The sequence below is a fragment of the Hyperoodon ampullatus genome (assembly GCF_949752795.1).
Source record: "Hyperoodon ampullatus genome assembly, chromosome: 4".
Taxonomy (NCBI): domain Eukaryota; kingdom Metazoa; phylum Chordata; class Mammalia; order Artiodactyla; family Ziphiidae; genus Hyperoodon; species Hyperoodon ampullatus.
The window spans coordinates 22,588,990-22,733,168 of record NC_136917.1 but is presented as its reverse complement, the minus strand read 5'-3'; the positions used below and the strand labels follow the sequence as shown (position 1 = coordinate 22,733,168).

The 144,179-nt window shown below is 40.2% G+C and overlaps 5 protein-coding genes across 5 annotated transcripts in view; 1 reads left to right on the top strand and 4 right to left on the bottom strand.

Annotated features, from left to right (window-relative positions):
• COL23A1 (collagen type XXIII alpha 1 chain) overlaps positions 1-25,856 on the bottom strand; it is a gene marked incomplete at both ends in the record, with an annotated part of 351,203 nt that extends 325,347 nt beyond the window's left edge. Inside the window, 1 exon segment of the mRNA XM_079701429.1 lies at positions 25,569-25,856. Within this exon segment, the coding sequence (XP_079557555.1) occupies positions 25,569-25,856 (288 nt within the window).
• Positions 25,857-40,840: 14,984 nt separating this feature from the next.
• On the bottom strand, positions 40,841-59,066 carry LOC307051082 (dual specificity protein kinase CLK4-like). The gene is made up of 13 exons (XM_079701428.1): positions 58,955-59,066; positions 58,122-58,188; positions 53,557-53,869; positions 52,412-52,502; positions 51,947-52,013; positions 48,879-48,995; positions 48,620-48,786; positions 48,319-48,413; positions 47,939-48,068; positions 45,102-45,184; positions 42,208-42,287; positions 41,378-41,468; positions 40,841-41,296 (listed from the first exon to the last, which is right to left on the bottom strand). Exons 1-13 carry the CDS (start codon positions 59,055-59,057, stop codon positions 41,156-41,158), a joined length of 1,545 nt encoding a protein of 514 aa, XP_079557554.1. The 5' UTR covers positions 59,058-59,066; the 3' UTR covers positions 40,841-41,155.
• Positions 59,067-62,039: 2,973 nt separating this feature from the next.
• Positions 62,040-108,030, bottom strand: ZNF354A (zinc finger protein 354A; the record flags this gene model as incomplete). The annotated part of the gene is made up of 9 exons (XM_079701427.1): positions 62,040-62,103; positions 62,337-62,387; positions 88,431-89,106; positions 101,649-101,744; positions 102,679-102,805; positions 106,669-106,724; positions 107,494-107,648; positions 107,813-107,862; positions 107,944-108,030. 9 exons carry the CDS (start codon positions 108,028-108,030, stop codon positions 62,040-62,042), a joined length of 1,362 nt encoding a protein of 453 aa, XP_079557553.1.
• A 20,011-nt stretch (positions 108,031-128,041) lies between these two features.
• On the bottom strand, positions 128,042-128,967 carry LOC307051080 (olfactory receptor 1f45-like; the record flags this gene model as incomplete). The annotated part of the gene is given in 2 exon segments (XM_079701426.1): positions 128,042-128,713; positions 128,716-128,967. Coding segments are annotated over 2 exon segments (924 nt in total).
• A 12,903-nt stretch (positions 128,968-141,870) lies between these two features.
• Positions 141,871-144,179, top strand: part of LOC307052851 (homeobox protein prophet of Pit-1) — a gene marked incomplete at both ends in the record, with an annotated part of 2,611 nt that continues 302 nt past the window's right edge. The window contains 3 exons of the mRNA XM_079703992.1: positions 141,871-141,979; positions 143,169-143,401; positions 144,143-144,179. The exon at positions 144,143-144,179 is cut by the window's right edge and continues 302 nt beyond it. Of these exons, the coding sequence (XP_079560118.1) occupies positions 141,871-141,979; positions 143,169-143,401; positions 144,143-144,179 (379 nt within the window). The remainder of the gene's footprint in view (positions 141,980-143,168; positions 143,402-144,142) is intronic.

Below are 144,179 nucleotides of genomic sequence, written 5' to 3'. Positions count from 1 at the left end.
AAAAACATTCTTATCCTTTGACAGAAAATTCCTACTCTAGGGAGTATATCCCAAGGAAATAAATCATCAGGAGCAAAAAAATGATATTCATGAAGTTGTGCCGCAAAACAGTGGGAGTACTTTAGTGAAGGATGGTGAATCCCCTTCATGAAACTGTCATATCTTCATCAAAAATCATTATGAAGACTATGTAGCAACAAGGAAAAATGTTTATGATACAATAAATAATGTTTACATATGTGTAAAAATGCAGGCGTGGGATGGCAGCAACTACCAAAACATCAAACCACTTGGGTGTAGGGATTACAGTGTTTTACTTCTTTAAAGTTCTTTCCATGTTGTAATATCATCTCAGTGAAAAAAAAAAAATCCTGGGGAGGAGAAAAGCCAAAATGAAGCCCTAAAATCTCCCTGCCTAGGGCAATTTTTGAATGACAGACAGATGATTCTGTCTCCTCAGGAAGCCGTAACTAACTCCAGGATCAACCCTGATAATACACACAGGCACCACAAACACCAGAGGAAAACTTTCGGAGGATCAATCCTGCCCTGCTATAGTCACATCCTCTCTGCCTTCTTTCCATCCTCTGTAGGGAAGGGCCCATTTGTAGATTCTTATGGCCACCAGCAACACAAGACGGCAGCATTTCCTGGCCTCTTTAATATTCTTTTTTCATATCCCACCATGGTGATGATGAGGATAGCAAATATAAAGTATTATTATCATCAAGTTTATTGATTACTTACTATGTGCCAGGCACTGTGCCAACAACTGTTATCTTATTGAGTCCTCCCAAGAACCCCCATGAGGCTAGGAGTATTTTTTTTATACTCATTTACAGATGAGAAAATTGAGACTCAGGGCAATGTAAGTGTCAGGACTGGACTTGAATCCTGGTATCAACTAACTTCAAACACAAAGTAAGAGAACCTCTGCTTACCAGCAATTTTACTGTCTAATAAAAAGAGTTGCTAAAAAAAAATTCAGGCCATACAAAACTATAGGGACTGAAATTAGGTCAGTGGTTCCCAAAGGTTGAGGGAGTAGGAGGAATGAAACACAAGGAGACTCATGGAGGAGCTGTGAGGTGATGGAACTGTTCTGCATGGCACTGGGGTGATGGATATACTCCAAGCATTTGTCAAAACTATTGGAACATACATCACAATGAGGAAACTTTAATGGATACAAACTTTAAAAAATAACCAGGATGCTGGAAAATCCCAGGGTGGAATGCAGGCTGAAACAAATGAATATAACTATATTAAGATTACATGACATAACCTCACTGAAGGTAGTGGGGAAAAACATGTAACTGACCTAAGTCACTTTGCAAAATACTGTTTCAACTGAGAACTGTAAGGCTGAAGACCAAAGGAACTGTCCATAAATGCTGTACTCTGGTAGGTATAGTTGTTTCACACAGGGGTACAGGGTAGCAATTTTGAAATTACTATACATATATATTGGGGTTGAACAAGTGAGTAAATAAACTATGGGTAATGAGAGCCTGGTTTCTCACTGTCCAAGAAAGAAGTTATAAATAAGCAAAGGGGGAAGCTGGATTAGTCAGAGACATTACTATGAGGTCATGTTTATGTTATGTACACAGACAGATGCATACAGAAATAATTACAGTTATGTGAATAGAGAGTGAATAATAACCCTACCTGCCTGCAGAGAAGACCTACAGCCAGTGACACCCTCGTAGCAACAAGCACATTCAGCACCTAGATCTTGGTTTCTAAATATCATTCTCCAATAAAAAGAACCATGACTCCTTGGAGAAATGACTGATTCTAGAGCCAGGGCAGGAAAAATACAAGATAAGCCTAGAGTATCTTGTAGTGCCAGAAAATAAGGAAGTGCTTTAAAAAAGCAGGGCAGTACATCAAAGAAACAAAACCAAAGCAAAAGAATTCAGAATGGTCAAAGCTGGAGCAACTTAGGCAACAAAATAAATGATGTAGTATTGAATTATAATCCAAAGAATAAATTAAATATCCATGAGTACATGCTGATATAAATGATTAGATAAATAAATAAATAAATAAATAGGGAAAAGAGACAAATCTTCCTTACAGAAGAATTCCAAGTAATATATGTAGATACTTCCCTCTCCAGGAGGTGGAGCTAAATTCCCCTCTCCTTGAGTATGGCCTGGACTTAGTGACCTACTTCCAAAATGTAGAGGAGGGAAAGGAAAACAGTAACTTTATAATGGAGAAATCTAGCAGATACCACTTTAATCAAGTGATCAAGGTTAATGTCACCAGTGATAGGTCATGTTGACATCACAGACCACTGACATGATGTCATGATAGTGTCAATCCACCTGAGTGGTATTCTTCCCAAACACTAGTAACCCAGTCTAATCATGAGAAACATCAGACTAGCCCAAATTCAGCAACATTCTATACAATACCTGACCAATATGTCTTAACATTGTCAGTCATAAAACACAAGGAAAGACTGAGGAGGAGACATGACCACTAAATACAATGTGGTCTCCTGGGTGGGATCCTGGAATAGGAAAAGGACATTAGAAGAAAAACTGGTGAGAAGATCTAAATAAAGTCTGTAGTTCACATTAAAAAATGGATAGCAGAATTACAAAGTCATTTACCACTGATTAAGATATAACTTTATTCTGGGCTTCCCTGGTGGCGCAGTGGTTGAGAGTCCGCCTGCCGATGCAGGGGACACGGGTTCGTGCCCCGGTCTGGGAAGATCCCACATGCCGCGGAGCGGCTAGGCCCGTGAGCCATGGCTGCTGGGCCTGCGCGTCCAGAGCCTGTGCTCCGCAACGGGAGAGGCCACAGCAGTGAGAAGCCCACGTAATGCAAAAAAAAAAAAAAAAAAAAAGATATAACTTTATTCTTTTGTATAACAGATTATTCTTTTTTAAAAAATTAAGGTCAAACTCACATAGCATAAAATTAACCATTTTAAAGTGAACAATTCAGTGGCCTTTAGGGGATTCATAATGTTGGGCAACCACCCCTTTTATGTAGTTCCCTCTATCTAGTTCCAACACATTACCTTTACTCCAAAAGGAAATCCTGTACCCATCAAACAATAGCTTCCCTTTCCTCCCTCCACCCAGCCACCAATCTGCTTTCTGTCTCTATGGATTAACCTATTTTGGATATTTCATATAAATAGAATCACACAGTATGTGACCTTTTGTGTCTGGTTTCTTTCACTTAGCAAACTGTTTTTGAGATTCATTCACTTTGTATCATGTATCAGTATTTCATTCTTTTTTACGGCTTAATAGTACTACATTGTATGTACATACCACAATTTGTTTATCCATATATTCCTTGATGAACATGTGGGCTGTTTCCACCTTCTGGCTATTGTGAATAGTGCTGCTATGAACATAAGTGGACGTGCATGCATTGTTTTAAAACCTGTTTTCAATTCTTTTGGGTATATACCTAGGAGTGGAATTGTTGGGTCATATGATAATTCCATATTGAACATTTTGAAGACCCACCAAAATTTTCCACAGTGGCTGAACCATTTGACATCCCCACCAGCAGTGTATGAGGGTTCCAATTTCTCTCCATCCTCACCAACAGATCCTAATGGATGTGAAGCTGTATCTCATTATGGGTTTGACTTGCATTTCCCTAATGACGAATGATGCTGAGCACTTTTTCATGTACTTGTTGACCATCTGTATATCTTGCTTGAAGAAACGTCTGTTCAAGCCCCTTGTCTATTTTTAAATTGGATTGTTTGTCTATTTGTTGATGAGCTCTAAGAGTTCTTTACATATCTGGATACTACATCCTCATCAGATATATGATTTGCAAATATTTTCTCATATAATAGATCCATTCTTGATCAGAATTCTAACCACCTCCAACTGAGACACAATATGAGGGTGTGAAAATCATCTTGAAAACTGGAGGTGACGGGAGTGTCCATGGCTTCATGCTCGTCTTCACATTAGTCTTCTTTTTTTCACGTTAACCTTTATTGAAATCTTGCTAGATGAAGAGTGGGTTACTGTTACTCATGAATTTGACCTGGTTCTTTTTAGTTAATAGTAATTATATTCATTTTCCATTGTTGCATAACAGATTTCCACCAAATCAGCAGTTTAAAACAACACAAATTTACTATCTTACAGTATTTGTGATCAGAAGTCTAGACACAGATGAACTTGGTTCTCTGCTCAGGCTCTCATGAGGCTAAAGTCAATGTGTCATCTGAGGGTTTCTAGAGCTCTGGGTCCTCTTTCAAACCCATGTGGTTCCTGTGGTCTGAGGCTCCCATTCTCTTTCTAACTGCTGGCCAGAGGCCATTCACAGTTCCTTGCCATGTGGTCCCCTCCACACACCCTCTCATGCTTCAAGGAAGGGTCCAGTCTTTTTTAAGGACTCACCTAATTAAGTCAGGCCCACCAAGGATAAGCTTTTTAACGTAACTCAATCATAGGTTGAGTAACTCAATCATATCATCATAATCGCAGGTTCTGCCTATACTCATGGGGAGGGAGTTATACAAAGTGTGTACAGCAAGGGGTGATAATCTTGGGAGCGATCTTAGAATTCCACCTGCCAGAGTATCGTATCACAGTTAATTTTTTACTTTTGACAAACGTACTATGGTTATGTACATATGTACATAATATGTTTCTATACAACTAAAATTATTCCAAAAAATTTAAAAGGCTACATCATGGATTTCAACTTTCAGGCAAGATGGAGTAGCAATGACTAGATTTACATAGGTACATAGGTACAATGTGTTTCTATAAATCTAAACTTATTACCCCAAATTTAAAAGGTCACATTATGGTTTTCTACTTCCAGGCAAGAGGGAGTAGTAATGACTAGATTTACTCTCCTGCCCAAACAATATCAAAAACCCAAACAAAAATAGAAATCCCACAAATAAGATATATGAAGCAATGCTTTTGAAGATACAGGGATCAAGCAAGGAAAGAGACTGATCCTCAGAGACACAGAAAACGACTACTCTGGCTTCCTGCCTGGGGAGAGTTTCCAGGATGTGGCACAGGGAGAGGAAATACAGGTGGAACCTGGCAACTGTGAGTGCAGGGATGCCAAGGTAGTTAGAGTTTGCAGAGCAGAGGACCTGGTAGGTGAGAGCTGCACACAGAGAACCATGGAGACCTTCAAGGGTCCTCGCGGGGTATTCCACAGAGGGTTGATCAGCACGTGTGTGAAGAAACAACCTGAAGCCAGGGAAAGGATGAGAGGGAACAGTGCCCAGCTCTCACACAGGGATGGGAAGAGCATCTGTTCAGACACTGAGTAGGGTACCAAGAAGGGTCCTGCCTCAGTGGTAGGGAATAATCAACCCTACATTAAATATAGCTCTGATTCCACCTAATGGATCTAAAAACAAGATCCAAAAGGATCAAACTATTACAAGTAACATCTATGACATAACAAAGCTCATGAATATTGATAGAAATATAAAAATATCCAGCACCCAAAGAGGTAAAATTCATAAATGTCTGGCATATAATCAGAAATTACCAGCAGGAAAATAGACCCCATAATGAGCAGAAAAATCAATTAATTGAAAATGACCCACAACTGCCATAGGTGTTAGAATTAGCACACGAGGACCTTAAAACAAGAAATACAACTGCATAGTGTATGTTCAAAAGGTTAAGTAGAGAGATCAAAGATATTAAATGACCTGAACTGAAATTCTAGAGATGAAAGCTATCACGTCTGAGATGGAAAATAGGGTAGAAAGGATTAATGGAAGATTAAACATTGCAGAGGAAAAGATTAGTAAACAGCAATAGAAACTATCCAAAATGAACACAGAGGGAAATTATTATTTTGAAAAGAAAGCATGTCAGTGAACTTTGGGATTCAAGTGGCCTAATATGTGTGTAATTGCAGTCCCAAGGGAGAGGAGAAAAAGCAGAACAGAAAAAAATATTTGAAGAAGAAATGGCCAAGAAGTTTTTCAAATTTTGATGAAAACTATAAACTCACAGATTCAAGACTCTTAATGAAACTTAAGCAAAATAAACATGAAGAAAACTACACCAAGCCATATCATAATTGAATTGCTTCAAACCAGGGATAAAGAGAAAATCCTAAAAGCGGCCAAAGAAAAAAGACATTATATGAACAAATGAAACTCGCATATACTGCTGATGGGAATGTAAAATGGTATAATGTTTTTGAACAATGGTTTGGCAGTTTTTTAAAAAGTTAATCACACATCTATCAGATAGTCAACCATTCCATTCCAAAGTATTATACCCAAGAGAAATGAAAGTATATTCCATACAAAGACTTGTACATGAATGTTCATGGATGTTTATTTGTAACAGCCTCAAACTGGAAATAACAAAAATATCCATTAACAGGTGAATGGATAAACAAATTGTGGTATAGCCATATAATAATAGTAATGAAAAAGAATGAACTAACAATGTATGCAAAAGAATCAAAGAAACTCTCAATAATTATACTGAGTGAAGGAAACCAGGGTCCCCTCCCCCCACAAAGAATACATACTGTGTGATTCCATTCCTACAAAAATCTTAAAAAGAGGAAAGCTAATTAATTGTGTAGGAATCAGCAATACTTGCATGGCAGGTGGGAAAGAATGGAAGGGAGAAAATTCAAGGAGGAAAGAGGAAAGTTTTGAGGGTCATGGACATGTACATCTGTGGGGATTTCACAGGTGTACACATATGTCAAAATGTAGCAAATTACACATTTCAAATATGTGGAGTTCAGTGCACTTCAAGTATAACCTAACAAAAGCCAAAGGACAAGGGCACCCAGGTCCTGGCTCCCACAGGCTTGGCCGGCTGGTGGGGCAGGCATCCTGGGCTCGGGAAGCATCAGTTCACCACTCTGAGCCTCAGCTTCCACCTCAGTGTCAGGTAAACGTCACAGCTGAGCCAGGTGAAGACAACCAGTGAGACCAGCTAGCCCAAACCAGGCATTTGGCAGGAGCTCAGAAACTTTTCTCTTAGGAATGTGGGTTTAATCAGTGACTCCCATTGCCATGCTGCGTGACTCTCTTCTAAACCACATCAGCAAACATTTCCTTAAAGGTCCGTGTTCAGTCCCAAAATACAGAAGTGTGTTTTCAAAGGTTTGGTCTGCAAGCAAAATGCAAGTCTTCAGTAATCGTTAATTCATGTTCCCATTCATTATTTTTCAAGGACACACACATGACTTCCCATCAGAACCCACTTTCTAAGGTTCATCACACTGGCCTGACAGAAAGAAATCCCATCAACAGCCATGGGAGGGGAATGAACAGTTTCCATCATGGCTTCTTCTTTTGTTTTTTTTTTTTTAAGCCATACAGAGCGCCTTGTGGCATCTTAGTTCCCCAACCAGGGATTGAACCTGGGCCCTCAGCAGTGAGAGTGTAGAGGCCTAACCACTGGACTGCCAGGGAATTCCCTCCATCATGGCTTCTGACATGTTGAGGAGAGCCCTCAGGCTGCTCCCATGTGTGGTCTCCAAGCCTCCTCCATGCCACAGCCCAGCTGCCATGTCAGGACTGCTTGAATCCCCACACTGGGCTCCACCTGTTCCTGCTGACCCCTGCCCTCTTCATCCTGCCCACAGTGAATGTCTGGAGTTTCCCTGATGTGTCAAGTCTGATTAGATGGTGGTATGGGCTGAATCGTGTCCCCCGCCAAAATTCATGTGTTGGTAGTCCTAACCCCTGATCCTTCAGAATGTGGCTGTATTTGGGATACGGTTTTTAAAGAGGTAATTAAGTTAAAGTGAGGTCATTAGGGTGGGCCCTAATCCAATATGACTAGTATCCTCTTTTTTTTCTTTTCTTTTTTTTTTTGGCAGTACGCGGGCCTCTCACTGTTGTGGCTTCTCCCGTTGCGGAGCACAGGCTCCAGATGCGCAGGCCCAGTGGCCATGGCTCACGGGCCCAGCCACTCCGCGGCATGTGGGATCTTCCCTGACTTGGGCATGAAGCCACGTCCCCTGCATCGGCAGGGGGACTCTCAACCAGTGCGCCACCAGGGAAGCCCCTGGTGTCCTCTTAAAAAGAGGAGATTCAGACGCAGATACACACAGAAGGAAGACCATGTGAGGACACCGGGAGAACATGGCCATCTGCAAGCCGAGGAGAGAGGCCTCAGGAGGAACCAACCTGCTGACACCTAGATTTTGGACTTCTAGCCTTTAGAATTACGAGAAAAGAAACATCTGTTGTTTAAGCCACCCTGACTGTGGAACTTTGTTAGGGCAGCACCAGCACACTGACACAGATGGGGTCCCTCACACACCCCGGCCCCAACCCCATGCCTCCTTCAGATTCCCCACCATCCCCAAGTGAACTGAAGTGAGAGAAGGGTGAATGGACCTGGGGCCTTGATGCCAGGCAGACTGAGAAGTTTTCACCTTACCAGCCCACAGGTGATGAGAGGCACTGAGGGTTGATGGGGTGAGGAGAGGGAGACACCGCTGAGAATATTTAGGGAGATGAGTGAGAAGAATGCGCAGTGGCCATACCTGCCTACGGCTTGGACTCAGAGAGGCAGGGCTAACTGAACAAAAGCCCAGGAAGACATCATCAGCAGAACCAGGACCAGCTGGGCTGAGTTATCCTATGGTGCTTCTTCCAGCTCAACTCATTCAAGGCCACGCCTAAGGTGTGAGCTTCATCACAGGAGCCGGAAGGAGGAGTAGGAACTGTCCCCAGGAAGGACTTGGCACTGATGTTAGCAGTCCCGGCAGCCCCGAAGCTAGGATTAGCCAAGTGGGGAGTGGTTAAGGAGGTAACTCCCAGCCCCTCACTGTCCGGGGCAGTCCTGGGAAGGGGCCTTACTGTTCCATCCTCACAGAAAAGCAGTGAAGCAGACACCATCACCCTTTTTCCAGAGGAGGAAGTTGAGGCTTGGAAAGCCAACTGATTTGTCCCAGGACACAGTGGCCAGTTTGGAGGCAGCTCCAGGCTCAAACCCAGGTCTCCCAGCTCTGGAGCAACAGCATGAGCTGTGCCAGGACCTGTCAGGGGGTCTTCAAGGTGGGACAACTTCTGTGGGGAGGCAAGAGGTCAGGCTGGTCTCACCCTTCCCGCTTCCTTCCCAGCTCCTGTGTGCACATAAGTGTGCATATGTGCATGCAAATGCTCATACACACCCCCACACACGCACACACTTATACTCATATACACACTTAGACACGTACATGCACTCACATGTATATACACACTCACATACAGGCAGCATGCTCACGTGTGCCTACTTACTCTCACACACATGCACACCCACAAGCATGCACACCCTTGCGCTCTCCCAGCCCTCGCACTGGCTCACCCTCACACACACATACTCTAATCCCATTGCCATGTGAACTTGTCCTTTGTTCGTCTGAACCACAAGATGGGTCTGAAAACAAGATGCTGTAGGTGATAACAGCCCATACATCACACACAAAGGCACAGTTAAATAAATGGACAGACCCTGGTTTTTGTGTGATGATCCTCCTTGGAGGCCCAAGTTAAGTAGATTTTATTTAAATTGTCTTCTGAAAACACCAGAATTCTTTCTAACTACTTTATGATTTGTTTCACAACATAAAGTTGGAAGGAAATTCTGTTTTAAAAGTTCATATTACCCATTGGAAGGCACTTTCCCCACCCAAGGTTTTGTGGCTACATCAGAAAAATAAAGGTTTTCTCATTTACCAATATGAATTGAAGCAGATGTGTGTGAGGCCTCCAATTCATTAGTTTAATCATGAGCATTTGGGAGTATCTGTGCCATATTGCATAACCACAAAAACAGACTAACATTAATTAAAGCAAATTTATTGGCTGTTTGAAATATCCATATAATAATTTTTGGAATAATTAGATTTTTATTTTGGTCAAAACTTAAATTTTTTATTTAAGTGGAAAATCTCATTCTGCTCAAATGAGAGACTGAAAAAACGTGGCTATGAAGCTAATGCAGTCTTTGGCTTTCTTCAACAACCAAGTCACATTTCTCCATCATTGACTCAGAGACTGGACATGTGTTAATACCTTTTTCGCTTCTGTATGGCCTTAACAGGATGGCAGAACCCCAGTGGTAAAAAGATCTTAAGGTCAACCTTGTAACCACAGGACCTCCTGTCCAATTAGCAAACAGAGACATTCCTTCTGGATTCAGTCAAAGAAGAATTCCAACAAGAAGAACGATTTTCAGGATGTGTATGATCCACTGAGCTCTTCGGACATATCAACTTCTTTAATCCCCACAGAAACCTTATAAGGCAAGTACTATAATCCCCATTTAACGGATGAGCAAACTGAGGTTTGGAAAAACAACCATTTACCTGAAGCTACACAGCTGAGAAATGACAGAGCTGGGATGTGAACCCAGTTCTGCTTAAAGCTAAAGTCTTCCCCACCACCCTCCACATCGGACACCTGTGGAGGATGTCCACACTGGCAGAAAAAGCTGCCACTGCTCCAAGCTAAAGTATTGTTTCCATGGGGGGCTGCTGTGAGGCTGCAGAAAGGGCTCAGAGCTAGGAGTCAGGTCACCCAGGCTCGGGCGCACGCTGCCACCTGGGGCTGGTCACTGTCACTTCTGGGAGGGTGAAGCCTATCTCTCAGGGGTTGGGATGGGGCTGTTAAGAAACACCACAAGGAGGAATACGTGACCCTTCTGTCCAGGGCGGGCACTTGGGAGGCCCTCAACTGTTTCCCCTGTAGTCTCCAGGAGTACAGTGACATGCCTTTCTTTAAAACTATATCTGCAGGGAATTCCCTGGTGGTCCGGTGGTTAGGACTCCACACTTTCACTGCCGAGCACCCGGATTCAATTCCTGGTCAGGGAATTAAGATCCCACATGCCATGCAGTGCAAAAAATAATAATAATACATAAAATAAAATCTGGTAGGGGAGGCACAATATTTTAAAAAAAACTGTATCTGCAAACTTATTTTTTCTCCCAGTGGTTGGTGCTTAGTACTGAAATATGTTTCCAGACATGATGAAGGGATGTTTTCTAAGTGTCTGTGTCAATAATTAAAGATTAATCCTGATCCTACACATGGAGAAAATCGATTGGGGAGGAGCTGGAGATCGTGTGTAGCCTACAGAGAAGTTTACCGAACAGAGTTACATTTGCTCACAGAATTAGAAGTCGCAGAGCAGACCAAGTGCAGTGCCCGGTACTGCAAAACACTACTCAAGGAGGGTTCTGCACCAAACCAACAAATGAGCCTAATTCTGAGATGAAATTTTCAGAGTTCTTCCAAATCTTATTTTAAGACTTCTTTATCATTTGCTTTTTCCTTTTACTTTCAAAAACAGCAAGAGACCCAACTGAAATGAAAGTTCAACCAAAAGACAGATTGAATCCACTTTTCCCATCATAAAACTTGAAGCATGATTTCACAGTGGTGCAACAGTTTTGGAATTCCACAGGAGGATGAACATGTATGTCATGGACAAACTTGGATGGTCCAAAATCAAGATAAAAGACAAAGCCCTAAAAATGATCCTCTTTAGGCAGGTACTCTACATCATAAAAAATAACAGAAGTAAGAAACTTTCCCCATAAAACCATCAGCTGTACTGTGCCAACGAAGATGTGGAGAGGCCTAGATGCCGTGTTGATAGAGGGATGCAGATTCCACTGATGGAATCCTATGTGGTCATGAAACATGACCATAAAGACGGTGCAGCACCTGGAAAAATGTTTTTGATAAAAGGTTAGAATATAGAGAAGCAAGGTGTAAATGGTGTGTGCAGTTAGGTACACATAAATCTGTCCATCCATATAAGAATTGGAAGGGATCGTGCAAAAGGTTAAATGTCCTTGCTTTATGGTGGTGGGATTATCAATAATATTAATCATGTTAAATCGACATACATCTTGGTTATTTAAATGTTTCAAAGGGAGGAAGGGGAAGGGTTGCCAAGCAGGTGTGCTATTTCCCAGCATTGGGTCTAACATCCTAAAGGAGGTGGCCACAGCCCAGGAGCAGTGGGAGCTGGGGAGCTGCTGAGCAAAGAGAAATGGGTTTGAAAGAACTCTGTCTCCCACTAACACCTAACAATGCCTAGTGGGGGGCAAGGGTCAGAATAATTAAGGGAAAAGGGGGAAATGTGTAGAAATCTGTGGTGAAGGAGAGTGTTCCCTAAAGGTATAGGATTACACCAAAGGCCTTTGGGACCCTGACACTGAAGAACAGCAGGATCTAGTGCTCAGAGCTCACCCTGGGCTCTACAAGCTACTCTGTCCAGCCCTCTCTTCTCTTCCTGAATCACCATGGCCTCTCCCCACAGGCTGAGCAGTGCTCTCAGCCCTGCCTCATGCATAGAGAACTGAGGCTCTGGACCAGCCTGGGCCACACAGCCAGCAGGTGGTGGTGGCTGCTACAGACTGAATCATTCAGCCCCTGGCCCCCCTGTAATGGGATTAGGTGATGGGGGCTTTGAGAGGTGATTAGGACATGAGAGTAGAGCCCTCATAAATGGGATTAGTGTTCTTATAAAAGAGACCCCAGGGAGCTCCCTCAACCCTTCTGTCTGCCATGAGAGGACACAGGGAGAAGACCGCCTATGAACCAGGAAGCGGGCCTACACCAGACTCCAAATCTGCTGGCGCCTTGGTCTTGGACTTCCTAGCCTCCACAACTGTGAGAAATAAATATCTGTTGTTTAAGCCACCCAGTCTGTGGTATTTTGTAACAGCAGCTTGAACAGACTAAAGACAGTGGCCTTCTGATTCCTTGTCCAGAGTGCTTCCTCTTCAAACTCAGGCCCCTCAAGGCCACCATGACACACAGCACCAGGCAAAGCTGGGCAACCTCCTGGCCTCACTGCTCCTGGTCACTGGGACTCAGGGCACCCCAACAGATTCCGCCACCAGTCCGGAGAGGAGCCTCCTTTCTCATGAGTACACTCCTATGGGGAGAACACTCCCTGGGAAGGAGATGAAAATGGGCTGAAGGGGGACTTCCCTGGTGGTCCAGTGGTTAAGACTTCGCCTTCCAGTGAAGGGGGTATGGGTTCTATCCCTGGTGGGGGAACTAAGATACCACATGCCCCACAGCCAAAAAACCAAAACATAAAGTAGAAGCAATATTGTAACAAATTCAATAAAGACTTAAAAAAGAAAAGAAAAGAAAGTGGGCCGAGGAAGGTGGGCCCCAGGAGCAGGCGGCCCTGACTGCCCTCGGCTGGACATGAAACTCATATAAAGGGTGGAGAGAACACGCCCGTCCTTATCACTCCTCCTTCCAAGGCCTCCTGCTGACCTGAGGGAGCTCAGGCCTGGCCTGTGTGCCTGGAACAGGTCATGGCCTCCCTCTTAGTGACATTTCTCCCTTGTAAAACAATGACAATAACCTCTGTCTTCCACAATTCATCATGCTGTTGTGGGAAAGTTTTAAGATTTTAAGTTATCCTATAACTTGTTAAGCTCACATTTTGTGATTGCATTATATTCAGAGAGAAATACAGATTTTGATCCTACAGATAAACTCAAATTTATCAATATACATAAACACCTGCAGAACAAACACCTACCAACCTACTGCCTAGTCCATTTGATCAAAAATCCTTTAGCTGGATTTCAAGCCATTGAGGAAGAATTTCTCCAGAATGTGGCTCCAGCTTGTTGCCCAAGGCTCTCTCTTGTTATTCCTTGGATGGTCATCTACTTGGTTTTACCAGCCCCCTGTCTTCTTCCCCTTCTAATAACAACACTCCAAATTGTCCTTTGGGGACCATCCTCCACTCCTGGTCCTTTCAGCTCCAGTGGGGTACACACAGATGTGCACAGTTGCACACAACACCCCCCCACACACACACACAGATCAGAGATGCTGCTTGACTCATCTCAGTGACTAGTGCAGGTAATCCATATTGACCACTGGAGTGAATCAGTGGGACTATTGGGAAAGAGAAACTCTAATGCTGAGGATATGGACCTGGAGCTGCTGACAGTTGCCCTGCCACTTCATGGGAAAGAGTGAGGGCATCCTTCACAAATATGGAGCCAACACAAGGAAACACAAAATCAAGGCACCTCTAGCTGTGCCTGAGCAGACATTTCCCTGGACATTTCAGTTAAATTCCCTTTTTAATTAACCCAGTCTGAGCTGGGGTCCTGTCACATTGCTATTTGAAAGTATAAGGATCCAAAGTCAACGAGAAAGGTGGAATCTAATGAGATGATGCTCAATGAAGGTAAAAGAGACACCCTGCTCTGGGGACCATGATTCTTCCATGATCTCTGGAAGGGGATTTGGAGGCCACAGTGAGATATGGCTGTTGAAAAAGCCAAGGGGGCCTATGGCTGGGATTGGGGTGAGGAGGGGGAGCAGAGCTGCCTAGGCACACCTGATGGGTATAGGGCACCACACACGTTGTCAGGTACACTGATCTCCTCGGTCCTCGGAGTGACTGGCCAGTTCCCTCCAGCCCGAGCAGCCTCTTCCACTTACTGCAGGGTGATGTGCAGGTGTCCTCGTTTTTTGTGTGTGCCACGATGTGGAAAGAGCTGGAAAGCAGGACCCTACAGTGCCATCACCAGTGAGGAGGCCACTCCAGTCAGTCACTTTGGGATCAGAACAGCATGCACTTAAGGGTTAAAGAGCACAAACTACAAAGCATGGGACTGAGCCAGAGAGAACCCCAAATGCATCAACCTTGCCTTTGACTACTATGGCTAGATGCAGGGCTGGAGAGCAGGACCCTGAGAGAAACAGAAATTTTGCAGCTGGAGAGTGTTCCCAAAGTGTGGAGCAGTGAGGGGGGCATGGTCATGAAAACTGCAGCAGGACAATGGATGACTTCCCCCTCCCTCCACCCCCGCCCTGTCCTCCTCCAGGGTAACATTCTAGGGCACCCATCTGACACTGTTGGTTGCTCCCCAATAGCCATTCCTAAGCTCCCTTCCTCACAAAGCTATAATTTTGTTCCACTGGCAACATGCCCAGACTCAGAGGATTCACCAAGCTTGGCCAAAGTCTCCTGTGGCAACCCCATCACCCCTGACAGGATGATGGTGATCACTGGCCCTGGTTCTGGCTGGTGGCTATAAAGGAAAGTTCCCTAACTCAAATAAAAAAGAAAGCCTCTCAAGAAGATAGCTTTTTCCTGCCCTCTTCCCTTCTACCTTGGCTATTCTTGTGTGAAGACATGTGCCACCAAGAAGCCTGTGAGCGAGCACAGGGCACTATCCACACCTTCCCTCCCAGGAGCCTAGGCAGCCAGCCACTGCCAGGGTCCCGGGATCCAGGGACAACTTACCCGGGAGAACGCACGGCGGCCTCAGGCTGGTGCAACGTCATGGCGGCCTCTGCCACCGCAGGCTCGCTCCGCATCCGCACCCCTCCCTACCCCGGCCTGAGTGAGCAAGAGCCCCCCAAGCAGCTGCTCCTTTAACCCCATCCTGTCTGAGCGAAGAACAGATGCCCTCCGGCAACCTACACGCAGAGGCGGGGCCAAATCCAAAGCTGAACCCTGGGAGCTGTGAGAACAAAGAAGACAAAGGGAAATCTCTCCCAGCAGCCTCAGGAGAAGCGGATTAAAGCTCCACAATCAACTTGATGTACCCTGCATCTGTGGAATACATGAATAGACAACGAATCATCCCAAATTGAGGAGGTGGACTTTGAGAGCAAGATTTATTATTTTTTCCCCTTTTCCTCTTTTTGTGAGTGTGTATGTGTATGCTTCTGTGCGAGATTTTGTCTGTATAGCTTTGCTTTCACCATTTGTCCTAGGGTTCTATCCGTCCGTTTTTTTTAACTTAAAAAATTTTCTTTTTCTTAATGATTATTTTTATTTTAATAACTATTTTATTTTCTTATTTTGTTTTATTTTATCCCTTTCTTTTTCTTTCTTTCTTCTTACTTTCTTTCTTTCTTTCTTTTCTTCCTTCCTCTCTCTCTCTCTCTCTCTTTCTTTCTTTCTTTCTTTTTCTCCCTTTTATTCTGAGCCGTGTGGATGAAAGGCTCTTGGTGCTGCAGCCAGGAGTCAGTGCTGTGCCTCTGAGGTGGTAGAGCCAACTTTACAACACTGGTCCACAAGAGACTTCCCAGCTCCACATAATATCAAATGGCGAAAATATCCCAGAGATCTCCATCTCAACACCAGCACCCAGCTTCACTCAACGACAGCAAGCTACAGTGCTGGACACCCTATGCCAAACAACTAGAAAGACAGGAACACAACCCCACCCATTAGCAGACAGGCTGCCTAAAATCATAATAAGTCCACAGACACCCCAAAACACACCACCACACGTGGACCTGCCCACCAGAAAGACAAGATCCAGCTTCATCCACCAGAACACAAGCACTAGTCGCTCCGCCAGGAAGCCTACACAACCCACTGAAACAACTTTAGCCACTGGGGACAGACACCAAAAACAATGGGAAGTACGAACCTGCAGCCTAAAAAAAGGAGACCCCAAACACAGTAAGATAAGCAAAATGAGAAGACAGAAAAACACACAGCAGTTAAAGGAGCAAGATAAAACCCCACCAGACCTAACAAATGAAGAGGAAATAGGCAGTCTACCTGAAAAATAATTCAGAATAATGATAGTAAATATGATCCAAAATCTTGGAAATAGAATAGAGAAAATGCAAGAAACATTTAACAAGGACCTAGAAGAACTAAAGCTGAAACAAGCAATAATGAACAACACAATAAATGAAATTAAAAATACTCTAGATGGGATCAAGAGCAGAATAACTGAGGCAGAAGAACGGATAAGTGACCTCGAAGATAAAATAGTGGAAATAACTACTGCAGAGCAGAATAAAGAAAAAAGAATGAAAAGAACTGAGGACAGTGTCAGAGACCTCTGGGACAACATTAAAGGCACCAACATCCGAATTTTAGGGGTTCCAGAAGAAGAAGAGAAAAAGAAAGGGACTGAGAAAATATTTGAAGAGATTATAGTTGAAAACTTCCCTAATATGGGGAAGGAAATAGTTAATCAAGTCCAGGAAGCACAGAGAGTCCCATACAGGATAAATCCAAGGAGAAACATGTCAAGACATATATTAATCAAACTGTCAAAAATTACATACAAAGAAAACATAGTAAAAGCAGCAAGGGAAAAACAACAAATAACACACAAGGGAATCCCCATTAGGTTAACAGCTGATCTTTCAGCAGAAACTCTGCAAGCCAGAAGGGACTGGCAGGACATATTTAAAGTGATGAAGGAGAAAAACCTACAACCAAGATTACTCTACCCAGCAAGGATGTCATTCAGATTTGATGGAGAAATTAAAACCTTTACAGACAAGCAAAAGCTGAGAGAGTTCAGCACCACCAAACCAGCTTTACAACAAATGCTAAAGGATCTTCTCTAGGCAAGAAACACAAGAGAAGGAAAAGACCTATAATAACAAACACAAAACAATTAAGAAAATGGGAATAGGAACATACATATCGATAATTACCTTAAATGTAAATGGATTAAATGCTCCCACCAAAAGACACAGACTGGCTGAATGGATACAAAAACAAGACCCATATATATGCTGTCCACAAGAGACCCACTTCAGACCCAGAGACACATACAGACTGAAAGTGAGGGAATGGAAAAAGATATTCCATACAAATGGAAACCAAAAGAAAGCTGGAGTAGCAATTCTCATATCAGACAAAATAGACTTTAAAATAAAGACTATTAGAAGAGACAAAGAAGGACACTACATAATGATCAAGGGATCGATCCAAGAAGAAGATATAACAATTGTAAATATTTATGCACCCAACATAGGAGCACCTCAATACATGAGGCAAATACTAACAGCCATAAAAGGGGAAATCGACAGTAACACATATATAGTAGGGGACTTTTACACCCCACTTTCACCAATGGACAGATCATCCAAAATGAAAATAAATAAGGAAACACAAGCTTTAAATGATACATTAAACAAGACGGACTTAATTGATATTTATAGGACATTCCATCCAAAAACAACAGAATATACATTTTTCTCAAGTGCTCATGGAACATGATAGGATAGATCATATCTTGGGTCACAAATCAAGCCTTGGTAAATTTAAGAAAATTGAAATTGTATCAAGTATCTTTTCTGACCACAATGCTATAAGACTAGATATCAATTACAGGAAAAGATCTGTAAAAAATACAAACACATGGAGGCTAAACAATACACTACTTAATAACGAAGTGATCACTGAAGAAGTCAAAGAGGAAATCAAAAAATACCTAGAAACAAATGACAATGGAGACACAACGACCCAAAACCTATGGGATGCAGCAAAAGCAGTTCTAAGAGGGAAGTTTATAGCAACACAATCCTACCTTAAGAAACAGGAAACATCTCAAATAAACAACCGAAACGTGCACCTAAAGCAATTAGAAAAAGAAGAACAAAAAACCCCCAAAGTTAGCAGAAGGAAAGAAATCATAAATATCAGATCAGAAATAAATGAAAAAGAAATGAAGGAAACGATAGCAAAGATCAATAAAACTAAAAGCTGGTTCTTTGAGAAGATAAACAAAATTGATAAAGCATTAGCCAGACTCACCAAGAAAAAAAGGGAGAAGACTCAAATCAATAGAATTAGAAATGAAAAAGGAGAAGTAACAACTGACAGTGCAGAAATACAAAAGATCATGAGAGATTACTACAAGCAACTCTATGCCAATAAAATGGACAACCTGGAAGAAATGGACAAATCTTAGAAATGCACAACCTGACAAGACTGAATCAGGAAGAAATAGAAAATATGAACAGACCAATCACAAGCACAGAGATGGAAACTGTGATTAAAATCTTTCAACAAACAAAAGCTCAGGACCAGATGGCTTCACAGGTGAATTCTATCAAACATTTAGAGAAGAGCTAACACTGATCCTTCTCAAACTCTTTCAAAATATAGCAGAGGGAGGGACACTCCCAAACTCATTCTACGAGGCCACCATCACCCTGATACCAAAACCAGACAAGGATGTCACAAAGAAAGAAAATTACAGGCCAATATCAGTGATGAACATAGATGCAAAAATCCTCAACAAAATACTAGCAAACAGAATCCAACAGCACATTAAAAGGATCATACACCATGATCAAGTGGGGTTTATTCCAGGAATGCAAGGATTCTTCAATATATGCATATCAATCAACATGATAAACCATATTAACAAACTGAAGGAGAAAAACCATATGATCATCTGAATAGATGCAGAGAAAGCTTTCGACAAAATTCAACATCTATTTATGATAAAAACCCTGCAGAAAGTAGGCATAGAGGGAACTTTCCTCAATATAATAAAGGGCATATATGACAAATTCACAGCCAACATCGTCCTCAATGGTGAAAAACTGAAAGCATTTCCACTAAGATCAGGAACAAGACAAGGTTGCCCACACTCACCTCTCTTATTCAACATAGTTTTGGATGTTTTAGCCACAGCAATCAGAGAAGAAAAGGAAATAAAAGGAATCCAAATCAGAAAAGAAGAAGTAAAGCTGTCACTGTTTGCAGATGATATGGTACTATACATAGAGAAACCTAAAGATGCTACCAGAAAACTACTAGAGCTAATAAATGAATTTGGTAAAGTAGCAGGATACAAAATTAATGCACAGAAATCTCTGGCATTCCTGTACACTAATGATGAAAAATCTGAAAGTGAAATCAAGACAACACTCCCATTTACCACTGCAACAAAAAGAATAAAATATCTAGGAATAAACCTACCTAAGGAGACCTAAGACCTGTATGCAGAAAATTATAAGACACTGATGAACGAAATTAAAGATGATACAAATAGATGGAGAGATATACCATGTTCTTGGATTGGAAGAATCAACATTGTGAAAATGACTCTTCTACTGAAAGCAATCTACAGATTCAATGCAATCCCTATCAAACTATCACTGGCATTTCTCACAGAGCTAGAACAAAAAATTTCACAATTTGTATGGAAACACAAAAGACCCCGAATAGCCAAAGCAATCTTGAGAAAGAAAAATGGAGCTGGAGGAATCAGGCTCCCTGACTTCAGACTATACTACAAAGCTACAGTAATCAAGACAGTATGGTACTGGCACAAAAGCAGAAATATAGATCAATGGAACAGGATAGAAAGCCCAGAGATAAACCCACGCACATATGGTCACCTTATCTTTGATAAAGGAGGCAGGAATGTACAGTGGAGAAAGGACAGCCTCTTCAATAATTGGTGCTGGGAAAACTGGACAGGTACATGTAAAAGTATGAGATTAGATCACTCCCTAACAACATACACTAAAATAAGCTCAAAATAGATTAATGACCTAAATGTAGGGCCAGAAACTATCAAACTCTTAGAGGAAAACATAGGCAGAACACTCTATGACATAAATCACAGCAAGATCCTTTTTGACCCACCTCCTAGAGAAAGGGATATAAAAACAAAAATAAACAAATGGTACCTAATGAAACTTCAAAGCTTTTGCACAGCAAAGGAAACCATAAATAAGACCAAAAGACAACCCTCAGAATGGGAGAAAATATTTGCAAATGAAGCACCTGACAAAGGATTAATCTCCAAAATTTACAAGCATCTCATGCAGCTCAATAACAAAAAAACAAACAACACAATCCAAAAATGGGCAGAAGACCTAAATAGACATTTCTCCAAAGAAGATATACAGATGGCCAACAAACACATGAAAGAATGCTCAACATCATTAATCATTAGAGAAATGCAAGTCGAAATTACAATGAGATATCATCTCACACCAGTCAGAATGGCCATCATCAAAACATCTAGAAACAATAAATGCTGGAGAGGGTGTGCAGAAAAGGGGACACTCTTGCACTGCTGGTGGGAATGTAAATTGGTACAGCCACTATGGAGAACAGTATGGAGGTTCCTTAAAAAACTACAAACAGAACTACCATATGACCCAGCAATCCCACTACTGGGCATATACCCTGAGAAAACCATAATTCAAAAAGAGTCATGTACCAAAATGTTCACTGAAGCTCTATTTACAATAGCCAGGAGATGGAAGCAACCTAAGTGTCTATCATCAGATGAATGGATAAAGAAGATGTGGCACATATATACAATGGAATATTACTCAGCCATAAAAAGAAGCAAAATTGAGTTATTTGTTGTGAGGTGGATGGACATAGAGTCTGTCATACAGAGTGAAGTAAGTCAGAAAGAGAAAGACAAATACCGTATGCTAACACATATATAATGGAATATAAGAAAAAAAATGTCATGAAGTACCTAGGGGTAAGACGGGAATAAAGACACAGACCTACTAGAGAATGGACTTGAGGATAAGGGGAGGGGGAAGGGTAAGCTGTGACAAAGTGAGAGAGTGACATGGACATATATACACTACCAAATGTAAAATAGATAGCTAGTGGGAAGCAGCCGCATGGCACAGGGAGATCAGCTCGGTGCTCCGTGACCACCTGGATGGGTGGGATAGGGAGGGTGGGAGGGAGGGAGATGCAAGAGGGAGGAGATATGGGAACATATGTATATGTATAACTGATTCACTTTGTTATAAAGCAGAAACTAGCACACCATTGTAAAGCAATTATACTCCAATAAAGATGTTAAAAAAAAGAAATTAAATGTAAAGTTGTGAGAGGAAAATAAAACAATAAAAAAAATAAAAATAAAGTGACAGGGAAAACAAAACAAAACAAAACCAAAAAAAAAGAGAATGGCAGAGAATGAACTGGCACCCAGTCATGGCCAAGTCATTGAACTAACCCAGGATCTGCAGGCTGACTTCCAGGATTCTCAGGTTATGCAAGATAATTCAATGACTGTACTGTTTAAGGAATCACACTTGGGGATTTTGGTACTGACCATCAAAAGACTTACTGACCAACACTTTCCTCTACATTATCTTATTTGCTCATCAGTACACAGGTAGTTGCGACCATCGTATTAGGGAAGAGGAAGCTGGAGCTCAGGAAGTTGAAGAGGTTAGATGCCAGGTCTAGTAAATAGTGGGACTGAAACCCCATTTCTCATCTACCCCTCTCTGCCTGCTGGTATAAATTCATTCAGCTTTCAGATCCCCGAACTTCAGGAGCGATGTTGCAAATCTTCAAAGCTAATGTGTAAAAGTCCAATTCAACAATTCCAAAATATATCTGTGAAAGGAATGTCCCAACAGTTGGCTCATTCTAAACATGCTGCTATTATTATAAAGCTCTCCTAAACTTCTGCAAAAAAAACAAGAAAAAAAAAATGAGTGGAGAGATAAAGTGAGCATGCCAGGAAGTAACTATAAACTTCTTTGGTTTGGGAGCCAGGAAATGTCAAGGAAACAAATGTAGCTATGATTTACACTCCATCTCCAGTTGTGCCATGGGATTCAAAAATTGGCATTTTTATTAAAGCATACACCTTAGAGCAGTCCTAATAAGTGAAAAGCCGCCACAGAGGCCAAAAAAAGCTACATTTGATTCTGGGTTTTATGGTAACTTAACCAATATATATAGTTGATGGTAGGGAAGGAAAGGGCTTGAATTTTACCCTGAGTCTCTGCGTTTTTCTTGTTTTCAAACTGATTGGTCTGGAGAATGGAAGACCAACAGCCAACAATAAATCCATTGTAAGCTGAAAATAGTTTCCTCTGAATACAACTAAATATTTCTTTAATTCTTGCATTAAAATTTTTGCTGTAGTATAGCAGCTATTTTATTTACTCTAAAATTTAAGCTTTTATAATACTGTAACTATAGGTATAACTAATGGGGGGTTGATTACTGAGGCAAGCTCTTTAAAGCACTTTAAAAGCATAATATCATATCCTTGTTTTGCATTTATATTTTTGGGTCATACTGAAGATACTATTGTTAATGACTCTTGCTCAAAAATCTTGCTTTTATTTTCTGAAAACCATTTCTTTATTTTGTACCATGGGAAGGGTCTTTAATAATGATGAGTTATCATGAATATCCCTTTTTTGTAGCTTCTATATCTACATTATCAGGCACATCAGCCAGTCCCAAAGAAGTTATTTCACAGTTCTGTTCCCAAGGGAACAAAGACAGTGGGTCCCATATTAACAGTGGCTTCTGTTGGCTTATTTTTTCCTTATTTTTTCTGACATTAAAGTTGTGTATGATTGGTAAGGGTTTCTATTCTCTGAAAACAAGCTTGTTGGTAAAAGGACAAGCTGCAGGCATCCTCACATACACAACTACTTCAGCACAGGCTGAAAGGATGCTTCACTGAGAACAAATTAGAACTGAAAAATATGTTCAAGTACAAAGGTTCTTTTTTAAGAGATTTTCAGTTCATTATTTATTTGTCCTTCATATCAAATAGTTTTTCTAAATTATCTTCACATCTATTTAAACCCAATTACCAACTCCCACTATGCACCTCCCATGAGTCCCCTCATCTCAGCCAGGGACTCTCAGGGTCACTGGCCAGGCCACGTACATTTCCCATCCAGTGACATTTGTAAGAAGAATGGCTAGGAGCAGGAACAGACTGGTGCCCTGGGAAAGAGATGACTTTTCAGAGGGACACTCAAACAGCCAGAAGCTGAACCCCAACTGCATTCATAGTGTGGCATCTCAGATGCTCCAAGTAGAGACTCCTCAACACCAAATTTGGTTAGCTAGTAGCACGAAGTGTCAAGATGTGTCCTATGCTAATGGTATAGCCTGCAGAATGCTATAGCGAATTTCAAGTGGAAATCCCAGGATTTCAAATTTTCCCTTCCCCTTACTAATGAAGAGGAAAGAAGTGCGGGGGTGGGTGGGGGGAGGGTGGTATGGAGAGAGAGAGAGAGCGAGAGAAACAGAGAGGGAGAGAGATGGGGAATACTCTGCCCAGTAACTCCTTGGAAGCAGGATGAAGCCTCCTATGATCTGCATAGTTCAGGACTTGAAAATCTCAGCAGTGGCTGCTTTCCCAGGACTCCCCTCCCTATTAATGGACACAATTTGCAAGTTCCTTCTAAAAGGTTTTACTGCGATTTCTGATTTACTCAATCAAAGCTTGCAGTTTATTTTTATTAAGTAAAAGGGGCCCCCCATTCGAAAGAACAGCCACAGTTATAGCACTAACAGGGAGAAATTTTACTGGCCCTCCATAAATCAATTCAACATCCTTGTCTCTAAGGATTTGCCAAAAGGTAATGGGCTGCAATTATGAAAACATCACCAGGAGTGGCCAGCAGGGCTCCAGAGAGATTTCTAAAGTCTGCAGGCACTTTCAAGAGGAACATAGGAAATCATTTCATGAAGCAGCAATTTTGCCCAAAACCAAGTTAGAAGAGATGTAATACTGGCTTAAATTAAAGTGACTAAGAAATAGGTACGGTGAACACAAAGGCATGGTACAGTCTTCTCCCATTCACCTTAAAGAATCCAAATTAACTCAAAAATGGATACACAGCTACATTAATAAAGATCACAGCTGGGCACAGTTCAGGGGAAATGGTAGTAACAGCCCTGCCCATCCTCTCCTCTACCTTGAAACACTGTGGTGCTATTCATACTACAGTTGAGGATGCCCCTTTGGGGAGTATGCTTGCGACCTTGGGGTAGCTGCCTTTCCTAGGAAGAAGAGGATGGCTCAGGCAAGGGAGGCCAGCACAAACAGGGGCACTCTGGCCAGTCTACCACCACTGTTCTATGGGGAGGTGCCCTGCTGGAGGTTTTGATCAGCATGATGGGTGAGAGATTTGAAGTCCCAACTGTGGCTCCTGCTTTGAAGACACATAGCAGCAACCTTAACAGAAGTGTCAGAGAGTCTCATATGATGCTTCCAGCAAGGAAACTCAGCATCTGCTGTGTCCACAATGCCCAGGTGGCATCGCCTAGGTGGCGTCGACCGAATCCAGCATCTGTTTTTTTTGGCCCGGACTGTTTTTTATTCCCCTCACCCTGCCAAGCTGATGTTGGCAACCCCTCAGGTCTGGGTTGCCCTGGGTGAGCGCTGAGCCCAAGCAACCCCAGGCACAGCACAGCATCTCCAAGATGGAGCTGTTCTGAAACACTTTCCTGAGGGGCCGTAGGGTGGACAGGGCAGGTTGGATTGACCATGTTCCTCCAAGGGCCCCGGCCAGGTTCTGACTGAGGTTTCCTGCCACCAGGAAACCTCCGGTCTGCTGGGGGCCCCACACCTCTGCAGGTATATCAGCGTTGGGAACAGTAGCTGCTACCAGTGACAGAAGTCACCACACACTTCCCGCAAGACCTTCTTCATTATCCCGGCACAGGTAGGAAGGCAGGCCCTTAATGCAGGCGGGAAGCCACCGGTCCGAGCGCACACACCCGTGGAGACTCGCCCCCAGATCTGTTATCTCAAAGCCCGCAGTCTTTCCTCTTCCTCCCCCTGCTCGTCCCCGAAACAGCCCTTCTAGGTTGTTTTTCACCCAGGCCGACCCTGAGGCTGGAGCGGGAACAGCAGGACCCTTCGGCCGCCAGCACCCCAGCCTGCCTCCCCACCCCACCCCACCCCCGACCCCGCGCAGGCTGCTCGGACGGACTCGGGCGCTCACGGATGGCGGGCGACCGCTCCTCACCGCGACGGCTCCCGGCGCACGGACACTCCCAGCCCCGCGCTCGGCGACTTACCTCGCGCAGCAGGCGCTCCAGTTGAGGCTCGGCCCAGGCGACCAGGGTGTCCGGCGACCCCGCGCGCCACAGCAGCTCCCGCTCTTCCTCGAGCGCCGCCACCCGGCCCTGCAGCGCGGCAGCCTGGACGCCCAGCAGCAGGCAGGCGACCGCCGAGCCGGCGGAGAGCAGCAGGCACAGCGCGCTCACCGCCCAGGCCCCGGCTGCCGTCGCGGGGCGCCCCGCGCCGCCGCCGCCCGTCCGGCAGCCCTTCCGCGCGTCGCCGCCGGCGCCCTGGCCTGGACTCATGGTGTGCTCGTCGCGGGTGGACTCTCAGAGGGGACGGTGCACACAGCCGGGGTCGCTGGCTGAGCGTGCTGGAGAGCCCGAGGCACGAGGTCGGCCCGGCACGGGGCTTGGCCTCCGGGCAGCAGCGGACCGCGGCGCACGCCCCCTTCCCTGCCGCCAGCTCCTCCACAGCGGCCACTTTGGGCAGTTTCCTCTATGCAAATAGACCCTGCCAGAAAAGGAGCCGGGACCCACCCAGGGGAGGAGCGGCCAGGCCGGCACCGCGCGGCGAGGGGGCGGGGGCGGAAACGGAGCTGGCTCCTCGGAGCCCCACAGCGCTTACCTGGCTGACCCCGCGCGCAGCACGCACCTCCGCCCTCACCTGGACGCCGGGCTGCACCCACTCCCGCGCATGCACCTCTGCGACTCCGCAGCCCTAGTTCCAGCTCCCATCCCAAGAGGTCTGTGGTGCACCCAGAGACTCAGAGCGCCTTCTGCAGCCTACCCCTGGCTGCGGCATCATTCATTTGTTGGGAAAATTCCCCTCGACTTGTGAATTAACCTGACACTTTGAAGTGTCAGAAGTTTTGAAGTACGAAACTTCAAACCCTGTGGAAAACTTAGTGAATCCTTTCTAGATGGTGCCCTAGCGCCGCTTGGTGGTGGAAAGCGACCTCTTGTGCATTCATGCTTAATAGACGCAGTCAGGGTCGGGATTGAGCCTAGTGGAAGGATGCCTCTTAGAATATTTAATACTCTCACCATTTATTATGTGCCAGACATGCGGTGCTGGAAACAAATTGTAAGACCTTGTTCCTGACCTAGAGAAGTCTTTCATTTGAGAAAATTTAGGCTTTAACAAATGCAAAAGATAGGGGAAAAGAACTCCAACTTTTGATGAGCTGATGGCTTAATTCTGTAGTGGAAACACAACTTGGCCAAAAATAATCATCTAGTATGCACCACATTTAATCTATACTGCGATTCTGATGCAAATGTACACCCCAGGGGTAAAGTAGGAAAGCCTGAATGAGAATCAAATGGCCGGAACAGTCTTTTTCAAGAAAGGGGGGCAAGCCTGGAAGTCAAGCACATTCTCTGCTGGCTCAGATTCCTACCAGGCATATTGTATCCTAAAATGGGTCCCACATAACTCTCCCACTAACTCCAGTAATAATCAAATAAAAACAACAGACTTGCTTGGACCTTTGTAATTTGGGCAAATCCACAGCCGTTTTTGAAAAAAAGACCTGTTATATCTTCCCACTCTCTGGGTATCTTTGGATTTATTAGCGTCTTTGGATAGATTACTTATCTCTTAACGCTGTTGAGGACCTTCAGCTGACATATTCCTCCTTAACTCCTTAATTTGGAGCGGAAAGTTACCTCCAAGATTGGAATAAAACAAATGGTTGGCATCTCACCTCTGCAACTTTGTAGCTGTGACCTTAGGTAACTTGGGGTCACAGTTAAGTGGTTATACAGAGATAGGTCTTGCTAAGATCTAGCGTATGCCCAATAAATTGTCTGAAAAGTACTTGCTCAGCAAACTGGATTGTCTTCTTTGAAAAGAGGCCAACACCATGTTACAAATTGGCACATCATTCTTGCTACAAACACATAGGCAAATTGCCCATCACCTGCATGTATTGTTCACCATATTCCAGAAGCTTCTGTGTATTAAACAAGCCAAGCTCATTGGTCTCTTTGGCCTCTGCCCTTGCCTACAGCCTCACTATCTGGAATATCCTGCTCTCAGATCTTTGAGCAAGCTCCTCCTTCAGGTCAAGCTCCTCAGGTCCTTAAACCTCACTATCTCCAAAAGACCTACCCAGACTGTCCAATCTAAGGAGGCTTCACTCGCAGTCCTCAGAAGGATTACTCAGGAAGATCATTTATCACTGTTTGAAGTTACCTTTTTATTAACAAGACAAAGTTATCCATTTGTCTTGTTCACCCGTTTTCTCAAAGAGCAGTACAGGATCTGGCAAATATTTGTCAAGTGAATTAAGGAAAGGCGAAAATATGTTTACTGTCTACAGCTTAATTTAAAAGACAAAGCAGAAAATACTCTATTTTGTAAGCTGGGGTCCTGGAAGGAACAGATGGCATCCTCAGACTGAAGACAGTCTGATTGTAGAGACTGTCTACATGGTGGGGCAGATAAAGGGAAGCCAACAGGGGATGTTGAAGAAGCACTCTGGAGTATAAACAGTGGGAGGCCATTACCATCTCTAGCTACAGGGGGGAGAAGAAGGAACTGTGCGGGAACCCTGTGAATGCTCGGAGCTCAAGAAAGGTCAGCTCAGCAGGAGCTGTGGCCTTTGGTCAAGGGATACCACCTCTGCAAAACCATGGCTTGGAAGGTAAGGAGCTGGGGGATAATCTCTCTCTCCTCTTACTCTCTGATCTGCTGGGCCTCCCACTGACCAAACCTACAGGGCAAGGGAGCCCAGATGATGCAATGCAAAGAGGTCAGCCTCCTAAGGGCAGAGAGCTGAGTCAGAGTGGTGGAGAGCAGATCTGGGGGGTGGGCAGGAATCCACTGCATTCCCTAACATGCATATAGATTACCAAGGTCAGTCTAGCTACTGCTGCCTCTGAAATGGCTAACCTGTCAGCGATAGGCACTAGTCCTCAGGGAGACCAACTGGCTACTTGGTGGCAAATCAACTACTTTGGACTCCCTTCATCCCAGAAGGGCCAGCAATTTGTCCCTCACAGGGGTGGATAGCTATACTAGGTATGGGCTTGTCTTCCCTGTTTGCAGAGCCTCAGGCAGCACCACTATCCATACAGATTCCCCATTCCACAGGTGTGGAGTCCTATATAACAGAGCATCTGACCAGGGAACCCACTTTACAGCAGAGGAAGAGGGGGAGTGAGCCCATGACCATGGAATCCACTGGTTGTATTACATCCTGCACCAGCCAGAAGCAGCCAGCCTCACAGAACACTGGAACTGCCTTTTGAAGGCACAGGTGAAGCACCAACTCAGGGTATTCAGAGACAATATGCTAAAAGACTGCAGTGCTATCTTTCAGGATGTGGAATACGCATTAAATGAGGGACCTCGGGCTTCCCTCGTGGCGCTGTGGTTGAGAGTCTGCCTGCCGATGAAGGGGACACGGGTTCGTGCCCCGCTCTGGGAAGATCCCACATGCCGCAGAGCAGCTGGGCCCCTGAGCCATGGCCGCTGAGCCTGCGCGTCCGGAGCCTGTGCTCCGCAATGGGAGAGGCCAAAGCAGTGAGAGGCCCGCGTACCACAAAAAAAAAAAAAAAAGAGGGACCTCTACATGACACTTTTTTTCCAATAATGCATGGGTCCAGGAACCAAGGGGTAGAAGCAAGAGTAGCTCCACTCACCATCATGTCCCGTGACTCACTGGGGGATTTTGTGCTTGCTGTCCTCACAAAGCTGGGCCCTGCAGGATTGGAGGTCCTACTTCTCAAGAGTGTTACACTTACAAGGGCACACAGCAAGGGTCCATTCAACTACAAGCTATGGCTGCCCCCCAGGGCACTTTGAACTCTGTATCCAGGGACCTGAAGTCTAGGAGTCACCATTTTGGCAGGAGTAACTGACCCTCAACAGTAGGGAGAGGAGGCTGCTTTTATACAGTGGGGACAGGGAGGAATATGCCAGGCACCTTCTGGCACTCCTTTGCCCATCCTAACTGTAAACAGCAAGTGCAGCAACCCAGCCTGAGGATTGTCAAGGGCTCAGACTCTTCAGAATAAAAGGGCATTATACAATATTTTATTAAAAAGGGATTACTTGGGTCAGATAGGGTTGATAACCACTGTATAAGATTATAAATAATGTTGATAATGAAGAGGTTCAGATATATTCAAAATGCTCTGTTTAAGAAGGCAGGGGTACTTAAACATTTTTTTTAAATTTCCAACAAAAATGGTTCAAATTAAGCTTTAAGTCTTAAAAGGGTAAGATTCAATTACATGAGAAAATTGTTACTTAGAAAGGGCAGTATGATATTGTGGAAAAAGCATCAGGTATTGATGTATAATGCCTAGATTCCAGTTCTGGTTCCACTAATAGCTCACAGCTACTTACTATTTCAGACACCCAGTTTTCTAGTTTGCAAAATGGATATACCAACAGGGACTAGACTTACTCTATCTGAAACTAGAAAACTAAACCAACTATATGAAACGGCAGTTTTCAAGATACTGGACATCAGGCAACGAGGGACAGTGACCCTTGGGAGATGGTGGAAAAATGAAGTGAGCCCAAGGATTGTCCCACCTTACTCTATGGAGAGATGTTTTCAGGCCACAGTGCAGGAAGCGGGACTCAGGCAGAGCCACCCTAAGGTGAAGGAGCTGCAAGTCCAAAGAAGCTGAGGCAGTTAGAATTTGCAGGGTAGAGGACTGGAGAGCAGAGCTGCACACAGAAAGAGAACTCTCCGCCTGAGATCATCACATTTGTGAGGAAACTACTGGGGCCAGGACAGAACCACTCAAAAGGATGAGACTCTAATTAGAGAGGAAGCAATCCCCACAGCCCACAGGCCAGGGAGAGCTCTTCTTCCCACCAGCCAGCATGGAAAACCTTATAATTCAGAGGGCATTGGGTAGAGTACTCAAAAGATTTTGCATCAATAGTGGGCATAAACTAGCCCTAGACTAAATGTTGCTCTGGTCCTGCCTAATAAAGCTTAAACCCCAAACCTGAAAAGATCAAAATGATTCAAGTAATTTAATCATGTTCCATAATAAAGCTCAAGTGAATATAAAAATACCCAATAACCAACAAGGTAAAACAAAAAGCCAAAATTACCAGGCACACAAAACAGCAAGAAAATATGACCCATGATAGGAGAAAAAGCAATCAATCAAAACCACCTCAGAAATGAAAGAGATGATAGCATTAGCAGATAAGGATATTAAAGGTTATACCTGTATTCTATATGTTCAAGGAACTAAGAGGAGAGACTGAACATGTTAAGTAGAGACAAAAGATTTTTGTTAAAAGATCTAATCTAGAGGCTAAAATGAGAATGTTGAGATGAAAAGTAAACTGTAAGGGATTAAAGGTAGGTTAGACACAGCAGGAGATTAACAAAGTTGCAGTAGATGGGACTTCCCTGGTGGCTCAGTGACTAAGAATCCACCTGCCAATGCAGGGGACACAGGTTCAAGCCCTAGTCCAGGAAGATTCCACATGCCATGGAGCAACTAAACCCGTGCATCACAACTACTGAGCCTGCGCTCTAGAGCCCGTGAGCCACAACTACTGAAGCCCGTGCACCTAGAGCCCATGCTCTGCAACAAGAGAAGCCACCGCAATGAGAAGCCCGCGCACTGCAACGAAGAGTAGCCCCCGCTCACGGCAAATAGAGCAAGCCCGTGCACAGCAATGGAGAACCAACAGAGCCAAATAAATAAATTTTTGAAAAAGGAAAATATAGCAGTAGAAACTATCTAAAATGAAACAGAAGGAAAAAGCTTGAAAAAAATGAAAAAAAAGAACATCTATTATCTCTTTAAAAGATAATAGATGGCTTAAGGCAAAAATAACAATGTATTGCAGGATTTTAACATATGGCTAAGTAAAATGTATGGCAAAATGGTATAAAGCCCAGGAGGGGGAAATGGTAGTTTACTGTTACAAGATTCTTTTACTGTATGTGACATAGTATAATGTCAATTACAAGCATACTGTGAAAAGGATGTATACTACAAACTCTAAAGCACATGCTAAACACACACACACACACACGGTTTAGCTAATAAACCAGCTAATAAAGTAGAATTATGAAAAATACTCAGTTCAAAATAAAGGAGAAAAAGGAAATGGGAAGAAATGGGAAAAATAAAAAATAGGAAGATGGTAATCTAAACCCAAAAATATCAAAAATCCCATTAAATATAAATGGTCTAAACACAACTAACAGGCAAAGATTGTGGCACATATATACAATGGAATAATACTTAGCCATAAAAAGAAACAAAATTGAGTTATTTGTAGTGAGGTGGATGGACCTAGAGTCTGTCATACAGAGTGAAGTAAGTCAGAAGGAGAAAACAAATACCATATGCTAACACATATATATGGAATCTAAAAAAAAAAAAAAAATGGTCATGAAGAACCTATGGGCAAGATGGGAATAAAGATGCAGACCTACTAGAGAATGGACTTGAGGACACAGGAGGGGGAAGGGTAAGCTGGGACAGAGTGAGAGAGTGGCATGGACATATATACACTACCAAACGTAAAATAGATAGCTAGTGGGAAGCAGCCACATAGCACAGGGAGATCAGATCAGTGCTTAGTGACCACCTAGTGGGTGGGATAGGGAGGTTGGGAGGGAGGGAGACGCAAGAGGGAAGAGATATGGGGATGTATGTATATGTATAACTGATTCACTTTGTTATAAAGCAGAAACTAACACAACATTGTAAAGCAATTATACTCCAATAAAGATGTTTAAAAAAAAAGATTGTCAGATTAGATAAAAATGCAAGACCCAAATATATACTTCCTACATAAAACACTTCATAGATAAACAAATAAATAAATAAATGGATGGAAAAAACATGTACCATGGTAACATAAAAATGGAAATAGTATCTATTTGTGCTCATTTCATATGGTTCCTATAGGACTAAAACCAAAAGGACAGGAAAATCATTTATAGACTATAGAATACTGTATAAATCAAGAATATAGGGTATAAATCAAGAAATGGTGAAAATAACAGCTACTTTATATAAATTACCTTATTTAATCCTCACAACCACTCTTGGGAAGTTAGGTATTAGTATTTCAACTCATAGATGAGACTACAGAGAATACCTAATTTGTCTACCTATACAGGGAATCCCAGGGTCTAAATTCAATCTGACTCTGCAGGCAAGCATTGTCACACAAGTCATATTGTTCTCATGGGTGCAATTATTGTGAGGACACACAAAATAACTTAAATGTTCCTAAAAAATAATTTGAAAAAATATTTAAAAAATAATAGCAAGATCTTTAAAAATTAAACTCCTTTATTAATGACATACTCTAATCATTTAGGCCTGTTATTATCAATCATTCTCAAAACTGTACCTACCCATGTTGCCTTTAGTTAAGAGTAAATCCAGCAGCGTTTAAAAGCACTGGGTTTTTTTAAAAAGGTATCTAAATTGGAAGGGAAGAGGGAAAACTGTCATTATATGCAGATGACAATGATACTCTATATAGAAAACCATAAAGACTCCACACAAATGCTATTAGAACTGATAAATGAATTTAGCAAGGTAGCAGGATCTAAGATTAACATACAGAAATCTGTTGCACTTCTTTACAGTAATAATGACATATCAGAAAGAGTAAGTAAAAAACCAATTCATTTTATAATCACATCAAAAACAAAAAACAAAAAACCTAGGAATAAACCTGACCAAGGAGGTGAAAAATGTATTTGCTGAGAACTGTGAAACATTGATAAAAGAAACTGAAGATGACTCAAAGAAATGGAGAGATATCCCATGTTCTCGAAGTGGAAGAATTAATATTGTTAAAATGTCCATACTACCCAAACCAATCTACAGATTTAATGCGAGCCCTATCAAATTACCCATGACATTTTTCACAGAATTAGAATAAATAATCCTACAATTTATACAGAACCACAAAAGACCCAGATTTGCCAAAGCAATCCTGAGGAAAAAGAACAAAGCTGGAGGCATAACCCTCCCAGAATTCAGACAATACTACAAAAGCTACAGTAATCCAAACAGTGTGGTATGGGCACAAAAAAAGTCATGGATCAATGGAACAGAATACAGAGCCCAGAAATAAACCCACCCACTTATGGTCAATTAATCTTCGACAAAGGAGGCAAGAATATACAATGGAGAAAAGGCAGTCTCTTCAGCAAGTGGTGTTGGGAAAGCTGGACAGTCAGCTGCATGTAAATCAATGAAGTTAGAACACTCCCTCACACTATACAAAAAAATAAACTCAAAATAGCTTAAAGACTTAAATATAAGACATGACACCATAAAACTCCTACAAGAGAACATAGGCAAAACATTCTCTGACATAAATCATAGCAATGTTTTCTAAGGACAGCCTCCGAAGGCAAAAGAAATAAAAGCAAAAATAAACAAATGGGACCTAATCAAACTTATAAGCTTTTGCACAGCAAAGGAAACCATAAACAAAACAAAAATACAACCTATGGACTAGGAGAAAATATTTGCAAATGATGTGACCCACAAGGGCTTAATTTTCAAAATATACAAACAGCTCGTACAACTCAATAACAAAAAACCCAACTACCCAATCAAAAAATGGACCTAAATAGACATTTCTCCAAAGAAGACATCCAGATGGCCAACAGGCACACAAAAAGATGCTCAGCATTGCTAATTATTAGAGAAACACAAATCAAAACTACTGAGGTATCACCTCCACCAGTCAGAATTGCCATCATCAAAAAGTTTACAAAAAATAAATGCTGGAGAGGGTGTGGAGAAAAGGGAACCCTCCTACACTGTTGGTGGGAACATAATTTGGTGCAACCACTATGGAAATCAGCATGGAGGTTTCTCAAAAAACTAAAATAGAACTACCATATGATCCAGCAATCCCACTCCTGGGCATATACCCAGAAAAGATGAAAATGAATTCTAATTTGAAAGGATACATGCACCCCAATGTTCATAGCATCACTATTTACAATAGCCAAGACATGGAAGCAACCAAAGTGTCCATCGACAGATGAGTGGATACACACACACGCACACACACACACACACACACACACACACACACACACACACACACAACTAGAATATTACTCAGCCATGAAAAAGGAATGAAAAATGACATTTGCAGCAACATGGATGGACTTAGAGGTTATCATACTAAATGAATAAGTCAACGAAAAATATCATATGATATCACTTATATGTGGAATCTAAAAAGATGATACAAATGAACTTAAGTACAAAACAGAAATAGACTCACAGACATAGAAAATAAATGGTTACCAAAGGGGAAGTGGGGTAGGGATAAATTAGGAGTTTGGGATTAACAGATACACACTACTATATATAAAATAAATGACAAGGACCTACTGTATAGCACTGCGAACTATATTCAATATCTTGTAATAACCTATAATGGAAAAGAATCTGAAAAGGAATATATATATATACACACATATATATGTATATATATTACTGAATCACTTTGCTGTATACTTGAAACTAATACTTCAATAAAAATAAAATTCAAAGCTCATGATAAAAAAAAGCAGCACTGTTTTTTTTTAAGTTAAAAAAACCTTAATTTTCATTTATATTTGTAATGGGAAACATTTTAAGTCACTGGGAGGAGGGGGTGCATGGGAACTCCTCCAAATCTACAATTAATCTTTAATCTCATTACATGTAACTGCTGTTGATAGTATCTAAAGAACTAGACCTATGAGGTGTCTGCTCCTTTGGGATATTTAGGATTTAGGATTAAATATCCCAAAGGGACAACAAATTGTCCCTTTACAATTAAATCTATGCTAAAGTCTTTTAATTATATATAACTTCTCCCCAGAATTGCAACATTTAAAAACAAACTAAAACCAGGAAAGGAGTGAATATAAGAAAATATATCTGGATAGTTGACCATTCTTGATTGGTTAAAATAAGAAAAATTCTTTGAAAATTCTTTGAAAATTCTATTCCCCCTTCCAGTTTCAGTGAAATGTCACAATAAAAACTGCTATGATAGGGAGTCAAAAGTAGAATTCTTGGGCTTCCCTGGTGGCGCAGTGGTTGAGAGTCCGCCTGTCGATGCAGGGGACGCGGGTTTGTGCCCCAGTCCGGGAAGATCCCACATGCCACGGAGCGGCTAGGCCTGTGAGCCATGGCCGCTGAGCCTGTGCTCCGCAACGGGAGAGGCCACAACAGTGAGAGACCCGCGTACCGCAAAAAAAAAAAAAAAGAAAGAAAAAAAAGTAGAATTCTTGATAGTTTTGTAATTCCTGGTGCCCTAAAGAGGAACAACCAACATTACTGAGAAAATTAAAAAAACATGAAGTCACCTGGGTTAAAGCATTTATAGAAAGCAAAGTAACTGCTATTTACTAGGGGTTAAAGCATTTATAGAAAACAAAGTACATAACTGCTATTTACTAGTGGGACTACTAAAAGCCAGGTAATCTGCTAGATTAAAAAAATTTTTTAATTTTTGGCTGTGTTGGGTCTTTGTTGCTCAGCGCGGGCTTTCTCTAGTTGTGGTGCACGGGCTTCTCACTGTTGTGGCTTCTCTTGTTGCAGAGCACGGGCTCTAGGTGCATGGGCTTCAGTAGTTGCAGTGCGTGGGCTCAGTAGGTGTGGCGCACGGCCTTAGTTGCTCCGTGGCATGTGGGATTTTCCCGGACCAGGGATTGAAACTGTGTCCCCTGCATTGGCTATTAGATAACAGATATTATCCCTCAGTAATTCCAAGTAAGGAAGTACAGTTACTTTAAAGTAACTTACTCCTCCAAACACAGAGAAGACCTAGGACTAAAGTTGAAACCATGCTGGTAAGAAGTCTGAGCTCTTTTAATTCATTGAACTGCTACCCCAAAGAATTAACAGACAGGTAAGAAATGAACAAAAAGGGTCGGGATGCTTCTTTATATTTCAATTTCAATCTACAGGCTTGACTAGATCCAAATTCAATGTTTTTGTTTTAAAGGCAGTGATACCCCACAGGTGCTGTGTATTTCCTATTGCATCACCTCAGACGCATATCAACACATCTATCTGGTTGCCAACCTGAGGTTCACCCTGATCCCTTCATTATAAAGTTCTCCATCAGTTTTCCCCTCATGGTTTTAGCATCCACTGATGATTGGTGCCCAAATATATTATTTCACAAAGAGTAGCAACACAGTGTATTTCTAACATCCCTTCTGTATTTATCAGAAGGAATACTATTTAAAAACTTCATTAACTATCAGTTTACAGGATAAGTGGGGACTAGAGGAAAGGACACCACTCCAATGAAATATTGAATATGGGAAATTCTCTAAAGACAAATGACCAAGTTTCAATTAGCAAAGAAATAAAAAGAGGAGAAAAAAAGGCACATAGTGATTAAGAGATCTGAGACAAATTAGCTATGTGTGGACCCTGACTCGGTACTGATTCAAACTAACTTAAAATAACTCTTTAGACAATCATGAAACTTTATAGATCCTACCAGATAAGGAATTATTTTGTTAGGTGTGATACTCGCATTAGAAACGATTGGTAAAAGATATACAGTACAGAAATATGGATGAAATGGTATCTGACATTTGTACTTAAATGCAACAGGAAAATAAGTTGGGGAACTGATGAAACAAAATTTGCAAAATGCTTTTGATTTTTTAAGCTGGGCTATATATATTTAGAGGTTCATTATTCAACTTTTGCATTTTATTTTAAAAAATCACTAACATAAAACTGGCCGAAAAGGCTAGACTGGCCAAGGAGTTGTAAAGCCAACCTGACTTAAAACTTTACCTTCCCTCTATGAAAATATGGAAAAAATAAAACCAATTAACCAACTAATTGATCGTTTGATCAATTAGTTGATCATTTGATCAACTCTTTTAAGAATTAAAATTGTTTCTACCTATTTATTTGCAAACGTGCAATCTACTAAGCCAACAATTACTGACGCTATTAATACTGTTAATGACTCATGAATTCTTCTATTTGAAAAGGTTGCCTTTTTTTGTTGTTGGCTGCTTGGCATGTGGGATCTTAGTTCCCTGACCAGTGATTGAACCAGTGCCCCCTGCAGTGGAAGCAGAGTCCTAACCACTGGACCACTAGGGAATTCCCTGAAAATGCAGCTTGTTATACGAAGTACTAGATGTGCAAATTTACAAATTTTTGAAAACTTATTTATTTTTGGCTGTGTTGGGTCTTCATTGCTGCGTGTGGGCTTTCTCTAGTTGCGGTGAGTGGGGGCTACTCTTCGTTGCGGTGCGCAGGCTTCTCATTGTGGTGGCTTCTCTTGTGGAGCACGGGCTCTAGGCATGCGGTCTTCAGTACTTGCAGCACATGGGCATGCGGTCTTCAGTACTTGCAGCACATGGGCTCAGTAGTTGTGGCTCTCGGGCTCTAGAGCTCAGGCTCAGCAGTTGTGGCACACCAACTTAGGTGCTTCACACCATGTGGGATCTTCCCGGACCGGGGCTCAAACCTGCGTCATCTGCATTGGCAGGTGGATTCTTAACCACTGCACCACCCTGGAAGTCCCTGGATGTTTAAATTTAAAATACCTTACTTGCACCAAATTTTGTGGGAATCAGAAATTTCAAACTGGAAATGAGTTAAAAAGCAAGGCCACTAACTGACAAAGTGTTTCTTCATTCCAGGATGTCAAGGTAAGTTTAAATATAGGTTATCTGCCTATCTACTTAAAACAGAGTATATTTTCAAATTATCATACCATTTTAACCATTTTGATGGTTGAAGCTATGTATCAACTACTAAAGAAAAACATGAGAAAAATGGAATCCAAGTAATTAAACTATTAGCCATTACATTCATTTCATCCCATTTCACAGAACCATGAACAAGAATCAAACTGAAGTTTTTAACTCAGTAAGGTGTATTATCACAAGAAGGCACAATGCTAGAATCTAGGATACCTGAGTTTAAGTCACAATTCAGCCACAATTATTAGGCGTCGTGGCTGAGTCATTTCTAATTTCTCTAGCATCAAGCCCTTCAAGATTATTCAGAGGAATAGTTTTCAGTTGTACGAACTACAAAACTCCACTGGGTATTTTTCTACTGTCAACTGCATAAGTCAATTTTATTCGTCTACTCCAAAAATTTTGATGAATGTATGGATGAGAACACCTGAGCAAATAAGCAGTAGCAGAAAACACTGGAAATAACCTATTTAGCTGCACTTTTAAAACTAGGTTTGACGTCAATGGAATTTCTAGAAATAGTAAACTATGAGACATCAAATCATGAGGGAAAATACCCAGTTACAAACAATCCATATTTATACACTGGCCATTCTAAACCTTTCCTGTTAGTGCTGAAGCTCCCAACACTGTCAAATAAAAACCTGGTGCTTTCAGAAATTGAGTCCAGAAGTACAAGGAAAAAGGCAAATAAGAGTAGGAACCTGAGAGTTCACAGAAGATGGGAAGGAAGGTTAGCAGTAGACACTCATATACCAGAGGTACCATACTCACCACTAAACTTTTCTTCTATCCTACCTAATTCACTGAAGTTTCACTTTAATTCCTAAACTTCCATGAATTAGGCCTGGGAACTAGCAAATACCCTTAGTGAAGAATGTAAATACTTTTCAGCAGGGAAAGGGGTTAGCAATCATTAACTTCTTAGTCAGAAAGAGTGTGGATATTTTTCTTTCCTCCTATATCCTGAGAGCAGCTACTCCAAAGGAATGAGTTTCTGATGGGGGAGAAAGTAAACATTAATTTGGGAACTTGGAGCACGTGTAGGGAAAGGTCAGGAGGCTTAGGTAGTACAGTGGCACTAGCAGTATGGAAATGCAGAGGAAAATAAAGGATGGTTGACTTCTTAATCTCTATTAACGAGATTGCTGTGTTAAGGAAACACCTTTTCTTTACATCAAATGCTCCTTTAAAAAAAAAACCTTATAACATATAACATAGTTGGACTATATGTGGACTGCATCAGAGGCCTAAGCATAATTTATGCAGTGATTCTACGGCAAAATTTATTTCAGCTTTCTTAAATTCCTAGTCAACTTCAGGAACATAGCTTTACTATATGTGCAAATGCTACCAGCGGATCATGTAGAGAAACCCACTTGGTATCACCCTTTGTCATACCAAAAAATTACATGCATCTTATGTTCAGAATGCAGATAAAACTCAAATCTTTGGTAATGCACTTCAGAAATGGGAATACTTTTAACAAAAAACCTTTATCTGGATAAGCAATCATGAATTCTACAACAAAAAATATTTTTACCTGGCAGACTGATCAATAGTTTTTGGGGTTTTTTTTACTAAATTAACATTTACCATGTAGTTTTTTTTGTTTGTTTGTTTTGTTTTTTTGTGGTACGCGGGCCTCTCACTGTTGTGGCCTCTCCCGTTGCGGAGCACAGGCTTCGGAACAGCAGGCTCAGAGGCCATGGCTCACAGGCCTAGCCGCTCCGCGGCATGTGGGATCTTCCCGGACCAGGGCACGAACCCGTGTCCCCTGCATCGGCAGGCGGACTCTCAACCACTGCGCCACTAGGGAAGCCCCTACCATTTAGTTTTTAATGTGAAAACAGGTAAACAGAAAAAAATACCTACAGACAGACAAAAAGTTCATTATGTTAACCAATCAGGGTCTGGAAATTTCTGCAGTTTTCTTCCCAAGTGTTCTCCGATCAAATCATCTTTTTTTTGTTTTCCAGTAAAGAGTAACATAAATACAAATTGTTTAATAATAACCATAAAGTCTCATAGGCTGAGGTTTAAGTATTTATACTTCATATGGTAAGGAAACAGATATTGGACAATTTCTAGACTCCTGAAGATTTGGCATTAAAAACAAAAACCTCAGTCATCAGAATTCCTATTTCTACGTTTGTGACTAACTACATAAATAACCATTGGAAAACAGGACTTTCCAAGCTAACTTTCCAGTTAGACTTTAATCTTAAACGAAGTGTGTATGTGGTTTTATTAACCTATTACGATGCACAAGTTGGATGTCTTTCCATGAATGCTACTTACCACCACTGACATCACCCAATGAAACAGAACACAATACTTACAATTTAATGAAATTCCAACAGCAAACAGTTCCTATGGGTTTTGGTTTCTAATACCTGCCTACCTAAAGTTAATAATACTTATTACTTGTTCAACAATTACAGAAAAAACTTTTAAAGTTAAGGAAAGTTTGAGGTAAATAAAGAATATTCATTTAAGAATGAAGTAGTCAAGATTTCCTTTTACTCAAAAAAAACAAAAAACAAAACACAAAAATCACTTCCAAGAGTCAACCTCCATGTACAAAAAGGCAAGATCAATCACATTTATCACTGGACACAAAGGATATTCCAAAGGTCTTTAAAAATGGTAATTAATCTCAAAAAAGGAAAATTAATTTTAGCTTTTATATTTCATTCATTATCAAGACCATATTTGCTTAACAAGATAATTATGCGATTGATACAAAACATACAGCATTTACACTTAACTGTACAAAATAATTTAAGGTTTATAAAAATATTAGAATGTTTAGAGTTGACTGACACAGTCTTAAATAATCTCTTCTAGAGAAGTATAGTAAGACCACTGATTTCCATTTTATTTCTTTTTTAATAAGTCAAAGAAAGGATGGTGCAGTGCTTCATCCAAGGTAATTCTTTTCACTGGATCATATTCTAACATTCTTTGAACCAGGTCAAACAGTTTCTCATGTTCTTCATCATGACAGAGCATAAATTCCTGAGGGGAAAAATGACTTTGTTTAAGAAAGACATTAAAAAATAGTTAAAACAGGTTTTTTTGATTTTTTTTTTGTTTTACCTTTAATGGTTTGCAGCGTCTCATAACATATCTACCAGCAGAACTATGTTCCTCCCAATCTAGCTGATTGTGATGAAAATACTTGTGTTTCCTATAGGAAAGAGAAGTCTGGATTAAATTTTAAGAAAAAACAAACAAAAAAACCACCAAAACCCACATGCTTACCCTGCCCCCACCAGGGGATTGGGGGAAAAGATGGAACCATAGACATCTCTCTATATATACATAAACATACAATTTCTAAAAATCTCAGCAATAATTATATCGGATACCTTATATGGTATTTTTCCTAATCTTGTACCCTCTGAAGTTTTAGTATCCCACCTAAGTTGTTCCCAAATACCATATGTGAAACAATGCCAGCTTCAAAAACAGAGGTTCCTAGATCCATTCCTGTAAATTCTGATTTCGCTAGATCTGGAATGGGGCTAGAAATCTTTAACAATTCCCTGGATGACTTCTGCGGTGAAGCTATGTTTTGAAACCACTTATAGTATTCTTGTCCAAAGACATACATGTGGTTTGCAACAGTCTGGAATTCAAATTTATATATGACTCCAAAATCAAGCTCTTTTTACTACTCTATGTATTATTTTTAAATCAACCTAGGAAAACATTTATGCAAAGGTTAACCTGAGTATAAAAACACCACTTTATTTACTGGATCACAAAGTAAATATTGCATTACTTTTCAAAAACTTGACTTCATGAAAAAAAATTCAAAATCTACAGACTTTGGAATAAGCAGTAACAACAAAGATGGGTTTTCTATAGTTTGAATATAGGCCACTGCATGTACCCAATAAGGACTTTAATCTTAAAAAGCATACCTTGTTTTCTGAATCATGTGTGTTGGTATGGGTCCTAATATACGTTCCATCATTGCCAGGTGTTCTTTACTATCATGAGTCTAAAAAAATAGGAAAAAGAAACTTAGCACTTTCCATTTCCCTACATGCACATAAAAGGAAAACACAAGAAAACAGTGTTTCTGGGACTTCCCTGGTGGTCCAGTGGTAGAGAATACACCTTCCAATGTGGGGGATGTGGGTTCGCTACCTGGTCGGGGAACTAAGATCCCACACGCTGCGGGGCAACTAAGCCTACCCACCACAACAAGAGAGCCCACGAGCCACAAACTACAGAGCCCACACACTCTGGAACCCGCACACCACAAGTGGAGAGAGAAAACCCACGCACCGCAACGAGAGAGAAGCCCAGGTGCTGGAATGAAGACCCAATGCAACCAAAAAAAAAAAAAAAGTAAATAAATAAATGTTAAGAAAATAAAAGAAAATAGTGTTTCCATAAAAGGACTAGATTAGACAGCTATACAATTTATATTACACTCTACTTCAAAGATGGAATAAAACTGAATGAGCTACACTGATTGTCTGATTTCTGAAATGAATTGGTAAGGTCTGTATAGCTGATTGAAGAACAACTTTTTAAGTATATTTTACTGAAGTACAGTTGATTTACAATGTTCGAATAACTTGTTTAATGTAAAACAGAACAGTTTTTCCTTATTTGTATTACTTGCACTGTTTAACTGAGGGATGACTGGGAAGATTACCAAAAACCTGGCTACTCATTTTATCGGTTGCTTAACTAACCTCCATTACCAATGGATAGCAACTTTGTAACACTAATCCTAGACAATAAAAATACAGTCCCAATAATTCTTACAACAACCTTGAGCTAGCAATGTGGGAACATAACTTTCAAAGAGGTTAAGATACTAGCTCAAGCTCATATAGCTCATCAATGAGGAAACCTGAGCTGTGAACCCAAGTCAAAACTCATATTCTTAAATTACACAGTAACAGAGCTTTGGCTAAAGTAGAATAAATTGTTAAACTAAATGGTACACTCCTAAGCAGAGGCTGGCAAACTTCTTCTGTAAAGGACCAGATAGTAAATATTTTAGGCTTGGATGGTCACAGATGGTCTCCACCACATATTCTTTTGCATTTTTTAAAGCAGGCATCAGATAGGATATAGTTTGCCAATCCTTGCTCTGAAGAGCAGAGTCTATGTGCAATGCTTTTTAAATCCATTAACTACTGTGCCTAGCACACTGCTTTCAAAATGTTCTTAAGTCATGACAGGAATAAATAATACAAGCTCCATTATCTTCAAAAAGTTCCTTAGTTGAAGACTATTTTGGAGGGTGGAATTAAAATATAAACCACATCTCAAACCAAAGTTAATAATCGACGCTTAAGATCTCAGAATGATTTACAATCATAAAACCATCTGAAGGATTTTATATGTGTCAGAATGAAGAAAGCATGCACTGTGCTCAACTTTTTCCTTGACCCTATAGCTTACTACCACAAAACCAGACACCACCCCCTAGAAATGTCCGACAGCTATGTTCTAGATATCAAACTTGTCTACAAACTCAGAGTACTTTTAACAGATCTCTACGGAGTAGACAGAAGTTTGGTGAGGTGCCCCATAGCAGTGAACACATATATTCTGCAACAGCCACCTAAGTGACTTATAATTCATCACAGCTTCCTCCCTCCTCATCCTGCATTGCCATAACCTCAAAGCAACCTTCACAGTATTAGCCAGGAACTTCCTAACCACCCTCACCCCATCCAACAACACACCTTGATCAAATCACAATCCTCTTAAAGTTCTCCAATGGTTACACCACTTGAAGCTTTCAAGACTTTTAGTTTTCCGACATAAGCAAAATTATGAGGAAAACAAGTAGAGACCTAAATAACATTTTCTCCTTTTTTTTCTGCCAAGTAAGTCAATAACTATTATCATTTCATAGAAAGAACATTTTAATACCAAAAAAAACAGGAGAGATAATTTCTAAATGAAAGCCAGAACGGCAACCCTACAAAATCATTTTCATTTTAGACCGGTCTACATTTGGAAACCACTGACTCCTAGGATAAAACAAATACCTTTCTATGGCAAACAAGTCCACTATGAATCAGTACTTGCCTACTGACACCATTTTCCTATTTATCCAAGACACTCTGGCAGCACTATTTGTCCTTCCTCAACTAGAGTAGCTTCCTTTATGCCTCTTGCATTTATGAATACCATTTCTTCCTGATATGGCCATCACACACTCTAGTTTTCTGACAAACTCTTACTCTTCCTTATAGCTTGGATTAAACTCCCTACTCCTCAGTGATGCCTTCTCGAAGGAAACTTAACCGTTCACCTTTTCTGGGTTCCCTTCTACATTGTTCCATTATAGCAAGTATCACATTGTACTGTACGTTTTCCCATGTCTATCCTGTGTATGTCTTCCTTGAGGAGAGAGATGCTGTCTTTTCATTTTTATACACACAGTGCTTAGAAATGTGCCTAGGGTGTCATACATGCTTAATACAACTTACTGTTTCTGAATTCTTTTAATAAAAGTGCAACATAACCAGAGCTGAATTAAAACTGACCATAGTAACACTAATGTAAATTTATGAAGGAGCATCACAATAAAATGGATCATATGAAGTCAATATGAACCATGTGTTTAAAAGGTCCACATGCAGAATGAATTATGACCATTCACTGAGAGTATTTCATTCAACTATGGTTTTAGAGAAGGATAACTATTTTGCACATGGAAGTTTACATCTTAAGAATAATGACACTATGGCAACTTTCCAATATGGAAACCAAAACTTTAACATGCCTTTAACATTAAAGCTCATTATGAATCAGTAAGTAACATTTACTAAATACATACCTGAAAGACTGTGAAACCAAGGTAATATTCAATAAGAATGCAACCTATGCTCCAAACATCACATGGCTGAGACCAACCTAAAGCTATTTAAAAACAAAACCAAACATTTTATTATGCAACAATTTTTAACTGCCAATACACAATATCTTTTCCTATGTGGGTGCTCTCTTTATATAGCCCATTTAGGAGAATATGATAGTAAATTCAGGGTTTACATTTTTAGTTTTATACCAAACATTATTCAGTATGCTTTCAGAGTCCTCCATATCCTTGTGTCAAATTACAGTATTTTAACCTGGGGGAGGAGGCATTTTATGGAAAGTAAGAGGGGTTAGCAAATATTCCATAGTCTCTGAATTGCTTGTGCAATGAGGAGCACTGTTATACCCACTTAACGGTTGTTCTATGAAATTTCACATTTTATTAGTGCAAACATAGGTCAATAATCATCCTCAGAATGGAATTACTAACCCCTTATCAATTACCATCAGCTTGATATCTGAGTTTATTTCTTCCATTAAAAGAAATAGTAGTGTCACATAAATTATGTAAGAATTATAATGGATATTATAAGCAGTGTCATCCATAAGCAGAATTATACAGATATTTAAAGTTCACATAGAGAGGTATCTATATATGTACTTTCAGGTTGTCTATACATGATCATATATACTTTCTCCTTCAGAATTCTCAATAGTAACATTATTCAGAAAAGGAAAAAACACCTAGCCTTAAGTCTATATCTAATTAGAAAGGAAAAGAGTAAACCATACAGATGTTTTAACCTTTTAAAGATTAAGTTTTTAATAAAAAAATAATGTCCAAATAAAACCTACTTTAAAAGACATTTCAATTACTTTCAGTAACATTACTGAATTTAAAGACAAAGGAAGAAACAATATATTCAAGGAACTTGACTATGATTTAGCCATTTTTGTTAACCCTCATCGTACTTATCACTTGAACAAAAGGATAATGGAGCATGGTTTCTACTTAGAGTAACACATACAAAATCTGCAAATGATAGAGCTTGGATCTAAGATGAAAGTTTTCTTTTCCAGCCACTCCTGTCTCCCAGTCCAGCTTTCTCCCAAGTGACTGTAAACTACCTCATTCTCTTATGGCTCAGCTCTCATACTCTTTGGAATTTCACATCATTCACTTTTACCAACTTCTGTTTACTACCAACACCCAACACATGAGACCAACTGCCCTCCTCAGTGGTGGCACCTGACAACATCTTCCTCTTCAACCTAATTCTGCCTTAATCCTCAGGAGTAACACTTCACAAACACACAAAGAACCCTTCTAATCTTCCCATCTGTTCATTTCTTTTCCTCAAGACCAATAACCCCAATTTCAGATTTATATCAACTATCCCCAGCCTGGCCACACATGGGACTGTATTATTACTAAGAATCACTGTATCTTACGCAATCTAGGAGGAGGCCATTAACTAACTGTAAGATACACCACTGTTTTATGAACCAATAACCAAGAAAAAATGCCGTTTTGTCTGGTTTCCTCACATGTTAAAATGTGGAGAAAAATCTTCTTCTTAAAATTGATAAAACACAGCAAGTTAACTCTTTTTAAGCTCTGAAAATACCTCTCTGTCCACAATCTCTTCCCACACTCTTTTCTTTCACCTTCATTGCAGCCTTCAGTCCTCAACCATGAATACACTTTCTAAACTACTGCAACACAGCAGCTTCTTTCAGACCATACTAAGCAGAAATCCTAGTAACATCAATTTCAAAGATGAGCTCCAAACCTGTGCTATCCTATGTGGTAGCCACCAGCCACATGTGGTTATTTAACTCTAAAATTTTAATTAATTTAAAATTCAGTTCCTCAGTCACACTGGCTATACTGAAAGTACACAGTAGTCTACGTGTGGCTACTAATGGCTACCATGTTGCATAGTGCAGATATACAACATTTCTATCATCATGGAAAGTTCTACTAGCCAGCACTATATACTATTCTTAATTTCCTGTCCCTTTTACTAATTCTTTACTCTAGGTAAACATCATTAGTTTGCTTTCACACTCATATTCTCAACTACCAAGTCCTCTTAGACAAAAGGTAAAAAGTGGAAAAGACTGATTCCACAAAGATGTTTTACTATCCAACCTCGGTTGAAACTTACTTTTGGCAAAGTAATATGCTTATACCATTTAACTATCTCCCAATATCACCTGATCTGAATTTTTCCCACTGTCTCCAAGCCCCCAAATCCATCTCTGACTTCCTTGCTCTATCAACATGACTCGGTCTCGAACTTTTAAATTTTGAGGCATAAGATGCGCTCTCCCTCACTGAGTTCCCTTTTATTAATATTGAAAAACCCTGCACCTTAACTAATTTCCCATGTCAAAGATGATCAAAGAAGCTCTCCTCTTAGACTAGCCCCTCTTTCTTCTCCTCTTAACCTCCATCCACCCTACATCTAGACGTCTGCCAGCCAAATCTTTAGCATTTTCACCAGCACCATGCTTTGTGATGAGATGAAAAGAGGTGCCCACATCGCTTCAAAATCACACTGCTGTCATGTACTTAGCCAATACAGCTTGTTCTCTTATGATCTTGTAAGACTGACTTGCTCAAAAATAACCACCACCTGGAATATCTTTACAGATGATATCACATTTTTCCCACTCAGGAAAAATATTTATAGCAATGTCCAGACAGCTTTTATGAAAACAGAAAACATTTTCTGTACACTGCTAAGAAAATTACAGCTATCCCCCAACTACCTGCCCCCCAATAAAAGCTATAGAGAACAAAAAATCTCTTTTTCAATTAAAATATCAGGAAGTCTGGTATCTACTAACCCAAAATGACCTCTGGAGCTCTGTAATGCCGTGTAGATACCAAAGTGCTATGATGTTCATCATCGTATGTTGCACTTCCTAAGTCAACAATTTTGATATCTGTGTTTTTCAGTGTGCGTTCATCACGTTTCTAGAGATACAGTTAAGTAAACACAAAGATCAATAAAGATATGAAATATTTTATAGCACTATCCAAAAGGCTTGCACATGAATTCTCTTTTTGATTTTCAAAATAAACCCATGAGAAAGGCAAAGGATTACCCTTTTTGGGTTAAACGTCAGGATATAATAAGCCTCAAAGGTAAAATTCCTCATCCAAGGATCACCAAGCTAAATTAATTTTAAAGACAACTACCAAAATTAAAACAAGTGTAACTTACCATTTTTGAATTATACTTGACTACATAGTCAGACTCCACAAATAAAATATTTTCAGGCTTCAGATCTGTATGGGTTAATTTATTATGATGCAAAACTACAAAAGAACAAAAAGACATTATTAGTTTCACTTACAAATTTAATCTGTACTGGGGGAAAGGAGAATTAGTAGTAGAGGTAGGGATCAAAAGTGGTTTCATCTTTACTTGCAACGTGCATTTTTAGTGACAGTGTTTTGATATGTTGCTTGTCCAATAAAACCTTTAATTTACTGGTATTTAAAAATTTAACAAGTATACTTACAATTTATTGACTGACAGATCTGATATGCCATTTGCCTGATATGGTCAATTTGAAATGGCAGAAAGCTATTTTCTTTAATGAAATCATAGGTACTAAGTCCCAGGAGTTCCAACACAATACAAATATGACCATGATGATCAAACCATTCTAGCATCTGGACACATCGGCTAAAACAGATCAGAATAAAAATAATTCAGTTCACAAAATTCTGATTATTTCATGTAACATAACGGATCACAGTTCCAAGTTTCTTACTTACAAGACATTATTGGGATCAGTACTATTTAAATGCTCTAATACTTCGATTTCTGAATGAGCTGCTTCACGATATTGTCCCACATTTTTTATGATTTTCACTGCTACATGTATGCCACCCCTTAAAAACAAAATGAAAATGGTAAATGTACAGAAGGGCGTTGAAGACATGTATCCTCTAAAGCAGCTGTCCCCAACCTTTTTGGCACCAGGGACCGTTTTCATGGAAGACAATTTTTCCATGGTTGGGGGGAGGGTGTGATGGTTCAGGTGGTAATGCAAGCTATGGGGAGCAGCAGATGAAGTTTCACTCGCTCGCCCACTGCTCACCTCCTGCTGTTAGGCCCAGTTCCTACCAGTCCACGGCCCAGGGGTTGGGGACCCCTGCTCTAAAGCATCATCTTATTAACTACCAATCACTCTATGCTATTTCCCTAAAATAATCTTTCAGGGTATATTATAGCAGATCTATAAACATTTTTCAAAACATTTTGACAAAATATACATTATACAGAGCGATGATTTCTCTTAATACTTATGAACGTTAATGTTTGTTTGCAAAAGTTTAAATTTACCTAGATTTTATAAGTAGTTTTTTTTAAAAAAAGGATAAAAATATAAACCTTGAACATACTACTGCTGAAAACATTCACTCATTCACCAGGCTAGACCGACTGTGCCAGATGTTGCATTGGAATCACTGTTAAAAAGGGCTTGTCCCATGTACCTCACAGTCTAATGGAAAAGACAGACACTTGAACAACTTATCATAAGGTTAGAAGTGCCTGGTATAAGGAATAGAGAGAAGAAAGAGCCTAACCATCAGTTAGGGGAGCTTAGACTTCTTCAGAGAAGAAAGACAACTATCAGTTTGTTAGATAATTCTGGCAAAGGAGACACCATCAATAAGTCATCAAGCCAAAAAAATGTTTAGTGCATTCACGGATGCGAATAGGTATAAATAGCAACAATGTAGGGCAGCGTGTTTTAGACCGGGGCATCTGTAATACTTCCTAAAAAGTACAGAGGGAATTCCCTGGTGGTCCAGTGGTTTAAGACATGAGCTTTCACTGCCGTGGGCCCAGGTTCAATCCCTGGTAGGGGAGCTGAGATCCCGCAAGCCACGTGGCGCGGCCAAAAAAAAAAGCCGTAAATGATTTTGAGGAAAAGGATTTCCAAATCTTCAGCTTCCTTCTGTCCTCTTTTCTAAACCTGATCTTCTTGAATACAAGCCAGCAGTCAACCCTGCATTTTTCACTATGGCCTTCCCACATTACAAAAGAGAACCCCATGCACGTGAAATTAATATGGCAAGGTTTGTGCCCAAGGCTGTTTATAAAAAAGAAAAAAAAATCTTTGAGGCAAAAATTTTTCTAGTGGCTGGATAGCAAACCTATTCCGAATTCATTTCTTTTGACAAGGTCCCAATGAAGTTGTGGGCTGATATATAATCATCAAAATAAATTTTTAATGACTTATCTCCCTATGATGTATAGCATATATCTCAAGACTTAAAAGAATTACTATAAAACTGCTGTGACAAAACTTCTTCTAGTCTCATCTATTTCATCATATGGCCAAGTTTTCTAACTGCTAATAAGCTATAAAAATGAACAGTGCTAATAGCTATAAAAATTAAAAATGGATAATGGTGTTAGCTAATGCTACTATAGTAATCATATTGCAGTATATAAATGTTTCAAACCAACGTTATACACCTTAAACTTATAAGCTTTCATATTACTTGTCAATTAAAAAAAAAGAAAAATGGAAACTTAATGTTAAAACAGTAAGATTTATCTATGGACACATGAACTCATTTTTTAAAGGCCCCAACCATCTCAATAAAAGATACATTTTCAATTACATTGTATGTTTTAGGTCTAATAAGTATCAAAATTTGTAACAGATTTGTACTTGATCAATTGAATACTATTCATTGGAATATCTCAAATACTCAAGTCTTGGAACCTCAAGAAATTTTTAAAAGACCTAAATGGGACAACTAGTGAAATGTGAATCAGGTTGTAGATAAGCTGGCAAAACTTGAAAATACATATAACATGTAAATATAGAGAATGATTAAACACTGTAAAATGTTAACATTTGTGGAATCTGGGTGAAGAATAGATGGGAATTCTTAGCAACTTTCCTAAGTCAAAGTATTTCAAAATATCTTAAAATTTTACTTTATGTTCACATTTTTGTCATAGAGAGGAAAGGGTGATAATAAAAGACATTTAGGATAATATTCTTTATGAAAAGTGAAGTAAAAGTTAAGTTCAGATAAAAAGTTAAGATATAGCATTTCTAAGTATTCAAGAAAAGTTTGTTCATGGATGACAGGAGGTATCAAGCTGTTGTATTTAGATTCCCCCAAACATATTTAGAAAGAGAGATATGTTTTTTAAAAAAATCAGCATTTACAATAAGCTTGAAATTACATCCTCAACTATTTTATGATGAAAAGTTTAGATGTCAATTTAGAAATGTGCAGTTTCCACTAAACTGTTTTAAGACGTTCACTTACAAAAAAACTTGCAACCGCAGAATAGAGATCCTAGAGGAAAACATGAAAATGAAGCAGAGAGGGTCAAATAACAAAAAGTTTAGTATAACTCATTAAAGAATCTGGACTTTATTCTGTAGGCTTCAAGTAATATAATTTATTTATAGTTTAAGAAGCTAACCCTAACGTGAAAATATTATCCTTTGGAAATAAAAGTTTTTGAACCAAGAAGATTAGACATGCTAATTTATTGTCTCTGCAATTCAAAAGTAGGGTAAAGCACTCCAAATCTCTTATAGAAAGCTAAGGACCTAAGTTCTGGGAAACTCTTCACTTGAACACTGACATTAATTTCAATAAACTCCATCTGATAAAAATTTTCAGCATTCTTGGTCAAAATCCATACTTATGGTAAATAAATCATACACAGTTCAAGAACTTTTGAATACTTATACCTCCCAGGAAAACACATAGCTACCACTTAAATTCCATTTCATCTAAATTATGGATCCTTCTCCACCAAAAATATCAGAATGTTCAAAAAAGAACAACAACAAACTTACATGCCATGATCAATGCACTCTACAACTCTGCCAAAGGCCCCTTCTCCCAAAGTGTTCACGATTTCATCTAAAGTGAGGGGGGAGAAAGAAGTGTAAGTACATGAGTACAAATTATCAGTTATTCAAATAATGAATGCTTAAGTGTGGAATTTTTTCAAATGCTCTCTATTAAAGCATAATTAAGGTTCCAGCACTCAAATTATTTTATTTTCAGCTGCTACAAAAATAATTTAGATAGAGCTATGTTTCTTGCTCTAATCTCAAATTCCACTGATTATTTTGGAACTTTAGAGTAGAAATATTTAAACTCTATAGAAAAGAAGAAATACAAAAGAACAACAAACAAACCCACAAAAAACAAAACAAAAAAGCAATGAAGAGTTCTTTAGCCCCCCGCTGACAAACTATTCTTAAAAAGATTATTCTGTCTGCAAAGTTTAAAAAGTGTTGAAAAATATTCTATACATCTTGCTCTTAGAACGTCTCCACTTTGACAGATCAGATGACCCTCCTCATCATCCTCTATACTCCTGGATCTTTTCCTTCGGTGGCTCTTCTGGAACGGCAAGTGGGCAGCACCAAGATCGTCCAGCCAATCAATATATCAGAGTGAATTCAGGGCAGAATACGCAATTCATTCAGCGGGGAGATATTCAGGCATTCAGATAAGCACCAGGCCACGAACAGTTGGCAGGAGCAATTTCAAATTCAGTCCCCAGAAATTCACAGGGCACAGTTTATGTTACAGAAGAAAAACATGGCAAGATTTTCAGATAAGATACTTAAAGTGGCAATAGAAAAAACAACACAATTGTCTCTAAAATACTGACTTAATTGAAGTCTGAAATTTAAAGAATGCAATGTCATGATCTATTAATCTCGTTATAAAATAGCCTATGCTGTGAGTTGAGATGTCTAGTTTGTCAGGAAAATGTTTTAAAATGTCAAGATTAGCTCAAATTGATACTTAGCAATATTTTTAAACATACTTGATTAAAATAAAAGGGGAAAATAAAAGCTAATGTCAATGTTCGATCTAATCAATGATAGTTCTACTGAAGAAAACTTGGGGAGGAAAATAATAATTCATCGTTTACTGCAAACAAGTGAAGATTCATGAGTGTAAAAAAAAAAAGGGCAGGCTTTCTGGACAATAATTTCCCCTTCAGCACCCACTTTCAGAACTCCAATGGAACTAATTGCAGATTGTGCTATACACAGGGTAAGTATCCGCCAGCGCAACTTTCTACATTTGTCTCCAAGTACTGGGAAAGAGGTTTCTTTTAAAGTAAAAAATGTTTAAGATGAAAGAAAAGATGGGTGCTTCATCTTTTCGTATGATTATGTTATAAAAGATAAAAAATATTTTTAACATTAAAATCAAGAAACTCATGATCTGGTCTGCAGAAAATGAGTAAATGTGGGCAAATGAGGACTAACTAATAAATGCAGATTAGTTGTAAGAATTTGGAAGTTTCCTTTAAGGATTCAAGTAATATAAACACAATTATATTCATATAGTATTATAAACTTTTCAAACTTATTGGCTCAGTAAGAGCTTTTACACACAAATAAGTATCCACCCAAAATAAAAACAAAATCAATCATACCGAAAGTGACTGATTACTTGAACAGTGTCTATTACGCTTCCTTTTAGGACTGCTTCTCCAGCTTCGGACTGAAGATTTACTGCAGTGGATTCGATAACTGCTTTCAACGTCTCTGTGATAACGTCTAGGAACATATCTTTTGCAGTAGTCATTTCTGTATTCATCAATGTTAGGAACATATCTTTTGCAGTAGTCATTTCTGTATTCATCAATGTTAGGAACATATCTTTTGCAGTAGTCATTTCTGTATTCAGCAATGTATCTCCGGTCCCAATAATATCTCTCATTCAAGAACCTTGCTTCTAAATAATGACTGCAAACACATTAAAGGATTTAAAATTACTCTCTTCATTCTAGAACGCTTTAACGTTTAACCACATTTTAACGTGGTTAAAATAAAACATTCTCTCAAGAATTCCTGGTTTCAACAGCTAACTCAATAAAAGAAAAAAATACAAATTGATGAATTAGAATTTATATTTAACTCACAAAACTTAAATAATTTCACTTTAACCAACAAGCAAATGGGTACATATATCTCTATTAATATATACTGCTATGAAGGAACAAACCTTGGGTCAAATCATTCAACATATTCAGTGTTTACTTGATTAAGTGTCCCTTTACCTTCTGGTGAAAGTTAAGACCAAAAATTCACAAAACTGCTCTTCTGAAATTCATCAATCTTATGATATATGCATCTGTAACTAAGCTCTCTTCCTTTTTGCAGAGCCACACACAACATGAGGCAGGCAAAACAGGATTCCTTTCCTTCTTAATGTAAGTTAGGTATCTCTGGCACACAGAGTTCTTTCACGAAAGGTGTATTAGAGCTAAAAGGAATCTTAAATATATTTCAGGCCTTTCATTTTACAGATGACTACACTGAGATCCCTAGAAGGAAAACGATTTGCCATGGTTGTAGAGCACATTCTAAATCCTATTGTATGTGCCAGTATTATTATACACACCACCTATTCCATCTCCTCTCCTCTATTTCGAGCTTCCTGTATCTTTCTGAGAAATAGACAACACAGTTTTTGAAGGCTGCTTCATGTGCCAAAAATATCTAAAATATATCTCCCTCAAATGAGAAAAGGTTCTTGTAATTGCTTGCTTAGGATTTCCCAACCCCCTACTTCCCTTTGCATTTTGAATTTCCTGTCACTCCTGCTTGTGAAATAAACAAGAATTCAGTAAAAACAACATCATCTGGTGCCATAGTGCTTAACTTCTTTTTTTTTTATTTTTTATTGTTTTTGCAGTACGCGGGCCTCTCACTGTTGTGGCCTCTCCCGTTGCGGAGCACAGGCTCTGGATGCGCAGGCCCAGTAGCCATGGCTCATGGGCCTAGCCGCTCCGAGGCATGTGGGATCCTTCCGGACCGGGGCACGAACCCACGTCCCCTGCATCAGCAGGCGGACTGTCAACCACTGCGCCACCAGGTAAGCCCCATAGTGCTTAACTGCTGAATCTACAGATCCCTTTGAAAACCTGATTGAGAGGTTATGGACCCTCTCCCCTAAGAGACGCACAAATGCGTAAACAAAACTTGGCAAGGAATTTCAGAGATCATGGACCTCAGGAAGTCAATGGATTCCAGTTAAGCAGCCTTGATTTGATGGAAAGAAAAAGACAGAGTCAATTGGCCCAGTTTCCCGTCCCCCTCTCTACCTGGGATGAGTATCCTTTTCAACAGTGTGAAGCTTCAAGAGGGATGCACGTGGAGCACTGAGGGAGAGAGGGGACACCTGCCCAGTCAGACACACCAGCTAAAATAATCCTGACAAGCAATGGAGTGACAGATGTTAACTAGACTGCCCTCACTAACCTCGTTCTTTTTCCCAGAATACGTTGTCATTCTTTTTCTCAGGAGGCTGGTTTATGCAAAAATAAAGAAGCATCTCTAAAACTGCTACTCAACAGGGCTGGCATCAAATCCAGGCTGGGGAGATGCAGAAACCCCCTTTCCCCACTGTCAGCCTTAAGTTCTAGCCATTGGAGAAACAACTCAGGATATTAGGGTCTAAATCTGGGTCTAAGTCAGGGATCTGATCAGTTGCTTGGAACCGTTAAGGGAGAGATCTACAATACGTCAAACTAGAAATTACCTTACTCTAAAGGGCATCTGTTTAATTCTGTAAGGCATCCTTCCCATAAAAGTCTAAAATGTATCGGAAAACTCTAACACTAATAATCCTTAGCTGGACTAGTGCATGAAATTAGAGCTGCTGATAATCCATAAATAATCTATAGAATAACAAACATGGAGTGAAGTAATACTATGAGGATAAACTAAAAAGATGAGGACCTCTTCAGCCTACAACAACCAAGGCTTAGAGATTATATAAACAAAGTCTACAGAATTATAAAGGCTATATGGACAGAGTGAACAGGATGAACAGACTGATTGAATTTCTAAAAATATTCACTGACTGTCCAGTGAATATTTCACTGTAGTTCCTTAAAACAGCCAAGACTAATGAGGCTATGGGCTTTCGTTTTTATTTCCACACAGGTCCTGTGGAAGATTAAAAATATATGAGGCGGGGCCTCCCTGGTGGCGCAGTGGTTGAGAATCCGCCTGCCGATGCACGGGATACGGGTTCGTGCCCCGGTCTGGGAGGATCCCATATGCCGCGGAGCGGCTGGGCCCGTGAGCCATGGCTGCTGAGCCTGCGCATCCGGAGCCTGTGCTCCGCAACGGGAGAGGCCACAACAGTGAGAGGCCCGCGTACCACAAAAAAAAAAAAAAAATATATATATATATATATATATATATATATATGAGGCAAAATCCCTGCCAACAAATAACCATTCAATTTGAGATTACTCACACAAAAATAAAACAAAACTCAACAATGCAGGAAATGCCGAAAGCCTGGATATGAGTGCTTAGGAGAAAAAACTCAAAATGCTTAAAATGGTCAGGGAAGATTTTGTGAAAAAGAAGGGAAGAGTTGCATCTTATAGGGACATCAGGATTTGGACAAAGTAGGAAGTAGAAGAAGTGCCAGGAAAGAAAAATGGCGTATTACCATCTTACATTTATAGAGTACTTTTAGCCAGAATGGTTTAGAGATGAGTTTGTCTACATGTTACTTAGGAAACAGTAAGTAGACAATTTCAGCAAGAGCAATTTTCACATAGGGGAACATAGGCAAATAAATAAGCTGGGAACAGATCATCCAAAATCTTGCATGCCAGGCTAAAGGGCTTGAAACAGTGTTTCTCAAAGGGTGGTCTGTTTATTAACAATATCGAAATACTGAATTTTTAAAAATGAAGATCCCTGGACCCCAGGTCAGACTCACTGAATAATCTGGTAATATGCATTTTAAACATACCTCCAAAGTGATTCTATTCACACTAAAGTTTGAGAATCACTGGTTTAAGGCTTGATACTCTATGTTACAACAAGACATTTAAGGATATAAAATGTGTTCACAGTGTTCACAGCCACATCAGTCTTCCTGTGTAGAATTAATTGATTAAGCCTGTAGGAAGGGAGCAATTCACAGGCTACTTACAAATCAGAAAGAAAAGACACTCTGAAATATATAGGAAAAAAGGTAAGATAATTGACATACAATAAAAGCGCTGATAAATCATAAGAAAAATATACTTTAATAGAAAAAATAGGCTAAGAATACAAAAATAATGTTCACAATCAACTAGACTTCAATTAAAAAAAATTCAAGTGTTCAATAAGCACATGACAGAGGACAAATTCAGCAGAAATTTAAACATTCAAATGAAAAGAAAACACTATTCTTGGCATTTCAAAATAGGCAAGACTGGTGACAGCATGTCATAGGGAGTGTAACTTGGTACAAACTTTCTAGAAAAATATGTGGAAAAATATGTGAATATGTAGCAAGAGCCTTATAAGAGTTCACACCCTTTAACTTGAAACTGTCCCTTCTTAGAACCTATTTTCAGGAAATATTCAGAGGCAAAGATTTGTATACAAAGATATTTTTCAGAAGAAATAATAAAAAATAACTTTACATCCAAATGGGGGACTAGCATCCTACCAAGAGTACCTTCTTTATATGCTTCTGTACTTTTCATTTTTTTCCAATAATTTTACAAAAAACACTCTTATAAAGTTTTGAATCTTAAAAAAGACTATTAGATTACTCCAGATTATGGAGAGCAATTACCACCAGACATCTCTGGTGCCAATATCAAAGAAGAAACTATTGGCCTAGTGGTTATTGCACTGACTCAGTATCATCTTTATGTGGTTAACTATGAATATGAATAACTGTTCATCATTCATATCACTTCCTTTCTACACATACAATGCATAATAAATCCATGAATGGTTAGTACTATATGTTAAGCCTTACAGAGTATTTTGTAGTTATCTTAATATAGGGTACAGATATTCTTGTATAATACATTAATTAGCTCAGGTCATTGAAATCCTGGCATAGATTCTCCCTCTTCCCTCCGTATGACAGTGTGCGAAGAATGATTAGTCTGCACTGATTAACAACAAGCTCACTGTTTTACAGAACAAGTCTGTTTTGGCATGGAGAAGGAAAAAAATTGCATACTGTTCTTTAAAGTAACCCCAGTTGGCTAATTTAGAAAGCAATCTGGCAAACAGTCCCAGTGGAACATCTGCACAAAACAAGGAGAAAACATAGAACCAACGAAAACAAATGAGAAAGGGAAATTAACGGAGGACAGAATGAAAGAAACTCTATTCACCTAGGCTTTGTTTAATCATTTAGAACTTGAAAAATTCCTTCAATTCTATATAAACTTAGTACCTCCAAATTTTACACTGGTAAGAATACAACAGAACAGGACACATGCCATTGGAAATTTTTATTGAGGCCCTTCTTACAACAGCCAAGCTTCTAAAATTCCCAAACATATCCACTGACCTTATCTACAAATATAACCTGTAGAATACAGTATAAGCAACTAATCCCCAACACACTTTAACATTCTCACACACCACATGCTATTTTTCTCATCTGGATGAACTCTTCCCCACCCTTCATTAGCTCTCATTTGTGGAACCCTAAATAAGTGCCCCAATGTACAGCTCTCCCTACTACATACAAGTTAAAGGCACTCACTGGTCCTTTAATCACTTACTTAACTTTCGTGTGTCTCATTTCCCACAACTATATTACTGGCAGCTGGGACTCCATCAACTGTCTCCTACAGCTCCCAAATGGACACAGATATGTGAGAGTAGGAACTCTGTTCTATTCACAGCAGTGTCTAGCATATAATAGGCACTCAGTAAATATTTTCTGAATGAGTATTTGTTGACTGATTTATAAAACAATCTGACAGATGAAAGCTATATAAGCTAATGACAAGTCAGTAAAACTATTAGTGTTAAAATGGTACTAGTTCAAGCGTAATTTACCAATAAGATGCTTTAAGCTGGCGATGTGGTTTACAATGTCTGTTCTCTTGTGTACTACTGTGGGATCTCCTCTTCCGTTTGTGACTTCCACTGTAGCTTTCATGTCCCCAGCTTTCTCTGTTATCCCAGTCACGGCAGTGAGTTCTTTTGGAATGCCTCATCTGTTAATGGAAATGAAAAGTGAGTTGTGGAATTTACAGATGGTTATATTTAGTAAATAAAATATTTCACATTAATATTAATTAAATAGAAAAACCCCAGCACATGGGGTCCTACAGGTTCTAAAATCTTCGTAGGTAATGGTTCCCAAGGCATGGAGGCACTATCCCACTGGTATGTCAGATGATTCTAAGTGGCATACACACCTAGTACTAAATGATAACACTGTGAGACCTTAATGCATTTTCTTTCCATTCTACTGGATAAATTCTCAGCTTGGTGCATATCTTCAACTAACGCTTGCTAACTGCCATTTTTTAAAAAAGAGTCAGGATTCAGGCTTACAGCCTTCAGTAGAAAACAATATCTAGCTAGAAATTAATAACTTTTTTGGTTTTATTTTTATCATTACCTTCTTTCTATGGTAAATTATTACTAATCTCTTAAGTTATTGATATAATCAAATTATTAAGTTATTGATGTTAACTTTAAATGTGAACTAATTTAAAACAAATATCACAAGTGTCATGCAGCTTTGTTGAAATACTGTGATACAAATAACTGAAGTCAGAGAAACACTTAGGGATAGAATATAGGAGATGACCGTTTATTTTCAGATCATCCTGCAACCATTCTTAAAATTAAATATATTTGTTGTAGATCTGGGGTGACTAAAGAAATGAACCTATAAGGATGAATATGGTCACACTGAAATCAGATAATTGTGACAATTCCTTGACTCCATCTACATCCTCACAGGTTCCATTCAGGATCAGGATCTGTGTTCTAACAATGTCATCCCTATCTGCCTCTTCCCATCTTAATTCTTACACAAAGCAGTTAAGTTTTTAACAGTGATGTCCAAACTGTTGAAGAGGGTGAGGTTCACAACTCAGCAAGGAGCTGAAAACAGGTAAAATGGAGCAAAACCAACTTAGTTAACCTCCTTCAGTTAGCCCAAATGACTCAGTAACAAGCAAACAAATTCAAGTAAAAAAATTTAAAAGATTTCAAATGAATTAAAAGACTTTAAAATGAGGCATCTCCTGGGAGGTATTCCCTAAGAAAATGTAGGTATCATGCCATCAGGGACCGAAGCCACCAAATATTTAGATCTTTTAACTCACTTCTCTTGTTGATTCTTAGGTCCAACAAAAATCCTAAAACTCTAGTCAGGGTTCTCACTGGAAACTGATAAGTGAGCATTCTGATTTACATAGTCATTTGAATATGGGAAACTGAAATAAATGACATTACAAATTAACCTGAGCCAAAAGACCATCAGAAAAGCCATCAAAAAAAATTATATTTCTAGTGGAATTCTTCTAACCCTTCAATTACCCAAATTGTATTTTAACCACATAGGAACTCTTTAAAATTGTTTAGTTAAGCATTCTTAAATCATAGCAAGCAAAATTACAACATCTGATGACTGAGGTTTATTACTATGATTATTACAATGCATTTTTTGCAAAACACGTGTGTCTGCTTCAGTTTTGTTTTTTCCTTCTACTATCAGTAGGCCATAACTAGCTCACCAAGGCAGAATTCTTAAATAACCACAGTTATCAATATGCAAATATTAAAATAAGCATCTTGGGAGAGCCAAAGGTTTTAATTTCTCTAGCCAAGGTCATTACTTTAAATTTAATTCAGCTGTTAGGAAGCTGTCCCCCACAACACCACCACTACTGTTCAGAAATATTTTCTCAGGAGGCCAAGAGAAGAATCCCAGATCCAGGTTATACAGATTAGGTTCCTTTGCATACAAAAAAAAGAAAAACTATCTAGAATTATCACACTATTTCTTATTAACAAAGAATCCTACATGTTAGAATCATCGGACATCCTTCAATAAAAACATCAGATACAATAAACATCAGATGTTTATATCCATCTTAGAAACCTGATTCTCTACTGCCCTTTAACACCCTATATTACCCAACAATTTGACGTTATCTATATAAAAATATCTATATAGGTTAAACTTATGATTAGATGGCTCCAAGAGTACTGTATGTAATGGATAACAAAAAGCCTGTGGGTGTATGTATGGAGCACAAAAATACAAAGATAGCTATAAAATAAGACCAGGTGGTTGACGTGGTCAGTTTGGAGCACTGTTTCCTAAGAATAGTATAAGCATTTCACGGTTACTTAAGTAATCAAGGACAGGGTGATCCAAAAGCATCAGAAATGCACATCTGATGCAACAATACTATGCTCCACTTTAGGAAAAAAACAGTTCGCACAAAGGATGAGCCTCTCCGTATTTACCTCTCACAAGCACGAGCTAAATTCCACCACCTGGACTCGCAAACTAGCAGTTCCTCGGACGCCCAGTCCCCATCCCCCGCCTCTCCGCCAGGGCACCTGGCCAGGGCCTTTGGCGCACTCAGAGGCAGAAGTCTGACCTCGGAAAATCCCAGAATGCTACAAACGGCCGAGGCCAGGGACCCAGAGTAAGGCTTGATCTAGGACAACACTTGCCCCAGGAGGCTCTCGCAGGGTCTCACTCTGATCGGCGGGACGGGTCACGGGCCTAAGGAGCCGTGATATGAGTGGCCTGGCCTCTCTGAGACGAGTCAGCGGCAGAGCCGAGGCCTTTCCGCCCTAGGATTTTAAATCTACCATGACACCAGGACAACTTTAGGTTTCAAATGCCACGAGCAGAGCTGTGCCCCGAAGAAACCCCGGTCGCCGAGGCCCCGAATCCCGTCGTTTTTCCGACACCTGGCTTTCGAGACCTAAAAGACTGGGAAACCGCCCAGCCCAGAACACCCTATCCGAAACCTTACCTCCGCAAAAGCAAAAGGCCCTTTGGCCAATAACTGTCACCAAACCGCCGTCTTCTCTCCCTGTCGCTGCAACAAACACCCTACAAAATGGCAGCAAAACCATCTCCCCAAAACCCCACCGTCAGCCTCTAGCGCCACTTATATAGGACGAAGGCGCCTGCGTAACAGAGCTCCCGCTCTCCCGCCTCTCCCCTAAGGGGCGGGGCCCAGTGTGACGTCAGGGCCGCGCCCGGCCCTCCACCACGCTGATGCGCGGGCGGAGCAGTCCCCGCCCCGAGATGTGCTGTGGCTGAGGTGACTCCCTAGATTGTTTTCGTTGCGGGAGAACCTGGGTGAAGTCGGGAGGAGACGCCTTAAGCCTGTGGCACGTGTCTGCTGCTACTCCAGGAGTTATTCTGAATGCAGCACCTCTCAGCAGAGCCAACCTTGGCTCCGTTTCCTGCTCTCCCGCCCCAGTGGGCCGCACCACGGCTGAACTGCAGGCAGAGCCACCGTGCAATAGACAAACCCCAAACCGGCTCGGTGCTAGGCCCAGGCTGGTGCTGGGGTTAGCTCAGTGAACGCAATTGTGTAGTCCAGCCCGCTTGGAACGTCCTGTCTAAAAATGGATTCTGATAAATAAGATGTCTTAGGAAACAAGCTCAGAGGTGCTTATCTTTTGAAGGCCTGTGTTCCTGATAAAAACAACAAAAAAATAAGTTTCAGTTGAGACTCCTTACAAAATTTTTCCTGTTGTGGTCCCTGCCTCCTGGGCAGATTCGGTAGCTGGAAGTTTCCCTAATAAACTTTTCCCCATTATTTATTCCTGTGAGTCAGTTTTATTTAACCAATGCAGAGTAATGTCTGAGAGCTAGTGAGCCCCGTTAAGGGGCTTGCTTACCTCAAATAAGGTATTTCGCAGTTCTAAGGATCCCCAGACAGTTTCCCGTTGTGAGCGTGTAGAGTGAGAAGAGAGAAGAGGGCCAAAATCTGAGCCCTGGGGAGCACTTAAGGGACAGAGGAAAAGAGCCTGAGAAGGAATGATCAGAAGGAGAGGAGAACCAAGAGTTTGGTGTCAGAGTAAGCGAGAGAAGGGTATAAATGAGGGAAAGGCTGACAGTGACAAATGCTGGGAAGGAGTCAGGTAGGGTTGGTCCTGAAAAGTGTCAAGGGGATTTTGTGTTCTGACAAACATTCAATGGATAAAAGAGAAAGTCAGAAATCAGATTTGGGAGGGCATGGTTGGACTCTTGCAGGCATAAATCCAATAGCATGTGGGTTTGTACCTTGTACCTTGTTAGGTGAAAGGAGGGCCCTGTCATTTCATGATCTAATATTGTAGAAAACGTGTGCCACCTACTTTGGATAAACTGAATTGTTACGGAGATTGTACCCCATGTTAAGAAGTGAAGAAGTGAAGTTGAAAAGATAATTGGAAAATTGGAAGTGAAAATTCTTTATGCTGTAGAATGAAACAGACGTTATTCTCCTCACCTGGAATAGCCACCATTTATGCATCTACAATTTTAAATCTTACCCATCCTTTGAGGTCTGTCTCTAAGATGCTGTCTCTGACTACATGAGTTCCCACCCATCTCCCTGCTCTTGACTACTCTGGTTAGAGATGAGGTCCTTAATCAGTTGGCCAAGGCACACTGGTGTGCCTGGAACCACCAAAATATGATGACCAATTTTGCCCATAGTGTGAAATGTATTGGTTCTACAATTGATTACACCTACTATTTCAGGGACATCTATCAACTGGAATGTTTATCTGAGTAGACTGGGCCATCTTGCGAGGTAAAGTGGGACTCAGCTTGAGGCATATAGAGGCATAAATTAAGCTGGCAGCAAAGAAAAGTTCCCCTTTTTTCCTGGCGCATGAAGGATCTTTGTCTTGTGAGGCTAAAAGAGAATGTGGTCAGGACAGTGCACAGTTTTGCTCAAACAACAATATAAAGTTAAAAGACAGCCAAGTGGAAAGGCCCCCTACAGAGGGATTTATAGACATCACAAAACAATGTTACCCAGTAGTGGAGTCTGCTTTCTAGTTGCTGCTATCTTATTTTAGTGTCATTTTGAATATTTAAGTTTGTCTGCCACTTAAATATTAAGGTCTGATATTTGAAAGTGGGTCATGATCAGGAGGTCGACATGTATGGTGCTCCTATTTACTCTCTGTGGCTTATGTGCTTTGACTGGAGACAAGGACCTGATTTATATTATCTTTGGTATCTCAGTGGCTACAACCCAGTACATATTTGTAGGTTGTTTATGGAAGCTGCTTTTGGTTGTTTTGCTCAGTTGGGTTAAGTTGGATTAAATCAAAGGTTGAAATTTACTCCCAGAATCCCTGGGCCAGTTGGCTTAATAATCTTACCTGGCACCTTAACCCTTTCTATTAAGTCAGTTACCTGGAAAATGAATACCTTGTGTCAGAGGACTTAATAAAGAGTCTGTCTAATTTTTCAGAATCTACTACTAACACCAGAAAAACTGTCTAATCTGGTAACTTCATCTCAACACAAGAACAAGTACGTCTAAGAAAACCTTAAGTTAAACCATATATAAAGAAAATCTTAGCTTTGAAGAGCAACCAGAGGTATATTCTTATCATATATTCTAGCACAGATATTCTACAAGTTTAACTTCAGACATAGGAAACAGTCATCTCTGAAAGCAGAGTTCCAGAATAAAAGTCTAAATTGTTGTGTAAATTACGTTTAACAAAAGATTGTCAGCTATATGGAGAAAGCTTTACAAAGGTATAAACCTTTATGGGTTTATAATTTCTAAGTTGCTATTACTGATAATTACCAATCTGTATTTAATTAGATTTTTTGTGTGTTTTTAGCTATCAATTAAATACTCATTATGTGCTAACTACTTTGTATACATGATCTCATTTAATAATCTAAGCAACACTGTAAAGTGATCATTGGTTACTTGCTTGCAGTCAAGTTATCAAGTATCAGAACCGAGATTCAATCTCAGGACTTACTTGCTCCAAAGCTCTTGTGTTCAACCCATTCTACTGGCTGCTTCAACTCATACAGCAAAGTACAAAGCAACTTACTTTACTTAGTCATTAGGGAAACCAGGCTGAGTTCATCTTTCAGCAAGATCAAAGGAGTTCGTCTTTAAAAAAGCACTTTTCAAGGTGATATATCATCAAGGGCTCCTCATGATGAAACAATGACTCAGTTTATCTCCAGCACATCAAGGTCATCAAAGGTCCCAGGGTGCCTTCTTCACTGTTCAACAGCAAGTCACAAAGGGTCTCCCATGCATCCCATGCTGCCTAAGATGGATAACATCCCAGGTTTCTCCAATATTTCCTGAGACTGGTTGTGAGGAGAGTCACACAGCACACCATGAAGCAGGATCCAATCATCAAACAATGCCAGAAACATTTCCTGATACACAGTGCACTTTGCAGTGTATCAAAGGTGGGGAGTGGAGGGGTGCCAGGAGTGATTTAATTCAGAGGTTCTTTTGGGAATAGGATAAGCTGATCTTTCCAATCTCCTTGTCAATTTTCACTACCTCTAATGAAAGGGCTTTGGAACTAGGTTAATAAATTAGTTTCTCAACACCTGCTACCAATAGTCTCAACTATCAACCATCCAGTGAAACCACTGAAGGGAATATATATTTGCCTAAGTAAATACCTAAGTTCTAAATTTCCTATGAATATTGTAGAATCCTACCTAAGCATATGAAAACATGTAATATATATTTGTCTCCAAATCTTCTGGGGTTACCTTTTATTTTAATGTATAAATACCAAGTTCCTATTTCATGTAATTGTAGGAATTACAGTATCCTTCAGAGTATTCTGATGATTTCTATAGAGGTGTTAACTTCTCTGGTGGCTTCCTGTCACCTCTCACTCTAAATTCCCATTCCTGGCTCTATCCCTCAGTTCCCTTATACCATCTCATCTGCAGTTGCTGTCCTTGCTTCATAACATTTTGTACCAAGTATTGACACAGACTTCTCCTTGATTCTCCAAAGACTAGGTAGCTTTTATGAGGAATAGGCTTAAAATTTTGAGAATACCAGAGGGTGGGTACAGCACAGAAACCAAAAGAACTTAAATTTTGTATCAGAATTCACAATTCTGAAGGTCCCAATCATTTCTTATCACAGATAATTTCTTACTGGCTTTCATCTCCTTAGGACTCAACTAGGGGAATGGATATAAGTAAAATGGATATATACTACACATTAGTTAAAAGCAATGAACAATTTTGCTAAATTTATGCTAAATTGACATATAGCAATATAAATAGACCTAGAAAGTTAATGCTGAATGAAGAAGAAAATGTGATTTATAAAACAATATCATTTAGGCAGATATTTAAAAACTGCAACTACACCACATGTTTTCGAGGATACATATATATTGAAATAAAGGTTTGAGAGTAGACTGGAAGGACAATATATTAAATACACTAGAGATGTGCTTCTCAGAGTTCTGAACTTTAGCCTAGGAGACCATTTAGGCTATGCACTCAGTTTACTTTGTAGCTTTGTTGCCCTGGGTCTAATTTTCAACACAGTCTTCCCTGTGGCTACAGGAGACAGCTGACTCAATAGTGTGCCTTAAGTTGACAGCTGGCTGACCTGATCTTCTCAGTTTCCTTTTTCAGAGCTGTTAAAACAACTGACCAAAGGCAAACAACTCAATAACTCTTACAACTGCAATTGTCCCCATACTATTCAAGTGCCTCCAGCTATTGCATAAGCCGATGTTTCACCTCCATCTGAACCTCATCCCAGTTCACCACCAGTGAGAGTTTTTTCCTGGACCCAAAGGGCTATGTTCTTTATTCTGTTTCACCACCTTCTCTCTCTTAGAAGCAACAATAAGGGACATCCTTGCCTTATTCCTGTTTGTAAAGGGAATGCTTCCAAAGTTTTAGTTAGGTTTCATGTTGTAACTTTTCTTCTCAATGTATTGTGGAAATAGGTCCATACCAATTAATACTTATATATAACCAATCCTCATTATTGGTGGATTCAGCTACTCATTAAAATTTATTTGTAACCCCCCAAATCAATACTCATAGTGCCTTCATGCTTATTCATGGGCATGAGCAGTGCAGCAAAAACTTTCTCAATGTGTACATTCCCAGCTGAAGTCAAGCAAGGCAATGCTCTGCCTTCTTTTCCAGTTCTCATACTGAAAAGAAGTGCCTTTTTCACAGTTTATTTAATAGTTCATTTTTGTGCTTTTTCTTGGTGACTTCACTGTTTAAAATGGCCCCTAAGTGTAGTGCTCAAGTGCTATGTAGTATTTCTAAAAGCAAGAAAGTTATCATGCACCTTATGGAGAAAATATGAATGTTAGATAAGCTTCATTCAGACATGAGTAATAGTGCTTTTGGTCATGAGTTGAATGTTAATGAATCAACAAGGTATATTAGATAAGGTTTTTTTTTTGTTTGTTTTTTGTTTGTTTTTGCGGTACGCGGGCCTCTCACTGTTGTGGCCTCTCCCGTTGCGGAGCACAGGCTCCGGACGCGCAGGCTCAGCGGCCACGGCTCGCGGACCCAGCCACTCCGCAGCATGTGGGATCCTCCCGGTCCGGGGCACGAACCCGTGTCCCCTGCATCGGCAGGCGGACTCTCAACCACTGCGCCACCAGGGAAGCCCTAGATGAGGTATTTGTAAACAGAAAACCACATTTCAAAAATTATGGGCTGATTGGCTGATGAAAGTATTGTGAACCAGAGGCTCACAGAAACCCAACCTTATTTCTCCTAGGAGTGATGAGTAACTAGTCACCAATTCAGTGTTTTCAGCAACGTTATAAAACCTAATTCCTGCAAATAACGAGAATCAACTACATATATTAAAATAAAAGAAACATTACATGGGACATACTTCTACTACAAAATAATTTATTATTTATCTGAAACAAACTCTACATATCTAAATTACATCTCTTTAATTATGTTTCCCTGATGGTTTGGATCTCAACAGTTCCTTGTTTTGTAGAATTTGCTTAGACGTTTAATGCAGTTATAATCTGTGTTCTATTTAAATTGTACATAAACTTTCATTTTTTTAAAGTTTCTTTAATGTGGACCATTTTTAAAGTCTTTATTGAATTTGTTACAATACTGCTTCTGTTTTTGTTTTTTTTGGCTGCAAGGCATGTGGGATCATAGCTCCCCGACCAAGGATTGAAACTGCATCCCCTGAATTGCAAGGGGAAGTCTTAACCACTGGACGGCCAGGGAAGTCCCTTATTTCATTGTTTTGTCCACTAATATTCTTTAGTGAAAAAAGACTCTCATAATCAGCATTATGACCCACTATACTGAACATGTGTTGGCATAAAATTGATAACTGAGATTTGACCTTCCAATTTGATTTGTTGAACTGCATAATACTATCTTTCCATTCTTCAGTATTACTTAGCATTTCTTCATCACACTCTAGGTAAAAAAAATAAAGTTTTTCAAGGAATAAAATCCATTTCAAAAGATAGTCATGGCAAGTTTCATAAAAATTATCTATGTCAAATGAGAAATTCTTTTCCATTTTTATGAGGTCCCTCTTAAAAAGTGTCTTGACACTTAACTCTCTAACACCATATACAAAAATAAGCTCAAAATGGATTAAAGATCTAAATGTAAGGCCAGAAACTATCAAACTCTTAGAGGAAAACATAGGCAGAACACTCTAAGACATAAATCAGAGCAAGATCCTTTTTGACCCACCTCCTAGAGAAATGGAAATAAAAACAAAAATAAACAAATGGGACCTAATGAAACTTCAAAGCTTTTGTACAGCAAAGGAAACCATAAACAAGACCAAAAGACAACCCTCAGAATGGGAGAAAATATTTGCAAATGAAGCAACTGACAAAGGATTAATCTCCAAAATTTATAAGCAGCTCATGCAGCTCAATAACAAAAAAGCAAACAACCCAATCCAAAAATGGGCAGAAGACCTAAATAGACATTTCTCCAAAGAAGATATACAGCCTGCCAACAAACACATGAAAGAATGCTCAACATCATTAATCATTAGAGAAATGCAAATCAAAACTACAATGAGGTATCACTTCACACCAGTCAGAATGGCCATCATCAAAACATCTAGAAACAATAAATGCTGGAGAGGGTGTGGAGAATAGGGAACACTCTTGCACTGCTGGTGGGAACGTGAATTGATACAGCCACTATGGAGAACAGTATGGAGGTTCCTTAAAAAACTACAAATAGAACTACCATATGACCCAGCAATCCCACTACTAGGCATATACCCTGAGAAAACCATAATTCAAAAAGAGACATGTACCAAAATGTTCATTGCAGCTCTATTCACAATAGCCCGGAGCTGGAAACAACCTAAGTGTCCATCATCGGATGAATGGATAAAGAAGATGTGGCACATATATACAATGGAATATTACTCAGCCATAAAAAGAAACGAAACTGAGCTATTTGTAATGAGGTGGATAGACCTAGAGTCTGTCATACAGAGTGAAGTAAGTCAGAAAGAGAAAGACAAATACCGTATGCTAACACATATATATGGAATTAAAAAAAAAAATGTCATGAAGAACCTAGGGGTAAAACGGGAATAAAGACACAGACCTACTTGAGAATGGACTTGAGGATATGGGGAAGGGGAAGGGTAAGCTGTGACAAAGGGAAAGAGAGGCATGGACATATATACACTACCAAACGTAAGGTAGATAGATAGTGGGAAGCAGCCGCAGAGCACAGGGAGATCAGCTCGGTGCTTTGTGACCGCCTGGAGGGGTGGGATGGGGAGGGTGGGAGGGAGGGAGATGCATGAGGGAGGGGATGTGGGAACAGATGTATATGTATGACTGATTCACTTTGTTATAAAGCAGAAACTAATAAAAAAAATAAAAAAAATAAAAAAATAAAATAAAGAAGATGTGGCACATATATACAATGGAATATTACTCAGCCATAAAAAGAAACAAAATTGAGCTATTTGTAATGAGGTGGATAGACGTAGAGTCTGTCATACAGAGTGAAGTAAGTCAGAAAGAGAAAGACAAATACCGTATGCTAACACATATATATGGAATTTAAGGAAAAAAATGTCATGAAGAACCTAGGGGTAAGACGGGAATAAAGACACAGACCTACTTGAGAATTGACTTGAGGATATGGGGAGGGGGGAGGGTAAGCTGGGACAAAGCGAGAGAGTGGCATGGACATATATACACTACCAAACGTAAGGTAGATAGCTAGTGTGTAGCAGCCGCATAGCACAGGGAGATCAGCTCCGTGCTTTGTGACAGCCTGGAGGGGTGGGATAGGGAGGGTGGGAGGGAGGGAGACGCAAGAGGGAAGGGATATGGGAACATATGTATATGTATAACTGATTCACTTTGTTATAAAGCAGAAACTAATACACCATTGTGAAGCAATTATACTCCAATAAAGTTGTTAAAAAAAATAAAAGAATTCCTGAGTCGAACGTATGACTAATTTGTTTATTGATAATTTTCACTTGAGGTAATCAGTTAGATATCCTATCTTCACTATGTGACTAGACTCTGCAGAAAACTTCTGCCTGAGCTCTTCTGAAACCAAGTTTCAACACACGTACATCAGCACAAATACAAGCAGTTTCATTCAGAGATGATGAATCATGTCTTCAGGCAAATAAGAACATTGGGAAGCTTGTTCCTGGATGTTTCTTTGAATTACCTTTCTCCTGTTGCCTTATATTATTTGCCTTTATTAAAAGCATTATATGATTATGCTCAAAAAATTAGAAATAAATATATTTAAAAAATAGAAGTAAAAAATAAAATTAAAAGATAAAAAAATTTAAAAAGTAAAAATTTCCCTGGTGTCTCCGCTATTATTGTCCTTGCCCCCACAGAGAGCTACAGGCAACCCCTGACTCCCCAGGAGGCCCTCCAAGACCTCTAGGTAGGTCTCTGGACCTGCTTTGTCGGCCCCACCTGTTTATGTTCCTCTCACCAGCTTCTTCTCCTGAAGCTGGCCTGGAGCATGTGTGCTAGTGTAAGCCATCTGGGGCGCAGGCTTCCATGGGCATGGCCACAGGGGACGGCACAACCCACTGGGACCTGCATGGCCAAAGGAGGCTTGGGAGGGGGATGGCTCACAGCCCACTGGGGCCTGCATGGCCAAAGGAGGCTTTGTCGGGGGCAGCACGCAGGTCACCAGGACCTGTGCTGCCTGGCGGAGGCTTTGACTGGGGTGGGGGTGGGGTGTTCCTGGTATTTGTTTTGGATATATCTCATATCTTTTTTTGTGCCTCTGTCCTCTTTTACTTTCTTCTTTTGTGTTAAACAGATATTTTCAAGTGAGGAATAAAATATGCATTTTAACTTAAAAAAACGATTTCAGATTAATGTTAACTTAATTTCAATATTACACAGAAACTGTTCAAATATGTTTCTCTTCCTACCCCCTCCTTTGTGCTATTTTCATGTAAAGTATATCTTTAACATTATGAGCCCAACAATGTTTTATAATTGTTTCAGGATACGTGCTGCTGAAGTGAGCACTATAATTATTGTTTTATGCAATTGTTTTTAAAATTATTTGAGGAGAAAAGGGTATGCATCATATCAATAGAATAAAGGATAAAAACCACTTAATCATTTCAGTAGACACAGGCATTTGACAAAATTCAATGTGATAAAAGCACTCAAGAAACTATGAATACGGCTTCCATTGTGGTGCAGTGGTTAAAAATATGCCTGCCAATGCAGGAGACATGGGTTTCAGCCCTGGTCCGGGAAGATCGCACATGCTGTAGAGCAACTAAGCCCATGCACCATAACTATTGAGCCTGCACTCTAGAGCCTGTGAGCCACAACTACTGAAGGTCATGTGCCTAGAGCCCATGCTCCACAACAAGAGAAGCCACCGCAATGAGAAGCCTGCACACCACAACGAAGAGTAGCCCCCACTCACCACAACTGGAGAAAGCCCGTGAGCAGCAATGAAGAACAAATGCAGCCATAAATAAATAAATAAATAAATAAATAAATAAATAAATAAATAAATAAATAGAAGGAAACTACGAATACAGGGAAGCATCCTCAGCCTGATAAAGAGCACCTATGAAAATTCATGGTTAACATGATACTGAATGGTAAATGACTGGATGATTTCTACCTAATGTCAGGAACAAGGCAAGGATGTCTGTGCACATCATTTTCCTTCAACATTGTACTGAATGTTCTAGTCAGGGCAATTTAGACAGGGAAAAGTTATAAAAGGCATCTGTATTGAATAAGAAGAAGTAGAACTATATCCATTCACAGATGACATGAAATTATGTACAGAAAATCTCAAGGAATCCAATAAAGCATTATTAAAACTAATAAATGAGTCCAGCAAGGTCATAGGATACAAGATCAATAAATAAAAATCAATTGTATTTCTATGCACTTTCAATGAATAACCTAACAATGAAAATAAGAAAACAATTCAATTTATGATAACATGGAAAGGAATCAAATTCTTAGGTGCAAATTTCACAAAAACAGTGGAAGACTTGTATACTGAAAATAACAAAATATCATTGAAAGAAATTAGAGGGTCTAAATAAATGGAAAAATATCCCATGTTCATCAGAAGATGAACAGTATTGTTAAGATGACAGTACTCCCCAAATTAATCTAATGATGCAATGGAATCCGCATCAAAATCCCAGCTGGCTTCTTTGTAGAAACTGACAGGCTGATCCTATAATTCATGTAGAATTGCAAGGGACCTTGAATAGCCAAAACAAGCCTGAAAAAAAGTTGGAGGATCCATATTTCTCCATATAAAAGCTTACTACAAAGCAATGGTAATGAAGATGGGGGAAGGGTAAAGGCATACAGGTAGATATCTAAAACAGTAGAATAGAACTGAGCATTCAGAAACTCATAGGTCCATACTCAACTGATTTTTGACAAGGGCATCAAGGCCATTCAATAGAGAAAGAGTAATTTTTTCAATAAGTGATGTTGGAACAACTAGATTACCCCATGTAAAAGAATAAAATTGGACCTTTACCTCATAACTTATACAAAAATTAACACAAAATGTATCAAAGACCTAAATGCTAAGAGCTAAATCTATAACACTCTTAAAAGAAAACATGGGGTTATATCTTCAGGATCTCAGATTTGGTAATATATCCTTAGACATGACATCAAAAAAATAAGCAATAAAAGAAAATAAATTGGGCTTCATCAAAACTAAAAGCATTTGTGCTTCAAAGGACACTATCAAGAAAGTGAAAAGGCAATCTCAGAATGGAAGAAAATATTGGTAGATCATATATCTGATAAGGGCATTGTATATAGAATATGTAAAGAACTCTTACAACTCAATAATAAAAAGACAAGGAACCAATTAAAAAATGGGTGAAGGATCTGAATAGACATTTTTTCCAAGGAAGATATACAAATGACTGAGAAGCACATCAAAAGATACTCCACATACTTTCAAGATTCTCTCTTTGTCCTTTGGCAGTCTGACGGTGATGTGTCAAAGTGTTGTAACATTGATTATATCCTATTTGAATTTCATTGACTTCTTGGGTGTGTAGATTAATGTTTTTCATCAGATTGAGAAATTTCAACCATTATTTCTTCAAATATTTTTTCTGCTCTTTTTTCTCTTGCTTCTCCTCTGGGACTTTCATTACATGTTGGTTGATGTGCTGCATTGTATCCTACAAGTCTCTGAGACTCCATTCATTTTTTTTTTTTCATCCCTTAACTTTCTGTTCTTTAGACTGAATAATCTACATTGATCTACACCAAATTCAGCTGATCCTTTCTTCTGCAGCCTCAATTGTGCTGTTGAGCCCCTCTAGTAAAATTTTCATTTATTTTACTTCTCCACTCCAGAATTTCTATTTGGTTGTGTGTGTGTGTGTGTGTGAATTTTTGTCAAGCTTTCATTTAACTCTTTAAATATGGTTTCACTTAGTTCTTTAAATATATTTCTAATACCTATTTGATGTCTCTATGAACTGCACCCAATATCTGGGCTTCCTTAGGGACAGTTTCTATTGACTGCCTTTTTATCCTGTGTATAGCCACACTTTCCAGTTTATCTGCACGTCTTAGTTTTGTTGTTGTTCAAAACTGGACATTTTAGATAATATATTGTTCTGATACCACCTCCTGGGGTTGTTGTCATTTCTGGCTTCCTAGGGATTACCTTGGGTCAGCATAGCTTAGTAGTCAGTCAGATTGAATGCTGCTGAAACCGCACTCCTTCTTGAATGTGACTCGAACTCAGCCAAAACTCAGATTGGGACTTGAACCCATGATCCCTGACTTAGGAGAGGACTCAAACCCACTGTCTTTTAATTGAAACTGCTCACCTGGTGTCAGGACTTATTGAAGCTCAGGTTCTTTTTTCTCAATGCAGAAAGAATTCAGTGTGAGGCAAAGTGATAGGCAGAGTGAGCTTATTAGCATAGGATGCTTGTGAGAGATACAAATGGGCAGGCCAGGGAGCACAGCAGCCCCAAGAACAAAGCAGGCTATGTTTTTATAATCAAAGAAAAAGTGGGGAGGGGAGAAGACCACCTTCTTCCTCATTTTGTGGTAGACATCAAGGCTTACATCATTAGTTCCTCCTTTGGCCCTATATGGTCTAAATGGGACTGTCATGGTACTATTTAAACATATGTATATTAGCAGAGGGGTGGTAACATATACTAAAATATGGTACTTCATATCAGGTTTCAGTATAATGTCCCCTTTCACCTAGTTTTTTTCCCCTTTCACCTATATTCCTGCCTTGGCCACATGCAGAAATGCTACTCTTCAAGAACCATTAACTCCCTGAATTCATGTAACAAGATTCAGAACCCATATCTACTGTCTTGCATTTTAAGTATCAGGACTTGTGGCTTGAGTGTGCCTGGTGCTTGAATGTGCCTGGTCTTCCTTCAAGTAGTGTAGATTGTTGCTAGGTTACTGGATTCTTTTCTTGCATGGTCATTAGCTTACAACAGTCTTGCAGACTCCCTTAAAATTCTCTCTCTGTCTTCAATCCTCCAGTGGGATATTCAAATTAACCATTTAATTACCCTACTCTGTCACTTTGAGTTGGTTAGGCTTCCATTCAGTGCAAAGGTGATCTATGTATGGGTTAGGGAATGCATTCAAAATTCAGGGAGTTAACAAGTCTGCCTGGGCTTTCACTTCTTGCTTGCACAGGGTCTAAATGTCAGTCAGGTATGCACAGTAGACTGGGGTCCTCTCTGGTGTTTCCTGTGTGTGAATGTAGGCCTACCCATGTGCACAGCGTTCCAAATCAGCAGGAAAAAGTCAGAGTTTTCATATCCTTATTTGAACTGTCTTATTCCCTTCATTTTAAACTTTTGGCTGGTCTCTTGCTTGCCCCAATTGTTATTACAGCCTTAGGCAGCTTCCGTGTTGGCCTTTGACTGTTTGCTACCAAGCACTATTGTTTTTAACAGAGCTGTGGACATGGGGCTTTTCCTTGGAACTCCAAATCATATCAATCCCTTCTGGCACCAGCAAGGTCTATAATACCATGTTGCTGAGTCGGGGAAAGTGAGGATGGAACAAGTTCCAAGTTAAAATGTCACAGACCCTATTGTTCTTACCGAGGCTCAGTAGTTTTTCTTGAATAAATGTTTCTCAACTTGCGTACCTTTAGTTAATTTCCAGAGTTCTGAAATGGTTGTTTCTAGTAATTCATCAGTTTTTTAGTTGCTTCTTTTGGAGAAAGGATTTGTCAAGGTCTTCTATATGCTCTTCTGGAAACTCTTCATGAGTATAATTAAAATTTTTCTAATATTTACATTTAAAACATAAAAAGAACAGGTAAAATTAATATTAAATTATTTTATTTAATCCAACATATCGAATTATCATTTAAACATGGAACTTATATAGTTTTTCCAGCTTTATTGAGATATAATTGACATATAACATCATGTAAGTTTAAGTTGTACAATGTGATGCTTGCTACAAGTATATATTGTGAAATGACCAAAGGCAATTACGGGAAACCTTTGAAATCCCCAAACTACCTTTCTTAAAACCCAACTGAAGAACCTTACCTATAAAACTTCTAAAACTGAACAAAACACTTATTTTTATTGGTATTTTGAGGCTTCCAAATGTTATCAGGAGTCCAAAATTGCCTCTCTGCAAAATAAGATTTTAAGATTAATTGAGGCAAACAAATGATTAAAGAAGGAAAAAATAGCTTCTGAAGCCTCACGTTCTTCTTCTGCAGCCTCTTTGTCTCAGGCTCTGCCTTTAGCGCCATCTTGTTCCCCTCCTCTGGGACCTTGTGCTCAGGCCCTGCCTTCAGGGCCATCTTTTTCCTTCCCCTTTATACTGCCTATTCCTCCTCTGTACCCTCAGTTCCTCCACACTAACTCCCTCGCTGAACTTCCCTTTCCCCCTGAAAATCTCCTCACCCCATTTTCCTCTGAATCTATCAGAACCTGTCCCTTTAGAATTTAGCTTTCTGAGGATCCAGAGGTTAAACCCTTAACTTTAAATATTCCTTGGGCTAAAACTGAACTGCGAGCCATAGTTAAAGAGTGTCCCAAAGTAACCAAAGATCCTCACAGATTTGCTGAGGAATTTAATATAACAATCTTACCAATCTTGTGCTCTGACTTACATCAGCTAGGTCATATGCTTGTTGGTGAAGGCCAGGCCCAGCATTGGATGAAAATTGCTGACTGGGAAAGTCCTGAAAGGTCTCTAGAATTAAAAGCAGGAGAGCAACCTGCTAACTTATATGGTCAGGCCAAGGCAATTTCTAGGTGACTTCATCGGGCAATTCCTAGGGCTTTTCCAAAGCCTACTGATTGGAATAAAATTCAGGCTTACACACAAAAATCTGATGAATCTGTTCATAGCTATTACAATCAACTTCAGATTATTTTAAAGAAAATTCTGGTCTTCCTTCAGATGTTGATCCAACCCAGGTAGATTTAACTCTGTTTATTAATGGTCTGAACCAGGGTCTTTCCTTACTAGTAAAAAAGAACAGGATGGAATAGGAAATGATGTCCACTCCAGATTTAGTTAATCTTACAAACCAGCTCTCTCACACTCTAGATGAGTCACCTAAAAGGAAAACTGCCAAAATTCTTAATCGTAAACTTCAGCAAATAAAGTTCCCTAAATGAAACAAAAACCCTCCTAGTTTCTGCTATTAGAGCAAAGAGCCAGGGCACTGGAAAAGAGATTGTTACAGATTCAAGCCCTTCAGTCACCATCAGCCCTCTAACCAGGCTTTCCAACTTCCTCCCAATTCCCAGTTGTGGGGCTCCAAGGAACTACAGGGGCTCTTCCCAATCCTCCCTCTTAATCAGCTTGGAGAAACATTCCTTCAGATTTGGGATGGGTCTCTTCTCATCCTAACTGACACTGCAGCCACACTCTCGGTGCTCAACCCCACTACTATAAAGCAGCCCCTGCCTCGGAGTACTAATACAGTTCAAACAGTGGGCATCTTTAATGAACCTCAAGAGGTTCCTGCCTGTGAACTGATTCCCTTTCGTTTAGGCCCTTTGAGAAACACACACTCTTTTCTCCTTAGTTCCTCTGCCGCTATCCATTTATATTAGGCTGAGACTTCTTACAGAAGCATCATGCTAAAATTTCTCTCCCCTGAAAGGGGAAAATAATTTTGGAATTTGACAGTAGTTATCAAAGCAGCCAATTAAATGACTCTGACATCTTTTATCAGCTCCGTCTCTGAGCTGATTCTGGAACCACTGATCATTTGTCCCTATTGAATCAACAACCACCTCCCTTATAGGCAAAATCTCCAACTGATATTGGCAAAATTCACAGTGCATCAATTCAAATAGATCCCTCAAAACCTCTCCCAGAATTAATCAACATGCTATAAGTAAAGAAGCCTTTCATGGCATAAAACCCATAATAGGACATTACAAGTCTCAAAGACTCATTATTTCTTGTAATAGTTCCTGCAATACCCTTATTTTACTAATGAAGAAACCCAAGGGCTGAGGGTGGAGGTTTGTTCAGGACTTCAGAGCAATAAACAACATTGTCATCCCTCCACACCCTGTTGTTCCTAATCCTCATATTTCACTAACATCCATTCCCACTGGATGTAAATTTTTTACTGTAATTTGATTTATGAAGTACATTCTTTAGTATTCCAGTTGATGAAGATGGACTATTGTCTATCGTTTGTGCCTTCACTTGGAAGAAAAACAACTCACCGCGACAGTAATGACTCAGGGTTTTACTGAGCTCTTATTTCTCAAAAATTCTCAAGGCTGATCTGGATAATGTAAAGTTCCCAGAAGTTCTATTTTGTTGCAACATGTGGACGATTTGCTTCTTTGCTCTCCTCAGACTGCTTCACAGGAAGACAGCACCCACTTCCTAAAGCTTTTAGCCTTAAAGGGACACAAGGTTGCCAAGGAAAAATTGCCATTTGCCCAAACCCAGGTTTGATATTTAGGGCATCTGATATCAGAACAAAAGCTATACCTAGTTCCAGATAGCTTTCATGGTGTCCTGAGTTTCCCAAAACCCCAATCTAAGCATTGACTGCAAGGTTTTCTCAGGCTAGTCAGTTATTGCTGAAAGTGTATTCCAAATTTCTCTCTCTATTTTTAAATTAAATTAAATTAATTTATTTATTTTATACAGCAGGTTCTTAGTAGTCAAATTTCTCTCTTATAGCCAAACCTCTGTGTGTTTTACTCAACAACAACAACTCTGACCCAGTTTTATGGGAAGAGCCAAACAGCATAAACAAACTTTCAGGCCTTAAATGAGAGCTTGAGAAACCCACCTGCCCTTGGGAATCCCAGTTATCAGATCCTCTTTTTCTTTTTTGTATATGAAAAGGAAGGGAATGCCCTTGGGATACTCACCCCTAAACACAGGGACTACCATTGACCCATAGGGTATTATGGCCAGCAGGTGGACCCTGTGGCACACCTTAGAGCCATTACAGCCACTGCCCTTTTGGTTGAGGCCACCAAGAAAATCATTGTGGGATCCCCTTTAATCATCCTTGTACCTCATGCAGTAGAAACCCTCCTGAATTCTCATCACACTCAACATTTCTCAGTTAGCCACCTCACCTCCTATGAAGTCCTTTTGTTAACTGCTCCTCATATAACTCTTTTATGTTGTAAAAACCTCAGCACTACTACTCTTTTCCCCTCCATCACCAATGAAGTCCCTCACAACTGCTTAACGCTGAAGGATCTCCTCTTTCTCTTTTTTTAGAAATTTGTTTATTTTATTTATTTATTTTTGGCTGCATTGGGTCTTCGTTGTTGTGAAAGGGCTTTCTCTAGTTGCGGCGAGCGGGGACTATTCTTTGATGCGGTGCACGGGCTTATCATTGTGGTGGCTTCTCTTGTGAAGCATGGGCTCTAGGAGTGTGGGCTTCAGTAGTTGTGGCACACAGGCTCAGTAGTTGTGGCTCGCTGGCTCTAAAGCACAGGCTCAGTAGTTGTGGCACACAGGCTTAGCTGCTCTGTGGCATGTGGGATCTTCCTGGACCAGGGCTCGAACCCATGTTGCCTGCATTGGCAGGCAGACTCTTAACTACTGCACCACCAGGGAAGCCCTGAAGAACCTCCTCTTGACTCCACTTGGTGATTTGCAGGAAATTCCTTTGGGTAACAGTGGTTTCTCATGGTTCACCCATGGTTCTTATTTAAAAGGTGACAGTGGCAAATATCGTGCTGGGTATTCTACTGCAACTTCCTTTGAGGTTGTTGAGGCAGCATCTTTACTTATGGGTAATTCAGCCTAATAGGCCTACACAGGCTTGAGCTCTTACCCAGGCCTGTACTTTAGCCAAGGGCAAAACTGCCAATACTTATACTGATAGTAGATATGCTTTTGGTGTAGCTCATGCTTTTGGAATGTTGTAGAAGCAACATGGTTTCCTTACTTCCAGCTGAAATAAAATTTTAAATGGCCCCTATGTTTAGGTGTTATTGGATGCAACACTTTTACCTGCCACTTTAGCCATTTAGATATCAGGACATTCTAAACTTGACTCTCTAGAAGCTAAGGGAAATTTATCTTACCGACTTTTCCACAAGGAATGCTGCTATTAAAGGGACCAAAACCAGCCAAACCTCTGTCATGGTCCAAAGGGATATTTCCCCAAATGATAACTGGGGAAAACTGGACCAGAGAATTTCAACAATTGGCCTGAGAAAAGGAAAAACAAGACTGGAAATTCAATAATTTTTTTGATAACAAGAGAATGCTCTGGTTTGGACCAAATAACAACCCAGTCTTACTGAAGACTCTAAAATTCCCACCCTGACTGGACCTGCACATCATCTGGTGACCTGAAAGTAAAGATTTCCCAGAATTGAAGCAGATGATGTCTGAGTTCTACTTCTCTCACTATTTGGGGGACTTGCATGTGACTTGCCACGGTTGCAGACCCTGAACTGTAATTCTCTGTTGAATAAACCTATTTTTTTCTGGAGAAATATCTGGCAGTCTATTTGTTTTCAGTCAACACAATTTGGTGACATTTAGTACAATCACTTTTGCACAACCCTCACCACTATGTAGCCCCAGAACATTTTCATCATCCCCCAAAGAAAACCCTGTACCAATTAAGCAATCACTCCCCATTCATCTGTTCCCCAGCACTGGAAACCACTAATCTACTGTCTCTTGGATTTGTCTATTCTGGATATTTCACATAAATGGAATCATACGTGGTCTTTGTGTCTGGCTTCCTTCACTTAGCATAATGTTTACAAGATTCATCCATGTTGTGGCATGTATCAGCATTTTATTCCTTTTTCTTGCTGATTAATAGTTCATTGTATGGTTATACTACCTTTTGTTTATCCACTCATTGAGTGATGGATACTGGGGTATTTCAATCTTTTGGCTATTGTGAATAGTGCTTCTATGAGCAGTTGTGAACAGGTTTTTGTGTGAACAAATGTGTTCAAGTCTCTTGGGTATATACCTAGGGGTTGAATTTCTTGGTCTATGGTAATTCTGTATTTAACACCACCAAACTGTTTCCCACAGCAGCTGCACCATTTAACATTCCCACCATTAATGCCGAAGGGTTCAATTTCTCCACATCCTTACCAACATTTGTTATTAAAAAAAATAGGCATCCTAATGGGTGTGATATCTTGTTGTGGTTTTGACTTGCATTTCTTGCATTATGACTAATGATGTCAGACACCTTTTCATTTGGTTATTAGCTATTTGTATATCTTCCTTAGGAAAATGTCTATTCAATTACTTTGCCCCTTTTTAATTGGATTGTGGTTTTTTTTTTTTTTTTTTTTTTTTTGTGCGGTACGCAGGCCTCTCACTGTTTTGGACTCTCCCGTTGCGGAGCACAGGCTCCGGACGCACAGGCTCAGCGGCCATGGCTCACGGGCCCAGCTGCTCCGCAGCATGTGGGATCCTCCCGGACCGGGGCACGAACCTGTGTCCCCTGCATCGGCAGGCGGACTCTCAACCACTGCGCCACCAGGGAAGCCCTGGATTGTGTTTTTTACTTGGATTGTGTCAAATTATGAGTTTAAAAAAATATTTCAGACATGAGGCTTTTAGAAAATATTTGCAAATATCTTTTTCCATTCTGTGAGTTGTCTTTTAATTCTCTTGATAGTGTCTTGATACACAAAAGTTTTAATTTTTTTTTAAGTTTTAATTTTAATGATGTTCAATTTATTGAATTTGTTTGCTTGTGTTTTGTGTCATATCTATGAAAATGTTGCCCTATTCAAGGTCATGCAGAGTTTCACCTATGTTTCCTTCTAAGAATTTTATAGTTTTTAAAATAGTTTTAGCACTTACATTTAGGTTTTGATTCATTTGGAGTTAATTTTTGTATGTGTTGTGAGGTATGGGTCAGATTCATTCTTTTGCATGTGGATATACAGTAGTCTCAGCACGAGTCACTGAAGAGACTATATTTTCCCCCATTGAATGGTCTTTTTAGTCTTGTCAAAAATCAATTGACCATAGATATGTAGGCTCTCAATTTGATTCCACTGAGCTATATGTTTTTCTATATGCCAATACCACATTGTTTTGATTACTGTAGCTTTGTAGTAAGTTTTGAACCTGGGAAGTGTTCTTCTTCCAAATGTATTCTTCTTCTAAATTATTTCCACTATGTGGGATCCCTTGCAATTGCATATGAATTTTAGGATCTGCTTTTCCACTTCTGCAAAAACGCTATTGGAATTTTGATAGTGATTTGCATTGAATTTTTAAATCATTTTGGTAGTATTGTCATTTTAACTATACTATGTCTTCCAATCCATGAATTTCAAATATCTTTCCATTTATTTAGGTCTAGGTCTAGGTCTTCTTTAATATATTTCAACAGTGTTTTGTAGTTTTCAGTGTGCAAGTCTTGGACCTACTTGGTTAAATTTCTCCTTAAGTATGTTATCATTTTTGATGCTATTATACATGAAATTGCTTTAATTTCCTTTTAAATTTTCTATTACTAGCATATAGAAATAAAACTGATTTTTACATGTTGATCTTATATCCTGAAACACTGCTAAACTCATTTATGAATTCTAATTGAATTTTGGTAGTTGTTCAGCTTTCCTATATATAAAGTCATGTCATTTGCAAATTGAGAAAATTCTTCCTTTCTAATTGGGTTGACTTTTCTTTTCCTTGCCTAACTGCTCTAAAACTTCCAGTACAGTGTTGAATAGAAGTGGCAAAATCAGGCACCCTTGTCTTGCTCCTAATCTTAGGGGGAAAGCTGTCAGTGTTTCACTATTCAATATGATGTTAGCTGTGGATTTTTCATTACTGTACTTTATCATGTTAAGGAAATTCCCTTCTATTCCTGACTTGTTCAGTAATTTTATTGGATTTTGCATTTTGTGAAATGTTTTTCGTGGATCAAGATGGTTGTGTGTGTGTGTGTTTTGCCCTCATTCTACTAATGCAATGTAGTATATTGATTGCTTTTCTTATGCTGTACACATCTTCAATTCCTGGGATAAAGCCCACATGGTCATGGTGCATTATCCCACTAGATTTATGTTAATTTGGCTAGGAGTTAGGCAGCCATAGGTGCCAGAGACTTCAAATTCCTCTAGTATCCTTGTTTTTGTCTCCACTATTGACAAAATACTAAACACTCCCTAAACACTCCTCCTCAAGGAGAGTCTGTATCTCTCTTTCTGCTGTAATCCAGTGTTGTTGGTATGTTGGCAAGCTGTGGGGTAGGGGTGGGAGTAGGGATGGGGGAGGAGGATTCTATAATCTTCCAATTAAATCTCAGTCTTAGTAGGCCTATGTCTAGGGCAAATGTTTATCGGGTGGTATAGCTTTTTCCCAAGTTCCTTGCCCTATACTCCCTCCTCTAGTTGCAGCATTCCCAATCTTTTTCCTTGAATCCCCCCCAACCCCATCTCTTTGACTGTTTTCTCCTCCTTAGTGAGACAGGAAGGTTAGAGGGGGCTAAAGTGGGAGGAATGTCCTTACCTCAGCTAGCATAAGACTCTAGAAACTCTTTTCCCCAGGAGAGTAGGCATTTTTGGTGGAGAAGACTCTGGGTGTATTTCACAATGTTTACAATTCTTCCACTAGAGCCCTGAGGGAATATTTCTCAGGTCGCCACCACGCAAATCCAAACGGGTTTCTGGATCTAATGACAATGGAAATGTGGGGGACTCTTAAGACTGTGGCCCCCCAGGAGTTTCTCACTCTCAAGACAGTCCACACAACCTTCAGCAATTTATCAAATGAGCATTTAAATCTTTCTACCAGTTTATGGCTTCAGTAATTTCTGTTCCAGGTAAGCAGATCTCGGCTGTATCTTTCTGGATATGCTGGTCTCTCCAGATTTCAGTGTTGCAATTTGCCCACCAACCTCAGTTCTCAGGAAGATAAAAGAAAAGTCACTGATTTTCAGCCTGCCCAAATGTTTCTTGTTGTAAGGATACAAGCGATCACTTGCAAGCTGTTTACATGTCATAGCTGAAACAGGAATTCCAAACAAGTTTTTGAATGCTAGAAAGTTGAAGATTATGAAATGCAAACAAAATCACAAAAGTTCTTTAACTGCTCAAATGTTTAAATGCTGAAGTAATGCAACACCTTCACAATAAGTACTCCAGTGTCAACAGAAAGAATATCAGGTGTTGTCTGTGCAGAATTATGCAGAAATGCAGAATATGGGCAAGATAGCCAACACCCTGCACAGAATCCATTACACTTTGATTCAACTTTGAATAAATTGTTTGCACTTTTGCACATCCACCATAATTTGCATTTGTATTATCTCTATGGAAAGCAGTACACTTCTCATTAACTCAATAAGTGAGCAGCAGCCTTCTAAGCAAGCCTTTTTCACGAGAAAAACATACAAGCAAAGGGATTTTTTTTTTCAGTATTGTGATTACTTGCAATTTGGGCTGTGTTGTAAAAAGACAAGGCATTTTAGATCTTTAATAATCTCTGTAATAGTAAATAGAGCTATTATTTTTTTTTATAGTTGCAACATTTTATCCTGGCACTTAAAATTTGTTTGCAACTTTAGAATCAGAAAATACTCCTGGTATGTTTGATCAGTCATTTGTGCTGAAGAGATTGATAATGATGATACACAATGTGGTCATTAAAACTTCTGCTGTAAAGATTGATAATGATGATACACAATGTGGACAGTCATTACAACTTCTGCTGTGATTATTTTATTTTCATCCGAATTTGTTTTAATTAGAAAATGTATTTTATCTGTTTATAGCTGAGATAATCATATATCTCTTAGGTTTAGCTGTTAATAGATACTGGTTTATAAATTACTTTCTATCACTTTTTCATATTGAATGAACAGTTTCATGCTGTGGAAAAGGTTTCAAAAGGATTTTTTCCTCATTTAATAGATAACCAATGCTCTGAAAATTAATCATGAATTTACATTTGCATTTGGGATTCAAATACTAGATGATAGCAAACACCACAGAAATTGAAAATATTGAATTTGATAGTCTCATGGCATCATTATTATGCCACTGACGAGGCTAAAGTTATAACAGTAAATTGGGGTTGAACTGTAGAAGTTGTTACCAACTAACAATAAATTGAACTTTGATATGTGATGCGGAAAAGGTGAACATCATGTATGGCTGCGAGAGCTGTATTCGCAAGGAAGAACCTTCCCAAAGAAAGCCACAGCTGATCTCATACAAGGTTTTGGGAAACTTGGTTCAAGGATTGGTGGATTTTCAGAAGCAGGAGTGTTTATGGATTGACAGACTTTCAGTTATGTTAGTGTGATCACTGAAATAAGGCTGTTATTGACTGGCATACTTTCAGAAGTATGGTCACTAGAGTGAGGTATCTGCTGACTGACTTGTCTACCGGCATGGGATAGTAACAAATTGGCTGACTTTCAGAAGCTGAAGTCTCTTTAACTTGCTAACTGTCAGAAGCATGGCCACTGTTGATTTTCAGAGCATGTGTACTGATCCAAAGTAATCTCTAATTAATGGTGATTACTTGCTTATAACTTGAGACTTTGACAAAAAGAAGTTTTTTCCTTTCTTTAATATGGAAAAGAAGACTCTCAATTCTTATTTACCTTTTCCTACCCCCACCCTGCCCCCCAACTTTGGTCTTTCCTCAGCTAAAAGTATGAGAGAGACTATAAGGGATTGTTTCGGTCTTTGTGGAGATACAATTTTCAGCTAGCATTGCCACCTAAGTAATTTAAGTGCCAATTACTGAAGCAGAAAAACAGCTTCAACTGCTCGATTTTCATTATTGGGAAAAAGCACAACTTATTACAATAAGGGTGACCTGACAAAATCAATACAGGATGCAGTTCAAAATCATTCAATACGAGACATATCCAGTATACACAGGATACCTGGCAACCCTACCTTCGAGTCAGCTTAGCCTTCTCATTCACGAACCTCATGTTTGCTTGTGAACACCATGTCTTGTTTCTAATCCATTATCTTGTCTCCTGTTCTCCATATATGCTATCCCTGCTTGAGTTTGGACTCTCATCCACCTATCACTTGAATTACCATAGCCCAGATTTCTAGGCATCAGTCTATACAGCTTTAATACATACTAAATACACCCTCTATACATCGTTGCCAGAACAATGTTCCTTGCTTAACATTTTTAACTGACTCCATCAATTTCAGGATAAAATCCAAACTTCTTTTCAGGGCAAATAGGCCCTTTGTTATCTGGCCTCTGCCTTCTACTCAGACTTTAACATCTGCCATTCTCCTGATCATTAGTTCTATACTTGAGTTTCCATAAAGGTGTCATGGTATTACTCACCTCTACCTCTCCTATTTGGAATGCCTATCTCACCCTCTGGAGAGTTATTATTCTTTCAAAACCTGGCTCAGGCATCATTGCCTCTGGAAAGCTTTCTCGGATGTCACCAGATTATCTCTCCTTCATCATGTCCACATCTCTACAACATTCTTGCACTGCAACATATTGTCACAACCTATTTGCCTGTTAAAACAACCACACTTACATACAGTGACATAATAATTTGCTTTACTCATCTGATAGTCCTCCATTCCCTTTCCTCCATTCATGGCTTCTTGAAGGCCTGTGACTTTTTTCTTAAAATTCCCAGTGTGCAGTATAGTACCTGTCCCAAAGCTGGGACTCAAACAACCAACCAACCAAACTACTGAGTTACTTATAAATTACTCCTTTTGTTTTCTTAAAATTGTTTGACACTAGAGAACACCAAGTAGGAAAAACATACTCTTTATTTCATGAAGTGATTGATGTACCTTTCAATATTTTGGCACATATGCTAGATTCATTAAACTACTTTTGACAGCCCCTTCTGCTGTGAATTTAGAATATGTTATTAAATATGTATGTATAATATATTAAATATAATTTAATAGCTTTAAACTTGAAAATCGCTTATTTTTCCATTTAATATACTTAAGATGACAGCTCACAGTATATAGCATGTATAATTTCATAATAAATGACTTCAGAGCAAAAAAAATAATTCTGAGAACAGAATTAAAAATTGTGTAGAAAATTTCCAATTCACAGCAATTACTAGAAGAACAAAGGAAGAGAACAGACTTTTATTTCTACTTTTAAATGAAATCCATGCACAAAGTTTGACATCAAGTCAGGAAAAGGACAAACCCCAGAAAGTGAGAGGTAGTTTACAATTCATTTTTACCTTTCATTTGGTCCTTTTCTCTAAAAATGTATTTCTTTGACCACATCTTTTATATACTATTACAATGTCAGTTATTTTAAAAAAAGTATTAAGTTTACAGTTTAACAGGAAATCCAGTGCACACTTCCCCTCATCACCCAGATGTTTATAACAATTACATATGATATGCAGCATGCGATGCTGTAGAGAAAACAATTATTCTACAAATGCCCAAAGTCAATGTCTCCAGTCAGGAATTCTTCATTTTAGGTTATTATAAAGTGTCTGATAGGACTGAACAATTTCCACTTTTCTCATTATCTATTACATAGGTTTATCCTTGGAATTTATTATTTGATGACTAAATCATAGAACGGCTTTTCATATCCATTACATTTATTACATCACTTTCATGTATTCTGATGAGCTTTGCTTTCAGAATTTCACACATGCAAACCTACTTTCTAGGGGTTCTCTTCAATATGAATTTTATAATGATTAGTAAGAGATGACCTGTGATTGAAAAGTTTCCCACATGTATTACATTCATAGGGTTTCTCTCCAGTATGAATTCTCTGATGGGCAATACGTGATGAGCTTTGTCTAAAAGTTTTCCCACATGTATTACATTTGAAGGGTTTCTCTCCTGTATGAATCCTTCGATGTTGAATAAGAGCTGAACTTTGGCCAAAAGATATCCCACATTCTTCACATCGATATGGTTTCTCTCCTGTGTGAATTCTCTGATGATTACTAAGGGATGAGTTACACCTGAATGTTTTCCCACACTCATTACATTTATAGGGTCTTTCTCCAGTATGCATTCTCTGATGTTGAATGAGAGCTGAACTTTGTCTGAAGGCTTTCCCACACACTTTACATTTACATGGTTTCTCTCCAGTATGAATTCTTTCATGAATAATAAGTGTTGAGTGGGAACTTAAGGCTTTACCACATTCATTACAATTATAAAACTTCTCACCAGTATGAATTATTCGGTGTCTGTTAAGTCGTGAAATAGAAGTGAAACCTTTTCCACATTCATTACATCTATAAGGCTTTTCTCCAGTGTGAATTCTTTCATGTTGAATAAGAGATGCACTCTGACTGAAGGCTCTCCCACATTCACTACATTTGAAAGGTTTCTCTCCTGTGTGTATCCTCTGATGATAACGAAGGGATGAACTAGACTTAAAGGTATTGCCACATTCATTACATAAATAGGACTTCTTCCTGGAATTCATTCTCTGACATCCAGGAAGGGATGTGTTGCAACTAGATGCCTTCCTACCTGGATTATATTTATAGAGGTTTTCTCCAGCATGGATTTTTTGATGTATAAAAAGGCCTGACCTTCTGCTGAAGGATTTACCACATTCTTTACATCTATAGGATTTCTCCACAGTGTGTGTTCTTAGGTGTTTATAAAGGGATGTACTGAGAGTGAAGGCTTTCCCACATTCTTTACATACATAGGGTTTCTCTCCAGTATGAGTTATTTGATGTTGAATAAGAGCTGAACTTTGGTTAAAGGCTTTCGAACAGTCTTTACATTTAAATAATTTCTCTCCACTATGGTTTTTCTCATGTTTACGAAGGGATGAAGTATTAATGAAGGTTTTCTCACACATACTACATTTATAACGTTTCCCGGCTGTGTTGATTTTTTGTTGATTAAGTAAACTGGAATTCTGTTTGAAGCTGTTTCCTTGTATTTCACATTTTGGTGGGGTTTTTTCTCTGGGAACCATCTGTTGCCTAACAAGGACTGACTTTGGGCTGAAGTTTTGGCCAAATTCAGTATTTTTATGTTTTCTTTCTACAGTGAGGATTTTTTTGTGAGTGACTGAAACTATCTGAACACTTTCTTTTTTCTTCTGCTTTTTCTCTAATCTGTCTTCATATTTGCAGGGTTTTTCTAATTTGAAGTCCCAGGGTCCATTCCTTTTGGATCTTTTCATTATCAGCTCCTGAAATGAAGAACCTTGTGTTTGAGTTGACTTTGTGGTTTTATAACTGTTCTTCCATCCTGGAAGGGAAAGAAAAAACTGAAGATGTTCCATGTGATACAGCATTTGGCTACTGAGACTAAATGTATAGACTGAATATTGATGGTATTTAAATAAGGTCTTGGTATATGGCCAAAAACAGTAAGAAGAAAAACGTAGGAGATTTAAGCGGTACAGAGAAACAATCAACAGGAGTTGAGAACAACAGGGTGGAGAAAAGATTAAACAAACCCATTTAAAGAGAGTGAGTGTAAGAGTGATCAGAAGAATTGGCTAATGGAAAATGGAGAAGAGGGATTCAAAGGGGAGCCATGAATTGGAAAAGGCAGCCTGGGATCAGAGTCCAAAGCCCATGATAGAGTCCTAAATTATCTTCATGACATTTTTCTTCTTTGTGTAATCATTCCTAATCTGGAAAGTCTTCATCCCTTTTCCCTCATGCCAAATTCCTTTGTATCCTTCAGATTCAGTTCAAAAGTTAACTCTGAGTCCCTTCTTGACTGTGAGTTTCCATAGTGCATTCCTCTTATAGGCACTAACCACAGTGTTAAAAAATATATATATATTCTATATATGTAATTATATTTATCTGTATCTAAATATTTTCACTTTCCTTTTCTACCCTAATGTTCTCTGCAAGCAGATTAGCATGCCCTATTCACCTACAGATCCTCCTAATGGCATCTGAATTATACACAAAATGTTTGTTTTGTTAACCTTCCTTAATAACTTATATATACCTAATTTGAACAATGTCAAATAATCTCAATTATTTAAATATTAATTTCATACACAGACACAGACACACACACACACACACACACACACACACACACAGGATTCAAGCACTTGTATGAGAAGTTGCCTTCCAGGACAGTACATTATACAAGCAGTGGGAGGGTTTCAGAGCCAGTTCAAACAGGAAGTAATTACTGAATTAATCTACAGAGGTGCCAACAGGTAGGCATGAAGCCAAAAGTTGCAAGATAAGAAAGCAGCCTTGCTCATTTATCAAGCAGGAGATGCTATACAAGCAGCATAGAAAAGAGTCAAAGATCAATAAGACAGGAATAAACATAAAAAGGTAAAAAGGGCTAACATGATAAGGTGGTAAAAAACAGAATTAAATTCAATAAATTTTCAAGTTGGGTAAGGACACAATTCATTGAATATTAAATTCTGGTGGGGAATAGGTATACATATATTTTGGCATTTTCTCCTGGGCTAGAGTAACCATTTAAAGGGCTCCTTTGCAACTCACTGTATTTTGAGATTCCTATCTGACATTCACTTTCTCACCTGTTTACAGATTCTCTCTGCTTGGTGAACATAATATATTCCGCTTTTCTCTTTTCTTCTACCAGTGTTAACTTCTCAGTTTCCTTCATGGGTAACTTTTTCTATTTCCACTTTAAAATTGCTTTCCCTAGGGCTTGGGATTTTTTCCCCCCACTCTACACACCCTCTCTGACTAATTTTATATGCACCCATCTTTACTATTTTTTTTAAGGCACTGATATTTGCCAAGCCAAGCAAGTGAGAATAACACTCATTTTAAAATACATATATAGATAAGTATCAATAAATCACTCATTAAATTAGGAACCACACCTTCTGGAAGAGACCATAATGTGCATTTTGTGTAATACCTCTTTTTCACTTAGCCAATCACAAAACCTATTTGCTCTCTAATCTTTACTCTTCGTTGTAACAGAAAGAGGAGTTTTTTATTTTCTGTTCAACACCTTTCAATTTCCTTGTCCATGTAAGTTTTGCTTAAGTGATCCAAATTTCAATAACATTATTTGGGCACAAGTGTGGGAGGCAGTGGTAAAAATGGAGTACTTTCCCTGTGAACATCAGTCATTGGTTCCAGATTATTACACGAGCTGGGAAGAAGATAGCAAGATTCCAAAATTTTGGATTGTAGTTTATAAGGCAAAGTTAGAGACCCTGCCTTAGGTCTGTATGTAAAGACTGCAGTTTTACAACCAACAACTTTACTAGAGCCCTGAGCACTGGGCTCGGGTACCTAAATGGTACTCTGTTTCTCATGCTTTACTGTTCCACCATAGTCTCCTAACTAGTCTCCCCACCTCAAATCTTGCTGTCAATTCAGTCTCCACACTGTAGCCACAGTAATCTTTCTAAAATCCACATCTTACCATGTTGCAAACTTCTGTAAGATCCTCCAAATTATCTTCAATGATTTTTATATAAGTAAGGTCCAGAGTACTTAACATGGTCAACAAGGTGTTTCATGATCTGACCTTCATTCACCTCGGTACTCATCTCCCTCCCCTGGTTTCTTGCCATGTATGCTGAACTACATGCAGTTTCTGGAGCACTACATGTTTTTTTCTTATTTTGTTATCTTTGCATATGCTGGAGATATACTTTCCATTCACAAATATTTATTAACTGCCTACTATGGACCAGGTAATGATCCACAACTGCTGAGCCTGCGCACCTGGAGCCCGTGCTCCGCAACAAGGGAAGCCACCACAATGAGAAGTCAGCGCACTGCAACGAAGAACCCCCGCTTGCCGCAACTGGAGAAAGCCCGTGCGCAGCAATGAAGACCCAATGCAGCCAAAAAACAAAAAAAGCTGAAGAACTGAAAAAAACACTTAGGCACTGTAATACTAGAGGGCAAGAAAAGGAAGAAAAGCAGAAGAGAATGGCGGTCCAGAAGCCAAAGGAAGAAAGTACTCCAGTGAGGAGGCAATGATCAACTTTGTTAAACAATTTAAGAATTAAAAACTTAACCCTGATTGTGCCAAGATGGAGACTGTCTGGGATTTAATAACTGCTTTTCATGGAATAGTAAGGAAGAAAGCCCTACTGGAGTGCACAGAAGAAACAATGGGAGGTGAGAACATGGAGACATCAAGTATAGAAATGCTTTTGAAAAGTTCTGTTTAAAGGAGAATAGAGAAACAGGACATGGGGAGTTTTTATTTTTTAATGGAAGTAATTATAGCTACAAGGGTCCATACCAATACTGGGAAACTCACCTCAACTCTACTTCAAGTGCCAATGCCTTAGTCCAGAATGGGACTAATAACTTAAAAACAGTCATGTTTCCCAATGAAGGGGACATGAGTCCTGGATTATGGACATCCTAACTGTTCTTTATGGTCTGCTTAAAGTTTTCTGTAGGTCTAAGATATGCCTCCTGAAGTGCAGTTCAACTTTTGCTCTCTCCCAGAATCAAGCCTGGGCCTGAGCTAACTCATGAACAAGGTTATGACTTAGGTCAGAAGTTTAGAGAACAGGTGATTTTGCCAATGACCACCACCCTGACTAGTTCCTGTCATTAGGTCTAGATTCTCCTCCCTTGGTGCTTATGAAACTCTGTGAGTCTCTCTTCAACCTTCTCTCCCTAGATGATTTCATCCACTCCCACACCTCCTATCTGAATGACTATCCTGACCCTCAAAACACTTTACAGAGGTATTTCCAGCTGCCTGCTAGACTCTTCATTTGAGTAATTTTCTTCAAATTCAGCTTGTCCAAATCCGAATCCAGTGCATTCCTTTCAAATTCTTTTTGTGTTTCCAAGTTCTGAATTATATAACTTCTTCAGCTCCTTTGCCATGAATTCTTAGTTTCATCTCAGAATCTTCTCTCCCCTGCATTCCAAGTCTAGTCAGTCATCAAATTCCCTTGAATCTCTTCACTAAGATGTCTCTAACAACCATCATTAATACATCCAAGTTCAGGATCTCCTTACTCAATAGTGACTACTGCTATTGACCTTCAATTTGATCCTCTGACCCGTTTCTCACCTTTCTAGTATTACATCCCACTGAATTTAACCTTCTTACTATATAGAACTCCTCTTATTATTTCAAAAAGCACTGACTGCTCCTTATTTAATTCATTCATCAAATACTTAAAAAGCACCTACAACATGTCAGGCTCTATCTTAGGCATGTGATCCACAAGACATTCCAGATCTGGTAATGAAAAGAAACAGTTAACTTCTTTAAGGAGCTCCCAGTTTGGCATTAGAGACAAAAAAGGAGAAGTGTGATAATTTATACAACAAAAACACAAGACAGAAATGGATGAAAATGTGAGTTTACAACAACATCCAAACTACCCTCAGATAGTACCAAGTGCAAGCTGGGAAGGCGTACAAGAGGTGGCCAGAATTTGGGGGAAGAAATATCTAAAATGGGATTTTAAAGGATTAGCTATAGATGAGATGGAGGGATAGTGTGAGGGCTAAAGGCAGCATCAAAATCTTTGAACCCAAGCCAACTTTCCAGACCTATATCCTTCCCACCTTATCCTACAGGTGGTCAGATTCAAAATTATTCCTATAAAAATGTCATATGCATTTGCAGTCTCATAAGGTTTTCTAGAGTCAGATAATTGAGGGAGCTATATGCTGAGAATTACACACAACACCACGATGGGGGCAGAACTACACATCTGTAAATGTATTCCAGAATGCCTGTGTTGGTGAAAAAGAGAAATGCTGTTTTAGAAATTCTGTTGTTGGTAATTCTGATTTTTAAAGCTTTTTATTATGGAAAATGTTCAGCATGTACAAAAGTAGAGTGAATTGTACAATGAATTGCCAAGCCAGCATCAACAATCACTAATGATGTTTCATCTATTACCTTATTATGGGTTGAATTGCATCACCCGAAAAAGATATGTTGAAGTCCTAATTTCCAATAACTCAGAATATAACCTTATTTGGTAAGGTTAAGTAACTTAAGGTTAAGTAACTTTGCAGATTCAATCAAGTTGAGATGAGGTGATTAGGGTAGGTTCTAATATGACTGGTATCTTTATAAAAGGGAAATTTGGACACAGGCAAGCACAGAAAGACCACGTCAAGATACCCCAGGGGAACACCAAGTGACAAGAGAAGCAGAGACTGGAGTGATGCAGCTGCAAGCCAAGGAAGAAGGACCACTGGCCACAACCAGAAGGTAGGGAGAGGCAAGGAAGGATTCTACCTGGAGTTTCAGAGGGAGCATGGTCCCACAAAACTGTGAGACAATAAATTTCTGTTGTTTAAAGCCACAGTTTGTGGCACTTTGTTGGAGCAGGCTGAGAAAATTAATACAACTCCCTTACGTCTCTTTCATTAGCATATGCTAAAGTACGCTAATTCCATATTATATCATTTCATCAATATTTCAGAACACATTTCTCAAAGAACTCTATTTGTAAACATAACCACATAGTTTTATTATAACCACCAAAATCAACATTATTGTTTGAAGTTATTTTTGCCTGTAAGGTATTAATTGCATGTTCTTCACCCAATTCCAATGTGGTGGTCGGGGGGCGGTTTCCACATCAATAATAAGCAATTCTTGGATACCAACTGGGTGTCCTCAATTCAGCTCAACTCTGACATTATCTACCTGGAGATAGCATCATATCCCACAGGTTAAGGGTTCAGTCCTACAAGACTGCACCCTGCCTCCCTCAGACACCAGTCACAAGCCCAGGTTATCATCTGTACTTCTGACCAACTGGCTATAAATCAGAGGTTCCCACGACCCCCTTCTTAGGTTTGGTTAATTTGCTACAGTGGCTCATGGAACTCAGAGAAACATTCTGCTTACTAGATCACCAGTTAATTATAAGAGGATATAACTTGGGAACAGCCAGATGGAAGAGATGCACAGGTCAATGTATGGGGAAAGGGCATGGAATTTCTAAGCCCTCTCTAAGTACACCACTCTCCCCAGATCTCCACATATTCACCAACCCAGAAGCTTTCTGAATCTGTCCTTTTGGGTTTTTATGGAGGCGCCATTATACAGGCACGATTGATTAAATCATTGGCCACTGGCAACTAATTCAACCTCCAGTCCCCCTCCCCTCCCTGGAGGTCAAGTTTCAAACCTCTAATCACATGATTGGTCCTGGCAACCAGGCCCCATCCTAAGATAGGGTCCAAAAGAAACCTCATTAACATAACAAAGACACCTTTGTGGCTCTCATCACCTAGGAATTCCCAGGGTTTTAGGAGCTCTGTACCAAATATATATTTATTATAAACCATAATATTTATATAAATCACTAAGGATCTTTATTCAAGCTGCTGTGATTTAAAAGCATTTGAGATAATTTTTCTCTGTGACTAAGCCAACAATCTGAAACACAATTAGGGTCATTTGTTTCATTTTGCTTTCAATATTTATGGAACACTTTTTCATTTTTGTTTAATCTTGTTTTATAATTTATAAAACATTTTTTTTTTTTTTTTGCGGTACGTGGGCCTCTCACTGTTGTGGCCTCTCCTGCTGCGGAGCACAGGCTACGGACGCCCAGGCTCAGCGGCCATGGCTCACGGCCCAGCCGCTCTGCAGCATGTGGTATCTTCCCGGACCGGGGCACGAACCCATGTCCCCTGCATCGGCAGGCGGACTCTCAACCACTGCACCACCAGGGAAGCCCTATAAAACATTCTTATGGTTCCAAAGTCAACATTATAAAAACAAGGTACCTTAAAAAAATTCTACATTCTATCCTTGTTCTCTCAATCCTTTTTCTTTTTCTTCCTTCACCTTATAGGTAACCATTTTTATAGATCTGCTTTTATCCTTTTTTTTTTTGGCTTCTCTATTTTTTTTTTTAATATAAGCAAATATACACTTTTTCTTTTTTGGTATCTCCTCCTTCCTTTGATAAAACTCCTACTCTCACTGTTCTGTTCTGCACTTTCCCCTACTTAGTAATATTATCACCCCACAGTGGAATTTACAGAGAATTCCACCATGAGAATGTCCCTCAGCTTATTCAACCAGATTCCTTTGATGGACAGTTGGATTAACTCTAAATGTAATACACCAGGACATCATATGGGTACATGATAAAGGTACAGCTTTAAACCAATATCCATATTGCTAATTAGAAACCATAGCATTTATAAAATTCTAGCCCAAACTGGACCCACTGGGCTAACATTATCCAAAGCCACATACAACCAAAATCACCTCTTCTGCCAGCCAAGAAGAGAGCCAGCTGAAGGCCGTAGAACTACTCCTTAGAATGAGGAAGCTCTTTATGTACTGACATGGAAAGAGTTTCAATATATATCAAGTGAAAGGGGCAGAATAATGTGTGCTGTATAATATAATTTGAGTGGACAGAGAAAAACAAGAAATATTTGTTTATATTTGCATAGAAGAGCTCTCCAGCTACTGCCTCCTTGTCACATCTCACCTTGTCGTATCCCACACATATTCATCTCCTCCTGCTCACTCACCCCTCATGGGCTCCATTCTGGCTTCTGTCCTTACCACTACTCTAAGGCAACCATGACCTTCATGTGACAGAGGCAAGATGCTCTCTTCAGTCCCCACCTAACTTACCTCTCAGCAGCATCTGATAGTGACCCCTCATTTTCCTTCAGGTGCTCACTACCTAAGCTACAGTGACCCTGAACTTGCCTCCAAATTCTTCTCATGTTCCACCAGCTTCAATCTCCTTTGCGGCTTTTCAATGTCCTTTGTGCGCTCATTTTCCTCTACCTGATCTTTAATCCTTGGAGTTCCATAGGGTTGAGTGCTAGGCCCCTGATTCTTTTCACTCTGTACCCTTTCCACAGGCCAGCTTCATCTATAAACATACTCTAGGCAAGACTTCTCTACTCTCCATACCTAATTATACAAAACCCAGCTCAAAACAGCAACTTGAGTGTCTCAAAGACAGCTCAACTGAATTTATGATTATTTCCTCCCCCTAACCTGTATAACCCTTTTGTCTCTGTAATTGGCACCAGTTCTGAATCAAAACTTTAAAAGGCATCCTTCACACCTCTCCCTCTGCTAATCAATTACCAAGACTTGTTTATTCTGCCATCTAAATATGTCTCAAGTTCATCTACTTTTCCCTACCTCTACTGATACCATCCTTTATGAGACTTGACTTCAATGACACTAGACTCCTGAGTTTCCTTCTAGAGTACACCTTACCCTTGTCTTCCCTAGGGGTTCATTTCTCTCTGCCTAGCCATGAAATGCCACAGTTCCTCAAGATTGAGTCCTAGGCTCTTTCTTGCTCTTGCTGTACTCTGAATCCACTCCACAGGCTAACTCAAACTCAACCACTGTTTCAATTATCTTTAGTAACAGGGTCTCCCAAATTTACATTTAATGCCCAGGGTATATTATAAGGGGTGGAACTCCAAATCAAACAGGCTATTTGACATCTCCACTTGAATAACTGGGTCAACCAAAGACAATTTAATTCATCCAAAACCATATTTATACCATCCCCCAAATCTGATCTCCTAGCACCACTATCTCAGTGAATGGTATCACTGTCCATCCCAGAACAAACCACAAACCAAGCACGCATCCTTGACAACTCCATCTCCTCTATCTTCCATATCTAAACCATCTCCAAGTCCTGTTGCTTTTATCTGCCAAATATCTCTGCAACTGGTTCCCTTTTTTCTGTCGCCATCACAACTACCTAACCAAGTCATTCATACATTCACTAACTGGAAGCTGACTCTGACCAGGCACTATTTTAGGTATTGGGGACATGGGAACAAATGAAACAGACAACCCAGCATGAGGGAATTTACAATCCAGAGGAAGAGCCGATAATAAATAAATATGTACTCTTTGGCAGTAATAAGTACTCTGAGAGAAAATGAAGCATGGTGAGGGGATAAAGAATGTGGAGGACAAAGGACCTGTGTCCTGTGGAGGACAAAGAACAAAGGATGAGCTGTGTCTAATTGACAAAGTGCCATCTGAGCAGAAACCTGTATAGTGTGAGGAAGTGAGTCAAGTGGGCTCCTGGCCGTCAGGAAGAAGAATGGTCCAGGAGAGGAAAAAGCAAGTGCAGAGGCCCTGAGGTGGGAGCCTGCTTGGCCTTCCTGATGAACTACAAGGAGGCCAGGGTGATTAGAGTTCTCCAATGAAGGGCAGAGAGGAAGGAGGTGAAGGCGAAGAGGTAGCTGGGGCCAGACCACAAAGGCCTCTGAGGGCCACGCTGGGGGCTTTGGATTGTGTTCTATGTGATAGAAGCCACTAGAGGTTTTGAGCATGTGAGTGAGATGACCTGATCTATCTTTTAAATAGACCATTCTGGCAGCTACAAGGACAGTAGATGTTGGTGGCAGGAGAGGAGCGCAGGGGATGAGAACAAGACTAAATCAAACATAGTAAACAGGGCTACAGAGCATTTGGGCTCAACTTTCACCTTGTAAGAAATTCACTCCTTAAAATCACTGCATGTTATTTCATTAGGCTGCCGCTATAACCCCTACAGCACCTTTCTGCAAATTAGAAAAAGACCCCTACTCTCTGTGCAGATGCAGCCCCAGCAAGTCTCGGTGAGTGGAAGGCAGCCCACAAGCAACCCCTTAGCTGACCACCCTTCCAGGTTCAGTCTGCCCTGAATTCTTGCATAAATATAACAAAGGAAGAGAAAAAGACAAAGAAAGAAAAACACCTTTTCATTGGAGGTAACTGTTTACCTAGATCATCCCTGGATTTTAAATTTTTTGAATAAAAGAATATTTTCATGTTAGGTGTAAATCAAACTCATGAGACGTTCAAGTTGATTTAATCACATTATTCTTATTTTATATATATATATATAACTTATATACATAATATGCCAGAATAGTGATTAGACTTTGGACTCATTTCTTAAGTAAGAGACTCAGATGAGACGTGTAGCCTTTGAGCCATTTCCTCCCATCTCTCAACATGAAACATACAGATCCAGGGATGACAGTTTGTTTTCCCTTTTTGTCTTGTTTTTCCTATTTGTGAGGAGTTTTGAAGTGAAAATTATATTTTAAAAACACACTTGGAGGCAATTAGAGGTTCTAGGAGTCCTACCCTGGAAGCATAAGCTTTTCTGTCACCAGCTGTTCAAAGGGTCGGTTTTTGGTTCTGGCCTAGAGTTAATGATCAAGGTACTTCCAAGAACATCCAGGTCCCTCACCTAAGCTCACAGGGGAGTGAGCTCCCCTTGGAAGGGAAACTGTTCCAAGGGCACTTTAGTCCAGGCAAATGGGAGACTCGCCAGGGGTGCAGGAGAGACACAACCACACGCCAGCACTCCCAGGACGCCCCATCTGACTGTCTCCTTTGACCAAAGAGAGGAGGTTCATCCCATCAAGCGAAACGCACACACTGCTTGGCTCTGATGGCCTTACTTCCTCCAGACACCCACTCAGAGTTTTCCTTCAGGGACAGCTTCCCAAACCTGAGAAGGACTTGACATCACCACTAGGTGTCTTCAGGGTCTCTCTGGACAGCTTTCGACTCCAGTCATACTTTCTATTCAGTTTAATCCAACTAACACTTCACTCAGGAAGGGGGACTCCTCATGGATCAGAGGCTCCCGAGGCGAATGGAAAGGGAACAATTCTTCCGTCTCTTCCTTTGATCTTCCACGCCATACTCAGTCCACACCTGACACCCCTCCTAAACTCTCCACTGGTTTCCTGCTGCCTGCGTTTTCTGTTTACTTTGTGGTGGTCTCTAGCAGTTCCCACAAAATTAGAATATTTCTCCCAAGTGACAGTTAAAAGGTATAAGGAGAGATAAGTGTGGTTCCCACCTCAAAAGATCTCACATTATACGGGGAAGAATGAGCTCTACTAAAGGTGTGGGTGCTTTAGGGATCGAGACAGCCTGTCCCACAGCCCTTCTGCTGGGCCCGCATTGTGAGGGGTCATCACTGACTCATCTGGACCCGACAGCAACCTCAGACAAGTCCTACTACGTCCATGCCAGGTGGCTCCACATTGGTTGCAGGCTGATCCTTGCAGAATATAAACCTGGGCCCGTGGCCAGGGTACTTCAACTCCTCAGAGGCTGTGCCTGGCTCTCAGGTCCCGGCCCCCTCTCCCTGCTCCCGTCTCCACACACCGGCTTCCTTTGTCTGGACTCTCGGACATGCTCTTCCTGTGCCTGAATGCTTCTCACAATGTGGGATCCGGCCCTTCCTCGGGAAGCCTTGCCCACAGCGCCCCTCCTGTTCCACGTTCTCACAGCACCTGCGGCTCTTCACCCGAGGTCCTCACCGGAGGCTGTCATTCCACAGCCCTGTGTGCGATTAGCCTCCCCCTCCACTGAGCTCCGCCAGGGCAGGACCTGCATCCTTCTGTCCAAGGTTGCACTGTTTATCATGGGACAGGAAAGCAGTGAGCGAGGCTTAGAACCTGGATCCCCCAGAGCCCTGGCCTCCCCAAGTCAACAGCTCTCAGTCCTCAACTTCCATGACAGCCGAATCTGCCAGTTTTCTCCTCTGGTGACTTCTTCTCAGGCTCAGCCACAGATTCTTCCTTCTTAACCCACCTCATAAACACTGAGGTTTCCTGGGACTCTGTCCTCTCCTCCGTTCCCTCATCTGCTCAGCTCAAGGCTTCAAATGCCACCTTTGCACTGATGGCTCCCTGACCTCCCTGTTGAGTTCTGACCCTGTTTACCTTCTACAGCTGTCCACTGGTGACCTCTACCCATATTTCACTAACATTTCAAATGAAACCCATCCCACACCGAACCTGTCCTATACCCTTAATGAAGGGACCTCTCCTCTTTCCTGAACTCACTGCACATGCCTTCCTCCAGGTAATGTCTTGCCTACATTAGGCAATAATCTCCAGAAGGTTCCCACCTCTAGTTTTTCCTCACTTCAAATCTAAGACCAACAGTGTTTCCAAAGTGACCATTCTTATTTAATTGAAATTGTGTAACAAGGACTCATGAATATATTCTCTGTGAAAATTTTAATAACATTGCATGTAACTAAAGTCCCCTTTCATCAAGGCCCATTCTCAATCCCAATCCAAATGTAACTAGTTACCAGCTTAGGTGTCCCCCGACCTTTCTCTCGGCACTTACACGCACATAATGCATATAGACAAACACTCAAGTAATTTTCTTTACATATAAATGGCGATATGTCATAATAATGCACCGTAACTTGCTTTAGTCCTTCACGTAGCTTGGAGCTCCGCCCACACCAGTGCTGCTGCTTTGACTGTGGTGCTGTGTGCCAGTGTAGGGATCCACCTCAGCTTCTTTAGCCTTTACTGAAGGACGTTTAAAGCATCTCAGACTCAGACTATTTTTTCTAAAATATCAACAACCATACAACTCTTCTGCTTGAAACTCTTGAATTATTTCCAGTCATCCATGGACAGTTCCCATCCCTAAGAACTGTACCAAAGCACTTCATAGTGTGGCCCCCACCTGGCTCTCTAATCTCATTTCCTTCCTCATCTCTTTCTTTTCCCATATACCCTGAGCTTCAGTCTGAATGAATTATCTGCAGTTCCTTAAATGCACTAAGTTTGCGGAATGAATGCATGACAATGTAGACCTCCTCTGAAACAACAGGAAATAACAAGAGAAAAGATCCTGAGAGATTCACCTGTGCAGTAATTATCAGAGAAGAAGAGGAAGCTTGTGACTTGGGGCCTTAGCATCCCTTCTCCAAAACTTCTTGAGGACTGAGAACCTGCAGAAATTTCCCTGACCAACATCTCCGAGTTGCACATGCACTCATTTACCAGACTGCTGCCTGCAGACATTCCCCACCCACTCACCTAGAGAGCAGCCTCCAGGGCTTTCTTTCTCTACCTTCCAGGGATCTTCTCCTTGCTGCAACAGGGAGATCACCTCGGGTTTGGAAAATGGGAGTCCTGCTCATAGACCAAAAAGAAGAAAAAAAAAGAAAAAGAAAAAAAAGACTTGATTTTGCCTTAACACAAAGAGGTATCTGAGATCTGAGCAGAAAACTCAAAGGATGATACAGAGAACTTCTGAGGGATGCTCCAGTTGTGCCCCCACAATGTGAGGGGTGTGTTAGGGTAAAAGCAAGGGGCAATGTAACATTTAGTTGTATGTTAGTGAAGTATGATAAACATGCAGACTTGATTAACAGGGTGCTAATAGCTTTCTATACAAGAGGGAATATGTATATACTGTTAAATGTATGTTAAATGTACAGATTAAATTAATATTTGTAACAGGTATCTGTGGAAAGGATTATGTACCAAGTAGCTTGTTTAAAATGAGAAAACACTATCTGACTCCCTTTGAAAGATGGCAGCAGTCAGCAAACTATGGGTCATAGGCCAAATCTAGGCCACTGTCTGTTTATGCATGGCCCTTGAGCAAAGAATGGTTCAAAAAAAAGAAAAGGAATATGTTACAGAGACTATATGTGGCCCACAAAGCTGAAAATATTTACTCCCTGGCCCTTTACAGAAAAAGTTTGCTGACCCCTGTAAAAAAAGAATTGAAAAAAGCCAGTGTTGGGTCAAAGAAAAAGGTTGAGGGATGCTCTCTGTTAAGAGATGAGCAAACACATCATAGTTCAGTCATAGTGGGAAAATGTTGCCTGCAGTGAGGGAATTTCTAATGTGCAGCTCTGTAGATTGTCCCATCCATGGGGCAATTCCATACCTGCAAGGGAGAAAAAGGTTTTCAGGTTTATTTATGGAGATCCAGTTTGCACAGTGCTAAGGCAAAACTCAGCTAAAGTTTTTAATGACCCAGGGCTTTTATCCAGGAAATCAGATGCTGAGGTATCCCAATTTCTGAATTCTTTATCTACAGGGGAAATTTCCTTACCCAATGAGACAAGGTTACTATAGTTCTCCAGCATCACATCTTGGTACAAGTTTCTCTGAGAAGGAGCCAGCTTTCTCCACTCATCCCGCGTAAAGAACACAGCCACATCTTCAAACGTCACTGACACCTGTAGAGACAAGCATCCCAGCTCACCCAGGACCACCCATCACACAGGGTGAAAAAGGCGGCAGTGGGGAGTAGACGGGCTACCATGAAATGCTTCTATATTATTCTAGGTTCTGAAGGTTCCAGGTCATTTGTTTAATGAACAACTGACCAATGACAAACATATACTGAGTAGCATGAAGTATGAACCAGGCCCCGAGTTAACTGCTACAAGAGATGTGTGGAGGTATTAAGGCCATTAGTGGGAGTGTTAGTTAGAATAATCTTCCTGTTGGCAATTTGGTAACATACATTAGAAGCTTTAAAATGTGCATACTCTTTAACTCTCCAATTACTATATTTGTTTGATAATGAACACTGAACAAAAATGCACATGCAAGGACATTTATCATGGTGTTAGTACCAGCAAAGAAATGGAAACAACCTCAATAATCACCGAGGGAGCTAGTTTAAATAACTGAAGGCACTCTGTGCTCCCTAAAGCTTGAGGACAGTAATAATGGAAATTAAAATAGCTATAATTTATTGAATGCTTTTTTCAGGCTAAGTACTATTCTTAGAGCTTTATATTAACCTTTAGTGTATATCTTTATTTTATCTTCACAACAACCCTATGAAGAAGGTACTATTATTGTGTCCATTTTACACAAGAGAAAACAAAGAGAAATTTATCCAAGTCACACAGCTGGTATGAAGGAAAAACTCACTCCTCCTGCATGTCTCCTCTACTCTTAATACAACACTACTTCACTTCTGACACCAGATGTGGGGGTTTTCCACACACCAAGCAATTGTGGGACACCAGCTGGGTGTCCTACAATTAAACTCAATTCTGACACCTGAAGATAGTGTCAGATTCCCACAAGACTGGCCCCCTTTCAATGTCAATCACAAGTCCAGGTTGTTACCTGTGCTGCTGACTGACTGGCTATAAGTTGGAGGTTTCTACAACGCTCTCCTCAGGTTTGATTAATTTGCCAGAGTGGCTCACAGAACTCAGGAAAACATTTACTTACTAGATTACTGGTTTATTATAAAAGAAGATATAGGAACTGGCAGGTGAAAGAGCGGCATAGGGAAGGGGTGCACAGCTTCCATGCTCTCTCGGGATTCACCATTCTCTCTGACTCTCTACATGTTCACCAACCTGGAAGAACTCTGAACCCTTCTGGGTTTTTATGGAGGTTCATTACATAGGCATGATTGATTAAATCACTGACCACTGGCGACTGATTCAACTTTCATCTCCTAGGGTGGTGACAGATGGATAAGAGGGGTTATTGGGGGGCAGGACTGAAAATTCCAACACTTTAATCAAGGTTGGTTCCCCTGGCAATTAGCCCGCATCCTTAGGTGGGGTACAAAAGTAACCTCATTAACATAAACTCTGGTGTGGATACAAAACACACCCATTGTGCCTTCATTGCTCTGAAGTAATTTCAGGGATAAAAAGCATATATTACTAACCACTTAGGAAATCACAAGGGTTTTGGAAAATTATGTGCCAGGAACAGGGACAAAGACCAAATATATATTTCGTATTATAAATCACAATATCACAGCTGGTCAGTCGTAGAGGTAGAATTCCAATCCAAGGAACTGCCTCTCAACGCCTATCTCATAGGGTTAAGTAATAAATGATAATCCATATGATGGAGGTAAAGAGTAGTGATGGTAGCACAACACTGTGAACGTACTTAATGCCAATATACTCAAAAATGATTAAAGTGGTAAATTTAATCTTATGTATATTTTATCAACATAAAAAGCTAAAATGATAAAATAAAAATATACATACATACATATGTACACATGTACATAAATAAATAATAAATAAATAAAGGTACACAGAAAATTATTCTGAGGGCTGCATACCAAAGGTATGACCATGATTATCTCAAGATGTTGGGGTAAGAGTGATTTTACTTTTTTATTCTCTGAGATTTTTAACATTAACATGCAGTGCATGTATAATAAGATAATTTATTGGCACATGGCAGGGAATACAAGAAATGATCTTTGCCCTCAAAACAATTTACAATCCAACTGGCAGACAAGAAAAAGGCATGAAACAATTTGAACAAGAAAAGTGTCGCTGGACAGGACCATATACTATTTCCTAGTTCAATCCTCATTTTAGAGATGAGAAACACAAGGTCCAGGGCAGTTAAGACACCAGGTCACATACTTTATCAATGGCAGAGACAAGACGATAACTGAAGTTTTCTTTTAACCCAGCACTTGGTGGGTATATTCTCTCTCTGGTCTTAAACGTCCTGTCACTGAGTTTTACACACAAGTCCACATAGTACTGACATATCGGCAGCAGGTGAGGTTAGGGAGAAATGTCACATAGGACACACAAGCAGGGATGGAGAAGATTCTGGGTAAGAGAGCAGCCTGGCTCTGTTGGAATGGAATGGGAAGGGCTTAGAAAAAGTAGCCCAAATATGCAGAGGCAGGCCCTAGCCACAGTCTCAGAAGATCAACCACTACCACATTTCATGGGTCCAAAAGATACACAACATCACATTGCAGAGAACTCTGGTCATTTGGGGGCCAGGCCTGCCCTGTGTTCTGAAAGATGTACCAGAGGAAAGGCTGGATGATAACTAACATGAACTTAGAGGCCAGACATACCTGGGTTTGATTTCAGGTTACCTGACTTCGTTGAGCCTTAGTTTCAAGTGTAAAATGGGGGTAATAACTTCTGCTTCGCTATGAGAGTGAGAACAAAGGTGAAGCCCTCAGGATATTCCCCAGCAACGTTAACTACTATTGTTAGATGAGGATGAGTAAAGGAAGGACACTGTATAGTCATTTCTATCTACCAACAGTAGATAGATAGACATCATGAACTAGAATAATATCGTTTAGCTACCACAACCACCACATATTGAACATCTACTATGTGCCCGGCCCTGATAAGAACGCTTTCCATGCACTAACTCCCAGGATCCTCTCATCTACACTTTAAGGTAGGCCCAGTTGTTGTATTCATGTTACAGGTGAAGAAACTGAGGCACAGAGAAGTGGAGTTTTTTGCCCAAGACCCATTAACAGCAACAGAGGAGATGGGCACAAACCTGGCCATCTGGCTCAAAAGCCCCACTGAGGAATCACCGTATACACTGCCTCTCCACTACCAATATCCCATGAAACTCTCACTGCTGCTTCCTGAGGAGTCTTCTCTCTGCTCTTGGAGTCAAGAGACCTTTCCATCTACATCCCCACCAGCATGGCTATCCTTTGTTCACACAGTGGCTCACCTGGATGGGGTCCCACCCTCATTCTCACAACATAAAGATGAAAATGGCAGGTCAACATCAGTTTTCAAGAGAGTGACAGAAGCAAGGCACATGATCCAGAAAGTTAAGATGGAGAAAAACTAAAAACTATGGACTGGGAAAAGCCTGGCGAAGGTATCATGAGGATTTCTCAGGGGCGGAAAGAAAAAGAAAAGCATTCTGGCCAAGGGTAGGGAGGGGGACACGACTGAGCAAAGGAGACAGGCCAGAAAGGAACTCTGCCAAGTGCGCATGTTTGTTTGTTCTGACCCCAAGTGGTATAAGACATGTGGCATCTTACCTATCAATTCACTAATCATACAGTGAATTGAGATTAATGAATAAAAGAGTGTCTATTAGAAAAAAAAAGAGAAACACAGGCCATGGATTGGGGGGTTGGAGGCAAGCATTCCCTACGCAATCCACCATCCACCAGGGTGGACCAACTCTTCCAAGGGAGAAGGACATGGGCTCCAAATCCTGGCGAAGACTGTATTGGGGAGAAAACTTCAGTTTAAGGGTAAAAAAACAAAAAAACCCCATCTGTCTCTAAGACCTGAGATGGCAATGAACTCACCTGAGACCTTGCTTCCCTCTGTTCAGTAGCCATGTCCTCTTTCTGGGCAGTTTCACCTTAGGATGGGAGAAGTCTCCAGAAGCCAGATCTGAGAGAAGAAAAAGAGAACCAGGAGGAAGCCCCTTCTGCTTTCCACCCCTCAGAATCAGCAGCTCTGAAACCTTTATACCACTTGAGAATGATGCCAAGTGCCCTCAGAGAAGGAAGTCAGAAGGAACGAGGGCTAGACAGGACCAGAGAGAAGGGCTGGGTCATCCTGGTCCAGGCCCAGCTCTTTCCCTGGCTCAGAGGAAAAGGTCCTAGGACTCTATCAGCAGTAGCAGCAACTCCCTGAGCCTCACCGCGTGCCAGGCACTACCTATCAATACATCATCGAGTCCCACAGCACAGTTGGCACTATCAGCACCCCATTTTATAGATCAGGAAACTGAGGGCAGAGTGGGAGCAACTTGCCCCAGTCCACACAGCCAGGGAGGGTGGCACCAGGGTTCCAGGAACCGCGGGCTCCAGAGCACCTGCTCTAACCTCCCTGCGTGCATGTGACAACTTTTCTCCACCTCAAGCATTCCCACCCAATTCCTCTCCCTCCTGTCAAGGAAACAATTTCCAGATTTCTAGAGAAAGCTGCTTCGGAAAGGGAAAACATCAGCTCTCCTATGGCGGGGAGGGGGCTGCTGTCTTGAGGAAAGGGCACATTAAACCAAAGACCTGGGTCCAGTCCTGGCTCTGCCACTGGGGGAAGCCGGCGACTCACTTCTCGCGTAAAACAAGCCTGTCACTCGGGAGTGCAGGGGTGATGGTACGGGGAGGAATTAATTTTCTCACGTTCACTGCCAGCCCGAAACAAATTCAAATGCCGGCAGGCTCTGGGCAGGTAGCGCGCTGGGAACTGGTCGGGAAAAAGCAGGAGGGTGGCTGGGTCCAGCCAATGGGGACGAAGTGCCCGACCTGTCTCGTTCAGGGGCACGTCAGTGGGACGGCTGGGGACGGAAGGCGAACAGAGCCAGGGGTGCCCAGCTCTCGGCCCGCCGGCGCCCACAAAGGCCCGGCTCGCGTCTCTTGGGCCTCTGCCCCATGCCCCGGCGACGCAACCTCCCGAAGCCCAGTCCTCCCTCCCGCATCCTGCCTACCCCCCGCCGCTCACCTCGCCCAGGCATCGGGGGTTCCGCAGGCCACAGGCTGGAGGCTCCGGAACTGCCACGGCCGGACAGAAGCTTCCGCTGGGGACTCCACACGGTACCGCCTCAGCGGACCTCTGGCGCGTAATCAGCTCACGCCAACGGCAAACGCCCGACGCCCCACGTAGGTCCGGGAGGGGTGGGGCAGGGACAGTCGCGAGCCCCTCTGGGAAATGTAGTCCATGCGAGAACAAAAGATTCTGGGAAATGTAGTTCTTCGAGCTTGTCTGCGAGGAGAGTCCTGGCTGAGCCTATCACTTGTCCAGACCCCATTCTGGGTTCGTGGTCGAGCTCCTTGGGCTGCTGGCTCCTGGGTTCCCGGTTCTTCCAGGAGGATACCGAGCTTCCTACAGGGCAGTGACTTGTAGCTCTGCATCTGCGTAAATGAGAGCAAGGCAAGTAGACAACCGCCAAGAACAAACCTATTTCCCCGGAAGTCTTTCAACAAGAGTGTATGGAGGACTTCCCTCGTGACTAAGTGGTTGAGAATCCGCCTGCCAATGCAGGTAACACGGGTTCGAGTCCTGGTCCCAGAAGATCCCACATGCCTTGGAGCAACTAAGCCTGTGTGCCAGAACTACTGAGCCTGTGCTTTAGAGCCGGCAAGCCACAGCTACTGAGCCCATGTGCCACAACTACCGAAGCCTGCACACCTAGAGCCCATGCTCGGCAAGAAAGAGAAGCCACCTCAATGAGAAGCCCACGCACCTCAACGAAGAGTAGCCCCCCTCACACCACAACTAGAGAAAGCCTGTGAGCAGCAACGAAGACCCAACGCAGCCAAAAATAAAGAAATTTATATTCGAAAAAAAATGTATGGATCACCTGCTATGTGCCAAGCCCCATTGTAAAGGATTTGAAATACCTCAGTGGGCAAAAGAGAGATCGTTGCTCTGGAGAACAGTTTTGGGAGGTGGGGGTGGGGGAAGGAGGTAGAGAGCAGACAATAAGCCATGAATATCATTATATAACATTTTAGGAGATAAGTGTTATGGGAAAAAGTGAAAGAAGAGCAGTGTGGTGGGGATTTGGGACTCATTTGGGAAAGTGAGTAGGGTGGCTCCTCGCAGGCCTCACTGAGAGAGTGAGAATGGAGGGAAGAGTCAGAGGCAGTGCAGGAGAGGAGGGCCATTTCAGGCACCGAGAAACCAACAAATTTTTTTTTTTGGTAAAGAAACACATGGCCCATTTAGAAGGTTTGATAAATAAAATAAAGAAAGATGCACTTGATGCCACCACACAAAAATAAATGGTTAACATTTTGGTGAACATCTTTTAGCAGCCCTTTGGACTCCATATTAATCTCTCTGATAGTCACACCAATCTGTTTTTAACAAAATGGAATATTGCAGATAGCAATTGTAACCTATGTTGGTTACAATTATGTGTGGGTTTTTTCCCCACTTAAGAATATGCCTTGAATATTTGAACTTGCCAATAAATCTTATCCGTCAGTAGTGTTTTCAGTGACTTCAGTACATTCCATTGTATTTAAATAAATTCTTTTGTTAAACATATTTAAACTTATTTATTTAAATGTATTTACCTAATATTTTACCCCTACTGTTAGTTATATTTTTTCTAGTTTTTTGCTCCATTAATATCCTTGCAGCTATATCTTTGAAATTATTTTATTTATTTATTTATTTATTTATTTATTTATTTATTTTTGGCTGTGTTGGGTCTTTGTTTCTGTGCGAGGGCTTTCTCTAGTTGCGGTGAGCGGGGACCACTCTTCATCGCGGTGCGCGGGCCTCTCACTATCTCGGCCTCTCTTGTTGCACAGCACAGGCTCCAGACGCGCAGGCTCGGTAGTTGTGGCTCACGGTCCCAGTTGCTCCGCGGCATGTGGGATCCTCCCAGACCAGGGCTCGAACCCGTGTCCCCTGCATTGGCAGGCAGATTCTCAACCACTGCGCCACCAGGGAAGCCCGAAAATTCTTTTTTTTTTTTGCGGTACACGGGGCTCTCACTATTGTGGCCTCTCCCGTTGCGGAGCACAGGCTCCGGACGCGCAGGCTCAGCGGCCATGGCTCACGGGCCTAGCCACTCTGCGGCATGTGGGATCTTCCCGGATTGGGGCATGAACCCGTGTCCCCTGCATCAGCAGGCGGACTCTCAACCACTGCGCCACCAGGGAAGCCCGAAAATTATTCTTTAGTTTAAATTCCCTGAAGTTGAATTGCTGGATCAAGGACTGGTAGAATTCTAAGTACATTGACCAGTTGCCTTCCAGGAAGATTTTACAATTTATATTTCCATAAGCAGTTTCTGACACCCATGCCCACTCTGGGTTTTTTTCTTTTTAACGATTTAAAAAATGCTCTTTTTTTATTTAATAGAGCAAAATTTTTATATTTAATTTGAAATTAAATATAATATCATATTTATTGAACCATTCAGACATATTAATTGCCTGTATATGTACTTTGGCCATTTCCTATTGAAATGTTAAAACTTTTGGTATCATTTTGAAATACTGTATATGCATAATTTTTTAAAGAGAAAAGTGCTTTGTTGTTTATCCTGTCTATGAAAATAATGCATTCATTGTTAAAAAAATTTACACACAGTATATGGAATGAAGAAACATGTAATAAAGAAATAAATCCAACAGAAACATTGGTTACATGTTTATATGCTATTCATATATGCTGTTGTATGTGCATATACACATTTGTGAGTATGAAAAAAAATAGAATCATATTTCTCATACTTTTAAAAATGTGAAATATACATACAGAAAGCCAATTAGAACATATAATCCAGTGTAACACATGATTATAAAGAGATCACCCCTGTAAACATCTACCCAACTTGAGAGGTAGCCCCCTACTAACACTCATACCTTCTTCCTAAACACTAATCAGCTACTATCATGACTTTTGAGATAGACCTTTTTGCGCTTTTCTTTATGGTTTTACTACCTACTCATACATCCTTACGTAATAGTTTTACTTGTTTTTAACTTTATAAAATAGAGTCATATAGTCATATTTTTTGTGTGCTTTGTTCTCCAAACATTTTGTCAGATTTATCCCCATTATTGCAGGTAGCTTTAGCTATTATACTGTCAATGGACATTTGTGTTGTTTCAATGTTTTATCTTTTAGGAACCGTGATAAAACAAATTTAGTAATATGTTATTGGTAGAATCTAGGTGATGGTATATGGGCGTTCACTGTAAAATTCTTTCAACTTTACTTTGTATTTGAAAAGTTTCATAATAAAATGTTGAGGAAAACTCCATACCTGGGGTTTGACCCAAAATGGAGTAGCCCCATTCCTCCCATGTCATCCCTTTTACAATTAAAAATCCATGGACATAACACAACAAACAAGCACAGGAAGACTCTGAAATGTGGAAGGAAGAAGGCAAACTGAGAACTTTAGAGCCAGGGAAGGACATGTGGTAAATTCCCTTGTTTTCCTTATCACCTCCTGTATGTCTCAGCTAGGGTGTTGCAGAAGCTTACAAGCCAGAACCAACAACAGACCCAGACAAGAAAAAAAACAAAACTCTAAGAAAAGCCTATTTCCCTTAGTTGAAACTGGGGAAAATGGTGGCCTAACACAGAGAACTTTTTTGGTAATACCCACCTTACTGTAACCAAACACCAGTGGGAAACCACCCCCCACTCATCTGAACTGTGGAAGCCAAAGGAAGCAGCATGTTTTTCTCAAATGGAAAGAAAAGGAACTGTCAACCATGAATTCTATATCTGGTGAAAATACAATTCAGGAGTAAAAGAGAAATAAAGACATTCTCAGAAAAAGGATAACCAAGAGTACTCATTGCTAGCAGAACTACCCTTAAAGAATAACTAAAGGAAGTATTCTAAACAAAGTAAATGATAACAGAAGAAGGCTTGGAACTGTAGAGAGAAAAAAAAAGAACATCAGAATGGGTAAAAATAGGGATAACTAAAATAGACTCTCCTAACTATGAGTTTCTTAAAAGAGAAGTGATGGTTGAAGTAAAATGATAGCACGATTGGTGCCCAATGTATACAGAGGGAAGACTTAAGACAATTATATTTTAAAAAGTGGGGAGACAGAGGGACTTCAGTGGAATTAAGGTTTCTGTACTTTGCTAAGTTATGTGTGTATACCTAGAGCAACCACTAAAAAATTATACAAAATGATATACTGAAGAAGACTATATAAATCAAGGTGGAAGTCTAAAAAATGTTTAAGTAACATACGAGAAGGCCAGAGAAGAGAAGCAGAACAAGAAACATGAAACAGAAAACAAGGTTAAACAAAATCCTTTCTCTCTCGTTAACCAAATGGCTCACGATAGACTATCTCAAGCTTTATTTGTTTGTTTTTCATTTTCAAGTAAGAGTAATAGTAGCTTTAAAAAACATGCTGCCGTAATAAACCAGTCACAGAAAGACAAATACTCTATTATTCTACTTATATGAGGTTATTTGAATAGTCAGAATCATGGAAACAGAAAGCAGAATGGTGGTTGCCTGGGGCTGGGGGAAGGTGCTGTGGGAGTTATTGTTTAATTGGTACAGAGTTTTAGATTTACAAGATGAAGGGTTCTGGAGATGGGTGGTGGTGATGGTTGCACAACACTGTGGATATATTTAATACCACTGAACTGTACACTTGAAAATGGTTAAGATGGTAAATTTTATGTGTATTTTACCACAATAAAATGTCTTGGAAAAAAATGCTGCTGTAAATATTCTGTACATGCTGATGTACCTCTTCATGAGTTTTTCTAGAGTTTGCAGGTACCTGTGGATAATTAAGACTTTCCCAAGAGTGCATAGTTACTGATAGTTGTAAGGGAATGAATGTCTAGGCCACAATTCCATTTGTGTTCTCCTGAGCAAGGAAGGTTCTCTCCTCTTTTCATTCCCTTCAAATAACCCTCTTCCCACTCACCAGAGGACTCTTAAAATGGTGCAGTGCCCAATGGTGTCAAACTCTCTGGAGTACCACAGTCTAGGACTACTGAAACGAGTGTTTTCTAGGAACACTTCTTTTCTGATTAATGAAAGACCCCACACATGGGGCTTCCCTGTCTTTAGTCACATTTCTGTTAGAAATGGGGTATATAGGCCCTTAGCAGTCTCTGAGACCAGATACTTCAACAATTTGAGAGTCGTGGTAGTTTCACTGTCCCTTCTCATCTAGTCAACAAACTGTCAAATAATGTACTGCTTTCAAGAAAGAGTGTATGGTGAGAACAATGCAATTAAGGCTCTGGTAAAGAAAATATTGAATGATTAAAATGCCACACACACACACCACACACACACACACACTTTTTTTTTTAAAGCAAGCAGCGTTCTGCAAGAGATGATGTGAAAAATATTTCAAAATGGATGCCAACCAGAGAAACTTAATGGGCTTACTCACTGATGTCAACTTCGTCTTCAGCTCTGCTCCATATCCATCCACAGGAGGGCGCATTAAATGTCCAACCTGTATTTTTTCTAACACCACCAAGCTGTTAACTCAATTGTGACACAGGCTACCTGGAGATGATATCAGATGCCACAAGTTAAGGCTTCAGTCCTACAAGATTGTCCACCACCCCAAATTCCACCCCCACTACAGACACCAATCTCAAGTTCAGGTTGTTACCTGTGACTCTGACCTACTGGCTATAAATCAGGGGTTTATGCACCCCCCTCCTCAAGTTTGATTAATTTTCTAGAGCTGCTCACAGAATTCAGGAAAACATTTTGCTTACCAAATCACCAGTTTACTATAAAAGGATGTAATACAGAAACAGCCCAATGGAAGAGAGGCATAGGACAAGGTATGGGGAAAGGATGCAGAGTTTTCTTGCTCTCTCTGAGCACCTCTCTCCCAGCAGCTCCACAAGTTCACCAACCTGGACGCTCTGAACCCCAGTCATTTTGAGATTTTATAGAGGCTTCATTACATAGGCATGATTGATTAAATCATTGGTCATTGATGATTGAACTCAATCTCCAGCTCTCCAGCCCCTCTTCCCTCCCTTGATATTGGGGAGCGGGGATGGGGCTACTTCAACCCTCTAATAACATGGGTTGTTCCCTGGCAACCTGCCCCCATCTTTAGGTGTTTTCCAAAAATTAGTTCATTAACATAAGGTCTGGTGTGGTTGAAAAGAGCTTGTTATGAATATCAAAAGACACATTTATCTCTCTTACCACTTAGGAAATCCCAAGGGTTTTGGGAGCTCTGTGCCAGAAACTGGTTGAAGATCATATATATTTCTTATTATATATCACAAACTGGCCAAAACAACAACTTGAAATAGTCATGTTAATGAAGCTTCTTGTCTTTTCATTTATTCTCTTTTTTAAATGCAGATTTGTAAGTGTACATTTTCGTCAAATTTGATAAATTTGTTTGACCCCAAATAAAACATGGAACATTCTCATTATCCCAGAAAGTTCCCTCAAACTACTTCCCACTCAAAACCACCCACACAGAAGCAACCACTCTTCTGATATCTTTTGCTGTATATTAGTTTTGCCAGTTCTAAAACTTCATATAAATGGAATCTTATAGTATGTACTTTTTTGTGTCTCACTTCTCTCCCTCAACATATTATTTATGAGATTAATTTATTATGGTCTGTGTATCGATACTTCTTTTCATTACTGTGTAGTATTTTTTTAAAAAAAATACCCAATATCAATAGAATTTACATTCTTTTAAAAATATTTATTTCATTAATTTTATTTTTTGCTTCATCGGGTCTTAGTTGTGGCATGTGGGCTCTTCATTGCGGTATGTGGGCTTCTCTCTAGTTGCTGTGTGCAGGTTCTCTTAGTTGTGGCGTGCAGGCTCAGTAGTTGCACTGCACGGGCTTAGTTGCCCTGCTGAATGTGGAATCTTAGTTCTCCATCCGGGGATCAAACCCACATCTCCTGCATTGGAAGGTGGATTCTTAACCACTAGACCACCAGGGAAGTCCCACTGTGTAGTATTTCATTGCACAAATGTACAACAGTATTTATGCATTCACCTGTTGATGGACGTTTGGATTGTTTCTAAGTTATTATGAATAAAGCTGCCATGAACATTGGTGCACAAGTCTTTTGGTGGGCATCGATTTATTTCTCTTGAGTAAATACCTAAGACTAGAACAATTGGTTGTGGGGTAGGTGTATTACTCTGCTTGGGCTGCCATAACAAAATACACAGACTGGGTGGTTTAAACAACAGAAATTTATTTCTCACTGTTCTTGAGGCTAAAAAGTCCTGGGAAGTCTGATCTGAGAAGTGTAAGATTAAGGCACCAGCAAGGTAGGGTTTATTCTGAGGCCTCTTCTCTTGGCTTGTAGGCAGCTGCCATCTTGCTGTGTGCTCACATGATCTCTTTGTGAGTGCAGGAAAGAGAGAGAGAGCAAGCTCCCTAGTGTCTCTTCTTATAAGGGCCCTAATCCCATCATGAGGGCCCCACCCTCATGCCTCAACTAGCCCTGATTACTTCCCAAATGCCTCATTTTCAAATACCATCCACTGGGGGTTAGGACTTCAACATATGCATTTTGGGAGGAACACAAACATTCAGTCCATAACAGTAGGTGACGTTTAACTTTATAACAAACTATTAAATAGCTTTCCAAAGTGGTTTTATCATTTTACACTCCCAGGAGCAATGTAGGAGAGTTCCCACATGTTCACTAACACTTGGTACTGTCATCTCTTTCATTTTAGCCTTTTATTGAGTGTATAATGGCATCTCATTGTACTTTCAATTTGTATTTCCCTGAAGACTAATGATTTTGAGACCCTTTTCAGGTGCTCATGGGCCATTTGTATATGTTCTTTTGTGAAGTATCAGCTCAAGTCTCTTTCAAGTCACTATCACAGTTTTCAAGGTCTCTGTGAAATATGATTTACTTGGTACCAAAGGATACAAGCAGATCTGAAGGGAGTCAGGAATTGCAGTGATGTGGGATGTCCTCCATCAGAGCTATTTTTCTTATTCTCCCAACCATAAATTAAACTTTACTAAACCTCTAGATGCTTTAAACTGTCCCTTAGCCTTTTGGTCACAGTAACTTAATTTAGCTGCTCCTAAACATTCCTTGGTGAATTTAGGTGTGTCAAACAATGGTTCTGTAGGTAAGGAATGCCTCTGAAAGGACTGGCTGAATTTTGTCAAACTCAGATTGATAAAATTCATATCAAAACTGATATAAAACTCAGTTCAGTTATTTCATGCTGTTAAGAACTTTTATCCTGGGCTTCCCTGGTAGCACAGTGGTTAAGAATCCACCTGCCAATGCAAGGGACACGGGTTCCAGCCCTGGTCCGGGAAGATCCCACAGGCCACGGAGCAACTAAATCTGTGCGCCACAACTACTGAGCCTGCACTCTAGAGCCCAGAAGCCACAACTACTGAAGCCCGCATGCCTAGAGCCCGTGCTCCACAACAAGAGAAACCACTGCAATGAGAAGCCAGAGCACTGCCACGAAGAGTAGCCCCCAGTCGCTGCAACTAGAGAAAGCCCGCACACAGCAACGAAGACCCAGCACAGCCAAAAATAAATAAAATAAAATAAATTAATTAAAAAAAAGAAATTTATCCTGAGCAGAGACTCTACATTCTTGCTATACGCTATGTTCATCATTGCTCAGCTGTGTACCAGAGCTGTGGCACAGCTTTGTGTCTTCAGATGACCCCAGTTGGAAGCACACTGCTTGCTCTACCACCAGTAGACTTCAGGGGTCACAATGCACGTCATCCCCATGGTTCCAATCCTTACATCATCTTTAAAATTTTTCCTATAAGAGGTTTAATTAATGAATTGTCTAATACATAACAACATGTATGTGTAATCAGTACTGCATATCATTATACCTATACCAATTAATAACATTGAAACCCAAATCTAATCTTGTCCTATAGGACTAAAATCATTGGCTAGGTTTAAGGAGCACATATTTTGAAACATTTAAAATTGATCCAGTTCTAACAAGTAATCCACACTTATTCTATTCTCATTCACATTATTTTTGACATTACATTAATACTTTCTTTCATTTCTTGGCTCAGCAATACATCAGCCCAAGAAATGTGACTTAGCAAATTGTGGCATATTAATCTCTTGCTAGCATAGAATATATTTTGTAAAGATTTCAAGATACCCCTTACAGAGTTCCTCCTGTGTCTAAAGCACTATGCTCATAAGGCATGTGATTCTGTGTGTTCTCAAGGCCTCCAGACACCAGGTAACAATGGCCCACACAGAAGGACAAATCTGAGAATAGTCTTTAAGTTGAAGTGAGAATTTTCTGTCCCAAGAGGTAAAGGTAAAAAAATATGATTAATAAACGTACCCATGCATCTTAACATACAGAAAAATTTAGATCTTATACCTTCTATCCAATAATATATAGCTAAGATTAGATAGGTGTAACTTTTGGGCCATTATCCTCCACATCCTCCAAGTGTCCAGAAGTATCTTCTGGCCCAGCAGCCATAATTTCAGCTGGCTTCACACCATTTTATTGTTTCATTTATGTTTTGAATAGATACAAGGAGTGCAGTGTGCCAGCTGGTCTTTGTCAGATATTTCCCTTCAGTGGGAGTGGTCTTTCCGGAGGTGCATACAGCTGTTCAGCAGCTGTCTCCTCAGATGTTTCAGATGATAGCTCAGGTACAAGGAAGCAAGACTCATGATGGCTTTGAAGCCCTGGGCCCTATCAGATCTAATGTATCTTGTAACAGCCTATGAGAACAGCTGAGTTTCCAAGGTTCCTGCAAGGGACTTGCCCAGTGTAAATACACTTTACCAATCAGGAGTCATTTTTATCTTAAGCAATGTTGCCTCATTATGCAGCTGATGAATCTTTTGAGCATGTTACCAAGGCAGTCAGAAACATAAATAAGATTGTTCAGAAACACAGTTGACATACTTTCTTGGGTGGTTACCAGGGGAACAGAGCTAAAATGCTATTCCAAGGTCAAATTCTTTCACAGAGAAAGAGAAAGGATTTCCTTATCTTATTACCTATCACCCATCCCCTTGTTCTTTGGTTAATTGTTTTTTTTTCATTAAACTGTATTTTGAGATCATTACTGATTGACATGCAGTTGTCAGAAATAACACACAGGGCTCCTGTGTATACTTTACCGTTTCCCCAGTGGCAACATCTTGCAAAACTATAGTAAAATAATGTGCTTCTTAGCTTTTTTAATACAGAAAAGAAGACAAGTTAGTATATACCTGGTCACCAGGACTTATATTGTAAAATGGGCCATTAACAACCAATTTATTTATTAAATAATTAGGTGATTTTTTTGATCAAAATAACTTTTTAGTATCCATAGTATTTTTATAGGAAATTTTCTAACAAATAATAGTATGACAGTATTTAACACACCAAACAGTGTTATTTGACAGAGTTAACAGTATCTCTTTCACCCTCTCAGCAAGTGTCTCTTTTAGGTATCTCAAACTTAGTATGTTTTAAATTGGATGTTTTATCTTCTCTCAAACCAGTTTTACCAACATTTTTAGTAGACTTTACTTTTTTAGATCAGTGTTAGCTTCACAGCAAAACTGAGCAGAAGGTACAGAGAGCTCCCATATATCTCCTACCTTACCCACATACACAGCTTCCCTCACTATTTTTTTTTAATATACTGCAGGTTCTTATTAGTCATCCATTTCATACACATCAGTGTATACATGTCAATCCCAATCTCCCAATTCGTCACATCATCCCTGCCCACCACCACTTTCCTCCCCTAGTGTCCATACATCTGTTCTCTACATCTGTGTCTCAATTTCTGCCCTGCAAACCAGTCCATCTGTACCATTTTTCTAGGGTCCACATACATGCGTTAATATGGATATTTGTTTTTCTCTTTCTGACTTACTTCACTCTGTATGACAGTCTCTAGATTCATCCACGTCTCAACAAATGACCCAATTACGTTCCTTTTTATGGCTGAGTAATATTCCATTGTATATATGTACCACGTGTTCTTTATCCATTCATCTGTCGATGGGCATTTAGGTTGCTTCCATGACCTGGCTATTGTAAATAGTGCTTCAGTGAACATTGGGGTGCAGTGCATGTGTCTTTTTGAATATGGTTTTCTCAGGGTATGTGCCCAGTAGTGGGATTGCTGGGTCATATGGTAATTCTATGTTTAGTTTTTTTTTTTTACATCTTTATTGGTGTATAATTGCTTTACAATGGTGTGTTAGTTTCTGCTTTATAACAAAGTGAATCAATTATACATATACATATGCTCCCATATCTCTTCCCTCTTGCATCTCCCTCCCTCCCACCCTCCCTATCCCACCCATCTAGGTGGTCACAAAGCACTGAGCTGATCTCCTTGTGCTATGCGTCTCCTTCCCACTATCTATTTTACATTTGGTAGTGTATATATGTCCATGCCACTCTCTCACTTTGTCTCAGCTTACCCTTCCCCCTCCCCATATCCTCAAGTCCATTCTCTACTAGGTCTATGTCTTTATTCCCATCTCACCCCTACGTTCTTCATGACATTTTTTTCTTAGATTCCATATATATGTGTTAGCATATGGTATTTGTCTTTCTCTTTCTGACTTACTTCACTCTGTATGACAGACTCTATATCCATGCACCTCACTACAAGTAACTCAATTTCGTTTCCTTTTATGGCTGAGTAATATTCCATTGTATATATGTGCCACATCTTCTTTATCCATTCATCCGATGATGGACACTTAGGTTGTTTCCATCTCCTGGCTATTGTAAATAGAGCTACAATGAACATTTTGGTACATGACTCTTTTTGAATTATGGGTTTCTCAGGGTATATGTCCAGTAGTGGGATTGCTGGGTCATATGGTAGTTTATTTTTAGTTTTTTAAGGAACGTCCATACTGTTCTCCATAGTGGCTGTATCAGTTTACATTCCCACCAGCAGTGCAAGAGTGTTCCCTTTTCTCCACACCCTCACCATCATTTATTGTTTCTAGACTTTTTGCTGATGGCCATTCTGACCGGCATGAGATGATACCTCTTTGTAGTTTTGATTTGCATTTCTCTAATGATTAATGATGTTGAGCATTCTTTCATGTGTTTGTTGGCAGGCTGTATATCTTCTTTGGAGAAATGTCTATTTAGGTCTTCTGCCCATATTTGGATTGGGTTGTTTGTTTTTTTGTTATTGAGCTGAATGAGCTGCTTGTAAATTTTGGAGATTAATCCAACTGACACAGTTGCTTCAATTGCAAATATTTTCTCCCATTCTGAGGATTGTCTTTTGTTCTTCTTTATGGTTTCCTTTGCTGTGCAAAGCTTTGAAGTTTCATTAGGTCCCATTTGTTTATTTTTGTTTTTATTTCCATTTCTCTAGGAGGTGGGTCAAAAAGGATCTTGCTGTGGTTTATGTCATAGAGTGTTCTGCCTATATTTTCCTCTAAGAGTTTGATAGTTTCTGGCCTTACATTTAGATCTTTAATCCATTTTGAGCTTATTTTTGTGTATGGTTGTAGGGAGTGTTCTAATCTCATACTTTTACATGTACCTGTCCAGTTTTCCCAGCACCAATTATTGAAGAGGCTGTCCTTTCTCCACTGTACATTCCTGCCTCCTTTATCAAAGATAAGGTGACCATATGTGCGTGGGTTTATCTCTGGGCTTTCTATCCTGTTCCATTGATCTATATTTCTGTTTTTGTGCCAGTACCATACTGTCTTGATTACTGTAGCTTTGTAGTATAGTCTGAAGTCAGGGAGCCTGATTCCTCCAGCTCCGTTTTTCGTTCTCAGGATTGATTTGGCTATTCGGGGTCTTTTGTGTTTCCATACAAATTGTGAAATTTTTTGTTCTAGTTCTGTGAAAAATGCCAGTGGTAATCCCCGATAGGGATTGCATTGAACCTGTAGATTGCTTTGTGTAGTAGAGTCATTTTCACAATGTTGATTCTTTCAATCCAACAACATGGTATATCTCTCCATCTATTTGTATCATCTTTAATTTCTTTCATCAGGGTTTTATAATTTTCTGCATACAGGTCTTTTGTCTCCTTTAGGTAGGTTTATTCGTACATATTTTTTTTCTTTTTGTTGCAATGGTAAATGGGAGTGTTTTCTTAATTTTACTTTCAGAGTTTTCATCATTAGTGTATAGGAATGCCAGAGATTTCTGTGCATTAATTTTGTATCCTGCTACTTTACCAAATTCATTGTTTAGCTCTAGTAGTTTTCTGGTAGCATCTTTAGGATTCTCTATGTATAGTACCATATCATCTGCAAACAGTGACAGCTTTACTTCTTCTTTTCCGATTTGGATTCCTTTTATTTCCTTTTCTTCTGTGATTGCTGTGGCTAAAACTTCCAGAACTATGTTGAATAAGAGCGGTGAGTGTGGGCAACCTTGTCTTGTTCCTGATCTTAGTGGAAATGCTTTCAGTTTTTCACCATTGAGGACAATGTTGGCTGTTGGTTTGTCATATATGGCCTTTATTATGTTGAGGAAAATTCCCTCTATGCCTACTTTCTGCAGGGTTTTTATCATAAATGGGTGGTAAAATTTAAGTTAATACATGCATAAGCCCTCTGACTTCCCACATACCTGAATATGTGCATATTTTCCATCATTTCCCCTTTTGTTTGCAAATCTTGTTAGAATGCAATGATGCTCAAAATATCCATCCCTCAATGCTGGGGTGCTGGCTCCTACCTCAGGTTCAGATCATGTCCCTCGCTGTTAGGTCTCCTTTATATTCACCTAGTCATTCACATTGGAGGAAAACTAATCTGATCTCATGAACAGGCTCAGAGATATGTTAATGGGGAAACACTTTATAGGCTATACATTTTATCACTTACAGTCAATTGTCACAGAAGCATTGCACATGTGCTATTAGCAGCAGACTTAAAGCAAGCAGTGTCACATTTCATGAGTAGTTATAATCTGTGAAAATTTCGCTAGATAATTTTCTTGCCATTCAGAACACCAGGGCAAAAGCATGGTTAACACAATAACTGTCATAAATACAGACCTTAGCTAACAGAACTAGAATTTAACATCCACTAAAACATAGTCTTTTTTCTCTCTGAAATAACCCTCATCTCCACCAAACACAGCAAATCAAAACTAGTTTGTTTGCAATTGACCATATCAGCTCCTTCAAGCTGGCTGAGGTAGAAGTCCTCAGGAGTCTCAGACTGAATTCCCCAAAGGACTCTCAAGGCCAGGAACGCCATGACAAAAGCCTGCCATAAGCCTCCACCTCAGTGGATTTCTGTCTTCTAGAGGTATCCCAAATATCAAGATTCGTGCACATGCCAGGAGACAGTCTTTCCCATTCACCTGATAAGGCTGCTCAGAAACCAAGAGTCCCAGTTTTTGGAGGGACTGGGCAGAGAGAAAAGAAAAATGTTTCAATTCTACCCTCAGGAGTAGTATACCCAATTGCTGTAAGTCACAACTAACTTGAGGGGAAGGGCATCCCTCTATCTGGAAAACACAGATCAAAACTTTCCAGACAAAACCCATAAATATTATAACCATATTCACCAGTTCACTCAGTAACCAATCCTTCCATTAACTTTTTATGAAGCCATGAGGTTTTCCTTTAGGATTATTTAAGTTCTTACCCAGTTCTGAAGTGTAATCTGAAATTTATCAGAGACCTGTTATTGTCAAAAAGTCGTTCCTATGAATCTGGAAGATGAAGCACTTTTGCAAAAGCATCAGAGTACAACAAGAACTGTCTACAAAAGACAAAAGACTTAAAAAGTCACAGTTAAACATATTATCAAAATGTAAGCGATAAAGAAACTTGGTTATAGTAACTAGAATTATGACTGATTATAATCTTAACCCTTAAAAACCTTAACCTCTCGCCAAAACCAAGAAACAATTGTGCATTTCCTGATAGGAAAGCTTAATGCTTTAGTCTTATTCTCCTAAGCAGGCAAAAGTAGATAAACTTAGACCTGCCCAGCAATTTATGTTCCAATATTTTACCTTTTTTGAAGTGACTTAGTCAATGAATTCTCTTCATGTAACTTAGTTTAGTTTCAAGTTACAAAAATCTTGAGAGACTATTTTAGATAGACATTCCCAAAACATAATTATTCCCATAAAGATTTTTAAAAACCTTGCTCCTTTTTGTTCATTTACTCTTAGAGATCACATATGATTAGATTAAAGTTCCTGAGAACCCAGGTAGATCATATACATCTCAAAGGTACAGGAAGAGAAATACCAATTCCTTCCAGAGAGCTAGCTTAACCAATTACAGAAGGCTCACTTTGATACAATAGCAGAGCCATGAGGGGCCATTGTTCTCCAGATCTCTTGGCAGCCCCCATTCATCATGCACAGCCACTACAGGGTCCCACATACTAGTAGACATCCACTGCAGTACTACCCCTGCAACTTTCAGGATTACCCCCTCAACTTTTGGACCCCACGTGTGAATGGCCGGCCACCCCAGGATAAAACCCGCAACTTTCAGGCCCCACAAGCTAGTGGGCAACCCCTGCAACATTCCATTCCCCATCCTGTATTTCCCAACATCTCAGTGCTCACAAGAGTTTCCTTGTTCTCCTGGCTGGCTCTGCCAACTGTTGGGCTGCACCCAGCAGGCCTCTAAGGCCTACATTTGCCCAGTTTAAGACCAAAGAAGAAGCCTGGAGTCAGCAACAGAGACATCAGTGGCTTAATGGATGGTAGGGGGTGTAGATTGCCAGTTATAGAGGGAATTACATCAGTTTGGCGCATTAGTTACCAGGACCCATACTACCCCTTTGATAAGGACAATCAGTAGCCTGGGCCTGGGGCAAGCATGTAGGAAGTTCAGTCGTGTGAGTAGGGTACAGGTGAAGCAGGCAGTGGTTGAGCAGGGGGTGTTGAGAGAGGAAGAGAACCCCTATCTTGAGTGGCCTGACCATATAAATGTCATCAGTATTATACCATGTCCCTGTTCCCTCCTTCCTGATCCTCTCCTCCCCACTTCATGTAGTAAAGTCAGAGTAATTTATTTACCTATTTGTCTTTGAATGATTTCTTTACCAAAATATTATATTAGATATGATTTCTTGAGACTACTTTTGGCTTCATTATGACAATTTTTAAGGATATAAGCTGAATTTGTTTACGATAGAAATTTCTTGAAACAACTGGATCACTAGGCAGTTCTTTGGTCTTTTTAAGTTCTATAGGGAGTTTGTGTTGTAATCATGGCTTTGTATTGTGGGATTTGATCTGCATCATCAAGTCTGAATTCTTAAGGGACATCTGCAGCTACTTTCATGCAACAAAGATAACCTCACGTCCTTCTTGGCAAATATATCCATCCACAATACAGGGGCAAGTTTGTGCCTTTATATCAGTTGTATCTCACATTTAGAAATCATGATGAACCTGAACCAGTAGTTTTTGACGAGCAACAGGGTATGCCTGAAGTTTAGAATGAATAAAAGGTGGCCTGTTTTGATGGTGGGCTTGGCAATACACTGTGTACCTCTGTGTGGCTCACAAATGAAAAGTTAATCTAGAAAACCAGATTCATTTGGAATCAGAGTTCATAAGTTAGACATAGCCAGCTTTCAATATTCAAGTGACAAAAGGTCAATGCCGAGAACAAAGTCATCTGCTTGAAGGCCAATTGACAATGTGATAGATAAAGTTCATATAAAGCCTAACTCTCTGCCCTCAAGCACAAGGAGACAAGATATTACAGGCAGAACACTAAGAATATCTACTAGGCTACACTATCCAGGGAATAGCAGGAAGGGCTTCTTCAGCTCATGAGAGATGGTGCTGGACTCTAATGGAAACCGTGGCCTTGGAACAGACACTTGAAGGACAAGTTAGAGGAAAATGATTCCATGAAACTTGAAAATACCTCCAATGGCCATGACATGGAGCAATCCTTGTTCCCTCCAGGGAGAACAGTATCTGGGGAAATGTGCCAGGAAGAAGGATGAGCCTTTATTCCAACATCAGTGAGGTGAAGCCAAACTTTTCTCTCCATATGGTTTTTTGTTTGTTTGTTTCTTTTTGTTGGTTTTTAAAAACATCTTTATTGGAGTATAATTCCTTTACAATAGTGTGTTAGTTTCTGCATTATAACAAAGTGAACCAGTTATACATATACATATGTTCCCATATCTCTTCCCTCTTGCATCTCCCTCCCTCCACCCTCCCTATCCAACCCCTCTAGGTGGTTTGTGTCCAAATGGTTTTAATTGGCTCACAAAGAGCTGTTCCTGTTGGCTAACTAGTGCTAGATGGAAGTTGCCTGTGGTGAAGTGGGGGTGGTGTCTTTAGGGAGTCCCAGCTGCAAAGAGGCTCCTGGCACAGGCCTGGCCTCTGCTAAATCAGGCCATGGAGGGTGAATTCCCAGACACAATCCTGATTTCCTGGCTGCTGCCAGGGGGGGACTCTGCCAGCCTGGCACTGCTTCGCTTGTATGGGGAGAGGGCACTCGAAGCCCTGCATGAGGCTGAGCTTTAATTTATGACCACTTCATGTCATGTGTGACTCTCACATGCAGGAAACCACAACAGAGGCTGATTCTACCTGGACCCTAGAGTAAACCCCTTTTCTTATTTCCCCTTCATTCCCCTTAAGTGGTTGAAGTAATGCAGGGAGCCAGTGAAGATGGAGTTGAAGGTTGTCCCCAGAAGTAGGAGGATTAAAGACTTGAGGCTCTGGTAGAATTAAACAGCATATAACCTCACACCACAGCCAGTCTGAACAAGACAGAGGCCTTTCCTCCTTCTGCTAACACCACACTGCTGAGATTTCTTTTCCCCTTCAGACAGGATCTTCTGTATGGTGAATGATGATTTCTCCCTTGAGATGAACGAGTGGGGACCAGGTAGATAGAGAGTGATTTTCCCTTTGACTTTGTACCCTATTGTAAGTTCACTGATTTCTCTCTATCCTCATGCTCCTTCTCACAGCCAACTTTTGACTGACAGTTGAGGGAGAGAGGGATGAGCAATAAAACTATATCCCAAACATGACTCTTTTCATTCAACCCTGCTGCTTCTTTGGGTCCCAGAATGCAGTGAAATCTTTCTGTGTTCTGGAGTAACATTCTCAGTACTTTAGTTCTCTAGATTTAAATTTTTACCCTTCTGATTTTTTTGTGTCTATGAATGTTCACTTCCCAGTTTACCATTAGACTTGCCTACCACATCATCAGTGATTTTTCAATACATGATTATTTGGGATGAACAAAAACTCTACTGAGCATTGTATGGGATGTGCCCATGCATAATCTATGGTATTTTATCAAAGTGAATATGTAATGTAATAACCAGAGGAGACATGTATGCAGATATGGGTAATGCAAGGAAGAATATGATGAGACCAAAATGAGTCATGTAACCTTAAACACCAACATTAGTCCATGTTATTATATCTCAAACATTTGCACTAAACTACTTCTAAAATAAAACTTAACAGTTCAGAACACTACATTGATTTTATCACATGTAGTCAGGTTCCCACTGGCACCAACATACATTTGGGAGTTCATTTACTACATCCAAGAAAAACTATGTTGTGTGCTCAGTACATGTCTGTGAGATGTAATTAGTAAAGGAGTTAAGGGGAATGCACAATTATTAGAGTCCTAAAAAATCAAGGGAGGGCTTTCCTGGTGGCACAATGGTTGGGAGTCTGCCTGCCGATGCAGGGGACACGGGTTCGTGCCCTGTTCCGGGAAGATCCCACATGCCATGGAGCGGCTGGGCCTGTGAGCCATGGCCGCTGAGCCTGCGCATCCGGAGCCTGTGCTCCACAACGGGAGAGGCCACAACAGTGAGAGGCCCGTGTATCATAAAAAAAAAAAAAAAAAAATCAAAGGAGTCTTTCAGCAGACGAATGAAAGAAAGAGGAACAGAATTAGGAGAAAGTCATGGAACATATAATTATGTGAGTTGATGACAAACAAAGTTGTAAGTATGGCTCAGGGCCAAGTCATCTTGGGCTTGTATTTGAAGGTAATACTTGGATTTATCCTGGCCTCTTCAATATATCTATAAGGAGTGGCTGACAGGATGCCATCAATGTTTTAGGAGGATTAAACTGATCCTGTGTGCAGGACAGATATGTGTAGGGGGAAGCAGGAGGCAGTCAGAACCACGATAAGCCTGTTGCTGTGCTCCTGGTAAGAGCTGGTCAGTGTTGGGACCAAGTGGGAAAGGAGGTGATAGTGAGGACAATGAGTACTGATTTTTCATGAGAGTAGAGAAGATTGAGAAAGGAGAGAAGGCCAATGAGGAATTGAAGGCTATTGAAGAATGACCACTGGAGATTTAGGTGAGTGCTCTCTGGACACCAGGGAAGACTAGGTGGGAACCCTCAGGTGTAGAGTAGGAAAAGAGGCAAGGGCTCCTGGAAACTTGCTCCTTGGATTGGAACAAACTCTGGACTTGGAGTCAGAAGTTCTGGGTTCTAATCCAAATCCTGTAATTAATTCATGTTTTCATGTTCCTAAGGTGTTATAGTAACTCTGGACACTTAGCATTAAGGGAACCTCTGCTTCTCTTAGCCCATCTAAATTTGAAGGGATACCGAGATTTATATGAGGAATTCTAGCTACTGTCTGAGGCTCACCACCCTTTGATACCATCCCTGACACCCATGCCAGGCAATAAAGCACCAGAAAGTTAGATTGGTGGTGGGGGAAGAATAGTGCAGGGGTAGGTTCTGAGCTGTGAGAGGTGAGGGTAGGAATTGAGCCTAAGACAGAGGAAAAGTTAACTAATTCAGTAATGACCAAAGACCCTGAAAGTAACAGGACCATTTGTAACCAATAATTGCTGGTTGTACAGCCCTGGAAAAGGTAACTTTTCTGTGACTCAGTAAATTGGGGAAAATGTAACATCTCCTAATGTGAGGCCATAGAGGACAGGTGACACTGAGGAGAGCTAACTCTAAAGTTTTCTGAAATTCTCAGACCATATGGTAGCCACTGTCTCATAAGGTTGCTGGACCCAATCCTGTCTTTTCCTGAATTTTTGTTGTCTGTAAAATAAGTGTTTTAAAATCACACCTTTTTATAGATAACTAATGGTTTTATGACTTATGAGCACCTATCAGCCTCATATTTAAAAGCATGACCATGATCACATATCATTAACTCGAGGAATAGTCATGGGTAAATTTATACCTATAGGGACTCAGTTTCTTGGTTTGTAAAATGAAAAAATGTATGTTATCCAAGAGTCCTCTCGGTTCTAAAAGTTTTAAATTATAGAATATGAAATTAGTTTCCTTAAAGCTCCCTTCGTGTCATGATTTCTCAAGCTGTAGATGAAGAGATTGATGAGGGGAGTCACCACTGTGAAGATGACAGTAGTCACCACATCTTGCACTGAGTATGAGGATGAAGGGTGCTTATAGACCCCCAGGATTGCCCCATAGAAGAGGGAGACCACAGTGAGGTGGGATCCACATGTGGACAGGGCTTTCCTTATTCCATGGGCAGATGGCAACTTCAGTACATTAGAGAAGATGTAATCATATGAAATGATGATACATGTAAATGGTGTCATAAATACCAGTTCACTCACAGTGAATACCATCAGGTCATTGATAAAGGTATTCAAACAAGAGAGTTTTAGAATAGGATAAGGGTCACAGAAAAAGTTATACACAGCATTGTTGGAACAAAATGTGAGTTGCACCATGAGAAGAGTCTGTAGGAGAGCATGCAGATTTGTACTGACCCAAGATGCAGCCACCAGAAGGACACAGAGTTTGGGCCTCATGATCATGGTGTAGTGGAGTGGGCAACAGATGGAAGTATAATCATCATAGGCCATCACACTCAGGAGGAACCCATCCATGTTGATGAAAATGATGAAGAAGTAGATCTGGGTCATACATTCCATGTAAGAGATTTGCTTCACAGTATGTGATTCACCAGCTTCTTGGGGATTGTGACTGATGAAAAGCAGATGTCGACACAGGAGAGGTTGGCCAAGAAGAAGTACATGGGCGTTTGGAGATGACTGTCACAGCGGATAGCCAAGACAATGAGAAAGTTCCCAATGAGGGTGACCAGGTATATCCACAAGAACAGCCCAAAGAGAACCTCCTCCTGCTCTGACTGCCCAGAGAGTCCCAGGAGAATGAATTCTGTGACTCCAGTCTGGTTGTCTCTGCCCATGTCTGCAGGGGAGAAAATGTGGTCAAAAGTAAAAGGAAATATTTATTTAATTAGGCTCCATATATTGTTTAGAGATTACAATTTTTTAATGATACCAGATCCAAAATTTATTTCTTAATTAATAACACTTCAAATATAAAAGTAGATGAGATTGATAATGTCATCATTTGAGCAAATTTTTTATGATACTGTTTTGTCATTGAGAATTAATTCACATTAGATAATTCTATGAAGCGAGTTTTAATGAAATAAATAGCTGGTTAATTTCTATAATTTTAATTTGTGTTTAATTATCTTTGATTTCATGCAGCTTAATTCATACTTCACTAACAGTTAATGAATATCTGGTATATACAAGTTATTTTCACATACACAATTTCTTTTAATCCATATCATTCATATATATATATATATATATATATATATATATATATATATATATATATATATATATTTTTTTTTTTTTGGCCGCCTCACATGGCTTGTGGGATCTCAGTTCCCTGACCAGGTACTGAACCTGGGCCACAGCAGTAAAAGCCTAGAATCCTAACCACTAGGCCACCAGGAACTTCTGTAATCCATCATTCATAAGTGAGGACCCTGAGAAGAAGAATCAGAGATGAAGAACCTGGGATTCAGCGAAATTAGGTGATGACAGATTAGATTGAAAGAAAGCATAACATTTATAGTCTTGAAACAGCTGAAATGCCCTTTTCTTTATATTCCTCCCTAGTTTTACTTCCAAGTTTCAATTATCAACCATTTATTGAGACTATAACCAAGTGCCAGGCAGTGTCTTCCTGCTTTACATACATTTCTTACAGATTTAAAATATGTAAATTTAAAAAATAACAAGCTTCATTAAGCAGAAGGGAAAAATGAAGCAATGAGATTTAGCTATTTGTTTAAAGTCATAAGTTCTTTTACCCGAATAACTTTATACAACTCACTCAAATTCATTCTGGATCTCTCTTACTTTCTCAGGATTATACTACTTCTAGGCATTGAAGGATCTGCCTGGCAGTTTTCCCTCAACGTTGTAACTGGATAGCATCAAAATGTCATTGCAGTAGCTCACAAATGTTGGCTTGGATGAGCTAAGCATGCTAGTGAGTTTGCTATGTACTGCATTCTGTGAAGAGACTTTCTTTCTCCCTGTGCTGGCCAAAACAGGATCACTGGTATTTGGTATTATTTTTGAAGAGGAAAAAGAGATTCATAGAGAAAGTAAAGTTATGGGGGCATATCCAAGTGATAATCCCAGCCTTAAGGAATTAATGCAGGCAGAAAGAGTCAGATAGAGAATTTTGAATATGTAAGAATTCACAGTATTCGAATAGTAAAGAGGAGAGGAGATGGCATTTCAGGGGAGGAGATTTACAGGTTAAATGTCTTGACTGACTGGGATAAAGGATGTCACAGGCAATACTTTTAGGAGAGTGGTTGCAGGATATACATAGTATGGTGACTATAAAGTATCCAGCATTTTGAGAGTTAAGTTAGTAAAACCAATGTAAAATTCTGAGATCTGAAGCCATTTTTCTCATAAATTATATCACAGAATTAAAAGGTAGAAAGGCAGTAGTTGGCAGTACCCAGAGCTATTGAAAGAAAGTACTTCAGGGAAAGGATGTAGAATGTAGAAGTGGGGGGTACAGGGGTTGCATCAAGGAAAAACCAAAACAATATTTGTGCAGACTTTTTCATTGTGCTCCAAAGAGTAGATGTTGATATTAGGGTCTTAATTGTAAGCTATTTCCCATAATGGAAATGGTAGTAGAAGGTGAAAGAGGTATAGCAGGATGGTGTAGGGTTTTTCCTATTGTCTGGGAACTGGCAAAGGCAAAAACAGGTCTACAGGCTCTAAATAACCCAGACTCTATGTCGAGAGATCTGCCAGCATTAAGGTTAGCCACTTCCTGTCAATGTTTGCTGGGATAGTCCTACCAGGAGTACAAGCAACGTTGGTCCCAATCCCCAAGTCAATATGGTAAGAGGGCCTGGTTTCATACATTAGTCCCTTGTGAGTCTCTTTAGTTTGTGACTGTCTCTGCGACATCTCATGTTTTGCAGCATTGAGTGTTTGTGTTCCTGGACCTTAAAACTGAGGATGCTTAGTGCTTGGACCACAGCTCAAGCTGACCCCTTCTGTGGGGTTCCATGTGGCATCCAAGCAACCTCCCTCTGAGACACTTCTCTAATGTGGTCATAGACCACAGTGAAGGTACACAAGGTAGCAACTAATAAAACGGTGGAGATTAAGGGCAGAATAGGAGCGTCTTGAATGTCTGACAGAGAGTCTCTTTTGTGAGGAAGGAGGGTGGCTCTTGGCTCTGAGCTTTTGGCCAGGATTTCTAAGAGCCTGCCGTCACTGGTCTTAGCACTGCTGCCCTTAGTTACCTCTTTTGTTTCCCACTGCTTAATTTTCTATTTCCACCTTGGAAACATGCTTGCTCTATTCTGCAATGGGCAGTACATCCTGAAAGAGGAAAGGCTTGTACATGTTAAACCAGGTGATGTTTCCCGTTTGAACTTGGTGAGATGCTGAAGAATTTAGTGTGTGTTTCTCCAAATGTAAATGTATGTGTTTTTGTCCGTGTGAATCTGTCTCTGTTGGAGATAACTGTGTCCTCACCTGCTTTCCCAGATTTTCTTACCTGGCTGCTCTGCTGCTGTGAGAGGCTATCATGGGACCCCTGTCTCCATTGGCTCCTTGCTTGACGCTATCATGGGACCCCTGTCTCCACTGGCTCCTTGCTTGACCCTGAATCAGGAGAAAGTCGCAGCTAGTGGGGGAGTCAGAAAGATTTTCTCACTGGAGGAGAACACTTAGATTCAGACAGGTGCCTCTAAGGTGGATTCCCCACAGCTCCTCATTAAAGGCACACATACTAAGTGTTCTTTGTTCCTATCCTCTCTGGACACAGATATCTCAGCCTGAGGGGAAATCAGTTTAGTGTTCAGACTCGTTGCTTCCCATTGCATCAAGTACATCTCACACTCATGTCACAGACAAAATATACTTGGTCCCTTGCTCTGTGCTCAGAATTGATCTGAAGAAAAATTGTGAAGCCAGTGAACTTGGCCCACAGATATTCATGGTAGCTCCATTCTTTGCTCTACACTGACTCCCTTTTGTATAATCCTTAAGTCTTTAGGACTCTGCACTCTTTCTTCTTTCAAATAAAAGGTTTGTCAATTTATAGTAAGAAAGTAATGTCTAAGAACAGACCCTCAATTCTGTCTCAGTTAATCTCTGTAATAGTTGCTGTGTCCCTGACATAGGAAACCAGAGGTACCACTTAGAAATGCTGGCCTGTGGACGGGGGTAGGGAATACTGGGTGTGGGTTATATATGTGGTCATCTAAATAATATCTGTGGGCTATTGGAACTTGGATGTGTATGTTTAAGTTTCTATTTGTGTGCATATACACAGCAAAATTTTTACAAGGTGAGTTTTAGAACCAATTTTAAAAAAAGAAAGAACACAAATATGAAATTGGGCAAAGATGTGTTAGGCAAGTGCAAAAATTAGAGAACATTGGTGGCATTATTAATTACAGACAAAGCAATAATTAAGTCAACTGAAAGCATAAATCACAAAAGAGGAATATTTTATGATAACAAAGGACAAATTCATAAAACTTAATCACAATTATGAAATCAAACAAAACAATGTAGCAACTGTTTGCAATAGCACTGTAAGCAATGTAGAATAGGAATAGGTTAGGCAAAGGTTTAAAAAATTTTTTAAAGAAGTTGATTAATGTCTTAATGATGGACTTTAATATAAGATTCCCAGAATTTGATAGATCAAGTAGTTAATTAAAAAATATGACAGAGATTTTGTTTAAACAACAAAGAAATTTGATTTGTACACAGGGAACTATATTCAATATCCTGTGATAAACCATAATGGAAAAGAATATTTAAAAAATGCATATATGGGCTTCCCTGGTGGCGCAGTGGTTGAGAGTCCGCCTGCCGATGCAGGGGACACGGGTTCGTGCCCCGGTCCGGGAGGATCCCACATGCCGCGGAGCGGCTGGGCCCGTGAGCCATGGCCGCTGAGCCTGCGCGTCCGGAGCCTGTGCTCCGCAACGGGAGAGGCCACAACAGTGAGAGGCCCGCATATTGCAAAAAAAATAAAAAATAAAAAAATAAAAAATGCATATATAACTGAATCACTTTGCTGTACAGCAGAAATTATCACATTGTAAATCAACTATACATCAGTTAAAAATATATATATAGTGCTTCCCTGGTGGCGCAGTGGTTGAGAGTCCGCCTGCCAATGCAGGGGACATGTGTTCGTGCCCCGGTCCGGGAGGATCCCACATGCCGCGGAGCAGCTGGGCCCGTGAGCCATGGCCGCTGAGCCTGCGCGTCCGGAGCCTGTGCTCCGCAACGGGAGAGGTCACAGCAGTGAGAGGCCAGTGTACCGCAAAAAAAAAAAAAAAAAAAAAAAAAAAAAAATATATATATATATATATATATATATATACACATATAAAATACACATATTTCCACCTTGAAAATAGAGAATATATATTCTTATTTTAAGCCCAGGGAATAATTACAAATGTTGGCCATTTTCTTGACTACAACAAAAACTTTGTAATAGAGTTTTTGAAATGAAAACTGAATCAATGAAATCAAACATTGATTTCACAGGATATATTCTCTTACGGCCTTCACCACAAAGCAAAAAATGAGAAACCAGAAATCAAAATGTAAAAAGAAATGTTCAGTTGATAAAATTTAAAACAGTGTTCTTCGTAATCCCCATATCAAAAAGAAAGTTTAAACCAAATGATTCATAAATTAGAGAAAAAATATAAAAAGCTATGGGAAAATAGCCTTAAATGCTCTTATTAATAATAAAGGAATATAAAAACTGAATAAATCAAGTATTTAATCAAGAATTTTTATTTTAAAATTATTTTAGTCAAATAAATATATTAGCATAGCTTTAAAAGTTAAACAATTCTTTAAATGAGAAAGGTAGTTCCCTACCTGTCTTTCTACTCCATGATCCAACTTCCCAATATAAATAGTTTTATATATTTCTAAATAATATGTTTATAATGCTATTTTTGATCATTGATTTACAATATATTGTCTTCCCATTTTGACAGGTGATGAGATAATACCACTTCACCATCCCTTTTCCTCTTTCTCAAATGCTCCTATTATAGGCACATCACAATTTGGAGGTATGTCAATATCTATTATTGACTTTCTGACTCTGTTATACACTGTTTGTGTACTAATCTTTTTGTTTTTCCTGGCACAACTTTTGAATGTTCCTGAAGTTAATAATTGCCTATTTTTTAAAAAAATAATTGCCTATTTTTTTCATTTGCTTAATTTTTATGCCTCTTTTCTTTCCATATTTTGAAATTAATTTTGGGGGGGTGAGTTATAATTGATAGATAATAAACATTACCCATTTAAGTTACACTTCAATGAATTTTAAAATCATGTTGTCATGTAACCACCACCACAATCAAGAAACACAACAGTTATATCACCCTAAAAATTTTCTTGTTTCCCTTTGTAGTTAGCACCCTCCCATGACCAGGTAATCACTGATCTGCTTTCTTTCACTACAGTTTTGTGTTTCCTAGAATTTAATATAAATGGAATCATACAGTATGTGGTCTTTTGTGTTTGAATTCTTTCACTTAGCATAATGCTTTTGAGATTAATCCATGTTGTCAATGTATCACAAATTTGTTGCATTTATTAACATTGTGTTCCTTTTCATTCCTGTGTAGTATTCTATAGTAAGGAGATCCACAATTTTTATAACCGTTCAACAGTTGAGGAAATTGGTTTGTTTCCAGTTTAGAACTATTATGTATAATATGTATGCATATCTCTATATATGTATACAATGTGCATATAATACTACCATGTACATTTCTGTAGAAGTTTGTGTGTGGCCATATACTTTAATTTTTCTTGGAATGTGATTACTGGGTTTTATGGTAAATGTTTTAACTTTATAAGATACTGCAATACTGTTTTTGCAAAAAATAGCTGGACAGTTTGCATTCCTATCAGCAATATTTGAGAGTTCTAATTGTTACACATCCTTATCAACGCTGGGTATTGTCAGTCTTTTTTTTTTTTTTTGAGGTATGCGGGCCTCTCACTGCTGTGGCCTCTCCCGTTGCGGAGCACAGGCTCCGGACGCGCAGGCTCAGTGGCCATGGCTCACGGGCCTAGCCGCTCCGCAGCATGTGGGATCTTCCTGGACCGGGGCACGAACCCATGTCCCCTGCATCGGCAGGTGGAGTCTCAACCACTGCGCCACCAGGGAAGCCCTTGTCAGTCTTTTTAACATTAACTATTCTACTGGATGTATAATAATATCTCATTGTGGTTTTAATTTGCATTTTCCTGATAACTAGTGATGTTGAGCATCTTATACTTATCGCCTATTCATATATCTTCTTTTGTGAAGTTATGTTCAAATATTTTCCCCATTTTTATTGGGTTGTTTGCCTATTTTTATTGAGCTGTTTTTCTTCTCATTTTTGAGGTTTTTTTCTGGACTCAATTGTAAATTTTGCAAATATTTTCTCCCAGTTTGTGGTTTGCTTTTAATTTTCTTATGCCTTATGAAGAGAAAAAATTAATTTTAATGTTCATCTTATCACTCTTTCCCCTTAAAGTTATGCTTTTTATGTCCTATTCATGAAATCTTTGCCTAAGTCAGTGTAACAAATATTTTGTACCATGTTTTCTTCCAGTAGTTTAATAGAATTTTGTCTTTAACTTTATGATTCATTTCCGTGAGTGAATATGATGTGAGGTAAAAATTAGAGTTAGTTTTTATCTATACTGATAACCAGTTGCTCCAACATCACCTGCTAAAAAGATTTCTGTTTCCATATTGAATTATACTTGCACCTTTGTTGAAATTCAATTCTATTTCTGGAGTTTTTGTGTGTTGCATTCATTTCTATGTTTATCTAATGCCAATACCACACTGTCATGATTATTGAATCTTTATGTTAAATGTTGAAATCAATAGTATAAGTGATCTGAACTTGTTCTTAATTTTCAAGGTTTTTGGCTATTTTAGGTCCTTTGCTTTTCAATATAAACCTTTAAATCAGCTTGTCAATTTCTTGAAAATTGTCTGTTAGGATTTTGATTGGGTTGTATTGAATCTGTTGATTAATTTGGGGAGGATTAAATTCTAATCTTTTATTGCTAACATATAGACACACAGTTGATTTTGCGTATTCACCTTGTACTCTGAAATTAGCTTATCAATTCTAGGAATGTTTCTATAGATTCCATTGTGTTTTCTATGTACTTAAACATGTACACTAAGGCAAGAGTCAGCAAATTTTTACTGTAAAAGGCCAGTTACTGAGTACTCTAGATGTTGCAGTGTCACCTCTCCCATTGTAGAAGGAGAGCAGTCATAGAAAATATGAAAAAAATGATGATGGCTATGTTCCAAAGAACTTGTTAAAAAAAGAAAAAAAAAAAGGCAGAGGGCTGGATTTTGCTTATAGGCTGTGCTTTGCCAACTCTTGTTCTTGGGTTTTGCAGAAATGAAATCATATAACATGTACACTTTTGTCTGGCTTCTTTAACAGCATAATTGTTTTGAGATTCATCCATGCTGTAGCTGTAGTTTATTCCTTTTTATTGCAGGTAATATTCCATTTCATGGCTATACTACAACGGTACATACAGGCGCCTATCTATGAAGACTTGTGTTGTCTCTTAGAAATAAAGCCGCTAGCAACATTCAACTACAAGACTTGGTATGGATCTATGCTTTTTCTTCTCTTGGATTAATTAACTAGAAGAGGAAAGGCTGGATCATTTTAAGAAATTAACATTTTTAAGAAAATGCCAAACTGTTTTCCAAGGTTGTTGTATTGCATATATTTCTTGGTGAATTGCCTGTTCAAATTTTTTGCATTTTAAAAAATTACATTGTTTGTCTTTATATTCTTGAATTTGTATATTGGGCATAGTTAACCTTTATCAGATATATGAATTAACAGATAAATGTTCTTATCAGATATATGATTTGCAAATGTTTTCTTCCAGTATGTAACTTGTCTTTTAATTCATTTATCAGTGTATTTTGAAGAGCAGAAGTTCTTACTTTGATGTTCAATTTACCAGTTTGTTCATTTATATGTGGTCTTTTGGTGTCATATCTAAGACATATTTATGTAATCCAAGTTCCCAAAGTTTTTTTTTTTTTTTTTTTTTTTGCGGTACGCGGGACTCTTATTGCTGTGGCTTCTCCCGTTGTGGAGCACAGGCTCCAGACATGCCGGCTCAGCGGCCATGGCTCATGGGCCCAGCCGCTCCGCAGCATGTGGGATCTTCCTGGACCGGGGCATGAACCTGTGTCCCCTGCATCGGCAGGTGGACTCTCAACGACTGCACTACCAGGGAAGCCCTCCAAAGATTTTTTACCTGTTTTGGAAGTTTTATAATTTTAGATTTTACATTCAGATCTGTGGTCCATTTTGGGTTAATTTTAAAATATGGTATGAGGTATGGATCCAAGTTCCACCCCCCTCACTCCATATGATTTAGATAGCCAACTGGTCCAGCACCACTTGTTTAAAAAAGCTAGACTTTCTCCGCTAAATTGCCTTTGTATTTGGGTTTATTTCTGAATTCTTTCCTTTCCATTCATATATTTGTCTATACTGATGGCAGTACTCATGGCCAAGACTGATGGCCAAGACTCATTTGTCTTGAGTACAATCTTTATATAATAATTCTTGAATTTGGACAGTGTAAGTCTTCCAACTTAGATCTTTTTCAAAGCTGTTTTTGCAATGCTAGGTTTTTTGCATTGTTATATAAATTTTAGAATCAGTTTGCCAATTTCTATGAAAAAGTCTGATGAAATTTTGAGACCACATGAAATGTTATCAATTTCAGAATTAACAACAATAATTAGTCTCCTGACCCAAAAGCATAGCATATTTCTTCATTTTAAAAGGTTTTCTTTCATTCCACTCATGAATATTATTTTTAGTTTTCAGTGTATGGATTGCTCATATTTTTGACAACTTTAACACTAAATGTTTCATATTTTATGCTACTGTAAATGGTACTAAGTTTTTAATTCAAATTATTTATTATTTGTTGTTATATGATTATTTTTTTAATATTGGTTTTGAATCTTGAAACTTTGCTAAACTCACTAATTAGCTATAATAGATTCCTTATAATTCCATCAAAAATTCTGCATGGCAGATTATTGTGTCCACATACAAAGACAATTTTACTTTTTCCTTTCCAATCTAATTGGTTGCCCTATAATTTAATTTAATTCAGATACTAACTATCCTGACCTAGGACAGACCCCAGAGTTTAAGGGCTCAGTTCCACAAAGCTACCCCCATTCAGATGCCAATCAGAAGTACTGGGCCCCCAGGTTACTCATACTCTGTTAAACTTGGTTACACATTGGGGTTTCCATGACCCCATCCTCAAATTGGATAATTTGCTATAATGTCTCACAGAACTCAAGGAAACAGTTTATTTACTATTATTGGTTCATTTTAAAGGATACTAAAAAAGACACAAATGACCAGCCAGAGGAAGAGGCACATAGGGATAGGGCAAGGTCAGGAAGGGTCCTGAGTGGAGGAACTTCTGTCCCACAGAGTTTGGGGTGCACCACCCTCGTGGCACGTGGATGCTCACTCTTCTACTTTTCCTTCTTTCTCTGGCCTGTGGTGTCGAAATGATGACAGTACCTCCAGCTGCCACCCTGGACCATAAGATGAGGATGGAAAACTTACACTAAGATAATGGGGTAGAAATTTCTGAGCTTGGGAGTCTGATGACATCTTAGATCCACTGTACCAGCCTTTGAATACCTACTTCTGAACTTATTTTGTGTGTGATAGAAATAAACTTCTATCTTGTCTAAGCCAACATTTTATACATTTTTGTCTTTTGAAGGTAATAGTACTGTTCCAAATGGCCCCCCAGCATAGTGCTGCAATGCTGTCTAGTGTTCCTAAGTGCAGGAGGGCCATGAGGTGTTTAACAGAGAAAATAATCTTTGTTCAGGCATGAGTTATAGTGCTGTTGGCCATGAGTTCAATGTTAATGAGTTTACAATATATATTAAGTAAGGTGTATTTAAACTGAGACACACATACAACAATGTTATGTATTGATTGGTTGACCAAAAATATTGTGGCCAGAGGCTCACAGGAACCTATTTCCCTTAGTAGCAGTGGTTCAGTATTCACCAAGTAAGTGTTTATCATGACTTTATGGAAGAAAACTACCTATATAAAGAGAATCGACTGTATTATTATCCCTAGATGATAAAGCTGAGGTGCAGAGATACAAAGTAATGAGCCCGGGATCACATAGCTAGTAAGTGGTATAGCTGATATTTGAACCCAGGGCAGCCTGGCTCCAGAACCTGTATTCTTCCCCACCACACCATCCTGCCTCTTGTAGGGTGAGAGAACTCTGGGTATCAGGCTTCCTTGAAGGTCAGGGTTGGGAGTGGGAATTAGGATGCCCTGGAAAAAAAACTCCTCCCCAGCCTCCTAGGAAATAATGGTATCCTGGGATGTCAAGTCAAACCTGTAGTGTCTCAATGTCTTGGGGAGCAGGGTAGTAGGTCAGAGTTTCTTTGTAATATCAGAGTGTCCTGGGATCATCAGGCTGCTTTGGATGGCTGGTCAGAGTTCCCTTATAGGGTTAGGCTATATTGAGGCAGCAAGAGTATTGGAATTCAGTGTGTGCTTGTGGATCCAAGTTGACTACATGAATCTTGGGAGGCAGAGCTGTCATGCAGCTCGAGTTTCTCTAGGAGGTCACAGTATACCCTGGGGTAGGGGGAGAGGGGTTGGCATCTTGGATCAGTGCTTCTCGACTTTTATGTTGTTATGACCTGAATGTTTGTGTCTCCTCACCACTTCATATGTTGAGTCCTAACCCCAATGTGATGCAATGATATTTGGAGGTGGAGCCTTTGGGAGGTGATTAGGGTTAAGTGAGATCATGAGAGTGAGGCCCCAAGATGAGAGTAGTGTCTTTATAAGAAGAGAAAAGAGACCAGGACTGAGTTCTCTTTCTGTCTCGTGAAGACACAGAAGGTGGCTGTCTGTAACCCCGGAAAAGTCTCTCAGGAACTGAATCAGCTGGCACCTTAATCATGGACTTCTCAGCCTCCAGAACTGTGAGAAATGGATATCTGTTGTTTTAGCCACCTTGCTTTGGTATTTTGTTATGGCAGTCAGAGCTGATGAAGACAAGTGTACAGTCAGTTCTCTTGGGGATCTTATTACAGTGAAAATTCTGATTCAGTAGGACTGAAGTGGGGCCTCAAATTTTGCATTTCTAACAAGCTCTCATGTGCTGCTTATACTTCTGATCCATGGATCATATTGTAAGCCTCAGGATCCTGGAAGTTTACCATGTTTTTCTGTCTTGAATTGTTCTTTTAAAGGATGTGTGTGAAGGATTAGCATAACCTTGGGGATCAGACGGTCCTATGAGTACAGTGTGTTCCAAGGGGATTAGGGTGCCCTCATTGATTCAGTCTATTCTGACATTTCAGAACTTCATGGCGGGGGACAGGGATAATCTCCTAGTTGAGGTTGAATGCTCTAGGTTTCAGTGTGTCCTAGAGAACCCTAGAGTCCTAGGATATTGGGTTGTCTTTAAAGGGTCAGGATGTCCTACGGATGTCAGAATGTACTTCCTAGATCTAAGTAATCTCAAGAAGCAGAGTACTGCAGGTGTCAGGGTGTCCTGACTGCTCAGTGATGCTGGGTATGTCAGGGTTTCCTTGAAGAATCAGAATGTCGGGATGTCATGGGAATCTCAGTCTTCTGCAGAGTCCTGAGGTCCAGGGAGATCAGGATGCACCTGGAATACAGATGCTCTTGAGGGTAAGTGTTCTCTGATGGTCTGGGTGACCTTGGAGGGTCATGGAGTCCTGGGGGGTTTTGAGTGAATGAGGAGGTGACATTTGGGAGAGGAAAACAGAAAGTACTTGAGAACTATGGCGTCTGGGAGACTCATCCTATGGTTCAGGTTGTCCTGATGGGGTGTCCAGTGTACTCTGCGAATCAGGATATTTAGGAGGGGCCAGAATGTACTTGTGTTTTTAGTTTTTTAGTTTCCTGGAAAGGAGTCTTTGGGAATCACCCACATACTGAGACACAAGGCAGGCCCTACTCCTGGTCTCCATTTGCACACCCTCTCCCTCTCCTCTCATGATGAGGTTCTGAGGAGGAGTCTCAGGAGGAATGCATTTTCTCTTCCTTCCCCTGCCTGCTCCCAGGAGGGGATTTAACAGGACAAAAGAATTTGGACCTCTGGGAATATGAGCTCTTGGCCCCAGTCCTTGGACCCTCCAACAGAGCACCTTCCCTCATCTGGCTTGTGATCCTCCCCTGATGATGGGGGCTCTGGCGACCAGGCAATGATTGGATGGGCTCACAGGGGTGAGGAACAGGTCACTCCTCCAAGGCTCAGGGAGAAAGAGTTAGTGTGGGATTGCAAGCTGGGAAAGTAGGCAGCTGAGAGCAAAAGGAGAGAACGGCATCCCAGAGAGAGAAGGTGCAGGGGGAGAAAAGTGGAGACTAAAACAGAGAAACAGGGTGAGGGCAAGGCAGAATGAGATGATACTCAAGCAAAGGAATGGGGAATTAGAAATAGAAATAAAAGTTAGAAAAAAGGAGAGAGAGAAAAAGGTCTATCTATCTATATCTACACAGGGAGAGAGATTCAGAGAGAGGTATAAACAGGGGGAAAGCAGTGAAATACAAGGCATAGAGGGGAACAGAAACAGAGAAAGACTGATCCAGAATCACAGACTCAGGAACACGAGACTGAGCTGTCTTTGGTCTTTGTTGTGAGCCATGGATGCAGAAGGGAAGAGTGAGCAGGGTAAACAAAAGAAGGGGCGAGTTTGCAGCAGTCTCTGGCCCGAGGGCTACGCAGCCGCTGGGACTTTGACCTCCACGGTGGGTGAGTGAATCTCTGGGGTGGTCCTGAGGAGACAGCAGGTGTGCATGCTCCATGCCCAGGCTCCGTGGGGCGATGGTTCGCCACGAGGAAAGTGAAGAGGAGAAATAAAAAACCAGAATCCTAGAATGTTAAAAACAAGGGAATCTTAGAACACATGGGCCGATACAACGCCTTTGCTTTACAGAGTGGCACACTGAGACCCGGACTGATGAGGAGGCGGCAGAGGCTGAGCTAAAAGCTGTCTCCTCACTCCTGACCTCAGAGTTTGCTCACTGCACTGCTTTCTCCAAGGAAGAGAGTTGGAGGGGCCAGGGCTTTGGATCCGAGGAGAGCAGGGGGCTAAGGTGGACAGTGAGCACGGGGTAGGGACTACCGCCTGGGTCCCCATGGGGATGGGATCCTCACTCCAGATATCTTTTCTCAGTGTGTTCCTCCCAGGTGTTTCCTTTTGCTCCTGTTCTCTATTCCCCGGCTGGCTCTCAGACTAATTAGTGTGGGGGCTTAGTGAGTCTGTAGGGAGAAGAGGCAGGCCTTTCCCACGAGCTCAGGTTCCTGCAGCCTGGTGGCCAGGCCAGGACTGGGATAGGGGAGAAGATGAAATGTATGTGTGAGGAGGGTGTGTCTGAGCAGAAGAGTGAGGAATGTTTCATCTTCCCAGGTGGAGGGAATAGGACAATGGGAACAATATAAAGGTTTAAGTTGCATGTGAACCATGAGAGCAGGGAGCAAGTCATAGGGGTCTTAGACAGAGACCTGGGCAGTTTGTTAGGTTGTCAGAGCGAATAGGAGATCCACAGGGTGAGACCCAGGAAGGTGGTATGTGTGCTGAGAGAGATGAAAGGCTATGGAGGGGCATGCCTTACATGGGGGTGCATCTGTGGGAGTGTAATAGGGAATGGGCACAAGGTGCAGAAGTGAGGCAGAGGGAGCGTGAGTGCCTAGGACAAGTGAGACTGAGGGGCGGACTTCATGTGGAGAGGGCAGCATGGGTTAAGGGAATCAGAAGTGAAGCAGGGCCAAGGCTGAGCTGGATTCAGCTAATTCTGAAAGCTGAAGAATTTCTGGTCAGGGCAGAGTATATGAGCAATACACTGGGTCCTAGTAGAAACTGGGGGTTCCAGCATATGTGGTCTGGGATGGATGGGTGGATCCATGTGGCAGCAAACTCTCCCTCCCCCCTCCTTCTCAGACATGAGCACTCAGCCCTACAGGAACCTCTCTGGTGTAGGAGTGGGGAGACCAAGTCTTTGCTCACAAGGAGAACAGAGGGGTCGCCCACACTCCCGGCGCCGCCACCGCACCACCTTCAGTCCAGCGCACTTGGAACAGCTGGAGTCAGCTTTTGGGAGGAACCGGTACCCTGACATTTGGGCCCGAGAAGGCCTGGCCCGGGACACAGGTCTCAGCGAGGCCAGAATCCAGGTGATGGCCCAGGATCCTCCGCCCACCATCCCCTGAAGAAATGCAGATTCGGTGATTGGGAACTACTGGGGCATAAATTCTCAGGGCACTATAACCCTAACCCAAATGTTCACCAGAACAGAGTCTTACCCAACAGTCAGCATAACCTCATCTATGTCAGGAATGTCACTTGAGTTTAACCTTGCAGCTAACCTAATCTAACTTGAATTTCAATGTCAAACCCCAACCTTAACAGTGATGTGAACTCCAACAGAAATTCAATCCTAACTATTCACACACGTACGTAACCTTGTCCCTAACCGTGGCCTTGAAACTCAACCTGATGCTTGCTCAATTCTAACTATAGAGTTACTTAATCTTAAGAATAAACTGTACCCTAAATCCAACCTGGTCTGTAACAATTAAACTCATCCATAGTCGTAGTCTCTAATAAACCTAGAGGAAATTTCCCATTCTCTGTGGAGGTGAAATGCCACTGTGTCATGTTTATCTCTTTCTTTTTACAAGTTGACATTTCTTACTCACCCAAAGTTGTAGCAGGGCAAATTTAGATATGGATTGGGGGAATGGTGTGGGTCTTGCTTTGTCACTAGTCCTGGTTCAGCTATGCCTTCTGCAAGAGCTTTACTTCCTCTGGGGATGTGGGGGAGTCTTATGCCCTGTACCAGTCTGTAGCCACATATGACAATGCCACCTATTTGAGAGAGGGGCTCTAATGTGGCTATTCTCCCTCCTCCTCAGGTCTGGTTCCAGAACCGCAGAGCTAAGCAGAGGAAGC

Bases quoted from the DNA above. Each gene is read 5' to 3' on its own strand.
- LOC307051082 (XM_079701428.1), bottom strand. From the start codon at position 59,057: ATGAAAGCTACAGTGGAAGTCACAAACGGAAGAGGAGATCCCACAGTA. The intron at 45,185-47,938 runs GTTAGTAGATAC...GTTTTTAAATAG, and splicing joins AGCTCCAGAGGTCATTTTGG to CTTTAGGTTGGTCTCAGCCA. The intron at 41,297-41,377 runs GTAAAACAAAAA...TTTTCCCCTCAG, and splicing joins GACGCTGCAAACCATTAAAG to GAATTTATGCTCTGTCATGA.